Source organism: Heloderma suspectum, chromosome 5 (genome assembly GCF_057233095.1).
Source record: "Heloderma suspectum isolate Gila_16-S chromosome 5, 16-S_ref, whole genome shotgun sequence".
Lineage (NCBI taxonomy): Eukaryota > Metazoa > Chordata > Lepidosauria > Squamata > Helodermatidae > Heloderma > Heloderma suspectum.
This window is the reverse complement of record NC_139462.1, coordinates 58,677,148-58,813,133: the sequence shown is the minus strand read 5'-3', so window position 1 is coordinate 58,813,133 and position 135,986 is coordinate 58,677,148. Positions and strand designations below refer to the sequence as shown.

General features: G+C 43.6%; 2 protein-coding genes and 1 long non-coding RNA gene across 9 annotated transcripts; 2 read left to right on the top strand and 1 right to left on the bottom strand.

Moving 5' to 3' along the window:
* Positions 1–36,682: 36,682 nt before the first annotated feature.
* On the top strand, positions 36,683–87,411 carry ELF2 (E74 like ETS transcription factor 2). 3 transcript variants are annotated; one of them, XM_084856076.1, is made up of 9 exons: positions 36,683–36,788; positions 51,840–52,064; positions 52,913–53,078; positions 76,088–76,201; positions 79,870–80,043; positions 80,810–80,899; positions 84,229–84,421; positions 84,786–85,130; positions 85,705–87,411. In XM_084856076.1, the coding sequence occupies exons 2-9, from the start codon at positions 51,990–51,992 to the stop codon at positions 86,330–86,332; spliced, it is 1,785 nt and encodes a 594-aa protein (XP_084712202.1). In that variant the 5' UTR covers positions 36,683–36,788; positions 51,840–51,989; the 3' UTR covers positions 86,333–87,411. The 3 variants fall into 3 exon arrangements, with proteins under 3 accessions (XP_084712202.1, XP_084712203.1, XP_084712201.1); XM_084856077.1 differs by lacking the exon at positions 36,683–36,788 and adding an exon at positions 36,826–36,944; XM_084856075.1 differs by lacking the exons at positions 36,683–36,788; positions 51,840–52,064; positions 52,913–53,078 and adding an exon at positions 60,220–60,571.
* On the top strand, positions 55,076–59,400 carry LOC146343904 (uncharacterized). Its single transcript, XR_014792078.1, has 2 exons — positions 55,076–57,076; positions 57,232–59,400. It is a non-coding gene; the product is annotated as an uncharacterized LOC146343904 (long non-coding RNA).
* A 4,401-nt stretch (positions 87,412–91,812) lies between the features above and the next one.
* Positions 91,813–106,784, bottom strand: NOCT (nocturnin). Of its 5 annotated transcripts, none has more exons than XM_084856078.1 (4): positions 106,046–106,784; positions 105,679–105,804; positions 94,974–95,243; positions 91,813–92,839 (listed from the first exon to the last, which is right to left on the bottom strand). In XM_084856078.1, the coding sequence occupies exons 1-4, from the start codon at positions 106,254–106,256 to the stop codon at positions 92,004–92,006; spliced, it is 1,443 nt and encodes a 480-aa protein (XP_084712204.1). In that variant the 5' UTR covers positions 106,257–106,784; the 3' UTR covers positions 91,813–92,003. The 5 variants fall into 5 exon arrangements, with proteins under 5 accessions (XP_084712204.1, XP_084712205.1, XP_084712208.1 ...); XM_084856079.1 differs by having other exon boundaries at positions 105,781–105,804; positions 106,046–106,753; XM_084856082.1 differs by lacking the exon at positions 105,679–105,804 and having other exon boundaries at positions 106,046–106,478.
* Between the last annotated feature and the right edge of the window lie 29,202 nt (positions 106,785–135,986).

The following is a 135,986-nucleotide window of genomic DNA, read 5'->3' as shown; positions in this document are numbered from 1 at the left end:
CTTTTCCCTTAATGGAGAAAATATGGTATTAAATCTGGGACGTGTGATATTGCTGCATGTAAAGTGCACGATTCTGCCTTGCTACAGTGCCATCTAGTGGCTGTTTAATGAAACATATAGAACTTGCACAGAAAGGAAATCCCCGAAAAAAAGCATGTTTAACGAAGCCGATCTTGATCCCGCAAATCAGCAAAAGCCCCAGTAAAGCTGCAGGATAAAATCATTGTGTAGATAAGTTCATACAGAGGTATGCATAAGGTTAGAACTGCACAGGTATCTGGAGGTGTCTTTGAAATTTATGTTGCAGCCGCTAGCACAGTTTCACACACAAGCATTTTCAGTTTGAAATTTGCTTGACTTAAGCCATACAAGCAGCTGCAGTAGGAACTTATTTATTTATTACATTTATATCCCACCTTTTTTCCTCTTGCAAGGAAACTAAGATGGCTTACACAGTCCTGCTCCTCTCCATGGTATTCTCACAACAACCCTGTGAGTAGTTAGGCTGAGAGTCAGTAACTGGCCCAAAGTCACCCAGTGAGCTTCATGCGAAGTGGGGACGAGTACCAGGATCTCCCAAGCCCCAGTCCAACACTCTAACCACTATACCGCACTAGCTTTCAGACTACAGATATCTCTGCTGCATGCATGGTTCTCTGCAAGACTGACATCGGAGGTTGGTAAAATCAGGCATACCTGTTGGGCCCATGTGCAACCAGTGGACCCACTAATGACCAGAGCCTCCATAATTGCTTCCTTAAACACACCTACCTACCTACCTGATCATGCAGTTTGAAGAGCTACCAGTTGAACACTGCTCCCTTCTCAGTGTTTCCTAGGGATGTGAACTCACATAGCCATCTAGGTGCTTCCTCTATTTGCTAGACCTGATATATGTTCTCTATTCCTGTGAAGGGAAAAAGGGGATAAGCAACACTTGGCACACCCACTGCTTTTAGGCACATGTGTTCACACACACAGTGCCCTTGTTTATCTTTCACTCTATTCTCATAAAAATGAATGAGCCTGCTGCACTCTGGCCATTATAATTATACTGCTCCTGATAATAGAGACTGCAGTAGATAGAGCAGGCTCCTGCCCCCAGCAATGCCTGTTCATCTACTCCAGAGAAGCAATGGAGGAACAGGTGAGTGTGTGAGAGTAGTGACTGGCCTGGGTCAGACATATTGCTGAGCCATTGTTTTAACTGTGGTTTAAACCAGGAACTAGCTAATACACACTGAACCAAACTATTACACATTTTGCCTAATGTATGTTTGCTGTCCCTCTCCCCTGTGAATACCTGGCTGCTATACCAAAGCCCTGTGTGTTGTCTGAGGAGCAGCAAGATGTCACCACATTCCTAGTTTCTTATCACTGGCTAGTTGCAGAAATGGGGCAGAGAACATAAATGCTGTGGCTACTCTTTCAATAAAAATACATCCCACTCCCACCCCATCCTCCAGTACTAAAACTTGACCGGTGAGCAAGCAGAAGAACAGGTATCAGCAGTAACTTGGATCCTTCAGATATAAAAGGGGTGGGTGGACTGTTGCAGAAACAGAATTTAGTGGGAAGTGAGAGAGTGCTTTTAACGCATATCCCTTGTTAAATATGGATAAATGTGCTTGTGGTCCTTTTAGTTTGTTTTTCCTTAGCAATGCTGTTGCAGAGGAAGAACTTCTCCATGAGGAATTTCATGGAGAAATGAGGCTGTGAGCAGGGAGAGAGAGGTAAGGGTCTATGAAGCCTCTTTGCCACATTAGTGTTTAGTGTGTTGACTCACAATGTACTATCAGGCTAATAATGATCACTCAAAACAAGGAGAATTAAGCATGTGTCAACAAAACACATTGATGCACATGACCGTGGACTACTTGAATTATGAAGACATTTTCTGTTGAGTTCATACCAGGTTATATGATCCACAGGATATTACATTTGAAAGCAAAAGGAAATAGTAGATTACTATCAATGTGCCCTGGGGGACATACTATGATTCCCCCAGTGTATTGCTAGTAGACTGAATGCTGCACATCCCTAAAGTCTAGCTATGCTTTGATAAATGGCTTTGTTAAAAGAGGGGAGGAATTCTTTATGGGGAACCAAAAAACTGATCTCCAGCACATTTACTTAAAAGTTAATTTCATTGAAAGCAATAAGACTTACTGTGGAGTTAAATCTGTTCATTCAAGACAATGTGTATTCAGAATAATCTCCACTTTTATGAAGATATTTTTTTCTACTGTCTTATACTTCTGTAAACCCAGGTATATAGAGTAATTGTATCAGGAGGATATAATGTCCCACGGAATATAAACCACCATCCTGCCCACAGATGAGGACTCTATTGTTGTGAGATCATAATCTAGGCATGTGCAACATCACACTGTGGGCCCCTTCCCTGATTGTTTGCCATCCCTGGGGGTGGGAGAATTCCAAACATTACAGGTGTCCCCAACGCAACAGCCACTGGGACCTCCAAAGGTGCCCACAAGGCTCTCCGCTCCCTGCCCCCTTCAAAAATTATTTTTAATTTAATTTTTTTAACATTATGGCACCTTTATCTTGCTATTTCTTCCTCCCCCAAGTCCCTAGCCTTGTTCTTTATCTCCCTTTTCCCAGCCCCTTCTCTCATTCTTCACACACACAGAGAGCACACACCTTCCTGGGCAGGGGCTCTGACGGCAGAGGAGCAAGGAACACTGGGTGGGAAATGAAATGGGTGAGCCTGGAGTTGAGGTAGAGAAAATGTTTCTTTTTGGGGCTAGGGGCATTTTTCCATTTGGGCTTGAGAAAGGTGTGCACGGATAGGATGAGCAGAGCAATCCTACATAGGTTTACTCAGAAATAACTCCCATTGAGTTCCATGTAAGTATGCATAGGATTATATCCTTAAATGGGTATTTTGATGTGCTTCTGTGGAGTCAAATACAGTCAGGGCCAGAAATATTGGAACAAGGATAACTGTTTTGGCAGTTGGCCTCTGCACACCACCACAGTGAAGTTGAAAGGAAACACACCCAGATGGGAGCGAAGTCAGGACTTTCAGCTGTAATTCAATGGGTTTGACAAAAGTGGGGCACTAACCATTCAGGAAGGACAGCCAGTGGCATACACACACCCCTGTCGTTGGTGGCTCATAAGCAATGGAACGAATGGCTGACAAGCAGCTGCATGGCCAGGTGTGGCTTGTTTCCTGGGTACCCCATGACCAATCAAGCAGATAAAAGGCCTGGAGGTGGTTCTGAGTGTTACATTTGCATTTGGTAGCTGTTCACTGGAACTCCCAACATGAGGTCCAAAGAGGTGTCCATGCAAGTGAAGGAGGCCATCATTAGGCTGAGGAAACAAAATAGACCCATCAGTGAGATAGCAAAAACAGTGGGAGTGGCCAACACAACAGTTTGGAACATCCTGAAAAAGAAGGAATTAACTGGCCAGCTCAGCAACAGCAAAAGGTCTGACAGACTACGGAAGACAACTAAAGTGGATGACCGCAGATTTCTGCTCATGGTGAAGAGGAACCCTTTCACAACATCTAGCCAGGTCAAGAACGTTCTTGTGGAGGTAGGCATGTCATTGTCAACATCTACAGTTAAGAGACAGCTTTATGAATGTAAATACAGAGGCTTCACAACAAGATACAAACCACTGGTAACGCTCAAGAACCAAAAGGCCAGATTAGCCTTTGCCAGCAAACACCTAAAAAAGCCTGCCCAGTTCTGGAATAAGATTCTGTGGACTGATGAAACCAAGATTAACTTGTACCAGAATGATGGGAAGAGAAAAGTATGGAGAAGGAAAGGAACAGCTCATGATCCAAAGCATACCAAATCATCTGTCAAACATGATTTGAGTAATCATTTGGAGTGATTACTCGAAGCCAACATGGATTTGTCAAGAACAAATCCTGCCAGACAAATCTGATCTCATTTTTTGATCAAGTAACCTCCCTTGTGGACCATGGGAATGCTGTAGACATAATATACCTTGACGTTAGCAAAGCTTTTGACAAAGTGCGCCATGATATCCTGATGAGCAAACTAGCTCAAAGTGGGCTAGATGAAACAACGATCTGGTGGATCCACAGTTGGCTACAGGATCGGACTCAAAGAGTGCTTATCAGTGGGACCTTCTCAAACTGGGGAGAGGTAATGAGTGGGGTACCGCAGGGCTCAGTCCTGGGCCCAGTGCTCTTCAACATTTGTATTAATGACTTGGAGGAGGAGGTGCAGGGAATGCTGATCAAATTTGCAGATGACACAAAACTGGGCGGGATAGCTAATACTTTGGAAGACAGAAACAAAATTCAAAGTGATCTTGATAGACTGGAGTGCTGGGCAGAAAACAACAGAATGACATTGAATAGGGATAAATGCCAAGTTCTGCACCTAGGAAAAAGAAACCAAATGCACACTTACAAGATGGGGGATATGTGGCTCAACAACACTACAAGCGAGAAGGATCTTGGAATTGCTGTTGATCACAAGCTGAATATGCGCCAACAATGTGATGTGGCTGCAAATAAGGCAAATGCTCTTTTGGGCTGCATTAATAGACACATAGCTTCCAAATCCTGGGAACTACTAGTTCCCCTCTACTCAGCACTGATTAGGCCTTACCTGGAGTACTGTGTCCAGTTCTGGGCACCACACTTTAAGAAGGATGCAGACAAACTGGAGAGGGTTCAGAGGAGGGCAACAATGATGATCAGGGGACTGGAAACAAAGCCCTATGAAGAGAGACTGAAAGAACTGGGCATGTTTAGCCTTGAGAAGAGAAGACTGAGGGGAGATATGATAGTGCTCTTCAAGTACTTGAAAGGTTGTAACAGAGAGGAAGGCCAGGATCTCTTCTCGATCATGCCAGAGTGCAGGACACAGAATAATGGGCTCAAGTTACAGGAAGCCAGATTCCGGCTGAACATCAGGAAAAACATCCTGACTGTTAGAGCAATACGACAATGGAACCAATTACCTAGGGAGGTGGTGGGTTCTACCACCCTGGAGGCGTTCAAGACGAGGCTGGACAGCCATCTGTCAGGGATCCTCTAACTTGGATTCCTGCATTGAGCAGGGGGTTGGACTCGATGGCCTTGTAGGCCCCTTCCAACCCTACTAGTCTATGATTCTATGATTCTACATGGTGGAGGCAGTGTTATGGCATGGGCATGTACGGCTGGCAATGGAACTGGGTCGCTGGTGTTTATTGATGACCCGACTGCTGATAAAAGCAGCAGGATGAATTCTGAAGTGTATAGGGCTATACTTTCTGCTCAGATTCAGCCGAATGCTGCCAAACTGAGAGGACGCCACTTCATATTGCAGATGGATCATGACCCAAAACATACAGCAAAAGCTACCCAAGGGTTTCTCAAGGCAAAGAAGTGGGATGTTCTTCAATTGCCAAGTCAGTCATCTGATCTCAACCCAATAGAGCATGCTTTTCACTTACTGAAGACAAGACTAAAGGCAGAAAGACCCACAAACAAGCAGCAGCTGAAGGCAGCTGCAGTAAAGGCCTGGCAAAGCATCTCGAGGGAGGAAACTCAGCATTTGGTCATGTCCATGGGTTCCAGACTTCAGGCAGTCATTGACTGCAAAGGATTTTCATCCAGGTATTGAAGTTTGAAATGACGTTGGTTTGTTCCATTACTTAGGAGCCACCAACGATGGGTGTGTGTGTATGCCATTGGCTGTACTTCCTGAATGGTTAGTGCTCCACTTTTGTCAAACCCCTTGAATTACAGCTGAAAGTCCTGACTTTGCTCCCATCTGGGTGTGTTTCCTTTCAACTTCAATGTGGTGGTGGACAGAGGCCAACTGCCAAAACAGTTATCCTTGTTCCACTATATCTGGCCCTGACTGTAAATAGAACTCACTTCTGAGCAGGATGGATAAAAATTCATGATCTCCCCCCCCCCCCCCGATTTCTGAAGTCCAGTGCTATCATTAGGCTGAGTGCGGCAGCAGATGCTGGAAGGCTGGGAGTGGCAGTGAGGTGTTGGAGAACACAGCTATGTATGGTACATAGACTGCACTGTACCCCCTAAGCTAGTTTGCTATCCTCAGGTGTGATGGTGATTGTCCCATCACCAGTGTTGAAGTAAGATTCAACTGCCAGGTTGGCTTCTGTATGTAGAATATCAAAGGACAGGCTGAAGTGAAGGACAAAATGGTGACACTGACACACAAACACACATACAGAGCAAAATGTGTCTCTCCTGCTTATATATCTGATGGAAGGCTGTGAACCTTGGAACAAGTTCTAACAGAACAACTGTCAAAGAAAGAAAACAAGACAAGAAAACACTCTGAGACCAATTAAGTCACGCTGAGACCAATGCAGGATTCTAACTTCCACTAATTGCAAATCTGTTTCCCTTCAGTCTTCTCTACACTTAACAATGACTGTTTCAGAGCATGGAAATGGAAACAACTCTGACACTGGTCCATAAAAAAGAGCTCGATGTTGAGGACTATTTTCTTTGTGTGTAATTGTGTTTTATGTTAACTTTAGTAACTGGTAATTTTCTCAGGAAAATACCTGTTACTGGCTGATGAATTATTAAAAATTATGGGCTACATGCAATGTCATGCAAAAGTTTTCCACTCATGCAAGAAGACTTCCCATTCCTCCCATCCTCTGTGGCCCCCCCAGTCTACTCTGGAGGGTCAGACGTGTCCATTGTGTGTGTGGATGGAATCCATTGGATACAGCCTACTCTGTATAACTGAACATTTTGGTTGGATTGATGAAAATAAAATTTCCAATTTTCTATTATAAAAATCTGATTAAAATAGATGAATTATAAAACCTTATAGTCCCCTTCATGGATCACTGCCTTGTTGTGGCGAAGGGGCTTGAGTAACTCAGTGAAGCCATAAGCTATGCCATGCAGGGCCACCCAAGATGAACAGGTTATGGTGGAGCGTTCTGACAAAATGTGGTCCACTGGAGAAGGAAATGGCAACCCACTCCAGTATTCTTGCCAAGAAAACCCCATGGAACGTATCACAAGGCTAAAAGAGATGACGCCGGAAGATGAGCCCCTCAAGTCGGAAGGTGTCCAATATACTACTGGGGAAGAGCAGAGGGTATTTCCAAGTAGCGCCAGAAAGAGTGAAGCGGCTGGGCCAAAGCCGAAAGGACACTCAGCTGTGGATGTGTCTGGTGGTGAAAAGAAAGTCCGAAGCTGTAAAGAACAATATTGTTTAGGAACCTGGAATGTAAGATCAATGAATCAAGGTAAGCTGGAGGTGGTCAAACATGAGATGGCAAGATTGAACATCGACATCTTGGGAATCAGCGAACTAAAATGGACAAGCATGGGCAAATCTAATTCAGGTGACCATTATATCTAGTACTGTGGGCAAGAATCCCTTAGAAGAAATGGAGTAGCACTCATAGTCAACAAGAGGGTGGGAAAAGCAGTATTGGGGTACAATCTCAAAAATGATAGAATGATCTCAGTACGAATCCAAGGCAAACCATTCAATATCACAGTAATTCAAGTCTATGCCCCAACCACTGAGGCCGAAGAAGCTGAGGTTGATCGGTTCTATGAAGACCATCATAGGGGATTGGAATGCTAAAGTAGGAAGTCAAGAAATCACCGGGATAACAGGCAAGCATGGCCTTGGTGTACAAAATGAAGCAGGACAAAGGCTAATAGAGTTTTGCCAAGAGAGCACGCTGATCATAGCAAACGCTCTTTTCCAACAGCACAAGAGGCAACTGCACACATGGACATCACCAGATGCTCAATATCGAAATCAGATTGAATATGTCCTTTGCAGCCAAAGATGGAGAAGCTCTATACAGTCAGTAAAAACAAGACCTGGAGCTGACTGTGGCTCAGATCATGAGCTGCTTCTTGCAAAATTTTGGCTTAAATTGAAGAACGTAGGGAAAACCACTAAACCATTCAAGTATGACCTAAATCATATCCCTTATGAATATACAGTGGAGGTGAGGAATAGATTTAAGGGATTAGACCTGATAGAGTGCCTGAGGAACTATGGACAGAGGTCCGTAACATTGTTCAGGAGGCAGCAACTAAATCCATCCCAAAGAAAAAGAAATGCAAGAAAGCAAAGTGGCTGCCTGAGGAGGCTTTACAAGTAGCTGAGGAAAGAAGGGAAGCGAAAAGAAAGGGAGAAAGGGGAAGATATACCCAACTGAATGCAGAGTTCCAGAGAATAGCAAGGAGAGATAAGAAGGCCTTCTTAAATGAACAATGTAAAGAAATCGAGGAAAAGAAAAGAATGGGAAAGACTAGAGATCTTTTCAAGAAAATCGGAGATCTCAAGGGAACGTTTTGTGCAAAGACGGGCATGATAAAGGACAAAGAAGGCAGGGACCTAACAGAAGCAGATGAGATTAAGAAGAGGTGGAAAGAATACACAGAAGAACTCTACAGGAAAGATCTTAATGTCCCTGATAGCCATGATAGTGCGGTCCCTGAACTTGAGCCGGACATCCTCGAGAGTGAAGTCACGTGGGCCTTAGGAAGCATTACTAACAACAATGCTAGCGGAGATGACAGTATTCCAGCTGAGCTATTTAAAATCCTAAAAGATGATGCTGTTAAAGTGCTGCACTCAATATGCCAACAAATTTGGAACACTCAACAGTGGCCGCAAGACTGGAAAAGGTCAGTTTACATTTCAATTCCAAAGAAGGGCAATGCCAAAGAGTGTTCAAACTACCGTACAATTGCGCTCATTTCACATGCCAGCAAGGTGATGTTCAAAATCCTACAAGCTAGGCTTCAGCAGCATGTGAACCAAGAACTACCGGAAGTACAAGCGGGATTTCGAAGAGGCAGAGGAACTAGAGATCAAATCGCCAACATTCGCTGCATCATGGAGAAAGCAAGAGAATTCCAGAAAAATGTCTATTTCTGCTTCATTGACTACGCTAAAGCCTTTGATTTTGTGGATCACAACAAACTGTGGCAAATTCTTAAAGAGATGGGAGTACCAGACCACCTTACCTGTCTCCTGAGAAACCTGTATGAGGGTCAAGAAGCAACAGTTAGAACCGGACATGGAACAACCGATTGGTTCAAAATTGGGAAAGGAGTATGACAAGGCTGTATATTGTCGCCCTGCTTATTTAATTTATATGCAGAGTACATCATGAGAAATGCTGGGCTGGATGAATCACAGGTCAGAACTAAGATTGCTGGGAGGATTATCAACAACCTCAGATATGCCAGACAATACCACCCTAATGGCAGAAAGCGAAGAGGATCTAAAGAGCCTCTTGTTGAGGGTGAAAGAGGAGAGTGCAAAAGCTGGTGTGAAACTCAACATTAAAAAAACGAAGATCATGGCATCTGGCCCCATCACTTCCTGGCATATAGAAGGGGAAGAAATGGAAGCAGTGACAGATTTTACTTTCTTGGGCTCCAAGATCACCACAGACGGTGACTGTAGCCATGAAATTAAAAGACGCTTGCTCCTCGGGAGGAAAGCTATGGCACACCTAGACAGCATAGTAAGAAGCAGAGACATCACCTTGCCGACAAAGGTCCGTCTAATCAAAGCTATGGTTTTCCCAGTAGTAATGTATGGCTGTGAGAGCTGGACTATAAGGAAGGCTGAGCGCCGAAGAATTGATGCTTTCGAACTGTGGTGCTGGAGAAGACTCTTACGAGTCCCCTGGACTGCAAGGAGGTCAAATCAGTCCATCCTAAAGGAAATCAACCCTGAGTGCTCATTGGAAGGACAGATAATGAAGCTGAAGCTCCAATATTTTGGCCACCTAATGCGAAGAGAAAACTCCCTGGAAAAGACCCTGATGCTGGGAAAGACTGAAGGCAAAAGGAGAAGGGGACGGCAGAGGATGAGATGGCTAGATAGCATCACGGATGCAATGAATATGAACTTGAGCACGCTCCGGGAGAGAGCGCAGGACAGGAAGGCCCGGCGTGCTCTGGTCCATGGGGTCACGAAGAGTCGGACGTGACTTAATGACTGAACAACAACAACAACAAAAAGCATATAGTACACAGGGTCTTACATTTATATGGCATGTAAGTTAAGGCAAATGCCTTAAAATTATAATTCCCATGGTTTTGGGAGCATAGGTGAATTTGTAAACGCCTGAGCTCTCAAAGTTTTTATTAATCCCAGAATGTTGTGTTGTACCAGCAACTGGGACAAGGCATTTTGGGCAGTGTTACTGTAGATGGGGCAGCAATTATTGACTTCTGACCCTTTTACTTAGCATACACTATTGTTGTAGTTTATAATGACATATGTAGGTCACTGGTTTGCAGTGGAGTAGGTGAGCGGAATTTTAGATAGAGCCGTCAGACTGCAATGAAGCACATCAGAATCTAATGGAAAACACTCTTCTTCCTCACTATGCCTTTGTCCCTGTCCTCTGTGTCCTAGGCACTAACTTGACTCTACATCTTTCATTCTGACTTATTTGTAGCACAATCCCATGCATGTTTACTCCAAAGTAAGTCCAGGGGAAATATGCATAGGGTTGCAACCTTAAATATACACTATATCAACATGTTTTGCATTTCTTCCCATGTAGTTGCTGGCATATTCAAACTTGCCTCCCACCAAGACAAAAGTAAAGGGATTTTCATTGGGGAGAGGAATTGGATATTCAAAAAGTTTGTAATTAAGAACGAACCAGGAATATTTCATTTTCCAAACTTAAGTGTCTAATTTGAAAGTCTTGTCCTTTTAACCACAAGTTTTAATTGGTAAATATTTACACTTTTATGTTTACGTGAAATATACGTTTGTGGACTTCTATGAGGAAGAGCTTGCTTCCCAGAAACATTTACAGTAAACTATTTAAACTACGGAAGGCTTTAGAGCTTTGTTTAGAAAACAAAGTGATCTCTGTGAATGGGAGTGTTTATTTCTCTATGAACTTCATTTAATGAACTATTTTATTAGCTAACCCAGCGATCAAGACATTGTTCTCCCTAATGCAAAATGTCACGTTCAAATATTTCTGAAGTGATTTCCCTCAAAACTATGAAGCTAAAATAATAGCAGATGGTTAGCATAACACAACTGGAATTTGCCTGGAGCTATGGGAGCAGCATGAACAAAAGCTGGCATCCAATATAATTTCTTTCATATCCTGAATTATGCGTGGTAAATCAGCACTAATCAGTAATTACCCAGAACATTTCTTTCCTATCTTCAACGATGGTGCTGGTTTGTTTGTTTTTGCTAAAACATATCCAAAACTTTGATTATTTTCAAATCTGAATGCTGAATTTTAGGCATAGTTTACAGTATTTTAATATGGTCAAACTGGAGGAAAGAATCTTACCCTATGTTGGCAGAAGCTGAAAGCTGTGAGCGGTCCCATTGGTGTGCCTGACAGCATCCAAATCCTCAGACCCACAATAATTTATAAAGCTACTCAAGATCAGGACTTGGGCCAGGCATGGAGAACCTGTGGCCCTCCAGATGTTGTTGAACTACCTCTCCCATCATCCCTGAGCATTGGCCATATTTGCTGGGGTTGATGGGAGTTAGTCTAACAACATCTGATTTAGGCTTATGAAATCTGTAAGGGTTTCAAGTCTCCAAGTGAACAAAGAAATGGGATGAAAATAGGGAAATCCCACACCAAGGTATGAACACCTCAAGGACTGGAACACAGGGCTCAGGCCTTCCAAGATTTGGACAGGCTGGACGAGACGAAAATGCAAGGAATTCTAATGCCCAAGCAGGATAACAAATTGTGAACTGACCAAGCCTTGAAAATAAAGCGCAGCATACCCCCCTCTTCTTCATTCCCAACTGTCAAATCAGGCTGTGGTTGGTTGATGAACAACAGTTGGGGCTGAAACACTTGAGAAGGGCTAGAAAGGTTCACCTAACAGGCTAAATCTTGACAACGCCTTTTAGTGTTCCATAAATCAGGTTAATGTGTAAGATATCCTGTTAGATTTGATTATACATTCTCCAAAACATTTCAAATCTGTATTTCCAACATAACAACTTTATCTGTACCTACCCAGTCATTAAGGTATGCAACAGAGGCTCTTCTGTGGGTACTCTCATCTTCAGAAGTGAGGGTCTTCTCACTGGTGAGTCCTCTTTTTTTTAATGCTTAATTTGGACAAGGAAGGGAGGTGCCTGTCTAGCATCATTTAAGTGCCAGGTTAAAATGATTCTATTCAACACGTTTTTAATGATATCGAATGTCTAAGGTAGTGGTACTCCTGCACTGTATGCTACAGTACTATGTATGCTCCATTCTGCCCCTTCCCCGTGCCTTGACACTTAAAGCCAAACTACACATTATAATAACCATGGAACTGATGCCTATCTCTTGTGTAAGCATGTATGGCCCCAATTCGGATCAGGATCACAGCACTCCGGGAGGGAAGGATTAAACCTTCCCCCACATTTCCTCACATTTCCTCAGAGAAATTCCACCACAACCCCATGGGGCAGAGGGTTGTCTCCATTGGAGTCAATGGAGGAGGTTTTTTTTCTTTTTAAATTGGTCCCACTCCTGGCAAGAGGTGAGGTTTTAGGGGGGAAATGGGTGGGTGGCGGAGGTTTAATCCTTCACTACTGGAGCATGGTGGACCCAATCCAAATTGGGGCTGTATGCACTTAAAAAAAAAAAAGGTGTCCCCAACCAGTCGTGTCCGACTCTAGGGTGTGGTGCTCATCTCCATTTCTAAGCTGAAGAGCCAGCGCTGTCCGAAGACGCTTCCGTGGTCATGTGGCCGGCATGACTGAACACCAAGGTGCACAGAACGCTGTTACCTTTCCCGCCGAAGCAGTACCTATTTATCTACTTGCAGTTTCTTGCTTTCGAACTGCTAGGTTGGCAGAAGCTGGGACTGAAGATGGGAGCTCACTCTGTCATGCAGCACTCGGGTCTCGAATTGCTGTCCTGCCGACCTTCCGGTTTGCAGTTCAGCGTCTTAACCACTAAGCCACCGCGGCCCCTTTGTATGCACTTACATGAGAGTAAATAAATCTATCAGGCTGAGCTACATGCTACTGCATGTGAGAAAGACGTTCACAGTTTTATTTTCCTAACCGAAGCTGGTATTTAAATAGACACTTCAAGACCAATCTTATGGCTGTCTAGCCCAAATGACATACGGTTCCAATCTCAGAGAACTCCATCCATCCAAAGCCTTTCAGGGTGGGAGTACCAACGCACTTCTTTGTTTTTGGTCTTCATATAAGCGTTCTTTCTTAGATGGGCCTCAGAGCCCAACTTATTCACTTGCTTTGCCTGGGGTGGGCTGAGAGGCGGCTAGATGCAGCAGATCCATGGCACCTCCACTCCCCACCCACTGGCCTGCCCCAAGACACTCATTTCCTCCCTTCCCAAGTTTGGAGTCCCAACCTCTGGAAAGGGAGCCATCACGGAGGTTTCCATGGCAGCTGGGAGAGGGGGCTTGGGGAGGGGAGAGCTCCACAGTCAGATCTCGTCCTCCACCTTCAAGGTTAGGCTTTGTCTCCAGCCTCAGAGGGGAAGATCCACTGCATCCTATGGACCCTCGGACACTGTCTAAGGGCGATAGGATTGCTCTGTTAACTGACTTTAAAAACCATGTCACATACCTATTTAAAATTGCCAACTAGCCCTAAATCCACAAATACATTTTATGAAGAAAGTAGAAATGTCAAGGTCTAAATGCACAGTAATTAACTGACTCTGATGATTAACAAAAGAGGTTCCCTTCCATTATAATAATATAGGAGTGAAGCTAAAAATCTAATCTGTGAAATCATTTCACATGTCTCATTTAACATCATTTATTCAGGGATCCATATGCTTTTATCAATGCATGCATTTTGTAATTTCTGTATTAACAGAACCTAATTAACTGAAATATTAAGAATAAACAATTAGAAAAGACAAATGTGACTGCTTATCAGCCATTACCAAAATGAAATAAGAATTCAAAATAACCTGAATTTCCAAGACAAGTGTAGCATGAAAGAAGCAATAGTATCTCTGAAAGGTCAGTTTTTCTACACGAGGCATTTATTGTGTGCTTGTCATTCCTTACTCACGGTTGTTAACAAGTTCTTTAGATGACATAATGACCTCCAGTTTTGCTTCTGTTTTTAAAGACCACTTTCGCAGGTTTTTCTAGAGCAGGGAAACTCAAGTGTTATTTATGAAAGTGAAAGAAAACATTTTTTCCTACTTGTATAATTGCATTACTCTGCTGTAGCACAGCACCACCTAGAGCTTTTGTAGTAGAAAAGGAAAAGCTCTTCGGGCTTTTCTACATGAGGCTGTTAATGCATTGTATCTACTTTCAGTTTCATCACAGAATTGAGGTCCAAGTACTACACAGAGTGTTTCTGTGATGTCACATGTATATATGTTATGAATCTCTCTCTCCCCCTTTCTATATGTATTGATGTTATGACTGCATTTTTCTGGTAAGTAGATCTACAGAGTGAGTGGTATGAGTGACAGGAGGTATGCGGTGTTTGCATATGTGAGATGACTGGCTGAGTGAGGGGTGTGTGTGTGAAATGATTTGTGATATGTAAACAGGGAGCAGTGCCTGTATAGTTTAGATAGGGAATGGACAGGGAATAGATAGATAGGGCTTGTGAGGAGATATGATCTGTATTTATAGGATTAGAATGGGGATTGAGTGTGTGTGAGAGACAGGAGATACAGAAGGTTTTGAAGTGACTTATTACTGTCACTCAATTATGTGCAGGAGGAAAGTGGTTATTTACTGTTTAAAACCTTAGTTCTGTAAATAAATATTTCTTTGCTTTTCAAAATCTTACGCTTACGGCTCATGGCTACCAAAGGGTAAAAGTGGTAAGAGAGTAATATATGTCAGAATAAAAAGCCAGTGTGTCCTCACATCTTGAGAAGTAAAGGTATTGGACCTGAGGTAAAAGTCCTGGTGGAAGTGTTACTGTGTGTGTGGCAGAGGGTGTTGCCTGCTGTGGCAAAGGCCTTATAGAAATGATATTCACACTGGTAAATAGGCAGAAACACCAGTTTCCTTTCCTGCTTTTCTATTATATAACTTCTAGGTGGTACTGTGATATAGCAAAATAGTGAAAATACACAAGTGAGAAAAGTGTTTTCTTTCACTTTCCCCCATATACCACATTTTCCTCCCTGCTCTAAAAGAAAAAAAACCTCACTGAAAGTGCTCTGTAGACACAGAAGTGAAAATAGAGGGTTACAACACTGTTTAAAGAACCCATAAACAACCATGAGTAAGGAATGACGAGTGCACAATAACTGCGGCATGTAGAAAAACACTTTGTGTAGAGCTCAGAACAATTTTGCCACAAAACCGAAAGCAGATTCAGCAGATTAACAGCCTTGTGTAGAAAAGCTCAACTAGACTCCATCTTGCATACAAGGGTGTAGGTTAGGCACAATTAAGGGCACAATGCTATGCATGTTTAGACAGAGAAAAGGCCTACAACTCCCAGCATTCCTCAGCCAGCCATGCTGACTGGGGAATGCTGGGAGTTGTAGGCCTTTTTCTCTGTCTAAACATGCATAGGATTGCGCCTTAAATGAGTTTAGTTCTAGAATTCTAAACTAGTTACTGGTCTTCTGCCTTTGAATGCTATCTTCCAAATGCATTTCAGATGGAATACTCTACAAGTGGTATGCATAAATGGCATGAATCAAGGCCAACTCCCAGTTTTTGTTTCTGTACACACTCACAGATATGATACACAGACACAGGAAAAAGGCCCAGTTTGGACATAATGCTAACCTATAGCTTATTCAGGGCCGCGGTGGCTTAGTGGTTAAGACGCTGAACTGCAGACTGGAAGGTCGGCAGGTCAGCAGTTCGAGACCCGAGTGCTGCGTGACGGAGTGAGCTCCCGTCTTCAGTCCCAGTTTCTGCCAACCTAGCAGTTCGAAAGCAAGAAATTGCAAGTAGATAAATAGGTACCGCCTCAGCGGGAAAGCTAACAGCGTTCCGTGCACCTCGGTGTTCAGTCATGCCGGCCACATGACCATGGAAGCGTCTTCGGACAGCGCTGGCTCTTCGGCTTAGAAACGGGGATGAGCACCGCACTCTAGAGTCGGACACGACTGGTTGGGGACACCTTTACCTTTACCTTTTTATAGCTTATTCAGCTTAGATCTGTTTGTATTTCCAAGTTCACTAGCCATAGTTGGGGCCAATAAACCAGGAACATAAACCACAGCTCAAAGTTGGTTTGTGAATCTTGGCTTGTGTTAACTGTGGTTTTGTTGTTACATCTGAACTCAGTATCCTAGCTTAATCCTAGTTTGCTGCATCACCCCAACCCTACCTGCCTGGCTAGAGAGATTTGAGAGAAGAGCAAGGGACTGTCTTCATAAGCAATTTAGTGAGAAGTTAGAGCAGTCTGAATTCCTTCACAACAGATGATGTCATCACCAATCCACAACCAGCTGCATCCCCACACATTTTCCTTTTACTCCAACTTTTATTTTACTGAAAGCGACTCCCTGGCAGGTTTACCACAGTGTGCCATGTCCCCCCCCCCACATTAAATCCTGGGCATCCCTCTGTGACCTGTCAGTGATGTGGTCAAGGGGATGGGATGCCCCATTCCCTGTTGTTTCCCCAGTGGAAGTAGTTTTTCCCATTGAGAAAATTCCCAGGAGCACAGCAGTGACCTCTCACATTACCGCAGTAGTGGGGACACTCATTCGCCTTAGCTAGTCTGCTTTTAATCTTTAACATATCTCCCCTTCTGTGCATGTTTACTCAGAAGTAAGAAATAAATCTCGCTCCCCTGCAGTGAAAGGGTTAAAGGCTAACTTTAGTAACTTGCTCTAAAGTGCTCTTTCGCTTCTCCGATGCACTCTTAAATCACTATTGCGATCTGGTGCTTCTTTGAGGTTCTGTAGTTTCTCTGAAGTAAAGTAGTTTGTTGTTATGAAAGTCCCTTCTATGCTTTATCACAGTAAAGATCTTTTGGGTTTATGGAGCTTCTCAGTGTGAGCAGGGAGGAGAAAGGGTGGGGTTGGAAGCAATAACTCTGGGGTAGAGTGCTGGAATGGGGCAAAATTGGGGGGCTGAGTTGCTCTCACTGGGGGCCTTCAGATGCTGCACTGGAGAATCAGAGATTTTGGCTTCTTCAGGGAAATCTTCACACAGGGGGACAATTAGTTGCTCTCCATCCATAATAATGTAGTAGCAGGGGAGAGCCTGGACAGGGCAGGAAACAAGCCTCTCTCATTGGTTGAGCAGCCCCTGCCAGGTTGATGACGTTCGGTTCTACTCCCCACACCCCACCTGGAAGTATGTTCCTTTCAAGCACTGTGTGACCCTTGAAAACATTTGGATTGTTTTGCTTTGTGTGTCCCAGACAGACCAAAGCTGATTCCATGAAAACTCGGGTAATACTCCAACGCGCTTATCATTCCGTTGTTGTGAAGATCCCCGCCTAGAGAGGGGAAAACAGACTATACAGAAGGAAAAGACCAGCCGCTCCTATCTATACAGACCATAACTAGTGAAAAAAAGTCATTGAAGAGTTGCGTGATGGAGAGATTGCAGAGCTGTTCCATTGTATTAAAACAAACAAACTTTGGATATTCTGAGCTCTGGGAAAAATACCCCATAGAAACTAAGAGGGAAAACATGGGAGGAGGATGTTTAGTTTATGGTGTCATGCAGATCCCCCATAAAAAGGGACTGAAAAAAGTGTTCCACAGTAAGTGCTCAGTGTGGAAACAGCTGGCGTTTTTAAGTACTGAGTAGGCATGCACAACACCACCAAAGTCCCATCTACAGTAGAATGATACCACAGAAGATTGAAGTGTGGAAAAAAACTTTCTTTTATACTGTGCAGCTCTTAGTACAGCTATAAACCATGGCTTTCAATACTCTGATGGTGTTCTACAGAACTGCTTCCCCCCACTCACGTTAAACTTTGGTTCCTACAGTCATTATACTTTTGCGTAAATTATTGTCATATTCCTTTGTCCTCCCCCTTCTCAATCAACACATTCCAGGAGACAATACCTCAGGCTCACTAATTTATTAGTTAAGGACTAGTTTCTTTAAATGCAGATTTTAGGAAACTCTCAGACTGCAATGAAACAGCTAATGCACACATCTACGAATATCAATAGAGGAGTGGAAGTGGAAGTCAGACAAGTTGCCAGCAGTCTGGGCAAAAACTTCTCAGCCAGACTAGCTTCACAGGGATACCCCACCCTTAGGGTGGCTCCCTCCTACATAGGCTTTCGTGAGTAGCCAACCTGGTGGAGTGTCTGGGCCCCGCCTCTTTTCCCGCTTCACTCTGCGACGGACCCTAGCATCTCTCAAGTCATGCCCCTCGCTCTCCTCCTCCTCCTCTTCTGAACCCTGGGTTCTCATGGTGGAGGAAAAGGGGGGCTGTTCAGGCTGAGCCATCTGTGTGTCAAGGTCTTGGGAAGAAAGCCTTGCCATATCTGAGCTCACTAGGGAGGGTACCTCCCCCTGTTCCGGCTGTTCCCATTCTGAATCAGAATCTGAGCTGCCAGACATCTCCACATACTCCTGACAACTATGAGCTAGATTTTTGAAGGGAAAGTCCTGACCTAAGGCCTTCCAGTTTGGTCTGGCATCATTTTTTTTAGCCATGGAGTGTGCCATCAGTGCCGGGAACTTACAGAAAAGTGAGAAGTCTTTAGGTGAAGCTGAAGATTCAGGGTTCTGACTCAAAAGATCTGATTCTTTTGCCTTGAGTGCTGTCAAATATTACGGCTGCAATCCTAAGCACACTTTCTTCATAGTACGCCCCATTTAACTCAATGGGGCTTACTTCTGGATAGACATCTATAGGATTGTATGAGAGTCTCTTTTCCTTCAGGATAGGCAATGGAGTGTTGTCCTTTGTGGTGGGCCTTGGGCAGTTTTGAGGAATATTGGGTCACAAGGCAGTGCCCCACCCTCTCCCTGAAGGCCAAATGAGACAAAGGCAGCAGGAATTCCTGAGATTTTTGTAAAGTGCAGCCTCCAGAGGCCATGGCTTGGATTAGGGCCATAGTGCTGGTGAAGAGGTATTTAACCCTTCTCCCCATTCCATTTTCACAATCTGAATCCTGCCCCCACAGATGCAATTTGCCCTACAGGGCAAAAGCAACCAGGTACATTTATGGTTCCTGTAGATTATGCCTTGCAGGGCAAATAGCAGTCAGTGGTGATTAAGATTTGGAAAATGGAACATGAAAAAGGCTTGAATCCCCTGCTCTCAGCACCCTCAGCCAATCTGAAATGTCCCAACCCCCTAGCAGCTTCATTTAGCCTGTTATAAAACACAGGAGACCCAATCACAGATCTGTCTTATCTAGTTAACGTTTTGCGTCGCCGACTGAAGACTCGGCCATGGAAATTCATTCAATCAACTAATGTTTAAAGCAAAAATGGAAGACTTTATATTACCGTATTGTACACTGAACATTAGATGTAAATGTTGTTTTCTACGTCATTTCAAATATAAATGACTTCTGTCCTCTTGTACAATTTATCTTACTTGAATAGGTGCTTATGGGGGTTGTTTTTGTTCTTGCAGATCATCTCTTGCTGAGATTACCTTGTTTAACTTAATTGTCAATAAGCAAAGGGAGTACTTCATACGGCACATAGTTAAACTATGGAACTTGCTACCACGAGATGTAGTAATGGCCACCAACTTGGATGGCTTTAAAGGGGATTAGACAAATTCATGGGGGATAAGGCTGTCAAATAACATGGCTACTGGTCATGGATTATATATTACCTCCAGTGTCAGAGGCCATATGCTTCCATATACCAGGTGCTGGGGAGCAGGAGGGTGCTATTTCCCTTGTGTCCTCCTTAGTGATACCCTGTAAGGATCTGGTTGGGCCACCTGAATGCTGGACTAGATAGGCTTTTGGTCTGAACCAGCACAGTTGTTCTTATGTTCAAACTTCTACAAAGGAAAACACTGAGGCTTAAACTACACAGAACATTAATCACATGTAGCCTGTCCACAAAATAAGTCTACAAGTTGGCCTTATAATGCTGAAGCGTGAACATGCTGGGAATTATTTTCACAGCTGTTCTTATTGCACTGCTGCTGCTGATCTCTTCCTCTTTCAGAGAGGCAGCCGTCTTTGCAAATTGGAGATATAAGTAGAACCTTTTAAATTGAGACCTGGGGCTTCTTCACGTGGAGCTTTTATCCTGCTATTGAGATTGGTTACTCTCTGAAGTTTGCGGGCCCTTTAGATGACATCGTCAACCTCCGGGGCATCTCCTGCACTAAATGACCTTTATTTCATTTTTTAAAAGATCTGAGATAATGAGCTATCAAATTACCACGCTTGAGTTCCAGCCTAAAAAAGGAAAACCCGCAATAAGAGCTAGACCACAGCGCCATCTAGTGGCTGTATAATGAAACATATGGAAGATTCATATAAGGGGGAAAGGGGAGGCGGGACATAAGAGCATGTTAAGGGACTTTGTTGTGATCTGCATTTAAAATGGAAGCAGAAAGCCCTGTTTTAAATGCGGGATTTTAGGCTGATGTAGAGATGCTGTTTGGCATTTTAATGAACAAATCCCACCTTATACACAGAAACTCCAGAAGATGTCCTGAACACCCAAGAGCTATTTCCTCAAGAAGACATCCCAGAAGGATCACCAGCCCCAGCAGCACAAGAGAGGCCAGATACACCAGTGGTGGATGCAGAAGCTGGTGAAGATCCAGAGACCAAAGGTGTGGATTTATAATCCAATCTAAGATAGCAATGCCTTTGATGTTTGCTATGGAACAGTCATGTGTTCACCAGAAACACTGAAACTGTCTGAAATTAAAATGAAAAGCAGGACATATATTTTTCTAGATCTGGTAAACACTTACACAGTACAAAAACACAAACACAATCAAGAGAGATATGTTAGGCTGCCCCACGACTCACACATAGCCAGTGGGACGTTGGCTTTTTCTTTGAATTGCAGAACTTTATTCTGTATCATAACCTGATTTGGAAACTCCCGAGTTTCAAATGTGGCCTGCCATGCAGCACTGGTCGGTGAGCGGATTGTTGTTTAAGGAATGTAATTCTAAAGCTACACACATTCTGTGATCCCTCAACCTGTGGGCGCTTCCAGATGAGATTATTATTGCACCATTGCTCTTCATCATTCACATAATTTTGCAGGGGTCCAGTCAACATCATCTTCCACTTGTAACTCTCCCATTTTCCCCACTGTTTCCATCTTTTTTGTTACCACAGAAGATTAATTAAGGGTGCAATTCATGCATGTTTAGACAGAAAAAAAAAAGTCCTACTACTCCCAGCATTCCCCAGCTAGCCATGCTGTCTGGGGCACGCTGGGAGTTGTAGGACTTCTTTTTCTGTCTAAACACACATAGGATTGCACCTTTAGGAAGAAAAGATGGAATCACTGCATAATGCCTTCTGACTGGTAATGGTAGGAGTACTCCATCTGGAAGCACCCTGTGTAACAATTTTGATGAAAATTTATCATGCTAATCCTTTGCAGAATTTGGTGCACCTAGGCCTATTAACACGGGCTTAGATATGCCTAGGTTTGTGTAGGATAAGGCTGTAAAAGGCTTTAAACTTACAGGTTTTCAAGCCAAGTTTTCAAGCCAAGTCCCTCCCAATAGATCAAGATTGTCCCCCAAAAGATAAATATATTAAATATGATATAAATGCAGTTTGCCAGGCATGCAACATATTGATGTATTGGTCTGTTGCCAAATGTTTAACAAGCACTTTTGTGATAAAAAGAATGCCATGAATGATCCATAACTAAGGAAGCAATCCTATGGCCACTAGATGCTGTCTAGAGGGCAATAGGATATGTTCATTTCTGGGAACCGACCTTGGAACCTGCGCTCCGAGGTTGGTTCCTGGAAAACTGACATCCCCCCTCGTCCGCACTGCCTCCAAGACAGCATGGAGAAGCCCCATCCTCCTCGGAAGAGGAGCGCGGAGCGACTGAAAAGGGGCGAGGCTGGGGGGCGTTCTGGGGAGGGGAGAGTGGAGCTGTGTGTACGGCACATCCAATGTGTCGTACGGCAGCTTCCTCTCCCAGTCCCCCCCCCCCCGCCCCTGTGGCTAGACAGCTGAAAATGGCTGTCTAGTGAAAAATAGCAGGGCAGGAGGTGTGGAGGGAACCATCCCCCTGTGTCTCTCCTGCCTTGTTTTGGATAGGCAGTCGCCTCCACCTTCAGAGGCAGCCACCTATCTTGATAGGATTGTGCCCTAAGAGACCAATGCTAGGCACATTGACTCAGAAATAAACCCCACTGAGTTCAATGGGACTTACTTCCATTAACTGTGTATAGGATTTCTGCCCGAGACACCCAGAACTGCGTTATATTCTTTTCCTATTACTTGTTGACCTAATAATTCTTCATATAATCAAAGTACCACACCAGCACAAAATGATTTTATTTCGCTGGCATTGTAAAGGCATTATTGTGATGATGAAGGTATAGGTACAAATACCTTAAACTGGGGTGCCTATGCTTTAAACTAGCTTTTCCCAGCCTGGTGCCCTCCAGATGTTTTGGACTACAATTCCTAGCATTTCTGACCATTGGCCATACTGGTTGGGGCTGATGGATGTCCAAACCATCTAGGGTAGTATCCAATGTTAGTCCTATATAGAATAGACCCAGTGAAATGATCGGGACTTAAGTTAGTCACAATTGACATAGGTCCCATTCATTTCATTGGATCTACTCTATGTAGGACTAACGTTGGAAACTATCCCTTGATGGCACCAGGTTACAAAAGGCTGCTTTAAACTCATCTCTTTTAGGGCGCAATCCTATGGGGTGTGCCCTCATGAGATGGAAGCCTCCAAACTTAGAGGCTTCTGTGTATACAATACCCTGCTTTGGGTTTGAGGGCTTTTCTCTACATGTCAGGGTTGTATCTGAGCCCATAGAGTCCCAAGGCAGCTCTGATTCTGAGGAGGAGATACAATTCATGGGAGAGGAACTCTCTCAGACTTCAGAGGCGCAGCTGGAGGGGGAGCCCCTCCCTGCTCACATCCCTGGGAGTGACAGTGACCCAGGCATGGAAAGGGAGGGACAACTTGAGCTTTTAGACACGGGGCGCGGGCACAAGCGAGAGATTGCAGGAGCCGAGCTTAGGCGCTCAGCCCGATTGGCTTGACGTCAACAGCTGCACCCCAAGGCCCCACGGGAGAGGGGGAGATCTTCCCTCCCACCCCTTAAGTTCAGAGAGTTGCCGCGTTTTTCCCAAATGGAGATCAACTGACATCCTCATCCTTAGAAACCCCTAGATGGCTGTTCCTTTGTAGTTCCTCTGAATCTCAGGCAATTAGCATCTGTATGCTTCATTAGGTTGAATGGAATTAAAGCCTTAGAAAGCAGCCCTTTTGTCTGAGTGTTGATTCTGGCTACTGGGGGATTCAGTAGGCAACCTTGACACTGGATGGGCCTCTGAGCCCATCTAGAGAGGGTGCACTAGAAGGGGCAGGACTGGTTCTAGAGAGGCCTTAGGATTCCTCGTATCCTCTCTTCTCCTCTCCTCTCTTCTCCTGCGTCCAGAACGCTACCTTACAGATGTCTCTGAGGCTGCTTTTGTGACCTTGGAAAGCAAATGGTGTGCTTCTTTCCAAGGTGGTGGTGGAGGGTGGAAAGGGATTGGATACTGGAGTCCCGAGGTCATAACAGTGACTATGGCCTTGGACGGGGGAATCCAAAGAATCCTATGATCTCTGGGACACTCTCCCAGGATTAGATGATTGCTCTCCCCATTTCATAGAAGCTATGTCCAATTCCTGCCCTTTCTCAGGCAACTTCCAGTTGTCAACTTCCAAGTCTACAATGACTATTTAATTTTTCTTTTCACAGTTTGGGTTTGATACTTTCTGGAGGTTACTGTCAAGGGCTCCTTGGCGGCCTCTTTCAGTCTAATCCAGTAGCCAAGTCCAGACACAGAAAAGGGATTCTTTTCAAAGCTTTATTCCTTTTTTACAACTTAACAACTCTACTATCAGCGACTAGCTATGAGCAGCAGAGTACCTATGCCTTAAGTTGGAACAGTTGGTCCCCGTTTGAAGGAGAATCACTGGCAGACCCTGAACTTATGGGCTAGGGAGAGTCCCTCCCCTTTTCCCTTGGATCCTCTGGGCGCAACCGTTGTTTGCGCGCCAACCGGGCACTATGCCTCCTTTCTGCGCCCTCCATTTGGCGCCACTCCCTGCGTCGGCGTTGCGCGTCCAGCAAGTCTTCTTCCCGCGCTCTCTCACTCCCGGGAGCGCTATCTATGTCAGGAATGCCGGTGGGAGGAATCTCTGCCAGCTGTTGGCCCTGGGAAGGATGAGCGTGCTCCTCTCCCAGGAGCGGCTGCTCCACCTCAGAATCAGAACTACTCTGGGATTCTATGGACTCAGTGTCCACCCTGACAGTTACACTGGGAAATGTATCCATTATCTAGAACAAATTTGATTAATCATATATTTGTCTTTTGTCTCTTGTCTCCATTTTAAGCTCCTGAATCAAATGGTACTGGCTGAGGAGTTTCGGAGGTAATAGCTGTGAATTTGGCTTTACATTTGATAACTTCTGTTTTATTCCTATTCTCAACAGGATATAACTGCTAATATCTATGCTAAATGGTTTATGCATGCTTGATTTATCTGGGAAATTATAGACCAACGTTCAACTACAGTAGAATAAAGACTCAGGCACTACTAGCACACATGATCTGTGTGTAATATTACTGCAGCTTGGGATTATGGTCTTTTTGCATAAAGTTCATAAAATCCATAAATAATGTTTCACCTCCCAGGCTGGAGTAGGCGAAACATCTAAATATATAAAGACAGCCATAGGATAGTTTGGTTCCCGGGAACCGACCTTGGAGACCATACTCTGAAGTCAGTTCCTGGAGAACTGACCCCCACCCCTTCCCACGCCACCCCATAGGCAGCGCAGATCAGCCCTGCACTCTGCGCTCGTAAGAGCGGTATGGAGCAGCAAAAACAGGGCATTCCCAGGGGCGGGGCGGGAGGTCGGAAATGCTGGTACAACACATCCTATGTGTTGTCTGGCACCGCTTCCCATGCTCCGAGGTCCCATGGCTAGACAGTTGAAATCGGCTATCTAGCCACAAAAGCAGGGCAGGGGGAGCAAGGAGGAGATCCACTCCTCACCACTCCACCCGCCCTGCACTGGATAGGAGGTCACTCCCAGAGGCGACTGTCGATACACATAGGATTGCTCCCTTAAACACATTTAGTTCATATACTTACGTCAGGAGTCCCCAACTTTTTTGGGTTGGTTGACACATTTGGAATTTTGAGAGTTGGGGGTGCTCTCACAAAATGGCTGCCCTGGTCAAAACACTCACAAGGCAAACTGGTGAGACTAAAAGAAAAATAACTCAGTCAAGAACATAAGTACAATAAATAAAAATCAGGAGGGGTAGGGAACCTGGCAGGCTCCCTGTATCTGCACAATTCTTGCAGGCATTAAGAGAGACATCTGTGGGCACATTGATGTACCGCATTGGAGACCCCAGACCTTTGTGCATGCAGTTGTCTTTGGAACTAGGGCCTTAGGGCATTTCTACATGAGCCTTTTCCCCTGCACCTTTACCAGGGCTTCTGCTTCTGGATTCTTTGTGGGATTAAGATCGGCTCCTTTAAAGTGCTTTTTTCCAGGGTTTTTCTTTCTCTGACATTTTATGTTTCATTATACAGCCACTAGATAGTGCTGTGGAATAGCAGAATTGTGGAAAAACAGGGAGTGTTTCATACCACCATTCAAGATATACTAGACTTCCCTCAGTCTAAGTGCAGGAGAGGCCCTGGACGATGATGACATTGTGTAAAGGACCTGCAAACTACCTTGAATGAGCAGTCAGGAGCACACAATCAAAGCCTTGTGTAGGAAGGCCCCCACATGTGCTGGTCGTGCAACCAGGATTACCCTAATTACCTGCACCGCAGGTTGCAGTATCATCTGAAGCTGGTGCATGGCGCAGGTGTAGTGCATTTTCACCCATGGCTTGCAGCGTGGGTTGTAGGATGGGTGAAAATGCACTATGCCCATTCCGGATTCAGATGACATGGTGGGTAATTAGGGTAATCCTGGTTATGTGACCAGCACATGCAGGGGCGGGAGAAAATACCAACACTGCATTGCTTCTCCTGTTGATTGTCTGAACAACCCCAGGGTCTAAGCACTGGAGGAATTCATGGCACTGGTGATGAGCATTAAAAAGAGTCAAATGTTTTGCTTGCGGGTTTCTAATTATGACTTTGTTCTTTTTTAAAAAAAATATTTTTCTCTCCCACAGCACAAACATTTCTGAAGCATTCTACAGCAGTGTTTAAGGGTGCAATCCTTCTGAACTCGGAAGCGACCGCCTCTTCAATGCGGGGCAGGAGAAGCATGGAGGGGATTGTTCCCTCCGCGCTTCTCCTGCCCTGCATTTGCGGCTAGACAGCTGATTTCGGCTGTCTAGCTGCGGGAAGGCAGAGCGGGGGAGGAGGCTGCCAGATGACACATAGGAAGTGTCGTACCACATTTCTGCCTTCCCCGCCCTGGCACACACCCCATAACGCCCTGTTTTGGCCGCTCCGCGCTCCTCTTCCGTGCGCGGAACACGGGGCTGTTCTGCGCAGCCTGTGAGGCAGCGTGGGAGAGGGAGCACGACCTCCAAGGTTGGTTCCCAGGGTTCAGAGTCCCTGCTAGAGTGAGGAGAAAGATCTTTGCAGGAGGGTGGGGGGTAGGGAGCCTTTTCTAGTGAGATGGCCAGGCTAACCAAGAAGGAAGGCAAAACTGCAGCTCAAAAAGGAAAGCTGAGATCAATCCCAAAGCACAATCCAGGCAGATAAAGCCGGTGCCAAGAGAGAAGCAGGTCGTAGGACTGGCACAGGTGAAAAACCAGCTAATGGCTTATAGAAGTGGAACAGGAGGTGCCAGATGAAGTCAGCTGCACATATGTGTTTTGTTGCTCAAAATATGCCAGCTCTTCCATTATTTTCTTTAAAATAATCCTGATAATATCTGTATATTTTTCCTTTTCATCAAAGAAAAATGTTCCTTTCTGTGTAGTGACATGTAACAAACAGAAGAGGGCACTAAATCAAAGACTTCAAGGTTGATGGCATGGAAGCTCCTGAATTAGAAACCCATCCAGCTAGCAACAGATCTGACAATTAACAACACAGACAGGAATGCTTAATGTATTTTTCTTTCAGTGAAAAATAGTTGCTTGATGAAATGTACCTTAAAGGACATGTACAGCCTAATAATTCTTCTCCAATGTGAAGTGGCATGATTTGCAATGTAACTGGTTGGTAATGATTTTGTTGTAGCTGTTTTATTAGGAAAGAATGCAAACTAGGGATTCTTCTCCTCCTTCTTCTACTACAACAGACAAAAAACCCCATTTACAATACAGATAATAAGCTGATACCTGGATCGCCCCAGTTGCACCCTTTCCCACTTATCATAGATTGAAGCAGCATTTGTGTAAGCCTTATAAATCTTTGTGAAGTGTTTAATTACTATGGTCTCCTCCTAGTTAGGGTGACTGAGGTTCATTGTTCTCTGAATCCTCCTGTTCATACAGTGACAAGTCCTGGTAATTCAAAACAAACTCATGCCTTTTCTACCCAGTTAGTGAGTTAATGAAATGGGTTGCCAAGGCCCACTAACATTTGTTCTCCTGCAACCCACATCACAACATTTATTGTCTGCAGAAATCTCTAAAACATACACATTTAATGAAACACAACTATGGCTCACTCAGATTTCTTGTCCTTTCACTTTAAGGGGATATGGCTGAAAGCAAACTAAATAGACTGTATGTTCCTAATGAAAGGCTCTTTGTACAGTAGCGACACATAACCCTTGAAGATTTTTTTTTTTCTGCAATCCCTCCTGAGAAAGGAGGATGTCAACAAAATAATCCGAATTAGGAAAAGTTAAGATGATGATGATTATAGTGTAAACTGCCTAGGAAACCTTGGTTATTGGATGGTATATAAAGATTGTATCTAATATATATAAATAAATAAAATATGTACAATATCTGTGAACCTCACACTGAAGAATGTGGACATTTAGGCATTAACTAAAATGTTGAACAAAATAGATCCCCCCGCTCCCATCTCTCAACATAAGCTGACTGGAAACAGAAGAGGAAAGTGTTTCTGGACTGTTAAAAACTGTGCAGAGGAGGCAATTTCAGCCAGAGCAGCTTCTCTCACACCTGTATGGCAAGTTCCATTTGCCAGCATATTCTGTTCCAAACAACCATTAAAGGTACAAGAGCCCTCCTTTGGAACTTATTTATTTATTTATTTATTTATTGCATTTATACCCTGCCTTTTTTCCTCTTGCAAAGAACTCAAGGCGGCTTACATTATCCCCCTCCTCTCCATTTTATCCTCACAACAACAACCCTGTGAGGTGGGTTGGGCTGAGAGTCTGTGACTGGCCCAAAGTCACCCAGTGAGCTTCCATGGCCGAGTGGGGACTAGAACCCGGCTCTCCCAGCTCCTAGTCCAACACTCTTGCCACTACACCCTATCTGAAGATAATTTCATTTCCCAGCCTTAAACACGTCAGCAGCTGGTGGGAATTGCCAAATCTGGAATTCTGAGGAAGAAAGATTTCCTAAGGTTTTAACAGCTTAGCACCCCTGTCTGCTTTCAGCTCATCTTTCAGAAGTACAATAGGAATTAAAGACCCCTTATCAGGGCCATCCCAAGACATTTTGTTGTCTGAAGCAAAAGACAAGATGGCCCTCCCTTCAATGTGCTGAAGCCAACTGGTCTAGGAGTTGAATCTTACTTCAGCACTGGTGATGGGAAAGCATCCTTCAATGCATCTGAGTACAGCAGGCTAGCCTGAAGGGCACAGGGCAGGCTAAGTGACACACACACAGCTCTGTCTGCTCCCCAAGGCAGCCGCCTCACTCTGCCTAATAATAGGGCTGGACCTGCCCCTTATAATCCTCTTTCTGCTTTTCATTTGCACTTGGGCAAGGAAGGAGGGGGCTGATGACAGGACAGAGAAAGACAGGCAGTGAAAATGTAACAACGGGCATCTGATTTCGCTCCTGGAGCTTGAGTCTAGGTTGCCTTTTGTAATCAGAACCAACTAGGATTCTGACCCAATTCTGATTGGGTCAAGTTTGCCAGATAGCCAGAGATGCTCAGGGTCTGAAAGCCTCAGTCAGGTTCTAGGAAGGTTGTCTGAGGGAAGAAGTGACAGAACAGGCTGGATATACTGAAGCAGGGTCAAGCCCAACCAACAGCAATAGTCTGGGTCCAGAAGTAGGGAAAAAGAGCAAGCTGGGGTAGAAAGGTATTTAGCTTACAGAGCCAAAGGTATTGGTTACACCTTTTATTAGATTTAAGCCAAGATATGTGGCCTAATAACACATCTTCAAATACACCCCACCCCCTGCCTATTTTCTTGGTGGTGGGGGAGAGGAGAAAAATGGATGAGAGGACCTATCAAGGAATACAGCCATGAAGCACAGCACCTGCACTCACTGCATTTTGGGAGAAAGGGCCCAGGTCCAATCCCTAGCACCTCCAGTTAAACCTGGTACCCTCCAGATGTTTTGGACTAAACCCCTCATAATCCTTGACCACTGGCCATGCTGGCTGGGCTCATGGGAGTTACCGCGTAAAATAGCTGGACAACACCAGGTGGCCTACCCTTGTTAAAGGATTTTGTGCAGCCTTCCCCAACTTGGTGGCCTCCAGATGTTTCAACTACAACTCCCATCATCCCTGACCAATGGCTATGCCAGCCGGGACTGTGACAAGGCTGGAAAGATTTCTGCTTGAGACTCTAGAGAGTCCCTGTCCTGGCTCAGTATTAGGCAGCTTCAGATGTTCATATATGTATGATTTAGGTAGGGTTGCCAAATGTCCAAGAAAATGCCCCCTATCCTGGCCTGCTCTTGCATCTTTAAAAGCAATCGTATCTGCAGATATCACCAGATGAAACTTTTCCTGGCAGGAAGAAGAGTATTATCTTCTGCTAAAGTCTACAAATGAAGTTGCTGTTAAAAACATAGGAGAGAGGCTGCAAAAAAAAAGTTGGTAGTCCTGAATTTAGGATTGCTGGGGTTTGACCTGAAATGGTACCTGACTGCAATTGATACTTGGTAAGAGACTAGTTATAAAGTATTTTACATACAGAGATGACACACACATCTTTTAAGGTTGCAATCCTGTGTACACTTACTTGGGAATAAGTCCCATTGAATTTAGTGCATCAGGCTGCACAGTAGCTCCACCATCTGACCAAAGCTGACTAGTAGTGTAATCATAATTTCTACATATGTTTTGAGTAGTAGAATCTTGCTGAGCCATTGACAATTGACCATTTATATTTATAGAGAGCGATAGTGGATGGGCAACCCAGGAACAGTATACAGTCAGGGCCAGAAATATTGTAACAACGATAACTGTTTTGGCAGATGGCCTCTGCACACCACCACATTGAAGTTGAAAGGAAACACACCCAGATGGGAGCGAAGTCAGGACTTTCAGCTGTAATTCAAGGGGTTTGACAAAAGTGGAGCACTAACCATTCAGGAAGTACAGCCAATGGCATACACACACACCCATCGTTGGTGGCTCATAAGTAATGGAACAAACCAACATCATTTCAAACTTAAGGATCGCCTTTAATACCTGGATGAAAATCCTTTGCAGTCAATGACTGCCTGAAGTCTGGAACCCATGGACATGACCCAATGCTGAGTTTCCTCCCTCAAGATGCTTTGCCAGGCCTTTACTGCAGCTGCCTTCAGCTGCTGCTTGTTTGTGGGTCTTTCTGCCTTCAGTCTTGTCTTCAGGAAGTGAGAAGCATGGGTTGAGATCAGGTGACTGACTTGGCCTTTGGAGAACATCCCACTTCTTTGCCTTGAGAAACTCTTGGGTAGCTTTTGCTGTATGTTTTGGGTCATGATCCATCTGCAATATGAAGTGGCATCCTCTCAGTTTGGCAGCATTCAGCTGAATCTGAGCAGAAAGTATAGCCCTATACACTTCAGAATTCATCCTGCTGCTTTTATCAGCAGTCAGGTCATCAATAAACACCAGCGACCCAGTTCCATTGGCAGCCATACATGCCCATGTCATAACACTGCCTCCACCATGTTTGACAGATGATGTGGTATGCTTTGGATCATGAGCTGTTCCTGTCCTTCTCCATACTTTTCTCTTCCCATTATTCTGATATAAGTTAATCTTGGTTTCATCAGTCCAAAGAATCTTATTCCAGAACTGGGCAGGCTTTTTTAGGTGTTTGCTGGCAAAGGCTAATCTGGCCTTTCTGTTCTTGAGTGTTACCAGTGGTTTGCACCTTGTTGTGAAGCTTCTGTATTTACATTCATAAAGCCATCTCTTGACTGTAGATGTTGACAATGACATGCCTACCTCCGCAGGAGCATTCTTGACCTGGCTAGATGTTGTGAAAGGCTTCCTCTTCACCATGAGCAGAATTCTGCAGTCATCCACTTTAGTTGTCTTCTGTGGTCTTCCAGGCCTTTTGCTGTTGCTGAGCTTGCCAGTTAATTCCTTCTTTTTCAGGATGTTCCAAATGGCTGTACTGGCCACTCCCAATGTTTTTGCTATCTCTCTGATGGGTTTATGTTGTTTCCTCACCCTAATGATGGCCTCCTTCACTCGCATGGACACCTCTTTGGACCTCAAGTTGGCAGTTCCAGTGAACAGCTACCAAATGCAAATGTAACACTCAGAACTACCTCCAGGCCTTTTATCTGCTTGATTGGTCATGGGGTACCCAGGAAACAGGCCACACCTGGCCATGCAGCTGCTTGTCAGCCATTTGTTCCATTGCTTATGAGCCACCAACGACAGGGGTGTGTGTATGCCACTGGCTGTCCTTCCCGAATGGTTAGTGCCCCGCTTTTGTCAAACCCCTTGAATTACAGCTGAAAGTCCTGACTTCGCTCCCATCTGGGTGTGTTTCCTTTCAACCTCAATGTGGGGTGTACTGCCAAAACAGTTATCCCTGTTCCAATATTTCTGGCCCTGACTGTAGTTCCATAGTGTGAAGTGAAGAAACCACCCATCCCACTACAGCCAATCCATGGCTCCTTAGGAAACAGGCATGCATGAGCATCCAGGAGTCCTTGATTTAAGATCAGTGACCTTGACAATTATCAGTGATGTCTTAATTCTTAAACAAAGAGACTGATGTCATTGGCAATAGGCTATAGGCAGTCAGAAAGTAGGTATTTCACATACAAGGTCACAGACAGCAGCTGAACCAGCAGTCAGGGTAGCCAGGTCATTGCCCTGAAACAGTACCTGATTATAAATGTCTTTAAATGCATGAAGGCACTAAGCAAGGCTGCCATCTAAACTGAGGCACCCAGGATCCTGTTCTTGAAGTTAAGATTACAACTTGGAGAGGGTCAGTGTGGCATAGAAATTAGAGATTTACACTAGGACTGGGGAGACTCAAATACAAATCTCTGCTAGGCCATGAATCTTTCTCAGTAACCATTTATCAGTCTAACCAACCACACTGGGTGATTGTGAGGATAAAGGGGAGGGAGGAAGAAACCTGTATGCTGCCCTGAGCAACTTGAAGGAGAATAAAATAAATTAAAAATACATTAAGTTTTATTGTCTAATCCAGGGATCCCCAATCTTTTGAGTCAGTGGGCACATTTAGAATTTTGAGAGTGTTGTGAGCACTCTCACAAAATGGCTGCTGGGGGGCTTGCCCATTCATAAAATGGCTGCCATGGTGGGCATGGCCAGTCACAAAACACACATTTCCCAAAAGCCAAACTGGTGAGACTAAAAGAAAGGTAACTTGCCCCAAAATCTAATTACAAGGCAGCGGTAGGGTCTGAGGTCCAAAACACAAAAACACCTTTTTGAACCCAAATAAAGATGGCACTGGAGGGCAGCACTTCACTTTGCAGCAGAACAGTGTTCTAGTTTTTTTTTAAATAAAAAACTTAAATAAAATAAATATTAATAGGGGCAGGGAGTCTGGGGGCCACCAAGAGAGATGTCCATAAGCACCCTGTTGGAGACCCCAGGTTTAACCAATAGCTACTACAAAAATTAATCAAAACGTAAGAATCAGTTGCATGTAAAGGTGACATGTACAATTTATAACTGAATGAAATTCATGTCATGTTTAGTAAAAGTGAAATGTTATGCGTGTCTACCAAGAAGTGCCACTGAGTTCAGTGACACTTTCATGAATAAGACATGTATATGATTGCCCTCTAAGACTGCCTTCATAGACCATGAAAATGATTATAGGACTACAACCCTAAGTAGCAGTAATTTTAAAACAAGAGAATTAAGCTCCTGGCTGGAACCTGAAGCTGACACAGCTATTTTTCACACATGTGCAATCCAATTTAATCAGAATCGATGAGAGAATGGCACTGACTTCAATGGAAGGTGAACCACACTCATATCTTTTAGTATCCTTTACAGGTCAGGCTCTTGACCTTTGTAACTATAGTTTTATCAAAGAAAATTATGACTATTAAAGAAATGGGCCAAACCTTAACACTCAGAACTATATACTTTCACCTGACAAGGCTACTTGTATGAAAAAGCCTGGATGCTCAGTACCCTTAATCTTTGAAACAGAAAGAATCACTTTAACAGTTTCTTGAGATACAAGAAATGATGCAAGTCATGCTTTCCTCCTCCCCTTATCTTCCTACTAGGAAAAGCTTCACCTGTTTCTTATATGACAGGCTGTTGTTAAAGGCACAGAAACAGTGCCAGAAAATAGGGGGCAACCCTTTTTCCAGCATGACATCACTTTTTCTATTGACTTCCACTTTTGATTCTTTCCCCCCAAAAGGCTTTGATCAAAGATCACAGGGAATGAAAAGGTAATGAAAATAAATAGCTTTTTCCATCACCTTCGAAGTTGCTGCTTGCCTGTCCCTACCTTTCTCCTTCTCTCCATATGACTCCTCCAATCATCCAAAAGGAGTCTTTTATATGCTGCCTTTGCAGGGATTCTCTTGGTGTTTCCAGATGAAATTCTTATTATGCAAATCTCCCTGCCTCATTCACAGAATTTTAAGGGAGATCCAGACAACATTGTCTTCCACTTGTTTCCCTCACGTTTTGCCACCGCTTCTTGCATCTTTTTTCTTACCACAAAAAATCTGTTGAGGGAAAGATGGAATAGCTACACAATGCCTTTTGATTGGTTGTGCTAGGGGCTGCCTTTCTGGATGCACCCTCAAAAACTATCTGCTTCCACCTGCTACTTGGTTTCACTTTTTGCTTCTTCTCCATTCCACACCAGTGGCTATATATCAACGGCTTACACTTGCTTTGGAACATTATTTATTTAGTAGATATATATCCCACTTTTTGACTACAGCAGCTTACAATATTTATAAAATTCAACAGATACAGCAAGAACCACATGCTCAAAAAACAAAACTGAACAACATAACCAGCTCCACTTGAGGCAGGACCCATAATCTGATGTTCTTTCCCACAGGGCAGTTGGTGTCAGTTGGTCCTGGGGGTGTGGCAGTCCAATGTACCAGGCCCTGATGTTCCCTTTGCCTGCTACTGGCTCCTTCTTTCCCACAGGGCAGTTGGTGTCAGTTGGCCCTGTGGGGTGGCTGGCCAACTGTCCCTGATGATACTGGAGAATGTATGGTGATAATTCAGGCATCTGAAATACATGTCCTCTGCACATGCTCAGATGCAGAGGTGAGCCCTGGGTTTGAGAGTTAAGCCCTGGGTTTGAGAGTTAAGCCCTATCTTGATAGGCCACTTAAAAAAACACCAGGCCCTGGTGTCCTAATAGATGAATAGCAGGTTAAAATCAATGAGATGAAGCACTAGCCATCAATATGTGGGGAAAGTAGCAACTGGTTAAACAGCTCCTATATGTTTTTATAGAAGATACCTGAAAGACTGCCTTCTCCCAGATGAGCCTGCCAGGTTCTTAAGATCTTTAGGAGAGGCCCTTCTTTCGAGACCTTCAGAGGCACATTTGGTGGCAATGTGAAAGAGGGCCTTCTTAATGGCCACTCCATAGCTGCGGAGCTCCCTACCAAAGGAGGCTAGGTTTGCTCCCTCTCTGCTATCCTCCCACCACTAGGCAAAGACCAATTTATTCATGTGAGCCTTTGGTGTGTAAGCAGATCTGTTGAGTTGGATGTTGTTTTGACTCTGTTGTTGTGTTTAATTGTGTTTTAATGTATTTACTTATTTTAATCAGTGGTTATCAGCAGCTCTGAGTGCCATTTTTTGTAGAAAGGTAGGGTACAAATCAATCAAATAAGTAAATAAAAAGATAGTATTCTCACTCCGGCATAACAAGCGGCACCTGGCCAAAATCCTATCTTCCCTACATGCACAACACTTGCAGCCAAAGCCTATACATTTTTACTCAGATGTAAATCCCACTGAGTTCAATGGCCCTACTCCAAGTAAGTGCATATGGAATTACAGCCATGCATTGGGATCCTAAGGGCACAATCCTATGTACGTTTAGACAGAGAAAAGGCCTACAACTCCCAGCATGCCCCAGCCAGCTATGCTGATTGGGGAATGCTGGGAGTTGTAGGCCTTTTCTCTGTCTATATGTACATAGGATTGCACCCTGAGTCTGCTTATTTAGAAGTCCCATATTTTTAATGAGACTTACTCCCTAACAAGATAGAATGCCACACGTAAAAATAAAGGGCCCCAACTTCCTTTGCACCCTGGTTGTGCCACCCTCCCCAAGATCTTGTGATCTGCTCCCCAGCCCTTTTACCTCAGGGTTGCCAAAGTGTGTGAGGGTCAGCTCCTACAAGAAAAAGAAAACAGATGAAAATTCCCCACTACATCTTCACTCTAGCTTTAAAAAATAACAATCATACACCTGTTGGATTTCTGCCTACCATGCTGGTGCTAAACGTTACTTTATGAACCCTCTTGGAAAGGTTTAACATTGAAGGGCGGGATTTTATCAGTCTACAAAATAAATAACAGCCCAAGTTGACGCAGAGGGGATTATATGTGACAATCTCCTACCACAACCATACTTAAGCGTCTACAATCTCTCCTGATTTTCTTCTTCTTCTACCCCGTGTATGTTATTGTTTTTAGGCTGCAATCCTATGTCCATTTACCTGAGAGTAAGCTCCACTGAACTCGGTGGGACTTATTTATGCGTAGACATGTATGGAATTGCACTGTTAGGCTAGGCAGACATAAATTACGCATTCCATAGAGAGGAAGACACAAATTACCCATTTCTTAGGCCGTCGTTCTTCAGCGTGCTGCAAAACGAGCCGGGTCAGCTGCTGCTATGATATGAGTGACAGCAATAAGAGCGGCAGCGCTACTCGTCACGGCAGTAGCAGCTTCTCCTCGCGAATGGGCATGTGCGGGCATCCCGTGCGCACATGCCTACTAGGCGAAGGCGCTTCAGGTGCGCGAGCATGTGCAGAAGCAGAGACGGAGGGCCGGGGTCGCGCAGTCTGCCCGGCAGCCTTTGAGCGGGCAGGCGGCTGAGTGAATGAAGCAAGCAAGGAGGGCGGCCGGCCAGCCAGCCAGCCAGCCAGCCTCGGCTAACGCATGGGCCCAGCTCCCTCCCTCCTCCTTGTGTCTCCTCCCCCGGCGTTGGGCGGCTGCTGCTGCTAGCGAGGAGCCTCCCTCGTCCCCCCCCCCCCCCGAGCTGGTTCTCCCCCGGCTGTTGCTGCCGCTGCCGGCTGTTTTCCTCCCGCCGCTACTCGGCCTGAGAGAGGGAGAGCGACGTGACGCTTCCCTTTGACACATAAACAAGGTAAGGAAGGGGGGGGGGGTCCACTCTGCTGTTCCCCGGCCCGGCCCGCTTCACTTCGTCGGAGGCGACGTACCGAGCTTTTTGGCCCATAGAGAAATGGCAGCGGCTGCTTCGGGGCTGAACCCGGCCTCAGCGGCGGTGGACGAAGTGGCAGAGGTGGACGAGCCCTCTCTTTGCGTTTCCCTCTCAGGGGAGCCGATGGGCCCGCAGACAAGACTCGCTGTGTGTGTGTGTGTGTGTGTGCGCGCGCGCCCTACCCTCCCGTCATCAAGAGTCGGGGTGGAGGGCGAGAACAGATATTTATGCCTCACCCCCCCCCCCCCCGTAATATGTGTCTGTGTATATATGCATATTTATGTTTGTGAGTCTGTGATCTTGAACTACTATATGTGAGGGTAATATTGGAGGAGCAGGGAAGCTGGGCTCAGGGTGGAAAGTCCCGGAGGGTTGGGGGGGGGGGCATTTTAGTTGCGGGGTGGTAGAGTGGGAGATCTGTTCTCCTCCCCATCTGTGCCTCTGCATCGGTTTATATAAGTGTGTGTGTGTCTGTTTGTTATGGAAGTCTTCACTGGTCAGGGGAGGTTGGGAATAAACTGGCCCTGGAAAGTCCCCCTGAGTCCACAGAACTATAATTTCCCTCCCTTTCTAGTTAAAGATTGTGCAGTGTGTGCGTGGTTGGGGAAATGGGGATGGGTAAGGAAATGATCTGAGAGAGGTGCGTGTATGCTTAACCAGGCGCAGGCTGGACTGTCAGGTTTTTGTCTTGGAAAGCTGGAGTAGAGGCAGAAGCGGCTCTCTCCCCTTTCTCCTCCCACCCGAATATTCGTGGAATACGCAGTATTCGCGGAAAAGAGAGCATCTGAAAAAATTGTCTGCAAACCGCAGAAGGGAATTAGTGAAAATGCTAGAAAGTCTCCCCCCCCCCCCCATCAGTGCTTGGCTTTGTTGATGAATCCTGGAAAGGGAAGGGAGGTGTAAGTGGGGTAAGCGAGGCCATCGTCGCTGCCGGGAAGTGAAGCCGCTTTAGTCCGTTCCCTGTCAGTTGGGATGACTACTTGCCTCCTAGCCCTCCCCCGCAAGCCTTTACTTTCAGTTTCTTGTGTATCTATTGCCTCCCTTCTCGGATGAGACTTGCATATGCAAATCCTTGGTCGAACGTCGGGTAGCCTGCTTGTTTTATCAAATCGCGTTCGTGGCTGTGAAAGATAGAGTTTCCCCATCTTTCTCCCCACTTTTTAAAAATAAAAAGGCAAAACAACAAAAAACTTGTACCCGCGTGGCATACAAATATTTTCCACGTCTGCTAAGAAAGGATGTGGATCGCTGGCCTATGCACGTGACTGTTTTTGAAGGGAGGAGTATTGTAAATGTGCCCTGACATGTTTCCTTTGCTGTCGGATATATGTTCTGTTTTAGTCCAGTTTGATTGAGGGATTGCTCTGCTTAGTGGTTGTGTTTTTACCTCCCTTTTTTGGGTCATGGGATCTGAATGGGGATTCCCGCTTCTTCTAATTGACCTAGTAACTAAGAGGAATCGCCGGCTGATCGTTTCTGGAAGGGTGATTCGCCTCTCATGGTTACAGCTCCCTTTAGCTGTCATGAGTTTTTGTGACTTGATTCATGGAAGTCATATGCATGAATCATATTCATGCATATGACTTCCATGGTCATATGCATACGCTGTTGAAGTCAATTGCAAGTGACTGAGACAAAACGTCATAACGAAATGGACCTCTGTATTGTATCTTTAAACACAGGGACTATTTTCAGAAAAGAACTAAGAGAAAATTACATTTTAAACTAGGTTAAAGGCAACTAGAGTTAAATTCCAAATTAATTATTAGTCTTCTACAAAAAACATGCTATACGGGAGATGTATGAACACATGTAATAGCACAAGCACATGAATACATAGTTTTAAATGTCATAGTAGTTATGTTTGGGGTGTTTAAGATGGCATTGATTTTAATTTCATAAGTTATTACTGGAATATTTGGAGAGAACAAGGTGCATCTGGCTCTTAGGATATTCCACAAAGTTGTTTGTCGGCATATGTATGGCACTATATTGGCCAGGGTCATTTATTAAAAGAATTAGAGACACGACACACTTAGAGACATGGAAACTTTCCTCCTTTTAACATGTGATTTGCATGCTTGTCTTCTTTTGTCTGTTGGTCTTGCCCTTTGATTACTATATGCTGTTTTATTATTTTAATGTAACCTTATGTTTTATGTACATTGCCTTTTTTAACCTTTGGTAGAAATGAAACAAATTACTTAAATTTTAGAAAATTTAGCATTTTAGTAGTAGGTTAGTAGATGCCAGCTAAAAGCAGAAATCTTTGCTCTTCAGGTACACCCAGCATTGCTGTGGTAGACATGTAAATATATTTTTTGTGAATGTCCAAGTAACCTTTTGGATAGTATCTAACAACACTGAGTGAGAGTTCGGCCTATGTTTTGTCTTGAAATAAAGTTTTCATTGGCTTGGTATATAACTTGTGGCAGTGCTCTTCAGCCTTATCAGATCCAGGACCTACCTTTAATCTCAACGTGAAACATGAGATTTAATTTAAATTATTAATTGGTTATGTCTGTCCTTCTTCCTTTTCTAGAATGATCAGATGCTAAGGAGGACAGCAGGGCTCCTGCAATTTTAAGAGCTGCCCTGTGTAGAAGAGGGAATTTTAGCAAATGCAGCTTGCTGTGCAGTGGTGAGAAAAGCTGCACCGCTGAAATTATTTATGCTAAGTAACTATTGGAGGCAGGGGGCTCATGTCCTACTTTGTCTTTAAAGTAAGCAGCAAAAAAGGCAGTGGTAGAGGTGCCACTGGTGTGCAGCCCACCATTCACTTGTGGGAGTGAGATAAGGGATTATTTCCTTGAGTAGCCTGGATTTAGAAATGAAAAACAGAAGGCCACAAATGGGCCTTAACTGTTTATAGATGTTTGAACAGGTTTTATATTAAATTTGATAGTCAAAAGCTGATACTGTGTGTGTACTTTAAAATACTGTGAATTGCTTCACACATAACAATAAGTCTGAATTCTTCAGAATTTAGCTTATCAGGAACCAGCAAGCATGCTGGTGCACACTGCCCAATCACCCCTGCTTGGTTCCTCCTGCCAGCTACAATGCTAAACAAACTAGAAAACCTCAATCTGTGGTTTGTTTAATGTTACATTTGAACTGGGATCCCTGGCTTGTTGCCCTCTTAACAAGCCAGAATCAGAAGCCAAGAACAAACCTTGGCTTATTATTTCGGCTTGTTAGGAGAGCAACAAGCCTGGGATACTGGTTCAAATGTAACATTAAACAAACCACAGATTGAGGTTTTCTAGTTTGTTTAGCATTGTAGCTGGCAGGAGGAACCAAGCATTTTGGAAAATTTTAAGTGAAGGAAGACACTTTTTTCAGAGGGGGAGTCATATACATGTAATAAAAAGCAACATCAGACTCAAATCTTTACCTTAAAGATATGAAAAGCATTGTGCATAACTTATTTAGAAGTCAGTATATTACATAGTATATGTCTGTTCATGGTATGTCTTTGGTATGTCTGGTTTGATGTATTTGTGAAGTAAAGTGTAATGTATGCACCTTACTGATTGTAAGGTGCATACTGTGAGGTGCCATATACCTGCCAACTTAGGATATTAGTTATTGCATCTGATGAAGTGGACTGTAGTCCACAGAAGCTTATGCCATAATATATTTGTTAGTCTTCAAGGCTGCAACTCTATACACTCGTATGTGAGAGTATGTCTTATTGAGCTCAATGGGACTTTGGAATAGACATGCATAGGATTGCACTGTAAGGTGCCACAAGACTGCCTGACTGGGTTTGGATGAGCTGCAGGTGCCAAGTTGCATATGCAACCACCGCTCGGGAGTTGTTATGCAGTGCAGACCATTGGTTATGTGAGGGTTGTTTAACCCTTGCATAACTCAGGCTCACCGGGTTTACATGACATGACAACCCTGCAGTGGGGGTTGCATATTCCGGATGGCAGCTATATGCATCACAGCCTCACCATGGGTTAAATAATCCATGGTGAGCTGTTGTGTCATGCGAACAGGCCCTGTTTTTGCTGCAACAGGCTCATATAGCTTTTTCTCTGGAAATAACTATACCACCATTCTGGAAGAGAAAATATTTTGAGAAGTCTCCTTTTTCCCCAAAACCAAAAGTAGGGCTATAGGAAAATGTATTTTCCCATGCCTATCTGGTTCTTAGCATTTGTCTACCAATGCTGGAGATAAGTTAACCCTGAAATCTTATGCATATACTGATATAACATTGTCACGGTTGGATCACTACCTGGTGAATGCCCATCTGAGGTTGACTGACCCACTCCACAGTGAAAGGGGGCTAATTAGGATGGTCCATCCCTGGAAACTGATGGATCCTCTTGGTTGAACCCAACCCTTTAGTTTAGTGAGGAGTGAGGTGACATGAAACCTGTTGGGAGACTACTAGAGTGAGGGTGTTGAAAGACTCTGGCCAAATCTGACTGAGCAGCGTGCCATAGAGTTAATTTGCAGGCCTATGAAGTGATGGCAGCAATGAAAACTTTCTCTTCTGTCACTATTGTATCAGCTGAATCACATCCAGTGGAGCTTTTCTGGGTGGTAAAGGGTGTTTTGGCTCCTAAGTCTTCTCTACCAGAAGGTTAGTTACCTTCTTGATCAGTTATTTGCGAACAAAATTGCTCAGTTCCACTTTGACCCCACAGTTTAAGCAGAGTCTGTACTCTGTGTTGAAAACACTGGCTTGTAGAATTCTTGGATCACTTCTTTTTTGGCTTCTCTTGAGGATACTGACAGATTGCTTGGTAGTGTGAAAGCTACTACATATAGCTTGGACCTTGCCCCTCATGGCTGGTAAAGTCAGTTGTGTTTGATCTCTGTCTGCTTTTTGATAAGCTGATTGGTAGGCTGACCATACGCACCGTTTTAAATGGGACAGTACCATTTTTTTCATATTTCCCGACCGTCCTGTCGTTTTAATATAAATGTCAATTTTGTCCTGTTTTTAATTTTTTGTAAAAACCTGAACACATTTATCATAAGGCTCTATGCTAATCAATGCATGCAGTAAAACTACTAGTGTGATGAAAGAGGAAGTTCCATTTACTTTATCCATTCAGGGCCAGGCTTCTTGAGCTAGCGACGATCAGACACCACCCCCTTGCTTGTCAGCAGTGGCGGGGAATTCAAGAGGCGGTCGCTAAGCCCCATTCAGTGTGTGGGAGCGAGGAAGGTGAGTCTTACTGTTATTTCTACCATCATTCTGCCCATAGAGATTCTTTCTGCCCTCCATTCAGTTTGATTCAGACTTTTCAGATTCATATGTGTGTTCAACAGGCTGTTAGCTATTTTTTTATTACAGCGGAACTCTCTGGTGGGACATTAGCATATACCGGCTTGTGATAGCTGTCAGGGTGTTCATTCCTTTTTTCTTTTTCTTTTTGGTGTATATTTATGATTTTTTGCAGTGTGGCCACTGCAGTCCTGCATTAGAGTGCTCAGTGTGGTATGCTTCATGAACACGGAATATTACATAACACTGTCCCATTTTTGTCATCCCAATATCCCGTTTTTGTCTCAAGGAAATATGGTCAGTCTACTGATTGGTACGGTAGCTAAAAGCATTTTCTGTTCACACCAGTTGTTGTGTAGGTGCCACCCTTTCTTGGACAAAGAAGACCTTGCAAAACTCTTGTAATTTCCAGGTTTGAGCACTGTAATGTCTTCTATGAAAGGTTCTTCCTGAAGTCCGCTTGAAAGTTTCAAGTAGTGCAAAATGCTGCCACACTTCGCCTTATGGATGTGAGACACCACAAACCATATGTTTCTGGGTTCAGTTAAAGGTGCTGGTTTTGCATAGGGCAACTCTTTTTATATTGTCCTTCATGGCAGCTTCAGCCCTTGTTCCATGTTCCAGCTCCATGCAAAGCCAGAACTATTGCAGTGAGGAGCAGGGCATATACACAATTGCCCCTGAGGCCTTGGAATGAATACCTCCCCATATCCTCAATTACCCCTCATTATTTATGTTTTGAAAGGGGTGCAAAACACACCTCTTCTATTTGGCCTTTGGCTAGTTTGTTTTTGCTGATGTTATTTTTTCTGTGTTGCTGGTTTGTTACATCTGTTTTGTTTTATGCAGCTGTGAATGAAAAAAAGGTGGCTAACAAATGGTTTGAATAAATGACTATATTTATTTAGATGTTCCACTCATTTCAATTAATATATAAAGGAGTGTGCTACATGTGGTTCTAAGTCCATATTAGCTAAGCTTATGGAAGGAGTTTTGAGTATAAAGCCAGTGCTTAAGTTGTGACCTACTGGGTGTAACAGTGGCATTTGCCTTGAAATATGAGGCTTTGAGATCAGAGTTGGACATAACTATGCTGTAGAATTAAAAAGCATAAGTTTAGTCAGCCTTCCCCAATGTGGTGCTCTCCAGATGTTTTGGACTACAGCTCCCATCAGGTGCAGCCAGCATGGTCAGTGATCAGATTATGGAAGTTGTGGTCTAAAACATCTGGAGGGTACCAGGTTGGTGAAAGGCTGGATTTAGTCAAGGATGCTAAGAATACTTCCTTGGCATTCTGAGCTCAAAGTTTGGGTTTTGCATTCATGCTTAGGAACAGCTGTTCATGTTTGTGAAATAATTTCACTCCAAACCAGCAATTACTATTAAAAATGCTATCTGAAAGAAGTAGGCTCTTGTCTACAAAAGCTCATGCCTTTGTCTTTAAGGTGCAACAAGGCACTCTTGTTTTTTTGCTGCAACAGATTTAACACAGCTACTTTTTCTAGAACTAAATACTTGCTATGCTCCAAAAGTGCCAGTTTGGTTTAAGTTGCATAAGAACATAAGAAGAGTCATGCTGGATCAGACTAAATTCCTATCTAGTCCAGCATTCTGTTCTCACTGTGGCCAACCTATGGAAAGCCCACAAGCAGGCATGAGTGCAATAGCACCCACCTGCTTGTGTTGCCCAGCAGCTGGTACTGAGAGGCAAAATTCCTCGAATACTGGAGGTAATATATAGCCATCATGGCTAGTAGCCTCTGATAGTCTTATCCTCCATGAATTTGTTTAATCCCTTTTCAAGCCGTCCAAGTTCATGACCCTCACTACATCTTGTGGCAGTGAATTCTGTAGTTTAACTATGCACTGTGTGAAGTACTTTTATCTGTCCTGAATCTCCCACCATTCAGCTTCATGCGATGCCCCAGGCTCTAGTATTATAAGAGAGGGAGAAAAATTTCTCCCTATACACTTTCTCCACACCATGTATTCACCTCCATGTCCCCACCTACTCACCTTTTTTAAAGCTAAAAAGCCCCAAACTTTGTCACCTTTCCTCATAGGTAGATGCTCCATCCCTTTTATCATTTTGGTTGCCCTTTTCTGCAGCTTTCCAGTTCTACATTATCATTTTGAGGCACGGTGACTAGAACTGTATAGAGTATTCCATAGTTGCACCATAGATTTTTATAACGGCAGTATGATATTGGCAGTTATTGGTGATTCTTTTCCTAATGATCCTCAACATGGAATTTGCCTTCTTCACAGCAGCCACACACTGGGTCAACATTTTCATTAAGCTGACCAGCACAACCCCAAGATCCCTTTTCTGGTCAGTCTCCATCAGCTCAGATCCCATAAGTGTATATATGAATTTAGGATTTTTCTGTAATCAACTAAAATTGTTCCTTGCTTGCTGGAACTTGTTGCATAGTGTACTTTCATCCTGCTTGCAGTACTCGAAAATCTGAATGACATGGGCTAAACTGGTAGGGCTCAACATGGGGTACCAGAGGCAGTGAGCCTATGCACACCAGTTGCTGAGGAACATGGGTGGGAGGGTGCTGTTGCACTCATGTCCTGCTTGTGGGTTCCTGGTCGGCAGCTAGTTGGCCACTGTGTGAACAGAATGCTGGACTAGATGGACCCTTGGTCTGATCCAGCATGGCTCTTCTTATGTTCTTACCTTCTTATGGGCGAAGCATTTCCCACTTTTGGCTTTTCTAGCTAATAGCTCTGTCTTGCAGATAATATTTAGAGGTGGTTCCCCTTTTGTTGCTGTCAGTTACCCATTAACCTGTACAGGGTACTTGCTATGGCGGTTAAAAGTCATCACTAGCAAGATTGGAGGCAACCTATTAATCTCTCCAACTCAGAAATTAGGCACAGCTCTATGTTGACTGCATATGTGGCACTCCCAGAGGCCCTATAAGGGAAGAGAGCTATGCTCCCGTTTCCAAGCTAGAAACACACTTCTGTGCTCTGACTGTGTGCTGATCTGACAGCTGTGTGGAGCACACACACACTATGGCAGCTGCTTACTCTGGCTCCCCGTCTGACTAGAAAAGTGTTTGCTAATACCCACCATTTTGTTTCCTGTTGATGCTTGGGAGGAGGGATTTATTGGCACAATGATGATTGCTAGAATTATATTTGGGTGTGTACAAAAAACATGTTGAAAGAGCACTCGCCAGGGTGAGTTCAGCTTCATTTAATCTTTGCTGGGTTTTTTAAGGAAGATGTATATATGAGCAATTGGTTCTCCCTCTTCCCCCATTGCTTCAGGTGGACTGCCCACGTTTTATTTATTTATATAATTATGTCCAGGGGACCACAAATTGTGGTTGAACATCTCAGCTGAACATCATTATATAGTAGCCAGCTGCAAAGTCCAATCCTACTACAATTTCAGTGAGTCTTAATTTCTGAGTAAGTGGGTTTAGGATTACAACACAAATCAATTGCTGGTTGTATGTAGGCTTGGGTTGCATCCACTGGTGTCTATCCATCAGTAAAGCATCATTAGTGGAACAGATTTCCCCCTCACCCTGCAGCTTCCATGCCCCCTGAAATCTGCTCCAGAGGATTAGGGAATTAGGGAACCCTCTGCTTCAGAGGGTTAAAAAAAAGGTAAAGGTGTCCCCAACCAGTCGTGTCCGACTCTAGGGTGCAGTGCTCATCCCCGTTTCTAAGCCGAAGAGCCAGCGCTGTCCGAAGACGCTTCCGTGGTCATGTGGCCGGCATGACTGAACACTGAGGTGCACGGAACGCTGTTACCTTTCCTGCCGAGGCGGTACCTATTTATCTACTTGCAATTTCTTGCTTTCGAACTGCTAGGTTGGCAGAAGCTGGGACTGAAGACGGGAGCTCACTCCGTCACGCAGCACTCGGGTCTTGAACTGCTGACCTGCCGACCTTCCAGTCTGCAGTTCAGCGTCTTAACCACTAAGCCACCGTGGTCCTAATCTGCCCCAGAGGGTTAGGGAATTAAGAAAAGGAATTAGGGAACCCCCTCAAACAGATTTCAGGGGCACAGGGTGCTACAGGTGGGAAAAGAAGTTCCATTGTGTGAGCAGATGTTTGCTTGTGCAATGTTACCCATAATCAGTATTACTGTGGAGTCAGAAGTACTCTTTACTCAGAAATAAGTCCTTCTGGGTTCACTGGGGCTTACTCTCAACTAAATATACATAAGATTGTAACTGTACTATCTGAATAAGTGGCTTTGCTTTCCCTTCATTATGCAGAGTAATTCTATCAGTGCTCAAGTTACAGGGGGGAATGCCCCTGAATCCCTAACTTTTGTGATGCCCCTATTAGCTACTGTTTTAAAAGACTTCAGGTATACCATGATTTGGCCCCACATTTCTACTCAATTAGGGCCCCCCCCCCCCGGTTCTGTCTGCCATGTATGTCTGTGTGCTCTGCTGAGATAGGCAGTCTAATCTTCAACTCCTATTGTTTAAACTCCATCTGTCTACTCAGATATTCCCACGTTAGGTTCCCAGGCAGTGTCTCCCTTAAGCTGGCTGCCTACCCCTCTACCCCCATGAATTTAGTTTGGTTGGATATTCCTTCCTATCAGAGTCTCCAGTGCATTGCAGTTGTCCCAGCTAGCTTAGATTCTATGCACAGATTGGCTAACGGAACTTTCCAGCCAAGTGCAGCAGCCTCACTAACTGCTTTAAAATTTGTCGTATATATGGGGCAATGTCAGGATCCAAAAGGTGAGCACTTCCTTGAACTTCAGCAGAGGGGATGAGCAGGAAGGCTTAGAGTTAAATTCAAATGGCTAGTAGGAACCACATAAAGGAGGACTGGATCCTGTCTCTTTGAGCTGGAGGCCTTGCTGGGGTAGGGATAGAACTGCAGCTGCAGAATAAATTTTTGAGCCTAGCTGTCCTCTTTGCTTGGTGGAGGTCTGGAATGAGGACATGAAAGTGAGAACAATTTCCCTTCTGGAATGAAGAGGGTTACAGAAGCATAGATTCCAGTCCAGAGCAGGATGAAACCTTGGGATTGTTTTGTCATGGAAAGAGACTGGTGAACAGATTTCACTGGTTAAGGGGAGTCTGATTAGTGAAAGAAACAATCTACTGTGAATTACTGCCATTTTTTGCCATCCACCCTATTTCCCAGTGCATACCATTATTCTGGGGAATTCTTTGTTTGGTGAGCCCAGCATTTGGGGGTATTTACTTTTCTGGAAACCCCCTTCCCCCATTATGAAAACAAAGGGGAAGAAGATTATTGCTGCAGCTTCTGAGCGATTGTTTTGTATAATGGTTATCATAAAATAATGCTTATAAGAAAACAGACTTTCCCTACTTCAGTGTAGTTAAGCAGGAGTAAGTAAGGGATGTGCATTGAGTGACCAGTGTTCAGCAGCTAGAAGATGAGGCTTGTGGATTTCTTTAAGGCCCTCTGCCCTCCAACTAATTTTTGCAGCAAAACCAATTTTAGATTCATGGTTAAGCAATACTTTTATTAGGACTAACCGAAATGCCACAAAGAGTGTGCATACTTTTGAGTTATCCAGAACTCTTCATCGGGTTGTACAAAAAGCAGGGGAAGGGAGGGAAGACACAGAAAAGTCCAAAACTTAGGCCAGATGTTATGGCCATGAAGTCTGCAGTTTAGACCCAATCTCCAGATGGAGATTGCAGGGTGAATGAATTGGTCACTGGTAGATCTTGCAGGTATCAGATTACACCTAGCATTCTGGGATGAAGAAGCAGTGGCTGACAATTGTGTAATATTACCTAGTGGTTGGAGGGAATGAAACCCTCAAAATGCAGAGTCCCTCTTCAGATGGTAGAAAATTACCTTTCTCTGGTGGTGGATTCTGCCTTAAATGGCTAAATAGGGTACCAATTACGTACCTTTAAAAACAACTATTAAAGTTACTCTTAATTATGTTTGATCTGTATACAGTGCATGATTTCTTAGTTTAATACCCACCCAAAATTTATACCTCATTGTTTTTAAGGGCTCATGTGAACTGGAGCCTGTGTGAGCAAGCTGCTGTAAAAAGGATGCAGCCTTCAAGATAATCATGAACAATTTGAGCCATTTCCCTCAGGTGCTGACTATACTTGCTGACAAATAGGATGTATCTAACTTTGAGGTTTGCGACTTGGACTTTGCATGGGTCTAGGCAACCAGAAGCAAGAAAGGATATGTTGTTTGACTGCATGGGTGTGTCTAATTCTCCATGCAAACAATTAAACAATCCCTACAAAATCATTAAACCTGCCAGCAAGGAATCCTTTTGGTTCTTGCTTCACTTTCCTGCCTTACAACTCCAGTTTGAGCCACAGATAGTCAGATAAAAACTGGGAACTCCACTCTGTACAGCGAGACTCAAACGACAGCTTGTTTAGCTTATCAGGCAAGCCTCAGAAGAGCCTTCCAGTGAGGATTCATGTCACACAGCTTCCCGTTTTCCACAGGCACTGCTTGGACCTTGCTGTTCTCTTCCCATTCATTTGCCTGGGAGTGCTTCTAAGCAGGAGCAGTTTATGAAAGGAGCTCGATGCCTTTACTGCCCTCATGTTCTTTGCAATTCATGATGAACTTGGGTGTGGGATGGAGCTTACTACAGGGGAAAAAAGCTCTTGCGGTTGGCATGATGGTGAGGGGAATTGTGGAGGCCTGTATATTTATACAATAAGCAGTACGTCTGAACTGCATCTGTAATTGAAAAGAGTAGCTTTGTTGTTACATACTGTTTCATGTTACTTTTCTCTTTCCTGTTTGGTGTTCTCTTGAGCTCAGTTGTTCCCTTTCCCTGATCAGTTCAGATGCAGAGGGTGGCTGCCTGCCTTTGCGGCTGCTGCAATTGCTGTGAGAAGGGTTTGGTGCTGGAGTCTTTTATTACTCCCCTTTGTTCCGTTTGCATTTCCTTGTGGCTTTCCGCTTGTAATTAGAATTTCATAATTTAACTTGGTATGGTTGGTATCAAAGTATGCAATCTTTATGAAGCAAACCATGGTTGATTCAGCTCAGCATTCTACACTGAACAGCGGCTAGATCAAATGCTCGAGTTCATCGGTACAGGATGTTAAAAGTTCTGTCTGTTTATCTCCTGACCCTCCCACCTTGTGGTGCTGCTGTTTAAATGCCAAGTCAGTCCACAATAAAACATCACTCATCCATGATTTGATCATGGATAAGGGGCTGATTTGGCATGCATAGCTAAGAATTGCGTGGAGGAGGGTGGGCCAGACTTGACCCAGGTCTGTCTGCCTTGGATACTTAGTGCAGCATCAATCCTGATCGGAGGTGTGTGTGGGTTTTTTTTTGTTTTTGTTTACAGTCATCCACAAGAGCTCCATCTCTCTTACCAGGAAGCCAGCCCACCTAGGAGCTGGATATGAGGGTTTGTATCTGGTGTTGGGTCAGAGTGACAGAATAGGGATGTTGTTGGTGTACTACTGCCCAACAACCTCCCTGGCTGAACTGGCAGAGGTGCTTTCCAGTGTGGTGCTGGAGAACCCCGGAGTTTCCTTGGTTGGGCGTTCATTGTCACCATGACAACCATGGTTCTGTCTCAATACATCACTGATTCAATGCATGTTGCAGGTAATCCTCTTGATCTGGTGTTTGCTGTAGGATGGACTGGGAGTGAGCCAATGGTGGAGGGCGTGAATGTGACCTTGTTGTCATAAATGGATCACTCCATGGTGAAGTTTGGATTGGTGTGACTAACGTCCCCTGCAGGTGTGGGAGACCAGTTAGGATGCTCCGCCCCCAGAGACTTATAGAATCCAAAGGATTCCTGAATACTCTGGGGGATTTTCGGGCTGACATGGCTGGTGCTCCTGCCAATGCTCTTATCTCCCTGTGGAATGGTGAGATGAGTAGGACTATTAACACTATCACTCCAGAGCCCCTTCTTCAACTGTGTGGAGCCCAGAAGGCTCCCTTGTTCTCTGAAGATCTCTGAGCAACGAAACAGACTAGACAGTAGCTAGAGCGCAGGTGACGTAAGTCTTGATCCAAAAGGGACCAAACACAAGTAAGAGCACAACATCATGCCTATCATGTGGTAGTGGTGGCAGTGAAGACAACTTACTTCACCACCACCATTGCATCCTAAATGAATTGCCCCACAAAGTTCTTTTGGGTGTTTGGACTGTTGAGATTTGGTCTGGGAATGGGACCAGTTAGGCTCTGCGATAGCTTTGTGAAGCATTTTGAGGGCAAAAATCTCCTGCATCCATACTGAACTGCACTATTGTTACAAGTGATGAGTAAGTATTCAGAGCACCATCTGGTAGTGGACTGTGAGATCAGTTTTGGTTGTTGCAGCCTGAATGTAGACAGGATGCTTGTTAGGGTTAGGTCAACCATGTATCCTCTTGACCCCTGCCCTGTGAAATCTAGCAGAGATGCATTGAATGGGTGGATCCAGGAAGTGGCAAATGCCTTGTTATAGGGGGCGTTATGCATATCGTCTTGAAAGAGGCTGTGGCGCAGCCTCTCTTGAAGAGGCCCTTCCTGTACCCAGAGGTTTTAAACCATTACAGCCCATTTACAAATATCCTGTTCCTGGGCAAGGTGATCAAGAGGGTGTTTGTCCAGTTGCAGATGTGCCTGGATGAGGCAGATTATCTAGATCCATTTCAGTCTGGCTTCAAGCCTGGACATGGCACTGAAACAATCTTGGTCATCCTGATTGATGACTTTGGCAGAGAGATATGGGTAATGCTACCCTGTTGATTCTTCTCAATGGTTTCAATACTGTTGACTGTTTCAGACACCATGATGCTGTTTTAATCTTCCTGAAACAGCTCTGTGGAGGCACTGTATTACAGTGGGTGCCCTCCTTTCTACAGGGTAGCTACCAGAGACTAGCATTGGGAGACATCTGCTTAGCTCCATGGCAGTTATGCTATGTGGTCCTGCAAAGGTCCATCTTGTCTCCCATTCTATTTAACATCTATATGAAATTGCTGCGGGAATCATCTGGGGGTTTGAACATGGTGTCACCAATATGTGGATGACACCCAGCTCTATCTCTCAATTCCATCTGAATCAGGAGAGGCTGTGCTGGACCAGTGCCTGGAGGCACTGCTGGGGTGGATGAGGGCCAATATACTGAAGTTAAATTTTGATAAGATGGAGGCTCTGTGAGTAGGTGGTTCCTGGGTCTGGGATTTAGATAGACAGCCTGTTCTGGAAGGGATAGCACTCTCCCTGATGGAGCAGGTATGTAGTCTAGGAGTACTAGTCAAGGAGTACTCCTCATTCAAAGCTGTCACTAGAGGCTCAAGTGACCTCAGTGGAGAGGAGTGCTTATGGTCAGCTATGGCTGTTCCTGGAGTGAGATAAACTGGCAACAGTAGCCCACATTCTGATAATTTCCAATTGGAGGATTGGCCAGAGAGGCTTTGCTTGTAGTGTCCTTGAGGAATGTGCCTTGTGGGGCCACTTCACATGGCAGGGCTTTCTCAGTTGTGGCACCCCAGCTGCGGAGCTCCCTTCTGATAGAGATTCAGCTATCCCCCACACTGCTGTCATTTAGGCACCAATTAAAGATGTTTTTATTTGTACATACTTTGGGGTATAGGCAAGTGCTCTATCTGGATTTGGTGTGTGTGTGTGTGTGTGTGTGTGTGTGTGTGTGTAGTTTGATGGACAGTTGTACACATTTCTAGAAGAACAGATATTAAACACTGTTGACTATAATCAGTGTTCTTTACTTATGCTTTCTTTTTCAGGACTTCTGATCCCAGAATTGGAGAAGTTGAATTTTAGAAATATTCTACCTCGTTTACACATTTCTTATTTCTCAAACATTCAGCATTACCATCGTGGGAATTATTTAGATACTTTGCTATCAGCCTTGTAATCCTTCAAGGGAATGCACGATGACATCAGCAGTAGTTGACAGTGGAGGTTCAAGTCTAGAGTTTGATAGCAATGGAGTACAAATTCAAGGCAAGGTCAGAAAATGACATACAACCTATTTTTCATGCAGTCTTTGTAAATATTGATTGTGGACACTAGGGGTGCATGTTATACGGGAGAGCGGACATTTCTTACTCAGAATTCCTCACTGCAGTAAAGCAGAGAAAATGAAGAAGAGTAGTGACACTACTCTCAGACAGTAGTGTCTGATAAGTTACAGGTTTGACTGGGGCAAATATGTATATCAGTACAGTTATTTAGGAGATTTTAGTGTTTGATTCATTAAAGTAACTTGATTTATTTTAAATTAACTTTATTTTTAGAACAGGGTTGGGTAACATACAGCTCCCAACTTATATGTAGTCTGTGTGAATTCAAAATACCATTCTGGACTTCTTTCTTCCAAAATAAGTTTTGTAATGGCAACTATCTAATAAACATTCAAATACATGGGCAAGCTACAAGAATAAGAAGTAATGAAAAGCCCAAATCTTGGGCACATTTTAAACTATTACACTGAAATCAGTGGAACTTTAAAGTCTGCAACTCCAGACTGTGTTCTTAATTATTGGATTTCTAATTATTTCTCTAATCATGTACCTTGGCAACTGCCAGGTTCATAAAAATGATATGCTGCTTGTTAATTGCATGGAACAATATTTGTATATTTATAAGCTGTGTTTCTCCAGTTGATGGTGTGTATGTGGCCTTAGTGCTGCTTACATTTTCTACCTCAGCTTTAGTGGCTGATGCATTAAAACACACAAAAATATATCCAGATTTATTTTTTATATTAAATTAAACACATAAAGTCACTGAGGAGAAAGGAGAAGGTTTAGATTAGAATGATGAACTATTAACTTTCTCTCATTGTGTCCTACAGGAGAATGAGCCAGTCTCTGAATATCCAGCAGTGATTGTAGAGCCAGTACCAAGTGCCAGAATAGAACAAGGATATGCTGCACAGATCTTTGTTTATGATGATGAAACTTACCTGCTACAGGATGTCGCAGAAGAACAAGAAGTCGAGACTGAAACTGTAAAAACAGGTAGACCTTTAAAAAATGGAAAACTTTGCTAGGGCTGTGAACTTTAACCAATTAGTGTACCTCACTGATGTTTTAATTGCAGATTAAGCTTTGCCCCCTTCAATTTAATAGGAGCAGCTAATAAAAAGAAAAAACCCGCAAAAATCTGCTGCTATGCATGTCACATAAATGTGCTGTCTCTATCTTTCTTGCATAAAATTTGAAGAAACTTAGAGGCTTTTCCTTCCAGTTTGTATCCCAAACCAGTAGATAGCCTGTTTCTTGGGTTGATATTGCTATTTCTCTTTTAACAGTAAAACACATAGTTGACAGTGCTCAGTTAAGAATGGTGTCAACATGTTTTTAAACCTGATTTTTTTTTTTTTTTGCAATGCTGATGTCTTTGAAAATAAACTATTTTGGTGTGTTACCATAGTAGGAACTACTTCATATTCCCAATGGGATGAAATGAAAATATTAAATATTAACTTTCCTTCAACAGTGAGTGGTAATCTGTTTCATAAAGAAAAATGACTTTAAAGTGGTCTCCTTCAGGATCCTCAAGACATGAGGCTTTGCTATGTGTAAGCAAGACTTCAGTTGATCAACTAAGGGCACAATCCTATGCATGTTTAGACAGAAAGAAGTCCTACAACTTCCAGCATTCTCCAGGCAGACATACTGGCTCGGGAATGCTGGGAGTTGTAGGACTGTTTTTGTCTAAACATGCATAGGATTGCACCCTAAATGTATTGATTTAAAGCAAGACAGTGAATTTGTTAGGATTGTAAACCAAATTTTAATGAGAGATTTTTTTTATCTTTGCTGTGCTCTGGGCAATCTTACCATGAATAAGTTCCACTGAAATTTGTGGGACTTATACCATATGCTTCTAGTTTAGATGTATGAAGACTGGCTAATAGATATGTCTGGGTCATAAAGCAATTATGATTTAATACAGTGAGACTCTAAATCAGGATTAATAAGATTTGGATCTGTTCTAGTACAACAGAGTAAAAGTGCCAAGAATTTATTTTAAAGAGCTCCATTTAACTCCTCAATAGTAGTGTGATCAGTGATGGTCTATTGATAAAATAGTAGACTTCAGACTTGACAGTGGGTGATGTGTGTGGCCTAGTGATTTGCCAGAGATCCAGCAAGCCCATTCCTAACCAATACTTCCCTGTGTCTGGAAAGCCTTTCTATTTATAATATAAATTTCTGAAGTTCTGTCAGTTTAGCTTCTGCGTATACTGTGCATTTTAGATAGGCTTGTGAGAATCCTGTAGTTAACAGGATTAAAGTTGAACAAAACAAAACAAAAGCACCACCATATATTCTTAAGAGTTCAATATGTTTTCACCTAAAAGAACCAATTACATTGCTTCTTTACTCATAAATTCTGACCCTGTGGCCAGCATCTTGCAAACTGCTTAAGATACAGAGTATCAAAAGTGGTGATATGGCATGGAGGGTGGTCTGTTTTTCAAAGTAAAAGTCTCAGGAATTCCACTGGGTGTGAATAAATGTTTGGGTATGCTGGAAGTAGCTCCTTGGATCCCAGTCTGTATAATTAAATTTTGTTTAACATTTACTTTAGTCAGTAAATCTCTGTTCTGAGTGATGCAGATTCAGTGTTGAAGGTAAGTGTGGGTGTATCTTTTTCTACAGGAAGCTTTCTAAAAATAATACTTTCTGATACTTAAGCAAGAGATATTTTTAAAGTTGTTCCTGGAGAAGTGTTTAATACAATACAATATTATAATAAAGGTGCATTTATTAGCATACTTTCAAAAGGCTTGTTGCTTTTAAGTGTTGACAGTAAATAATTTGTTAGCCATTAAAAAAAATCTTCTTTCAAGGTTTGAGATAAAAACATATATATATATATATATATATATATATATATATGAATGTATTCATATTCATATATATATATGAATATTTTATATTCATATTTGTATCTCCCTTTTAGCTGGCTGAACATAGTGATTCAATACAGTGAAATGTAGCAGGCTGATATTTGAATGAAGGTGGATAACTCTGTGTACCTGTCTAGTTGAAGCTGCCCTTACCCTCCTGTTACACTGCAAGCAGATTTTGCTGCTTGGGGCTTATGTGCAGGGGTGCTTCTAGACAGAAAACTTGTAGTGCTATCAACCAAAAGGCTTTGTGTGGCTTGTCCATCTTTCCCTCCTCAACAGATTTTTTTATGGTCAGGAAATAAATTGATTGGAGATGTTGTTTGGATCTGCTGGAAAATTCCATGAATGAGGCAAGGTAATTGCACAATTAAAGCCTCGTCTGTAAACACTTCAGGATGGTGTTGGCTTTCAAAGTAGAACTGAGAATCCCAGAAATCTCACTTTTAGAAGTCTTTAGCATTCATAGCTGTTAGTGAATAATTTGAAATAATTGTGGGAAGAGTTGTTTAGAGCAGCCTGCCCCAACCTGTTGCCCTCCAGATGTGATGGATTTCAATGCAAGTATCCCCCAGCCAGCAGGGGGCTTTTTGGGTTATGCTGGGAGTTGAAGTCCAACACATTTGAAGGGGACCAGGTTGGGGAAGGCTGCTTTGGAGGCTCAGAAACCAGAGAACAGTTCAGTGTGGTACAAAACATGCGTTCTGTACCCCTTTCTAACTTCCCATGAATCTGATTTAACTTTTAATCTCCTCTTCATTCCCCTTCCACTACAAATCATAACAAAGAAAATCCAAATTCTGGAAGAAGTAATTAAAATACTTCTGTGGAAAGCGGTATATAAATAAAAGCACAATCCTTTTAAGTGACTACTGAGAACTAAGCCCCACTGAGTTTAATGGGGCTTATTTGCAGGTATGTGGGTATAGGACTGCAACCTTATTATGTTTATAGCAGTGGGTACTTAACTTCCATTATTTGGTTAATTTATTGAATGAAATTGGGGATTCTTTAACAAGAAAATTAAGATATTTGTCTTTATACAAAGCAAGAATTCCAATTTTTGTTAGTATTTTGTGCTCGAGACCAAACTGTTTTTATTTGAACTTTTTTGTAGCTCTCATTGTTAACAAAGATATGCATCTTTTCTGTTTGCCAATTCCTCCTACCCCTACAAAGCTGCTTTGGAGGGATGTGAGACCTTCTAGAATAGTATGGGAGGTGGTATGAGGGGCTCCAGGAGGAAGGGGAAATGGGAGAAAATTGTCTCCCGCTTTCTTCGAGCAGGAACCTTAGCTGGGCCTCAGTCCATTCCGTGAGTGGAAGAGACACGATGGATCCAACCCACTGTAACTTTTCATGACAAGTACATTGCAAGAGGGATACTACATCTTGAATATTTATTGAACTTTCTATACAAGTAACTAATGGAGCAATTATATGGTCTCTGGGAGAGCATCCCAGGGACCATAGGATATGTTGGTAGTCCCCCTCTTGAGGCTGTAGACCCTCCTATGACCTCAGGAGGGGGATTCTGGCATTGGGCTGTTACCTCTCCCCCTTCTTTTTAGGGGGAACAGGAGGGAAAATTGCCTTCATCCTTTCTCCCGCCCTGCCTGACTCTTCCTGGCAGGGCATAGGATAGATGGAGGGCCCTAATCTTGGAGGGCTGAGTCTTCCTTCCTAAAATGAAATCAAGGTAATCTTCAGCTTTTTAGAAAATGTTGCTTAATTAAGCAGATGCTGGATTATGGCTTGTATAGCTTTCCATTTGAGGAGTTTCAGATGGAATACAACTATTTTCCCCCTGACAGATTGTGCCAGAATTAGTACCAATTTGATATTTTCAGGACAATGAGATCAGTGGGGTGATTTCTTTTTAGATACACTGATACCATTAAATATGTTTGTACTTTTCCGTGTTCTTGACATCGCATCAGAAATCCTCCCTGTGGCAGAAGCGAAGACTCCTTTTAATTTTAAAAATATTGTTGCCACAGGGAGGTAGAAGACCTTCATGAAAAATGGAGATCTAAACAGGAGCACCTCCATGATTTACCTCATGTTGAGGGGAAAAAACTGATCCAGAAAATTTCGGTATGTATAACTTTTTTGGAAAATTATACATAACTGAACAATGACTTTTTAAGTAAGTGGTGGGAGAAAGTTGTAGATCTAGAAAAACCCTTCACCCTTTTCATAAAAAGTGGTAACTTATATATTCTAAAATAAGTTTTCTTTCTTTTTTCCAGATTACTACTTATGCTACTATTATGGAAAACAAATCTTATAACCACTTCAAACTTTTATTTGTTAGTTACATTAGCATACATTTAAGGTGTCTTCCTCTGGATTTTTCACCTTGTTAGAAATGTTTTTATATCTTGTGTAAATTATTTGTTGTCTTTGCCTTAAACATTAGATCTGCTTTCAAATCTTGAAGATACAATTGCACTGCAGGTGCTCAATAAATAATTATAAATACCATGTTTACTTTGAACACCTGATAAAACAGCTTTTTTGGCAGGTATATAGAATATGATAATATACATGTTTATAACTTTTTAAAAACTTGCTTCACCATTATAACTGCTAAATCCACCCCCACCCCCACCCCCACCCCCACCCCCACCCCCACCCCCAGGCAGTAACCCATACTCACAGATAAGGAAGTTAGTAAGGGACCTAGTCCTCATTAAACAGGTATACTCATGAACTATACTTGTTGTGTTGACTTTAGCCATGATCTAAAGGACTACATAATTAGATTAGAGCAGCAGTCATTCTCTCTTTCCATCTGCCCATCTGCAGATTTGCAACACCACATTAGAAGCTGCTTTTAAAGACAGCTGTGGAATTTCAAAAGCACCTTGCTTCTTGTGTGTGTGCTTGGAAGAGGAGTAGTAGAAAGCCCAGGCAAGTCCTTGTGCCTATTCGTTGCCAGTTCTTAGTCTGGTGTAGGGGGAGAGAATCTTGAGATCCTCATAGTAATTTCTATTCTTATCCAGCTGATTTAATTGCTGAACTAAACACAGTTCACCAGGAGAACTTTGAAAACAGATACCCCATGTGGAATTTAGCCACTGTTTAATTTTCTAGGGGTGCAATCCCATGCAAGTTTGCTGGGGAATGCTGGGAGTTCTAGGACTTTTTCTGTCTAAACATGAATAGGATTGCACCCAAAACATACATGTAGATTTTGTATATTTGAAATACATTTCTGACACACATAATTGAAGCATTACTTAGACGTTCAACATGGTGCATATCTTGTTAGTCAAATCCTACTGGCTGGTGTCATGTAAGACCGACAGAGGAACTTTGTTGATTCTTGTAGTTGACTGTGGCATTGAACCAATTGGAGGCTGTATTAAATAAATACAATGCTGTGTGTGTTTATGGATATTGCATCCCGTACTTCTGGTTTAACCCTACTAAGTGAGAGCAGGCAATAGTACTGAAAGCTACAGTGTGGAGATATTTTTACAGCCTATGCATGTTTACTCTGAAATTAAGTCCCACTGAATTCTGTATGACTTTCAGGTAAATGTTCTTGCATTTGCAGCCTTCACCTACTGTTGGGCTCTAATTGTTGGTGAAATTGAACAGTGATTTTAGTAATGCTCAACCTGTATCCTCCATGAATTTCTTGATGAATGGTGACCATTCATCATACTAGATCAACTGAACCTCTAATTTGGATGTAATTTGCCAATAGTGCAGGACCATAGTCCAAAAATTAACTTCTGGTTAGCAGCTGCATATTACAGGTGCAAGTTGTATATGCGGAGACGTTTGTAAATCACCTGCATGAAATCCATTCCAATGGAGTTGGTAAGACTCACTGACATCATTGTGACTACGAGCAGTACTCAACATGGGAGAAAAAAAGTGGGGTATAATCTGCCTGAAAATAAGTAGGATGGCATCCCACCCCACTTTGAGCACTGCTTATGAGTAAATTTTCATCTTGTAGTGAAAATTCCAAAAGATGTCTGATAAATATTCCCATATTCACTTTCAGTATGAATATGCAACTTTACTCATGCAATTTTACTAACAATTACTCTCATTGGTAGGACTTCCTCCTGTCCCCTGTGGGTGTATGGGAGGGGGGCCTTGCAGGTGTTTTGTAAACATCCATATGCTTCTGACTGCTACCTGCATTGTGCAACTGGTAAGCTCCTCCACTGGAAGTAACAAATGCAAGGAACGCTAAGTGCCTTCATGCCATACTTGTGAGATACAACCATAATGCTGAACTAGATGGATGGACCTTGGATTTGTGTGAAAAAGTCAAGCCTTTGGTTCTTAACAGCTGACCAGCAGAACTGCTGTGGAACAAGTAAATCTAGTACACTAGAAGCACATGGAACTGTGTTGAACTTAAAAGTTATGAAGATAAAATTACTTTTCCTCCAGTTTGTCCTGTGAACTGATATCTATCCACTGCAATGATAGATCTTAATCTGTGCGCCTCTGTGGAGAGACATCATTGATGGGCTGAGATCTCTATCTCTGTTAGCTTTCCTTATCCTAGTGTAGTCGAGACTGTGGGACTCACTGAGACAAAGATATGCGTATCAATGCTGCTGTGTGTAATAACATTTCTACATAACGTGGTTGGGATTAGGACAGTAGTTGTTTAGTTCCCATGGCAAGGTATTTTAGGCAGCAATCAGTCAGGCTCCTTGCATGAAAGTCGTTGGTGTCCTCGCCCGAGCTTCGCTTCTAGAACTTCTTTCAAGCGGCACTTTCAGAACTTCACAACGAACTGGCCAAGATCGCGCTTCTGGTCGATGCTCACTAAAGGCACTCCGTTACTCAAATGGCACCTTCTAAAGAAATACGTTTCAGTAGGAGCGGGATCCGCAGATGGCAACGAGTTTTCAGTAGCTGTGACGACGAGGCTGCACCCCACACCGAAGCAAGAATGAAAAGCAGGTCCGGCGATGCTGTGGATTCTTCAGCCGCGGGTGCCTTTTTTTGTATCCTCACCTGAGCCGCCGTTTGGCTTCAGGGAAGAAGAGAGAAAGAAAGAAGGGGAAGCGAGTAGCAGCGGCTTTTCTTCCCTCCAGCTGGACGGCCTCAAACAGGAAAATGAGACGCCGGGAAGCCTCTGGATCCCCTTCCCCAGCCTCGCCCGCTGCCGCTCGCCTTCCGAGCTCTGTAGAATGGAAGGGAAGGAAGGAGGGAGGGCGCGAGCGAGCGTCCGCCCGGCACTTCCTGTCTGCGAGGCTAGCGGCGGAAGGATCGCGTGCGCCCCGCTCGAGGAGGAAGCGCTTCTTCGCCGTCGCTGCTGCTGCACGAGCAGGCGGGAGCAGCCGCGCGTAGCCCTTTGCGTGGCTGGCCGGGCGCGGGAACGAGCGTGCAGAGGAAGACCCGGCCGAGCTGCGTTGGCTCTTGTGTGCTTGCGGAAGCGCCCGTACGTGCGCGCGCTGACGAGCGGGGGCCCGCGCCTGCGCGCGCCCGAGCGCAAGGGAGCCCCTGCGGGTCAATGCGAAGCCGCCGCTACTCGCTCCAGCGGCATAAACATGGCGACTTCCCTGCATGAGGGGCCCACGAATCAGCTCGATCTGCTCATCCGCGCCGGTAAGCGGCGACGCGAGATGGCGGAGGTGGTCGGGAAAAGAGAAGGGAAAGCCGAGGGCGGGCTAGGCGGAGGGAGGTGCGCGCGCTGCTCCCTCGCTCTTCCCGGGGGCGGCACTGGCGCTGGGCTGGAGTAATGGAGGGAGGACGAATCCAGGAAGTGATCACCTTGGCGTGCTGTGCGCGTTGGCAACCTGGCCGCGCTGCGCCCGTGGAGAGCGAGCAGCGGCTCTGAGCTGCAGCCTTCGTGCGGTGCGGCGTGCGTGTTTTGTGCGTGCGCCGTTGGTGGAGCGTGTGTGCCACGGCCGCTCCTCCCTTTGGAGCCAGAACCAGGAAGAGAGTGGCGATTGTTGTGCCCGCCCGCCAGCCACGCCACGCTACGCTGTCTGAGGAGCGGAAAGGCGGCTTCCTTTTAGCGCCCTTTGGGCAAAAGCCCCTTTCCTTTCTCCTCCGAGGAGTCCTTGGGCTGAGGTGCCTCTGGCGGGTGGAGGGACTTCAGTGGTTCACGTCCTCCTCTTCTAGCGGCGCTTCTTGCCCTCTAAACTTTGTTTGGGGCTGGGGAGGATACTGAGGATACTGCACAGACTGAGGGCAGAGGAAGTAAAGGGGGGAGAGGTAGTGGTGCACTGAGCCAGGGGCTGTTCCGGGGGCGAACAGCGTGTGCCGTCCGCAGCGAGGATATCGAGTCCATTTTCCCCCGTCTCCCCCCCCCCCCGGTCCATATAGCGGAAGCGCAGAGCTCCCTCAGGAACCCCAGTGCGCGGGGCGGGGGAGTGACGGCCGCCGCCGGCCAATCAACTGTCAAGGATGTTCGAAATCTGGACGCTACGCTCTTCATTGGGCGGGGCTAGGCTCTTTCAGGCCAATAGGAGTGAGGAAGAGATTGAGTGGCAGCTCCCTGTGGCGCTGACAGTGCAAGCACGGAATTGGAGGGAAGAGGAAGGATTGTAAATACGGAAGCGAGGGCGGGGCTGGTGTGAGAGAAGGTGGGGGATTTGCAGAGTGTGTGATAGCTTTCATAAATGTCCTGTGTGGAGCAGTGATCTCCTTCCTGTAGTGTCCATGCCTCGTATATTGATATTGATGTCGTTGCACACCTGATACCAGCGCATTCCTGCTTTTTACTTACCGTTCAATATCTAAAGACTGAGTTTTAGTAACTGCTATTCTGCTATTTTCTCTTATCCGTTACAGCCTTTTAAAAAGCTTTCTTACCCTCATGTTTTCTATGGCTGCATTCCCACATTCCCACTATTGTGCATTGCTTTCCTTGCCCACAAATTTACTTTTGTTCAAACACTGGTAGTACAGATCCTTTGTATTCATAATAAGCATGTGATGAACAGGTCCATCAGTGACATGAATGGCCTTCCTTTAATGCTGAATTAAGTTTAGAATATCTAGTAAGATGTCAGTGGTTACTTTTTTATTTGGAAAAATAGAAAAGTTTTGTTATTTCAGCATAAGACTCAATTATTTGAACACTGAGGTTGCATGCACCTTCCTTGCCTATATTGCTTTATTTATCAATTTCAGTGGGATAGAATTGCAGTTAAAAGGATTGAAGTGTGGCTGAGTTCCAAGGATGAATAGATTTTTATTTGGAAGGGCTGTTGTTTCCCTCCCTCTCTTCCAGCTCCTTCTCTCTTGGTATATTTTGCTTTACTCAGGAGGTGCTTCCTGTGAAATAGCGTGGATATGCCAGTCTCCCTTTTCATGTTGGTTGATAGGTGTTGACACATTTCTCCCAGCATCACTCTACTTTGGTAAGGTTTTGCATCATCTCTATCTGGGAGACTTGAAAACGCCCCATTGGTCTGTGCTTCTGGTCTCTTGGAGAACTCAATCTCAGTAACTTCAGTCTAACAAATCACTGCAAAACCTGCTGGAACGTAGTCACCTTTCTAGTTGCCCTTGTGTCAGTCTTTTCCATGTTGGCGAGCCTTCTTTACAACGGGTGCTTGGGGACAATTTGGGGACATATGATACAGCAACCATTCTGAAAAATAAACAGGTCTGGTCAGTGCCTAGATGGGGAGCCTGAGTGGGTATTTTGTGTGGTGCTTCCTTGAGTTCAATGGAAGAAAGGGTAGGATATACATGTAATACATTTTTAAAAACAAAAATTAGATAATTTCTGTACTGATTTGTCACATACTGCAAAACAGAATATCTTAAGCAGCAATCCTATATCAACCCATGACTAAGACCCATTGCAATCAATGGGGCTTCTGAGAAGAGAGCCACAAGAATTTCGTTGATATGAGAATGTGGAAATTGAACTTGGAGAAAGTGCATCTTACTAGGCAAATTGGAAGGGGGAAATTGGGGAAGGAGGCCCAAATCCTCTGAGGTAAATTTCCTCCTCCTGATCCTCACTGCTTAAAAATAATTAGAGAGGAAATGGGCTCTGAGGATGTGATGTGCATGTTCCAAGCCAAATTATTTCTTTACTTTAGGCCCAAGGTGGAAGAGAAGTATGTGGCAAGCTTCTTTCAGCATGTCTAACTCTTAGCCCCAGCTGGCTGAAGGCTTGTACCTGTGCACTGTTCTCTGCTGTCAAGGGTTCCCTGGCAGAAAGAGGGCACTGTGCATACACAGCCCTCATCCCTGCCATTTTCTGGAATTGGGGAGAGGGTAAACCCCCTTCCCAGTATTTTCCCCCTCAAAGTTAGGTCTTTATACTGTCTCCTGCCCCCCCCCCCCCAATTTAGGGTTGAAGTGCATTTATATACAGCATACCCAATTATAGGGAGTATTATATAAATATAATGGGTTAAATTCCTGTTATTTTTACTTTACTTGCTGCTGCTGTGAACTTTTCTAGCTATTGGCTTGAATTACTGTGATGCTGCAGAATGGCTATAAATATTCTGACTGCTAAGGGAAAAGGATAAAGTGTACAGAATGATGCAGTTTCTGTGAAGGAAGTAATAGGTAACTTTAGTGGAGAAAAACTTACACATGGTCTAGATATAGAAGTACCAGTGTACTGTTATGATAGAAGAGAAGAAAGGGTGTCTGAAAGGAAGTGGGTAGAGGGGAGAAGGTGGAACCACAGGGAAACAGTGAAGGGAAAGGTGGAAGAAAGGAGGCAAGGAGTTGAGGAAATGAGGGTCCATGAAGAAAGATAACCTGGGGGAGGACTTTACACAGGAAAAGGAAGACCTACATTTCTTGGGGGAACTATATGATAAGCATGGCTGGAGGGCAGCTGTGTGCTAGGGGACAAAGATCAGTCCTGGGGGAGGTAGCAGTAGAGCTAAATTTCCTATATTGATTTGAAATCCTATATACTGTTAGGGAGGTAGTGGGCTTTCCCATACTGGTGGCATTCAAGGTGAAGCTGGACAGCCATCTGTCAGGGATCCTTTGACTTAGATTCCTGCATTGAGGAGGGGTTGGACTCGATAGTCGTATAAGCCCCTTCCAACCCTACTATTCTATGATTCTATGAAAGAAGCAGCCAAATGTTTGGCTGAAGGGCTGTAATCCTCATTAATTTGGTTTAATTGTTATCTACCTACTTTCTAAACCTATGTGATTCTTAGGAATTTGAAGCTCTGGCTACAAAAGCTGTGGAGTTGTTTTCTCTATCAAACTCTTTTCACCATCGAAAAGAGTTTGTATGTCAGGCTTTTGGGAGGAGCAAATAATATTACATCAAACTCCAAACTTCCTCTCTGTTCAAATCTGTAGCTCCAAAAATGCACCTAGTATAATGATATAGTATGGGCTAGATAACACTGCATGACAAATGACGTCTTATGCTACCTATACCAAAATGCCCAAGAGTACACACAATTTTCATTGAGAATCACAGGCAGTTATCTAAGAGCACAAACCTAACCTCATGCAAAAAGGCCAGGAATTAGACAAAACTGCACTCAAGCGCTAGCTGGAAAATTTCATGTCTGGGGCAAGATTTCAGTCAAGGGCTTTTTGCACTATACCTGCTTTCCTGACCCAGGTTCTTTTCCTGCTGTTTACTGAATTGCTTGGTTTGTCCTCCTGTATATGCCAATAACCTTGTCGATCACAAGCTGAATATGAGCCAACAATGTGATGTGGCTGCAAAAAAGGCAAATGCTATTTTGGGCTGCATTAATAGAAGCATAGCTTCCAAATCCCGGGAAGTACTAGTTCCCCTCTACTCAGCACTGGTTAGGCCTCATCTGGAGTACTGTGTCCAGTTCTGGGCACCACACTTTAAGACGGATGCAGACAAACTGGAGAGGGTTCAGAGGAGGGCAACAAAGATGATCAGGGGACTGGAAACAAAGCCCTATGAAGAGAGACTGAAAGAACTGGGCATGTTTAGCCTTGAGAAGAGAAGACTGAGGGGAGATATGATAGCACTCTTCAAGGACTTGAAAGGTTGTCACAGAGAGGAAGGCCAGGACCTCTTCTTGATCATCCCAGAGTGCAGGACACAGAATAATGGGCTCAAGTTACAGGAAGCCAGATTCCGGCTGAACATCAGGAAAAACTTCCTGACTGTAAGAGCAATACAACAATGGAACCAATTACCTGGGGAGGTGGTGGGCTCTCCCACACTGGAGGCCTTCAAGACGAGGCTGGACAGCCATCTGTCAGGGATGCTCTGACTTGGATTCCTGCATTGAGCAGGGGGTTGGACTCGATGGCCTTGTAGGCCCCTTCCAACCCTACTGTTCTATGATTCTATGACTACTATTCTATGAACCTTAAATGTAGGGTTTTTTTTGTTTTTTTTTACGGTATGGGGCTGTATGTTGACTGTGGCCGGGTTTGGAGCTGAGGAAAGGGACGTGTATGGTAGCATCTACCAGGAGCAGATTTTAAACTGCTATTGCCTGGTTCCTCACGTAGCACCTTTGACCTTGAGCTACTGCATCAGATCAGAGTTTCTTTGTATTGCTCTGGCCTGCTTGTTTTCAGTGACCGTGCCTCATTCTATGTTCAGAATTTCCTACTTCTAGATAGTTATTAGTATAATGTAGATGCCCATGCATATGAGTTGTGAATTGTACAGAAATATTGCTTTCGGACAGGTGTTAGAGCTGGTAATAAGGAATGGTGCCATCTGCTGGGGAGCAGGATTTGAACATGACTCCTGCCTCCTACTGCAGTATTCACTGAGCTAGACCATGGGGCTAATTGTCACAGAAGGAACAGCTGCTCTTCTTTATCCCTGCATCTGACTAGTTATGGTTGTGGGGAATGATGAGGAATGGGCTGAGCAAATTATAGTCATATACTTGTGACACTGCTGTGCAGTAACTAGTGCTGTGTACACTAGCTAGACACACTGTCCATGGATGATGTGGTGTCATGATTAGTAGGGAAATTATGCAGTTGCTGTGGACTCAGAAGGATTTCTCCCTTTGCACTTACTGATTTCAAAGTTATTCATAGGATGTCATAATTGGATACTGCCCACCTTTTGGTAGTTTATGTTAGTGTGTGGTGACTGTCTAGGCAAGACAATAAGATTAGGCTGTAAATGTACCAAAGTGACATTGTGTTCACTCTTTCTACTTTCTGAGACACTGGAGTCATGTATAACAGGGCTATGAATGCTCAAGAGTTCAGTGGAATCAATCAAATCACAGCTCTTATTCAAATTAAGCCTTCAAGTTAAGTTTTAAAATTGTGCTATTTCAGCTGCAGTATGGTAAAAGGAAAAGCTATTATAATCAGACGCTACTGGTTCTGTACTATGTTGTGCAATATTTGTATTATGCCAGAAATGGTAGCAAAGGGGATAAAGGCAGGGAATTTTTATATATCTGCTTTTCAATGGGGCATCTGTGGGTCCAATTAGGCCTGTGCTTCCTTGCCCTTGTTCTTCAAATGTGCCAGTGCCCTTGTGTGTTTTCTGCTATTAGTTCTAATTGTAATGTTTGAATACTGCACATTTCTGGGTAGATACTAAAATATGGTCACTGCATCTGAACAAACATGGCAGAATTCATGGGATCACCAATTTGATCATATGACAGCTATACTGTGCAGATGTGTATATTGTACATTATAATTGGGGTGCATAGCATGCTAGGTTTGGGGAGCAACCAGCAAGATGACAGTGCCAGGGTGACCCGAGGGCAGAAGTAGGGGAGAAGAACAGTGACTCTGGCCTATCCAGCAATTGAATGTGATAATACTGCTGTATTTTACAGGATTTTGTTAGAAATTTAGCTTTATCCATGCTTAAATGAAATTGTGGAACAATTTTTGTTCAGCTAAAATGAACATTATTGCATACTTGAAATACTGGCAGCACTGTATTGTGCTGAAGTTCAGCTCTGCTGGGTGGTAGTGGTTGAGTCTCGGGAGCAATCCTATGGCTGCTAGTCAGCGGCTAGGTGGCCATAAGATATCTGATTTTCCAGGTGCCGACCTCGGAGCCCATGCTCTGAGGTCGGTTCCCAGCGAACCAACCTTCCCCACCTTCCGTGCTGCCTTGGAGGCAGCGCAGAACAGCTCCGTGCCCCACGCTCTGAAGAGGAGCACGGAGCAGCCAAAACGGGGCATTCCGGGGCGGGGAAGGTGGAAATGCCGGTACGACACATCCTATGTGTTGTCTGGCAGCCTCCTCCCCCGCAGCTAGACAGAAGAAATTGGCTGTCCAGCCAGAAATGCAGGGCAGGAGAAGCGCGGAGGGAATGATCTCCATGCTTCTCCTGCCCTGCATTGGATAGGCAGTCACTTCCGAGTTTGGAGATGGCTGCCTATCCCCATAGGATTGTGCCCTTAGGAAAAAACACGTTTTTAATAGTCTCCACTCACCTTAAAATGCATAAAATCTCTTTAAAATGTTTTTTGGGCTTTGAGTTTGTGGTGCTTGTCACATCAAAAGAATGTCTTCTGAATAATTCCCATCTTATTTTAGAAAATGTAATTGAAATTAAAAAAAAAACAAGCTTACTCATTGGTTTCAGACAATTAGTCTGTATTCTCTCAACTCTTTCAAGTTTGTACACTCAACTGTGATACTCAGTTACTAATTCTATAGAACATGTTGCTGCCACAGAAAGTGAGGACAGTGAGGTATTAGATTGTGTTTGACAAGTAATTCAGAATTCTTAGTTCATTGCTAGGGAACCTTTAATGCTTAAATTGTGAGAGCTAGTGTAGCATTGTAGCTAAGACCCGAGTGGGAAGTACTTTGTTAAAATTTTGTCTGCCATAAACTCACTTGTTGGCCTTATTTATTTATTAATTACAATTATTCGTGTCCCACCTTTCAGGATAAAAATCCTGAAGGTGGCTTACAAGTAAGACAATACATGAATAAAAACCACTATAAACAATATTTAAAATAATAACTCATAAGGATAGTTGGCAAGCCATTTTCTTTTAGCCTTGGTCTCCCATTGTCAATTGAGGAATAATATTGGCCTATCTCATAAGGTTTGTATGGATAATTGTCAAAGAACTGCACATATAGTATTTCAATTTAAAAGCATTCTAGAACTGTTTGGTATTATTACTGAATACTTCATAAGGGCTCTTAATTAAATTTCAAATTCTTTTTAATGTTGGCTTTCTTTATTGTTACTTCTTGGTGATGATATAAATTGAGATGGAGGCTGAATAAGGCATGCTGGTTTGGGCTGGTTGTTTTGTTTAGGTAGCACATTGCTGGTGTGGGGAATTTTAAAGTGAACTTATTGGGGTTGGATCCAGATTAAGTTAGTTGAATTTGTTTCCTATTGAAATCAATTAACTTGGTCATAAGTATAATCCATGTATTGTGAATGTGTGGGGGAGTAGGGAATTTGAATTTCTGGTGTTGTAAGGTTGGCTGTGAGTATAGTGTAATTGTAAATATCCAGGCTTTTTGCCCCAAATAAAGCATTTCTGAACTGAATAATACATCTTTGCAATAATTAGCTAGATATATAGCACCTTGAATATTATAATGGCAACTAAAATTTCTGTCCAGTTTGGATCAGTATGGCTAAATTAAGTCAAATGCCAGTTACATGGCCAATGTAAGAGACTGGTTATTAGGCTGACCAAATGTTTGTAATAATTTAGAGCTGAGCTGAAATGCCCTTCTTCTTTTGCTGCGCCATTTGTGGATGGAAAAATGGGTGTAACCATTTTGGCCAATTTTGTGGGAGGATTTGAGGATTGGGGGGTTAAACTTGCTGCCGTCCAGAGCTCCTGGCGATCACCGTCTTTTCTTTCCAGGAGTAATGTGACAGGATGATGTAGCATTGCTCTGCCAGAGCTTCTGGGAAAAAATAGTCCCTCTCATCCCATAGCACTGCTCTGTGGGTCTTTTGTGAAAGAAAAATGGCAGCTTCTAGAAGAAACTCTGGGCAGCAGCAAGTTTAGCCCCCCTCCCCTTTCATAACTCTGAAATTCAAGCTGAACATTCCCCATGGAGAACCTCTGACTCAGCCCTAAAAGAATGTTGTCTCTTGAAAATGAGTAGTTGCTACAAACTTTCTGGAACATTTTAATGGCTGCATTTAGATGATCAAATCTTGGCTTAATAAGCTGTGATGTGGATGAGCTTCATGTACCCACATGCAGCCACTATACTCCACCCTTCATGTAACCAGGAAAACAAGCCACTTAACTACAGTTTTCCGTTATGGATGAACCAGGAAACCATGTTTAATGGCTTCCAAACAAGCCAGGATATGAAGACATGTTTTAAAGTTGGCTTAATATCCTGGCTTGTTTGAAAGCCATTAACCATAGTTTCCCAGTTCAGATGTAATGGGAAATAAACTGGGGGCCTGGCTTGCTTATGCAAAGGGAGGAATGAAATGGGTGCAAGATGCTCAATCATATCTTTGCTTATTAAGCCAAGATTTGATCATTTGAATGCAACCACTGTCTTAATCAGTATTTTGAAGTGCAAATGCTGAAGGTAGTGAATAGCTACTAAGGGAATGGTTGTTTATAACTGCAGACATCCTACTGCAAGCTCAGACTGTAGCATGGGTGAGAGGCCTGAACTATAGGAGAGAGGGATATTGCTGTGTTCCACACTGCTGCTGGAAGGTGTGAAGTAACTTGTAAAAAAAATGATACGGTTTAAGGAGGTGTAGACATTAACTGCAAGGACAGAATGAGGTAATAGGAGGGTTGTTTTGTCAGATACTCAGTCTTTAATGTTGTTGGTGTGCACTGACCACAAGATTTGGTTCAGATCCTAGTTTGGCGATTTGGAAAGCAGCCGAATTGGGCTTGGACTGATTCAGAGGCAACCTGCTTCAACTCAGGTTTGAATCTCAACATTTTCATGCCTCTCATTATCATTGGCAATCAACAGACAGCTATAACTTTTTTCTTTTTGTCAGAATTAAATGAAATATGTGGTAACAATAGTTCTTTATGAGAGGATTGTACTTGCCAAATTTCTGACAAATAGGCGCAGGGGGTTTAAATTGTGATTAACAAAAAACACAGAACTGCCAATAACTTTTCTATTTCTCAGCAGACTTGGATGAAATTTGCAGGGATAGTTGCTCCATTTGAGGAGATCAAACCTACCAAATTTTAGATGGATAGGTGCAGGGAGCTTTGTGCAAGAGTTTGGGGTGCGTGTCTTCCAATGTGGAGGGGAGCAGGGAGGAAGTGATTCACTTGAGTTTTTTTTGCCATTTGTATGAAAATGGCATTTGTTGTAGAGGTGTCCCTAGGTAAGAAACCAGCAACATTTCACAAGGATCAGTGCAAGGGAAACAGTTTAAGACTTGTTTGGTTTTTGGTCAGTTGGCACCAAAGTCTTTTAACATTCCTGCTCCTGAGAGAGATCTAGTAAAGGATACTGAACACGGGATCAGTCCTGAGATATATTACTTTAGCATCTCTCTTCCAAAGCACTGCCGTTGAAGAGCCCGAGTAAAACCATTCACAGTGATTGGAAACTTGATCTGCCAGTCACAAAACTACACCTTATTCTCTGCTGTTCACCCTGTTGTTTTTCTTATATGGAGAGCTTGGAGATAAATATATCAATTTTGGGGAACATACTGTTCGTGTTCCTCTCAATCACAAATCTTCAGGTGTGTTCAGATTTGAATTCAGTCTGCTTCAGGGGGGTCCTGCTTCGATTTGGACATCTTCTGAATCTGTCCAAATTAGGTAGATTAAGTTTGAGGTTCATCTGAATCTGAAGCACACCCTTTTTTCGTATTCATGAGAGGCTGCAATATAGTTTGAAAGGGCGTCTGTGGGATTGTGGAGGGTGACATTCTTCAGTGAGAAGAATGGGCACTTACAGGATTATTGCATGGCATGGGTTTATCCATGATGTTATATGCATCATGGATTATGAAATCCAGCACAGAGACTTTCAGTAATCTAAATTATATATATTTACACACACACACACACACTAAGCATGTAATCGTAGTAGCATTGGAGGAATAAAATGAAAGTGTGCATTATATCTGCAAAAGGATTGGCCTTCACAAAGAGGTTTTCAGTAGGTCTTCTGTGACAAAGGGATAGGCCCTATGTTGCACCAGTCTCTTCCCATGACTCCTAATCTGTGTTTCCACCCCTTTTCCTTTCACTTTGACACTCCTTGACAGATTCTGCAGATAAATCTGTGCATATGATTTATTTGGTGTAGAATTAGAATTGGGAGTGAGCATAGTATAGCTGATGCTAGGTAATGCTGTCAAAATGTTATTTACAAAAATTGTTTTGGCAATGTTGTCTAGAATAGTGAACACCACTGAAAATGCTGGTAGGCTTGAGGATGTGTATACTGGAAAATTCCGTCTTATAGTTTTCTTAGGCATTGTTTTATAATGTTTCCAGTGTCCCCGTTTCCTCTTCTTGAGAGTACTGTAGAAAGGAGTGTTGGTGGCTTTGTATACATGTTATTGTTATTATTTTTTGCTAATTAAATCCAAGGAAATGGTTGGCTACAATTTATTCCCTTGTAGACTCATTTATATTTAATGAAAATTTCTAGCTGCTGCTTAGATTTAGACTTGCAGCTACCTCAAGGTAAACCTTGGTACAGTAACTAAGAGGGTAGTCCATGACATGTACTCAATGCACCATTTCTTTTTTAAATACTAGAGCAGAGATGGCAGATAGGATCAATCATTGCTGTATACTGGGGGTGGGCAACTTGTAGGCCAAAACTTCTGGATGGCCACAACTCCCATCAGCCCTAGCCAGCATAGCTACTGGTGAGGGAACATGGGAGTTGTAGGCCAAAACATTTGAAAGGACACAAGTTACTCACACTTGCCTTACTCCGTTCTGTGTCTAACTTTACCTCTAAGGTGCCATTGCATTTAATGGGTTTTTGCTCTTGCAAGTTGCCCTCCCGTGCTACAAATTAATGGAAGTTTCGGCCTGGGTCTAAGGACACTGCACGTTTTTGGCTGAAAAACTTCATTGTTGTGGCTGGGTAGGTGGTGCTAAAGCTTTTCAAGCTTTGCCTTTTGCATAATGCTAAGGCCTGATTCTCACCTGTAGTGGCTGCTGGATTTGGTGAAAATCTATTCAACTATGTGGTGAGTTCCTTTGGAAAAGTAGCTTGCCATATGGAGCAGTCTTGACATTATTTCATGTCAAGTAGCCGTTCACACATGTGAATTAGGTCTTAGCATCAAAATGCTTAAAAATATGTTTCCTTTTCCTGTATTTAATTTAGAATATTGAAGGAACAGGATAGCTCTTTTCAAGTCCCAGTAGAGAAGCACTAGTTGGATCCTCATTAGCTCCCTGGCACTGCAGATAGGTGACCCTGCTTATTCTAAAGATAGATTTAGATGCTGGCAGCTCAGCTGGAATGATTTAGCCTTGAGTAGATTTCCATAAATGGAAAGAGCAACTGGAGGGAGTGTGTGTGTGTGTATACACCTTCATGTGTGTGGATGATGTGCAGCAGGTGGCTGTGTGCTGTTGGTTTTTAAAAAATCTTCACAGGGAGAAGAAGAGAGGAACTGCCTTTAGTTTTATATATGTATAAATCTGCATAAACAAACTCAGACATGATCAGTTGTTTATTAAATTACAAAGACTATCAGAATTAACAATTTTTTTCCGAAGGGGTTCCTACTACAAACATAACAGTATCAAGTACTAATTTGAATGAGAAATGCAAATCTAGTAGTCATCAACCATTCCCCCTCCCCCTTTAAAGAAAAAAAGTCATGTATGAAGCACAGTACTACTGGGCCAGACATTGAAGTTGAAAGAATGGAAGTAGCTATACCTACTATGCAAAATAGAACTAAAACCCCTAACTGGGTAAGTGGCTTACAGCAGGGTAGTAATTGATTGCATAAAGTTACTGCTTCTTGTGGAGTTAGATTAAACTGTAACTAGTAGAGATATATCCTCTGATTGTTCAGGCAATTAACTATTTGGCTTTTAACTAGTTAATGAGCTGGCTATGTTTACATATCTCGAAATATCAGTCAAAGTGCACTTTAGAAAATTCTGAATGAAGATGACAGTTTTTTAATTTAAATAAAGAAACCTCTATCTTGGAAAGTCCTATCTCTTCCAAATTGGAAGGAAGTGGGTGGAAAAGGACAAAATTGGGTCATGGTCAAAGGGAGGGGGAAGAGAGGCAGCAGAGGATGAAAGAGGGCAGGGAAAGAAGTGTGAGGAACGGCTGGCCATCACCTGATTCATATAGGAAAGTTCGGGGCCTTTGGTCATCTGTTTTGGCCTTGTTTTATTTATTTAAGGGATTTCAATTCTGCTTGTCAAATTATGAACAATTAACAATAAAACCACATAATAAACTGAAAATAATCCAAAGGCAAACCAAACATGTTCAATATCTCAGCCAGTTGCCCCTGAGATTACAACTTCTTCCTCTCCGTAGCAATGGGTGGTGCTGCTCTTCATTTCCTAACCTTTTCTCCTGTGCTACTTTCTGCTGCTGTTAAACTTGGCCAAGTCACGTTGAGAGATACTGACTGGGTTCAGATGTTCAGCGGAGGAAAAGAAGCCATGGTGGTGTCTTTTCCCTGCCTTGCGTGTCATGCTTGTGTGCTTGCCATTTCCCTAATTTTCCCTTTTGATCGTCTGAATCTGGCCACTTACTGGGTACACACGACATGACAACCCATACACAAAGTTGAGTATGGGTTCAGCATGGGTTGTTGTTGAACCATGGGTGGTTGTGTTGTGTGAACCCAGCTGCAATAACAAGCCATGGTTTGTTAACCATGAACAATCTGCAGTTCACAACCCAACAACAAACCATGGGTTCTCTTTGTGGGTTGTTCGTGGTTAACAAACCATGATTTGTTAGTGTGGCTGGTTTTACACAACAGCCCACGTTACAACCACAACCCATGCTCAACCCATAGTTAACCTTGAGTGTGGGTTGTCATGTTGTGTGAACCCAGCCACTAAGTTCCCTTACAGGATTGTGAGGATAAAGTGAGTATGGGCAAAAAATCCCAACTTCAAGTATAGCCTTATGGGATCTGAGCTAGCTGTGACCAATCAGGAAAGAGATCTTGGGGTTGTGGTGAACAGCTTGATGAAGCTGTCAACCCAGTGTGTGGCCACTGTAAAAAAGGCAAACTCCATGTTAGGCATAATTAGAAAAGGAATTGAGAATAAAACTGCCAATATCATACTGCCCCTATACAAATCGATGGTACGGCCACACTTGGAATACTGTGTCCAGTTCTGGTCACCACACGTAGAAAAAGATACTGTAGAGCTGGAAAAAGTGCAGAAAAAGGCAAAATGATCAAGGGGCTGGAGCATCTCCCCTATGAGAGAAGGTTACAACAGCTGGGATTGTTTAGCTTGGGGAAAAAAGGAGGTTAAGAGGAGACATGATAGAGGTCTACAAAATGATGCATGGTGTGGAGAGTGTGGATAGAGACATTTTTCTCCCTCTCTCAAAATACTAGAACCTGGGGTCACCCTATGAAGCTGATTGGTGGGAGATTCAGGACAGATAAAAGGAAGTACTTCACACAGCACATAGTTAAACTATGGAATTTGCTACCACAGGGTGTAGTGATGGCCACCAATTTGGATGGCTTTAAAAGGGGGTTGGACAAATTCATGGAGGAGAAGGATATCAATGGCTATGTGCTACCTCCAGTACCAGAGGCAGTGAGCCTGTGTTCACCAGTTGCTGGGGAACATGGGTGGGAGGGTGCTGTTGCACTCATGCCCTGCTTGTGGGTTCCTGGTCAACAGCTGGTCGGCCACTGTGTGAACAGAATGCTGGACTAGATGGACCCTTGGTCTGATCCAGCGTGGCTCTTCTTATGTTCTTAGTGTGGGAGAACCATGTACATTATCTTGACCATCAGTCAGGACTAATCACCTGCATTTATGCAGGTAATCTAGCCTATTGGCTGCAACAACTGTCAGTCAGGTTCTCTGCTCTTCACATTCTAGTTTTAGACTAGTGACTGGTCCTTCAAGAATGCTCTGTCAGCATGTTTTTGTAAGCACAAACTACTTCTGGTTTCAGGGGCACGTTAAGAACTCCTATCTCCTGCGATAGGGAATTTGTAAGGACAGTCTAGTCCTCAGTGTGTCATAGGCAGATTTAATTTAGATTATGAAAACTATTGTCTTTGGCATCAAGAGCTTCAGTTTGGTACCCAACATGACCCAGTTAAATACTGATATATATGACTGTGGGCAGGTATGGGTTAGATATTCGACCTCCCTTGGAATATTTTTTACTTGACTCCTTTGAAAGTATGATTAAATGGGCTTTCAGAAATACAATAGTACTTCTAATGGCCATTTTAATGTTACCATACATGGAGCTCAGGGGGTGGATTGAACTCCCTTATCTAATTTCTTAGCTTGACACCATCAAACTTACCACATCATGAGTCAACCAATCCCTATAGGATAATCAGAAATTGCCATGGACTACTTTTTCTTTTAACTAGATATGCTCATGGATCAATAATGTAGCAATTCTTTACCGTTTTCATGGCCTGCTTCTATCAGATGTGTGTTCTGGTAATGGCTGGGATAGGATGATAAATTGAATCATGGGTCTATGTTTACTGCTTCATTGCTGAATGTTCAACTTGTTTGTTTTATGAAGGGGAGAGAAATGGCCAGTGAGAAGGAGGATCCCTCAGTCGATGAGATTATTCCACAGTGTATGTTCTTGTGAAGTTTACGCAGAAAAAAATATTGTCTCCCTGTTCCCTAAACTGTTTGCTAGTCTTTTAAAATGTGATAATTAATACCTTAATTGATCAAATATACTGGTTAATTGGTTAAAATGTAAGGGTATACAGTCTTAATGAAAACATAACTGTTCTATTGTGATATAAAGGCAAGGTAAAATCTGAAATGCCTATGCCTGTCTCTAAGCACCCATTGGCGGGAATGTATGTTTGCAACATATCTATGGCCATAAAAGGGGAAGCATTAAATTCTCATCTCAAATATACCTAATATTTCCCCCCCTCAAAAACATTTCTTGCAATGGCATGTGTTCCTCCTGGTTTACTAGCCCATATAGATTTATTGATTCAGAATACCTGTCAATCAGATGTATTTGTGTGATTTATTTATTTATTTGTACAGTGGAAGCATCTGTTCACGGCAGCAATGTGCACTGCTCAGATAAGACAATTGAAGCAGCAGAAGCCTTGCTTCATATGGAATCTCCAACTTGTTTAAGAGATGCTAGAACACCTGGTATGTTGATAAAACATATTTTTATTTTTTTGGAAAAGTGGCTTCTTTCGCATTAGGGCCTTTATTACATTTGAAGTTTTATTTGGGAGTAAGCTCCTACCAGGCTCAATAGCTGTCTACTCTGTAGAGAATATTTTCCTTAGCGTTAATACTGTTACTTCTAAGGGGTGGTCTACAACATACAGACTGCATTTAGTGTGCAAACTTACACATTGCAATGATGTTTACTCTATACAACAGGGATGCTCTAGCTAGAGAATTATTGTATGGTTTACAGTTGCTATACAGCTGGAATTACAGTTGCTATTTCAAGTAATTTGAATATAGTAAGTATAACTTTTAGATGGTCACAAATTAACCTAAGAAGGAAAAACATATAAGTCAGTTAAAAACTGCCTTACTGGTTTGTAACTGTGCTCACAGCTTTATTATTATGATTATTTGTAAATATGTTCCAGTTGCGTAGAATGGTGGGGCATTAAGATTGCCTCTCTAGACTTGAGTCTGTGGGCATGTTCGCACATAATGCTAAGCCACCCCTACGCAGTGTGGGTACGCAGTGAACAAGCTACGCAGTGTGTTTCTAAACAACCCATGGCGCACTCAACAGACAATCAGGCTTGCTGTGGGTTGTTCTCCCTATCCTTCCTCCTCAGTCTTCCAGCTGGCCCCGGCATGTATCCCAGTGGACTTTGTGGCAAAAATAGTCTTGTCTCTCCCTCCCCACTCTGATCACTACGCCTTTTCATGCCCTGTTTTTGTTCCACACTGCCTCAAAAATGTTCAATTCGGGTAGCTCCAATCACAGCCCCTTTTTGTTCACTGCCTTTCGGGGTGTGGGTGTGTCTTAAAGATATGCATTTAGGGTTGCCATTTTAAAATTATTATTATTTTGTCGGTCTTTTGCAGGTGCACAAGCGCACGCTTATGGCTGTCCAATATGTGTAGCCTTACCTGGTCAATTTATTTGTCTGTTTCAGCTGTGAAAGGGAGCTAGAAGAAGAGTAGGTACCATGCAAGGAAATTGACAAGACAAGGTTGCATATTGGCTAAGCTGTGAAGGACCAGGGGAGAAATAAGACTAAGGGAAAGGAGAGGCCCGGTGCTGCAATTAAGAAGCACCAAAAATGGGGGAGAAAAGCCAAAGAAATAAGTGCACCAAAAGAGCAGGGACAGTATCTCCCCCTTGGCGATGTGATCCTCTCTATTTTAAGTGTTGGACTGACACTTCTTAGTGTCCGCCACCATTTCAACACTTTCCCAACTCTCCAGCTACTCCAGAAGGGGGCGATCTGAACTCCCCACACCACTTTCATGGCTCCTTTTCGGAGCATTTACTGCTCCAGTTACTGTGGTTCCCTGGCAGTTTAAAAAACGCACACTCAGAAATGTAATGAAATTTAATGGCTGGGAAGTAAATAGAGGAGAAATTTGTGGAAATGTATGGGCTGGTAAGTAAATGGAGGGGAAATTTGCAGACCTGCACTAATGGAGCAGTTCATGCAGGTGCTCAAATTTTGCCTCCATTAACTTCTCAGCCATTAAATTTGCATATATTTTCCTTCCATTTACTTCTTAGTCCCCCCCAAAATGCGCATGTCCCTGACTTAAAAAAAAAAAACAACTTAGAGGTTGGCAGAACGGGATGGAGCAATGGGGCACCAGCGTGGCTGGCAGTACCAGCAGTACCCACCACCCCTCCCCCATAGGCCCCATTCACTCCATCCCATGCAGCTGCCTTCTCAGATTTCTTTTGAACTGTCAGGGAACTGCAGTAACCACAGCAGTCAGTGCTCCAAAAAGGAGCTGTGAAAAGGGGGCGGGGGAGTTAAGAGCTCCCCTTTCTGGAGCAGCTGGAGAGTTGGGAAAGTATTGAAAAGGTGGAGGACACTGAAAAGTATCAGTTCATCACTTAAAATAGAGGTCACATCGCCAAGGGGAAGATATTGCCCCCCCTTTGGTGCACTTACTCCTTTGGCTCCCTACCCACCCCCATTTTCAGTGCTTCTTAATTGCAGCACTGGGTCCCTCTTTTCCCTTAGTATTATTTCTCCCCTAGTCCTTTGCAACTGTCTGCAAATTAGCCAATATGCAACCGCATCTTGTCAATTTCCTTGTATGTTACCTACTCCCCTTTCGACCTCCTTTTGACAGAGGAAACAGATAAAGAAATCGACCAGGCAAGACTACATATATGGGACAGCCATAAGAGAGGACTTGTGAAAGATTGACAAAAGAAGAAGAATAAAAAAATTAGTACCCCAATTGCGTATTCTTGAGGCATTGAATTTTTTTTTTTTTAAAATGCCAGGGAATGAGTGCCGGTTGTTCAAAAGTGTCATTTTGGCACTTTGGAAGGACAGTCACTGGCGAAATCTTGAAAAGCAAGAGGCACAGGCTTTTTTTGCTGCTCTCGCCAATTGGCTCTGTAGCCAATTGCTGCCACCCACAAATAAAGTTGGTCTCCCAGGTTTGGACAATGTGACAACCCATCATGGGTGAAAATAACCGTACAGCAAGCCATGGGTTCTCAGCATGGCTTGTTCCTGAAAAATAAGCCACCCCTCAAGAAAACACTCTGGGATTGGTCAACTCGACAAGCAACCATGGCTAGCTGCTCATGATGGGTTGTCGTGTCATGTGAACCCAGTTTATAAAAGTTCTTGAAGATGGTTGGGGAACGTGGAATGTTTTCAGGCATCTTGGTTTTAATTTTTTTCCATTTATAGAAAGTGCTTTGTTTCAACAGGATGAAATGGTCCAGATTCATTCTGGATATGATTATTGTCTTCTGCCCTTTCATTCTTAAAGTGTAAAATTTTTCTTTGGAACTAAAATTGTATATTCATATGACACAATGAACTCATGAAAGTCATGGAAATGGCTTACTAACCTTCAAAACTATGCTTTACAAGACTAAAGCCTAACCTATGTTAGCTTCGGCTGTTGGGAGGTATAGAAATGTAATAAATAAATATGTAATCGAGAACTGGGTTTCATTCTGAAAGCAAAATCCTAATAGTTTTCTCAGTTTACAAAGTTACTGAATGCCATATAGAAAAGTACAGGGCCTAGTCATTTCCACAGTTAAATGTATGTGAACGTTCAATTTCTGGAAGCAAATATTGGGCTGTTTCACATGATCAGACAAGCCACCATGGCTTAAGTAACTCTACAACAGCCCATAGGTTATTTGAGGGTTGTTTCCCCCTCATACAAGTCATGCCACCTGGGTTTGGACAACACAACAAGCTGTGCCCCAGGCAGGAAATTAGGGAAATGGTGGCTGGCACTTGCCAGGGATTAAGACAAGCCACTATGGCTTATCCTGCACTGTGATACATACAGATATTCAAGAGTGGCTGAATGATGAGGCAGGTTTGTGTTTGGTTTAAGCCAGGGGTAGGCAACCTGATGTCCTCCAGATGCTTAGGACTACAGCTTCCATAATTCGTGCTGATTGGCCATACTGGCTAGGGCTTAGGAGAATTTTAGTTTGCCACACCTGGAGAGCACCTAGTTGCCTACCCCTGTTTTAAGCCCTCCTTGGGACATTTCCAGAAATATTGTTTCTTCGTTGTTTTTGTGATTTAGAACATATTAAGTTATGTCCCATGTGAAGAAACTAGATTTTAAAAAGCCTTACCTTCTTTATTTTCTTCCTTTAGTGGAAGTTTTTGTCCCACCTTGTGTGTCAACTCCAGAATTCATCCATGCGGCGATGAGGCCAGATGTGATTACAGAAACTGTAGTGGAGGTATCAACTGAGGAGTCTGAACCAATGGACACATCTCCTATACCAACTTCTCCAGAAATCCATGAGCCAATGAAAAAAAAGAAAGGTATTTTGTTGGGAGTGTGGCATTCCAACTAAAAATAATACAACAACAACGAGTACTTTGGCAAGGCACAATATACTTTCTCTTTTGTTTTGTATGCTGCTTTTGAGTACCTTTTGGGCTGAAAAGGCAATTTAAAATTGTATAAATAAATATTTACTATACAGTAGATGCTCCATAAATTAGTATTTTGATTGAATATAAAGTTGTAAACTATTGTAAAAAAACCTCACATACTTTAAAAAATAAACTCATACTTTTAATCAGTAAATGGGCATGATGGTTCTTGATTGAACATACTGACTAAAATGAGATGGCTCCTTTCTCTTTATTTTGAAGTGACAGGCGTGATGGTTGTTGCAATTACGGTTCAGATTCCAACTCTTACCATGAGCGTTCTGAGTTTCAAATAGAGCATATTAATGACCTCCTTTATAGGTTTGTTGTAAGGCTGGAGGAGATTAGTTATGTGTTACTTTGCATGCTCATAGTATTTGTTGTCTGTGGATGGGCCATTGTCACATATATAATCAATTTTCTGTAATGTAAATTGTCTTTGTCAAGTTTCTGTTAGTATGTTTAAATGAGTAGATACTCTCCCTAAGAATTAAACAGTCAGATAAAATTGTGACTTATGAGGCATGTTGCTTATATTGTCAGCATCTTAGTTTATCACCAGTTAGTAGTCTATTTATTCAGATTTGGATGAAAACCATGTGAAGTATTATTTCTATACACACATTTCAGTCTTTCAAACTGTTCTTTGCAGCTGGCCGTAAGCCAAAAACCCAAGTGCCATCAGCCCTTTCCAGTGCATCCCCAGACTTGGGTATAAAAAAGAAGCCAAGAGAAGGCAAGGGTAAATAATTGTTCTTTTAGTATTGTGACATACCTAGCAAAAATACCTTAATGCTCCTGTATTATGAATAATTAATAACAATTATTGTCGCCTGTCTTTTTAGAGCTTTTTATGAGTTTTACTGTAAATGTGTTGATTTGCCTTGTGTGAGCACTTGAAACTATTTGCTTGCTGCTAGATTTGTTTCCCCAGGTACCTTCTATCAGTTAGAACTGAACATGCACCTACTCAGCATATTAGACCAATGTGATTCTCAATTCAGATTTGCAACTGCAGCTAGAGATCTGCAATCTCATTTTGCAAACATGCAGAGCATTTATGCCTATTCATAATAGTGAATTGAATGGCTTCTTGATAATGGCTGATTATACTGAGAGAAATATGTGATTTGAAGCTTCTCAACAGGTAGCAAAAGTCTATCTAGGTTTAGGAGAACTCTTTGTGATAGTTGCAAGACACAGGACCATCATTCTTGGAAGGAAGTAGATGGTATCCTGCTGATGAGAGCACTCTCCTCTCCCCATTTTTTATGGCTCTCCAGAGGCTTAGGGCGCAATCCTCTGGCTGCTAGATAGTGTCTAGACACCCATAGGATTTTTCAGTTTCTCGGAACTGAGCTCGGAGCCAGCACTCTGAGCTTGGTTCCCAGAAATCTGACTCCTTGCCCCCTCCCCCACCCCCTCATAGGAGACGCGGTTTGTCCCTGGCTCCGCACTCGGAAGAGCAGTGTGATGCGGCCAAAAAGGGGGCATTCCCGGGGGTGGGGAGGGGAAGGGATGGCAGAAGCACGGTTACAATGCTTCCTATGTGCAGTCCGCCTCCCCCCCCCACCTGAGGCGCCCCAGTTAAGACAGCCGAAATCTGCCATCTAGCCACAAATGCAGGTTGGCAGAGCACAGAAGAGAGGATCCCCTCCATGCTCTGCCTGCCCTGCATTGCATAGTTGGCCACGTTCGAGTTTGGAGACAGCTATCCCCATAGGATTGTGCCCTCCATACATTTAAACAAATGCCTATGGTCTTTCCAGCTTCTTACAGGTGGAGAATATTTTTGTTACAGGAAATTATTAGTTTTGATACAATTCATATGTGTTATCCTCCGTTAATTCCTTTTTGTTGTTACTTTCCTCCAATAAGGTTACTTAAGGTTATTGTACTGGCTTTTTAGTGATTCTTGATGCCTGGACAAAGTTATAGGTGACATCAATTTTGTCATATTTCCTTATTATGGATATGAAAGAGAGAGAGACATAGGGTTGGTCTAAATGAGCCTTCAGGTTTGGCATTTAGTTTATATGCTCCAAAATACATTTTCTTTACAGTTGGAATCCTTAGACTGAATATAAGTGTTTTCTAAAATAACTTTTTGCTAACATGCCTCCAGTGGTATGTTGTATTTAATTTATTTATTATATGTGGGATGAGTGTGTATTTATATATTTAATATATATCACAGTTGTTTTAAAGACACAAGTATGTGGTTTTGTCGGATAATTTCCCTAGTAAATCTGTATTTGTAGAGAGTATCTAGTATTGCAAGTCTTCTTGTTTTAGATCAGAGGTGGCCATTGAGTATCTTAAACTTAATATTTATTCTTCCTACTGCTTAGAAGTCTTGGTTAAAGTGAGATGGATTTTTTTAAATTTTTGCAGATATAAGAACTGTAGATTATATGTTACTTTGAGAAAGCAAGTACACAGCTGCTTGATTCTGCAAAAATACTTACACATGTTAGTGATTTCTAATACTCTTTAGAGGTCTGTTGTTGCAAAAATATGGAATTTTAAAAAAAGAATATATTCAGCCTTTCTGGTAGATTGCATCCTGCTGATGAGAGTGCTCTCCTCTCCCGCTCTTTTTGTGACACTCCAGAGGCTTAATACATTTAAACAAGTTCCTAAGGTATTTCCAGCTCTTTACAGGTGGAGAATATTTTTGTTATGGAAAATTGTTAGTTTTGATCACGCTCATATGTTAGCCTAGGTTAATTGCTTGTCATTGTTACTTTCCTCCCATTTTAATGTTTTTTTTTAAAGAATACTTTCTTCAGGCTTTCTGGTAGATTGTGTCCTGCTGATGATACAATCTACCAGAATGTATTCTACCAGAATATATTCTTCAGGCTTTCTGCTAAAAATTTTAAGAGAGAATCCTTACAGGTTCATTATTGTCTTCAGGCAGCGGTGCAGAACCACTGGCCCACAGGCCTAATATGACCCATACCACCTCTTGGGTTCCTGCAGGGATGGGGCTTAGGCTCCAAGCCCTGCTCCCTGGAGGAAACCCCTCAGGGGCATCTCCACTGCTATCTCTGATCTGATACCAGAGATAAACAGCGGGGATTCCCCTGCTGGTGTGTACAAGCAACAGAACACCCCTCCCCCCTCGTTATCTCTGATCCGAGATAGCAGCAGGGATGAGAGAGGTGGCAGAATTCACCCTTGCGAGGAAGAGCAGCTGACATTCCCTGCACGGGCAAGTCCCAACGCCCAGGCTGCCCTGCACCCTGATTGCAGCTGTGGGGGTGTAGGGTGGACTGGGTTTTCTCCATGCCTCCTTCCAGTGGAAAAAAAAAGAAAAATGGGGGTGGTGTCAGGGGGCAGAGCCACACCTTTGATGCGACCGCCCCCCCAAAAAAACAGTTCTGCACCCCATCTTAAGGAAATGATTCATGTTGATCAGTCATTCAAATACGAAACAGTTTCAGCATGCTGATTATGAAATTCTTCAGTAGTCCTTCTTTACCATTGTCAAAAACATGTGTTTAATTTATTTTATCCTCTGTCTATTACCTTTTCTTCATATTGTAGCTATATGTTTGTCTTTTATTTTTTTGAAGCAGGTATTTGAGATGGAATAAGCAATTACGAGTGTATGCTCTAGGACATTAAGAAAATAGTCAGGATTGGCTGAGGCACACTCACCAGACTGTTCTGAGGTCCTTTGGAAAAAATAAATGCCCTAAAACTAGAAGATCCAGTATAAACATCACGGATTGGGGAGAGAAGAGTTCACAGCCTAGAAGGGATCTGTGGATACTTTTGACATACGAAGCCCACTTTTTACTTCCTCTTCCCCCAGAATTTAGTTTTTTAAAAGTTAAAATTGACTTTAATTCTGCTTCCACAGCTGTTTCCCTCAAAAATTTGGGTTACACCCATTTTGAAAATTAAAAAATTAATATGTATGTTCCCATCATGAAAAGAATGGTATGTAATAAATCTAATAATTCCACATTATTTTATTAGCCATGTAAGAACATCTTGCACTGTTTTGTCTTGATATCTTTAAATATGTTGCATTACCTTAAATTCATGTTTTTATTGTAGGAAATACGACCTATTTGTGGGAATTCCTTCTAGATCTACTTCAGGACAAAAACACTTGTCCTCGATATATCAAGTGGACTCAGCGGGAGAAGGGCATCTTTAAACTTGTGGACTCAAAAGCGGTTTCCAAACTATGGGGGAAGCACAAGAACAAGCCTGACATGAACTATGAAACAATGGGAAGGGCTCTGAGGTATAAAAAAAAAAAGGGGGGGGGGAGGGGTAAAGAAGAATGTTGGCAGTTTCTTTGTTTTAAACAGATTGCAAGTGTTAGTTATGCTTGATTGGGAGCTTCAGCACAGACTTTTCAGAGTTTTATTTGATAAAGTGGTGATATGCTCTTAAGCCAGTGATGGTCCAGTTTCTTCATTCATTATGGAAACATCGTTAATACATTCTTACTCTCTCTGCTTTTTTTCATGCAGTGTGCATAGCTTATTTTAATGAAGGTGTATTGGCCATGCCAATAAAGTATCTTGGTGGTTGGAAACGTGAAAGTAAAGGAAGTTAGTTTACATTCATGTTATATACACTGTTCTTTTACTTTTTTCTTGCAGATACTACTATCAAAGAGGAATTCTGGCAAAAGTTGAAGGACAAAGGCTTGTATATCAGTTTAAGGAAATGCCCAAAAACATTGTGGTTATTGATGACAAAAGTGAATGTGGCACTGAAGATTTATCAATCCCCACAGATGAGAAATCCTTGGAACGAGTGTCATTGTCAGCAGAAAACCTTTTGAAAGTAGCAACCTCTGCTCGTGCAGGAAAAAATGCTTCTCAGTTGAACTGCACAAGAGCAGAGAAGCCTGTTACCAGGGTGGTGAACATCTCCTCACCTGGGCATGAAATGTCATCTTGTTCTCCCACCAGTACCACTGTTCCAGCAACGACTGCTCCCAGGTTAGCACCGCATGATTTGCCTGTTGTGTGGGCTGTCGTTGAAGGAATTGGTGCAGCACCATTTAATGAAGCTAGACCTGTCTTTTTAAAACTAATTATTTAGATTGAGAATACAAAGATACATAAACTGTTCTCAGTACAACACCTTGTAAATCAAGGAGTTTGAATTTAGATGTGGTGCTGTTTTGAGAAATCAGGCTATTAACTTTGTCGCTTTGTTGCCCTGTAATTTCCAAAGGATAGATTTACTGCTGGCTAGAGCTTTGAAAACTTAAAGCCAGCTGTTAAGGTAGTCTAGTCCTGTAGTTTAAAACCATATTTTTGGCATTTTGTTGTAATTGTCAAAGCAGTAGCAGTAAGGAGAGATAGCTGAAGTTCTGAAACTCTATGAAGCAAGTATCAGTGTGAGACTGGGGTTGGGAAGTCTCTAGTTTTCAATTCTGATTTATAGGGGAAGATTAAAAAAAATTATGTATGCAAACAAGGCCAAATCTATGGCATTACTTTAATTAGATCATTTGTCCATGTTGCTCGTTTGGTCTTAATACAATATTTGTCTTCACGTATTTGACAGAACAGTCCGTGTGGCCATGCAAGTGCCTGTTGTAATGACATCTCTGGGACAGAAAATATCGACTGTTGCAGTGCAGTCAGTAAATGCAGGGTCACCATTGATTACCAGCACAAGCCCAACAACAGCAGCAACTCCAAAGGTAGTAATCCAGACAATCCCTACAGTGATGCCAGCGTCTGCCGAAAATGGAGAGAAAATCACAATGCAGCCCACAAAAATAATTACCATCCCTGCTACGCAACTTGCACAGTGCCACTTGCAAACAAAAACTGGTTTGCCTGGGACAGGAAGTATTAACATAGTTGGAACGCCACTGGCTGTGAGAGCACTTACTCCAGTGTCTATAGCCCATGGGACCCCAGTGATGAGACTGTCCATGCCTGCCCAACAGGCAGGTAGCCATACTCCTCCAAGAGTTATTAGTGCAGTCATAAAAGGTCCAGAGGTCAAATCTGAAGCAGTAACTATAAAGCAGGAACGAGAAGTTAAGACGCTGCAACTTGTACAAGAAGAAAAGCCAGCCGATGGAACCAAGACGGTCACCCACGTAGTTGTCGTCAGTACACCTTCAGCCATTGCCCTCCCTGTAACAGTGAAAACGGAGGGCATAGTAACATGTGAGAAATGAAGAAGAGGCAGCTATGAACATTAATTACATAGACCATTGTGGAATTAAGCAAACTGACATATTTAGGGAGGCAGGGAAATGGACACAATCAAGAGGTTAAACTGCATTTTTAAAAAATTGTTAATCGTTATTCATATGTTTGAAACTTACTGGAAACGAAATAATGTCCCATGTTTCAGTGGGAATTGAACCACATCCACGCACTGACACAATTGCCTCTTGCAAATTGGGAAACTACTAAGCTGATGAAGGACAATTCCTGGGACTGACGGGGGTTCAAAAGGCTCACTGCATTATCAAGTTACACTAAGACATGGAACACTAAGCTGATTCTGTGAGGAGTTCTTGGTTTATGTGTATTGGGGGGTGTAGAAAGAGTCTCACTGTTACAGAAGACAAATTTGATGCATTTTAATGTGCATACCAGCAATTACTACTGTGTACTCACAGTATTCTACTGGTGCTATGTGAAAAACTCTGCTACTAGGTATTCTAGAATGTGAATTAAAGGAGTGGATTTAAAGAGCTTCTAAAAGAAGATGAATCTAGAGGGATTTCTGTATCATACAGCTTAAGCAGATTTTAAAATGAAAGCCTTAGACTGATTTTCAGTTATCTTTCTTGAAATAAGCTAATGGCTTCTTTGTGTAAAGCATTTTTTTATTAAAACAATTTTTTAAAAATCTTATACCTAGCACAGTATTGTTAATAGAATTACATGTAACATATTTTGTATGGTAGTCAAGTCTGTCAGTTTCTTAATTGTGGGCAAAGTGGCCATAGGGTTGTTTCGGCCTTTTGCTGCATCAGGCTTTGGTCACCCACTTAGCCTCGACATCTGTGCATACATTTCAATTTCAGCTTCTACTCTGTCACTTGAAAGGTCACGCTTGGCATGAACTCTTGTCAGGTAGTTAAAGCCTGTACATTTTTTAGTTGAAGTTAGAGGGAAGTACCAGTGTTCAGAATGAACTATAATAGTTTGTATATTCAACATTTAAAGTATATTCTATTTTGTTGTACTCTTGTTTCAAAGTGTATTCAAGTAGGTTTTATTGAAATACAAAGATGAAATTTAAGCTTAGTCTCTTCTTTTTTTAAAAAAGTCTTAATATGCCCTCTGGTGTTCATCCAGATACACAATACTGCATGACTTCATTCTTCAGTGTCCCAAACATCTAGTTTCGGAACTAGAACTAGGGTGGAGTTTGAACAAATATCAAGCAATGAAGTGTCTTGTCTCACTTACTATGCTACTAAAAAGCAGAAGAAGCAACTATTTCTTGCTTCTGAAATATCAGTACAGCCGCACTATGTGGTTTATACCATGAGCAAGATAAATGAATGAAAAGCAGCTGTAAAATACCTTTAGCTAAAACTAGATGATAAATAGTAATTATATGTGTAGCATCTTTCTGACACCTTCTTGCTCTACCATTATATATTGTACTTTCTGAATGAATTAGCATAGCAATAGCCAGCTTCCTAAAGCAGGGAGCAGAGGTAGAACTTCCTTGAATGGGGGGACATTGCCAGATTCAAAGGTAGCAGAAATGCCTTGTTTTGCTCCTGTCTTTCTCCCTTTTCCTCTGGACATACGGGTTGGACAAAACCACAGACGGCCAACTGGCTGGCTTTGAATTGGTGTCTAGAGGTTGCCATGTGAATTCATTTCAAATTTGGGGGCAACCTTCTGATGAAAGTTTCAATTCATTCAGGATATCATGGTTCTGTAATACTTGTCTGAATCCACACACATGGCTTTTTCAAAAGGTATACATGTTCATTTTAGGAAACACAATCATTCCTAGGCACCAGAAAGAGCAATTGCCACAGTTAAATTGTCTCAAGAGGTGTTGACATATGCATGCTTGGAGAAGCTCCATTAATGCCAGCTCCACACACATCCAAATAGCAAAATAGATACATGTGACTATTGCATGCATTTACATGTGGGTTTTGTGCATTCATCTACACTGAAGTGTGCTTTGCATGTTTCAATAGCCATATCATACATGGACTTGTAAATATTCTTTTTTATTGAAGGATTTACTGATTTTCTTGTTCTGGGAGGGGATTGTAGCTCGATGGCTGAACACATGCTCTGCATGCATACATTCCCAGGTTTGATCCCTAATTTCTCCAGTTGAAAAAGATCAGGTAGCAGATGATCAGATTTTTCTGCTGAAGATGTTGGAGTCACTGCCAGCCAGTGTAGGCAGTACTGTGCTAGATGGACAAATAGCCTGAGCTGCTCTTCGGAAGCTTCATATGTTTCTGTACTTTACCTGGGCTAATATAAGCAAGAGGTCTCACTTTAGGAAACCCAATCCATTTATAAAATGTAGGGTGGAGCAATCTCTGGGAACTCTGTAAGCTTGCTAGGCCCCTCATTTCAAAATCTTGAGGGGCAAAACTTAACCGCTTTAGGATTGGTAATTAAAGGAGGCCATCTACAGTGCAACCAGTATGTACATGTTTTCTATCTTGGCAAGTGAGAGGAAGAGGATTGTGTTGGAGATAATTCATGGTGTATATATTATCTCGGGTGATATATCCTCTTGTCTTGGCATGCATGCAATTTAAGTCAGGCAGGGTTTAAATTTTGCAGTAAGAAGTGAGATTTCTTAGGTGAGGGCTTCATTTTCTGAGTAAACCATCACTTTTCCCAGAATCTCACACTACAAAAACAAACCCTATAAAATTCAGCCCATCCCTAAATGAACTTAGAAAATAGTACAAGACTATTCCTTAAGTGGGAATAGTTTAACTTAATATGGCAACATTTACAATAGCTGATCTGAAGAATGTATTGGGCAGAACTACAGTATGTAAATGATTGTCCTTCCCCAAGTTTATCTGGTGATGCTATTTGACATCTCATGATTGGATCCAAAAGTTGCCCTTCTGTGTGAGAAATGTCTGTGGAAGGGCTGTTTCACATCTTGTGCTGTGGACTGCTGTGTCAAAATTTGACAATGTTCTTCCACAACTACTTGTTCATGCACAAGATGTGTTACAGTACCTACATTGCACTGCAACTTTATAAGGTCTTGCACAAGTATTTGTGGAACAGTGTCAGCAATTGTTTTCCTTTTCTCACAGTTCTTTTGGACCCAGGGTTTTTGAGCCTTATATCATGTGGGGAGAGGAATAGCATCACTAGTAGTAATTATACCAGGCTACAGTAGAGGAAGAGATGGGAACGGTTGCCTTGCACATAACTCAAGAAATGATTTCAGACACTGAAGACACAAAGCAGGAAGAATTTTATTCTGGACATTTTAATTAATTTTCCTTGAAACTAAATGTGTTCATGAGGTGTGTCATTTATGGAGCCTTTCCCAATGGATGCCCTTTTTAAATCAAAGGACACATTGCCATAATTCCCCAGTCCAAGTTCTGAGCCTTCCTCAAAGCCAGGCCCTCAACATGAGAACAATTGTTTGGTATCATAATAGACTCCATTCAGAAAAAGATTTTCATGTCCTTTGTTTTAAAGCAGGGGTGCAGAACCTCTTTCAGCTCAAGGGCCAAATTCCATTTAGTGAAGCTTTTGGGGGCCTGCATTCCACTGGTGGAAGGGGCCAAAAGTAAGTAAAGATCCCAGCTTAGCAGTTATTGGCTCAACTGCCTGCTTGTCACAGAGGGGTGGGGCAGTCAGCAAAGCCTCTTGGCCGCCATTCCCTATGCAGCACTAATTCTAAGCATTGTTATTTGCCAATGACAAAGCTACTCTGGGGCAGAACAGGTGAAGGGAAGTTTGAGAAAGGGAGTGGTTAAGGAGAATGAGGGGGAAAAGAAAGAGGCAGGGGGCTGAAAGGAACATGACAGTGAGAGTGGGTAGAAGGGAGAGCTGCTCATGATGAGGAGCTGCAGAGGCTAGGGATGAGGAAAGCTGAAGTTCACATATTATAGTCTATGGGGCAATCCCATCCATATCAATTAAGAAGCAAGTACCATTGAGTTCAGTGAGACTGCCAGGTGTGTACAAAACTGCACCTTTAAAATAACCAGATCTCTGGCTATAGGCATACACCCATAGTTTGCCTCTTTTTAAAATTAATCTGTAACATCAGTTAACGAAAACTGAAGTTAACTCAAATCACAGGGCATTGAACGGGGAATTAGGTTTTACAGCCATAGTTGTGGTTTAGCCAGTTCTGGAGACTGCAGATTTACAACCCATTCCTACAGATGTTAACACGGAAGGAAGGCTGTCTCCATTCACCACAACTTAAGGCAAACTAGGCATAGGAAATCCATGGTCAGGCTCTCCCCGTTTTAGAAAATGGCAATAGCAGCTGGAGGGCTCTTGATTCAGATCAGGACTGTAGTGTCAAAGGAACGCTTTCTGCCCTGGTGTTTTCCTATCCCCATCCCCAAACTATTATTTCTCCTACCAGGCAAAACATAGCTACAGATCGTCTGTGCCATGATGGGTTAGGCCCTTACTCTAAGGGCACAGTCCTACAACTTGCACCCTTGTTAGACAGAAATCTCCAATCTTGGAGACTTCTAGGCATCCAATGCCCTGCCTGGATGTTGTGGGCGGGCAGAGGTGAGTTTCACCTCTGTTCTTGTTTTTATGTTTTTTTTCCTCTAGCCAGGCCTCTGTGCCCGTCTAGAGGCGGCACACTGGCAGGGACTGGGCCAGGGCTGGAGTGGCCATAGGATTTCTTGTATCCTGGCCTCTCCTCTCCCTCCAAGGGCATCTTTGTGACCTCAGGAAGCAGCCAGCATGGTTCTTTCAGCAGCGGTTGCAAGGTGCTGGGGGGAAGGATCAGATTCTGAAGTCCCTCTTCCAAGGTCATAGCAGAGTCTACAGCATCGGAGGGAAGACTCTGAAGAATTCTATAATCTATGGGACACTCCCTGAGGACCATAGGATTGCTAAGTGTGCTTAGGATTGCAGCTTTAAAAGTACTATCCACCGAAGAGGGTTGAGCACCACAGGCCTGCTATCCTTGCTGGATCTAGTCTCAATTTACTCAAGAACGTGATGCCATTCAGGGCAAGTTCAAGTATATTTCAAAGTGTGTGTTGCAGTCTTTTGTATGTCTAAAATGAAACAGATCATACACGAAGGGTGCAATCCTATGGATGTTTAGACAGAGAAAAGGCCTACAGCTCCCAGCATTCCCCAGCCAGCCATTTCTCTGTCTAAACATCCATACGATTGCGCCCAAAGTTACCAAAATTTGGTCATTTAGCACAACTGTCATTGCAGTATGGTAGTGGTGAGGGAACCCATATTCTCTCCCCTTTTGCCCACTGTGTGCACATATGGATAGCTGTGGTATGGTTAAGGCAACTGCTCTATCACATGACCCCCAAGACCTTTGATATAAAGATCTGCACATTTGTCATGGAATCAGTTCTCCAATACAGGAAATAAGGACAGAGCATCTCTCCAGCCTCCAAACCACGAGAGGGCAAAAACATCATACCTCAAATAAGTAGTCAGCAGGGGTTTTTTTGGTTTTGCTTTTCTCTTTACTGTCACAGAAAGGTGTTAATGACAAAAGCATCTTTCAAGGTTATAGTTGAAAAAAATCATTAATTTTCCATTCATAAATAACCCCCCTCCCCAAAGTCTTCAGGAACTCACTTTTAAAGGGCACTGCCTGCATAAACACAGTACATTACACTCTCTTCTAACCACACCTAACTATAAAAGCCTGTCAGGATCTTCACTGAAGGTGAAGTCACATACTAAAGACAGATGGTCTGAAGGGTAATTGTAAGACGGTAGCCTGTTGGGTCCAATTTGCTCTTCAGTCAGAAGATCGAGGGCAGCATTCACTTTCAGGGCATGCTGCGAATACCAGATATAGTCCAGCGTGTGCCTGCACTCTCCCGAGGGACGGATTTTCCATGTTGTGTATGGGGGTTCCGACACTCCATCAGTACTCAGCAGTTTGTAAGCGCTGTCCAGGTTCAGACTGGAGTTTGAGAATTCTTTGTACACCTCTTCAGTGGGCTCAGCATTGAAATCACCACAGACAACGAGAGGGATCTCTGCCTCTTGGGTGATCCGTTTCAGATTCTCAAGAAGATCAGCACCTTGCGCGGATCTAAATCGCTCCCAGCCGCTGCGAGCTTTCAGGTGAGTAACAGCAACGCAGAACAGTTTGCCGGTCTCATTACACTTCAGAATCTGCGCTATGGCCACTTGGTTTGTTTTTAACTTCATTGCAGTCAACCTGATGTTGGTGCTGTTGATGAGAGTAAATCTATCTTTAAGGAAGAACAAGGCACAGCCGTCTGGCCCATTGTTGCATTCCACATCTAAACACGGAGACCACGGTTTAGGGAAGAAAGTACACTGGTAGCCCAGCCGACTGAGTAGTGGCTGAAAGGTATCGAAGTAGTGGTCGACTTCCTGTAAGCACATGATGTCTGGCTGGTAGGCAAGGATCTCTTCTAGAATGAGGCATTTCCTTTCCTCCCACCTCAGGGCTTCCATCGGACATTGCACGAAGTTGTCCTTGCCTTCCCCAAGAGCTGGAATGAAAACAGTACAGCGACAGTAGTTAAGGCTTCCTTTAGAAGTTGGTTTTTCCTTCCACAAAGCTTGTGGGAATAAGTAACTTAATCTGCACCTAGTTAACCAAGAGGCTCTCTAGAAAAACCGCTAATCTTGTGGTAAAACGTGTTCCTATGGTGACCAGTTCAGACTACAAGTGGGGAATTGCATGATTAAATTAAAACCCTAGGGTCATACGGAACTGGCAGAGTTGACTTGTACAGTCTTGTCCAGCCATTTGGCATGTCTATTGGATAGCCATCTTAGAATTCTAACTTTGCTGAGTTTCAAAATGGAGCCCACAGTTGAGTTCCTTTCTAAGTATGAACCCTCTTAAGTCACCCTAGTTTTTAAAACTACACCCACAACTTTCTGCACCACACTACCCAAGTTCATATACCTGCAAGTGAGTATAAACATTCAACTGTTGTGGTCAGTTTGGGGAAAAAAATATTACTTCTATGCTCCAGATAAAGAACCAGACACGGTAAGGGGAGACATGATAGAGGTCTACAAAATTATGCATGGTGTGGAGAATATGGATAGGGAGACATTCTTCTCCCTCTCTCAAAATACTAGAACCTTGGGTCATCCTATGAAGCTGATAGGTGGGAGATTCAGGACAGATAAAAGGAAGTACTTCTTCACACAGGGCATAGTTAAACTATGGAATTTGCTACCACAGGGTGTAGTGATGGCCACCAATTTGGATGGCTTTAAAAGGGGGTTGGACAAATACCTGGAAGAGAAGGCTATCAATGGATACTAGTCTTGATGGCTATGTGCTACCTGAGCAGTGAGCCTTTGTACACCAGTTGCTGGGGAACATGGGTGGGAGGGTGCTGTTGTGCTCATGCCCTGCTTGTGGGTTCCTGGTTGACAGCTGGTCGGCCACTGTGTGAACAGAATGCTGGACTAGATGGACCCTTGGTCTGATCCAGCCAGGCTCTTCTTATGTTCAGATACAGGTCCACATTGGATGACACTCAGTTAATGTTCACTCTTTTCATCTTTCAGGGGCAAGTTAGCCAGCTGATAATTTCATGCCCAGTTGTGCAATTATTGAAGAAATAATTTTGCTATGACTTTTAGCAATAAAACAAACATCAAAGGACCAGCTACTAACTAGTTCACTTTCATGGGAGACTCCCCAAGTAATGAAGTATTTATTGCCTTTCTCCCATGAAAACATGCAAAATAAGATGTTTTCAGCTCTAGAGATACCCAGAACTATTTACTGTGTGCTTTTAAAAAAATAAAGCTTCTACACTGGAATTCTGTAATTTGTAAATAACATACAGTAAGTTTTGATGGCCATGAGGAGAACAACAGCTATGTAGGGGCTGAAGTCCTGCCCCATATAACCTACGGTGCAATCCTATGCATGTTTAGACCATGCTGGCTGGGGACTGCTGGGAGTTGTAGGACTTCTTTTTCTGTCTGAATATGCACAGTATTGCATTCTTAACCTCTGAATTCTTCCTCAGTAGACACTGCCCATAATCTTTGTAGTCTCTTTACAATCAAGAGTACTAGATTAAAAAAAAAATGAAAGAAAACTGAAGTTACCTGGATGCTGTTAAATACCAGTGTTTGCATGTTTTTGGTGTGTGCATGGAATTGCTGAGTACTCACTGACATCAGCCCCACCCCAGGAATTCTGCCACCCCCACCCCAGTAATGTAAATAGTATTGATGGGGCTGTCACAGCCCACTTTGCCAGCATTCTGTGTATTAATTATTGTCCAACGTCGCCATTCTATTCAAGAGAATACAACAAGCACAAACATATATAGCATTGTATCCAGTGGTGGTCACTCTGCTGAAGGAAGGCAGCCACCAGCAGAACAGGCAGAGAGGCAATTTTTGGAAAAGCTCCTCCCCTCTGCAGCCCTCTCTGTACCCCCCCCCCCAAATCTATTCCAGAAGGTTGGGAGACCCTCAAGAGCAGACTTGGGGTGTTGCACAGGGAGGATGAATGGCCCAGAATTGCCTCTTCTCCGTTCCACTGGCAAACGCCTCTGTCACCATAATGAACCATTGGATAAAACCCACGGACATACACTCTCATTCCACAATGACTCAAGAACAGTTTTCCAGTAAGGTTTATACCTTGTGCAAGTATGTTCCACTGCATGACTCTGATGGGTCTGTCGTTTCTGGCAGAGTTGGTCCTCAGGTCCACAAAGTCTCTCTGAAGTCGGGCAGGACGTTTCTGAAGAACAATTTGGCATTCTTCAAGCAGATCTTTGGGATCTATGGGATCCAGGAGCTCAGGATCTGTCTGCTCCAAATACTCCTGATGTTTGGAGACAGCACCACTACTCAAAGTCTTGGCAAGAGCACTATACAGCCTGCTTGTACTGTTGCCCATGGAATACACTGCAAAAGAAGAGAAAAAAGGCAACATTCAGCACTGAAGCAGAGCATAAGCAACCCCATTTCTAAATGGCCAATACAGAGTGTGGTGTCCAAAGACCCGAAACAAAAGCTTCTGCTGAATAAGGCGTAACCGAAGATCCATTGAAATGTCCGACACAGACCCCAAAACGGCAGTCCATTGATTAAGCAAAATAGGATGTTCCAATTCCCTGTTCCATTCCTGCTGCAAACCACTTGTGTCATATTTATTCATTGATAATAAATGTTTATAAACATGAATTGTAGGTTGATACATCTGATCTGCTTCAATAAGTTTTTCCAATAGCGAAGGAGACTCTCAGGCAGTAAAAGCAGCAGGATCAAATCTAGATACCAACAAATGTTTCAGTTGCAAATACTGCCATTCCACTGAAGCCAGCAGATCAAATTGATCTCGCAAAATTGAAAATACCAAAAACTCATCATCCACCCACTAATTGATCTAAAGTAAAGATCATCTTCTCTGTCCAGGTCCGCCATAAAAACATTTTCTTGCCAATTCTTAGATCTGGATTTCCCCATAAAGTCAATTTAACATGGGAAAATAGATCAAACTGTAATTGACATGACATTATACGCCAGACTTCCCTAATTGCCAAAATTGTGGGAGGAGCTCTGTCTACCTTAATATGAGAGAACCTTAATGCCATCCATTTAAAGAGAGGTTCCAGACAAGAAGATTCCAATACTGACCACAGGGGAAAATCTAATTTGAGTGGGAGAGACCAAAATTTAGTAGAGGTCAGCAAATAAGCCCGATGGTACATAGCTAGACCCGGAAATCCAAACCCACCTTCATTAATAGGAAGTTGCATCCTTTTAAAAGATATTCTTGGTGGAGAGGGACTCCAAAAGAATTTACGAAACAAAGCATTGAGTTTTTGGAAATATTTGCCAGGTATAAGTATAGCGATCCCTCATATAACATAAATAATTTGAGGTATGGCATTCACCTTAAGCGTATTCACCTTACCCCATAAAATCAACTTTAAAGATGCCTATCTATCGATATCTCGTGAAATATCATTAATCAACTTGTTGAAATTTAAACTAATAATTTGAGATATATCTCTAGGAATACTTATTTCCAAATAAGTAATAAACTCTGGGCACCATCGAAATTGCCAATTAGTCAATACACTAGAGTATATCCTATGTCCAATCGGCATTATTTCCGACTTTGACCAATTAATTGAATAGCTGGACAATTCACCAAAGGTATTAATCAATTTCATCAAAGCTGGAACTGACGACTGGAGTCTCGAGATAAACAACAAAAGATCATCAGCATAAAGACTAATTTTAAATTCTAATCCAAAATGGATGAATCCATGAATACTATTATTTTGTCTAATAGCACACACCAGGGTTCCAAACATAAATGAATATCAATGGGGAAAGTGGGCAACCTTGTCTAGTGCCCTGCCCTAGTAGGAAAAAAGCTGAAAATAAACCGTTGGTCAATACTCTTGCACTCTAGGAGCTGAGTATAAAATATATTTTTTCTTAAGTTTTGCCATGCTTTTGTTTTACAGAATAATTTAGTGGATATTTTTATTGGATCCTTCAAAGGTAAACCTCTTTTGAACTAGAAAGTGTCAATTTATAAATAGAGAATCAATACACATTACAACATTGGCATGAAGAGATGAAATTACCCGCCTCAGTTCTTTACCATGAAAGTTACAAAGCTATGCGCATTTTCCCTCTTCAATCTTTTAATCCAGGTTCCCCGTTTTATGGTTTTCACTTATGGAACTTCACTTAGAAGTTAACAGTTTCCCTCATGGATACACATTCGAGGGCCAAAGCTTCTGTTCTTTGAATCCACCCAAGTCATGGGACCCCAACAGAGTTCCAAGGACTGCAGCTTTCTTCCAGTTGTCTGTTAAGCCTTTCAGTTTATTTGACTCAAATCCAGAAGTGACTTATCACATGCCAGACATTTTCCGTCAGACTGTATAACACAACTATTTATGCCAATAATAGCAGCTACTAGAAGTGTGTCAGAACAAACTGCTTCTGACTAAACAGACTGGCTTCTTATGTAATCCCTCACACCTGCCAAGTTCTGCAATGCCAGGGTTTACTTCCCACTACCAGTGGAAGGCTAAATCTGTCATGAATGCTGTGTTTGTTCATGTACCATCGACATTCTCCAAACAGGCATAAAGCTGTAGCAGATGCCATTCACTTTTACCCACTAAAGGAAAAAAATTGTGTGTGTGTGTGTGGGGTGCGCTCCTCTGGATGATGAAGGTTTCTGTCACAAAATGTTGTCATTACAGATATTTGCAAAGCTGTGCAGGAAGGAAGGAGCTTTGATGTTCAAAGACGTGTTTAATCAAGGGAGCAAGGAGTTAGAAGAACCACATGATCAGATTTGACACAGAAAGAGCAGCAAACTACTATGAGAAGGACTGAGCTGTGCTTTAATGAGTTATCTGAAAAGACGCAGTGGTTTCCTTTCCTGATTTCTCAAAAACTTCTTTTCCCTTAGCAAATACAGAATATACCGTAATTGTCAATAAACTACTATTATACTTGTGACTAAGGGCACAATCCTATGCACGTTTAGACAGAAAAGCGTCGTACAACTCCCAGCATTGCCCAGCCAGCTAAGCTCTCACTGTAGCAGATGCTGTACAATCAAGCAGCTTTCTACCACCACAAAGTACTGGCACTAACAGACTGGACACCATTACCAAGCACGCCATTCACCTGCAGAGCTGGCTAACCTTTTTGTCCAAAAGAAGATGAAGAAAGAGGAAGACAGATTTTTCCAGCAGTTCCCAAGTATCAAACATATGAATAATCCTGGAATTTTCTTCTTCACAGTAACAGAAAAGTAGCTGTGCAATCCTGAATAAAAACACAGCACATTTTCAGGGCCTCACAATCACAACCCCCACCCCTTTTAAAACAGGGAAGAAAGTTTTTGATGCTTATTTATAACAATGTTTCCCAAGACGGATTGAGACTGTTCTCCTCTGTAATTCTATTTCTGTCCAACAGTTGCTAGACACAGGTTAAAGTTGTATGAAGTAGGATCACCATAGCTCAGCCGTACAAACGTGTAAACGCCGTCCAGGGTTACTAAAGTTCTGTCTGTTCCAGAAAGCAGGCTCTGCAATCAACCAAGGGAAAAAAGACAACCCTGAACGAAGCTGCTAATTTAGAATACACACCTGAGAAGCTAGACGAATACATCAGCGCGTGGCGTAAACAAGTCTAATGGTGAATCTCACACAGAATTTCCAGCCTCCGAAGTCACGTGACCATTTGGTATAGGCTACACTGGTCCACAGGTGACACCTGCTGGCCTCTCACAGAATCGTTTCCAAATGGAATAGCTTTTTGTTGTTGCTCTCTTCACAATTAACAGTTACCTAGCAACTCTAGAAAAATCCAGACTTAAACCAGCTATTGCATGATGAGCAATGACATCCCCACATGCTGAAACACCCACGAGACTGATCATCATTGCCACCCACAAAAGCCAAACCAGGGTAGCTTGGTCATGTGAAATACAGAATGTCAATGCAATTTTTTGTTTTGCTTTTTTAAAAGAAGAAGCTATTTTTCTCTGTCCTTCACCCACGCACCCCATCAGGAGCCTGAGTGCTGTCCTTTTTGCGAGGGAAGACACGGGCTGAACTTTGCATTACTCTCCTTTCACAAGAAATGCGGTTTCTGCTTGCTGTTTGAACAGCGCAATGCAAATATCTTTGACCTGCATAATGAGACAAATACTCTTGCTTTAACAAGCCCCCTTACGCAACCAGCCTCTAACATGCCTTTCCCCTCTTAATTGCTTCAGTGAGTACGAAGATTTTCTCTTATCTATGCCCTTTCAGCCAGATTCCTAGAAGTTCATCATATCCCGGCTTAAACAGCAGTGATACACACTAGTGAAAACAGAAAGTAAGACTTCAGCAACACACCTAGAAACTGAATGCGTGCTTTGGAGGCACATGCTAGTTTAAGAAGTCTTCAACCTTTCCAGATGTACAGCCTCTTGATGACCCAACTTGGAATTCAGGACCCATTTTGGGGGGGGAGGGGTTACATGATGTGCCCATCTTTCTCCTTCCTCTTCTCAGAAGAGTTTTAAAACCACCACCACGACCACCTAGATGAAAAAAGTAGTCACAGTGGCCCTGGTGCAACCCACTTTAGAGGAGAGCAAAACCCACTTGTGGGCCCCAAACCAACAGTTGATGACGAGCGGCCTAGATGGCAGACTGCTCTTGTTTTGATCAAGGAAAGCGAGGACAGAGCTGAGAGGGGCCAACAGGATGCCCTAGGTAGGACCCAAGGCTCCACGCATCATCTCACATAGCAAATAAAATTATTCTGGATCAAAGGAAATCCAGACAGAAATGACCGTACAATATGCAAGCACACTTGCCAAATATGCAGTTACAGGCTTGCATGGGTGCACTGTACCGCAGAGATGGGGAGCCTTTTTCACCCCAGGGTCAAATTCCATTTTGGAGAAGCTCTCGGGGCCAGACTTCAATGGTGGGCAAGGCTGAAAAATCCACTCTCCCCCAAATTCCAGCACTACCAATTTATAGTAGGAAGTATGTCTACCCAGAAGCAAACATGGGCAAACTACTCACCAGTAAGCAGGCCTGAATCACTCAGCAGCTTCCTCCTCTGCAACTGTGCCTCTGCCCATGGGGGAAAGCTCCAACCAATTAGCAGCTGGTTGGAGATGAATGCTTTGCCCTGCTAAGCATTGAGAAAGGGAGCCTTTTTCAGTGCTAAGCAGGGGAAAGCACCTATCCCCAATCAGCTGCTGATCAAAAATAGCTTTTTCCTTCATGGCAGGAAGGGTGGGGCCAAGGGAAGAAACTGCTGGCCAGATGGTTCCCCATCCCTGCTATACACAAAGATCTTCTGAACATTAAAATCTTTGCCTTTTCTGTTGGGATTATCTAGCAACCCCGAGGTACATCTCTTGCAAAAGCGTGCAACTTATTAGGTCTGTAACTTTGTCCTATTAAGGCACTGCATCAGCAGTTTGTCAGGCAGCATATGCAGAGGTTCATTTACCATTTCTTCTCAGTGAATAAAAATACACTCCAGAGTACAAATGTATCCCAGACACAACTGACATTTGCATTCCAATTACTTGTCCAATATGCAAAACAACTCTAGTTTATTTGCAATTCTGAAGGGACCCTGAAAGGCACTACCTGCTTAAATAATTTAATTTGGGGGGGGGCACCTTGAAAGCATGCTACAGATTGTAGCCACAAGCATTTCTGCCAGTGCAAAGAACAGGATACCAGAAAAATCTCTAGCTGGGAGAGACCATGCATATTGCATTGATATTTTAATCTGTGCTTCCTGCTCCTTGTCCTTCTCTGTCCCCTTCTTTTGCAGAGGGTGTGGAGTTAATAGTCAAGTTTTCTAGTAGCAGCGTTGCAAAATCAAAGAGAGGATTCTCAGAACTGTCTACACCCATAAGACTGCAGTAAGTGGCACAGCTGTCCTTCTCTCCTCACCACCCCAGGATTTTACACGCACAACTGCTGTTACCATGGCATGCCTGCACTGTCCTGGGAGTTGTTGCAATGCCCCAGGTGGTTTTCTGCACTGGTGTAACCACACAGTTTGCAACCTGATTCCTATGTGCATTTTGCCTTACATGGCAGTCCACGGAGCTCCGTTCCTTTGTATAAACTGCTCGGGCTCCTGCTACTGCATTGCAACAGAATATTCTGCAGCCGCCGCTGCATATCCTCAAGAAGCACAGGGCAGCTATCCTCCTAAGAACAGATAAACTGCCTCAAGGGATCAGACAGTAGCCAGCCAGCTGCTCCTTGGGAACCCTGGGGATCCCAGCTTTTTAAACCTTTCTTCATTCCATTGCTAGTCAGTTTAGATTACCATATCCTAGAGGGCCAATTGCTTCAGATGTATTTTGCACATCTTCTGCCCTCAGCCAGAGAATCCTTTGCTTTTGGGGGGCTTCCACTATTGTAACTTTACATCTGGGTTGCCAGACTTAGCTTGAGAGAGCCTAGGAAATAAATGGTGTGAAAGTCCATCAGCCGCTTCTATCTAACCTTGATGCAGAAGAATACGGCAGCTTCCCACAGTTGCTTAATCATGCCTATGTAAATTGCAGCAAGTTACTCAATAATGCTTATGCAATGAGAGTAGGATTGTTCAACACAGACAATTGGTATCTACAGAATCAATCCAATGCTTCTGTAAGGGTGAACCCACACCAGCCACTATTAGGGCCACTTTGCACATTACAAGGCTAACGGTGCAACCCTAAGCAAGTTTACTCAGAAGTAAATCCACAGAGCTCCATGTTGCTTACTCCTCTGTAAGTGGGTCCTGGATTGCAGCCTAAGTTAGACCCATGTTATATGTAAATAAACACCCCCCCCCCCCCCGGTCTATGTATTAAGTTCAATGGCACATCCAAATAAACATGCTCGTCTTAAAGCTGAAAGTGCTGTCCCTGCCTCATGCATTGCAATGGGACAGCAGCAGAACGGGCCTGGGCTTCCAGTGAACACTGGACCATAATTGGGGTTCTTTGAAACCTTGGAAAGCATTAGGACTTCCCCCACTTTCCCCCTCCCATGGATCTCACAGGACCCAACTGGCTCCTAGCCAATCAACACTTTGGCTTGGCAGGGTGGCTTAAACCCAAGTGTGTTCCTTGCTCTGGCCCTGACACCAGCCTCCCTCTTTTTTGGAAAGGCTGATGAGCTGCTTGATATTCAAGAAGTGGGTGGACATTGTCTATTTCCTTGACTTCTAGCAGTCTCATTTTCATCTTAGGTATGGCACCAATCAACAATTTGCCTGAAATGCAAATGTAGGCTTACATTCCTATCTTCCCAGGCTCCAAATGGTTTCAGTGAGGAACTCAGGTTTCACAAGATCAGATTACAAGATCACCATGCAATATCCCCAACGCAATATCCCCGATCTGCAGAACGCTTCACTAGTTTGAGTGTGAAGATTCTGAATGCAGGAAGCGTTACAATAATGATGCATTACTGGAAAACTTGCATTTAGCCAGGGGAACTTAGGAAGCTGTGTTCCACCCAGCCCAGTATCATCTATGCTGAGTGGTAGCAGCTCTCCAAGGTCCCAAGCAGAGCATCTTTTCTATCATCTGCCATCTCATCCTTTTTTCTTTTTCATTGGAGATCGCTAGGTACTGAACCTTGGAACTTCTGTCTGTAAAGCATGCCTTCTACCTCTGATCTATGGCCAAGGCCTCCTGACATAATGATAAAAAGCAATCTATAACAGAGGCCAATAAAGACAGGAGATAAAAAGTACACTTGAGTCACAATTCTCAAACCATGTACTCCAAAGTAGTTCCAATGGATGCAGATAGGACTTTTCTGTAGGGAAAAGATATCAAGATTGCAACGGTGTTCAAGCCAGACTGATGTTTCAGCTCTTTTCTCTTCTGACATGTATGGAAAAGAAAGGCAACTTCCTGAGAACAATTTGTTCTCTTGCCATTTGTGTAGCAACATGGGTGAGACAGTGACAAGAAGCCTTAGCTCCATATTGCCAGATTTTTATTTTTATTTTTAGAGAATGACTCAAGACTATTTAAGAACAACTCACCCCAAATTTCAGTTCTGGAAAAAAAGTCTTCTACAGAAACAAATACATGGATTCTAGGCATGGCTGCTTTAAACATACTTTTCTGAGAGCGTTAGAGGCCAAAGAATATGCAGAACCCAACACTATATAGATCATCTTTTTGGCAATGGACTAGCGGGAAAGAGCAGAGGTCAAACTACAGACCAGCCTTCCTCAACCTGGTGCCCTCCGAATATGTTCTGCTACAACTCCCAGCATTCCTGATGATTGTCCATGTTGGCTGGGGCTGATGGGAGTTGAAGTCCAACACATCTGAAAGGCACCAGTTTGGGGAATGCTGCTACAGTCATACAGTGTTCTCTGTTAAGAGTCCCTAAGCTCGGTGGCTGACCTGGAGTGACCCCTTTATCAAGGTACATAGAGATGCATTCTTAGGTGGATGCTTTGCAGCAGTGAGACTTCTGACAAAACTTGCCAAAGCCCAGGCCTGACCAGGTTAAAAAGAACCAAAGCTCTTTGTTTGAGTTGGACTTTACTGGCTTGACTAGGATTAATCTGTGCTAAGGGGAGGGGGGACTCTTCAGTGTAATACATTGAAACTGCACTCCTACACACTTACCGGAGGGCAAGCCCCATTAAACCCATATGAATTTACTTCTAAGTAGACACATACAGGATTGTAATCTAAAGGTGCAATCCGATCAGGATAGGTGGCCGCCTCTGAACTTGGAGGCAACTGCCTATCCAATGCAGGGCAGGAGGAGTTTGGAGGGGATCTTCCCATTCGCAGCTGGACAGCTGATTTTGGATCTCTAGCTGCGGGAAGTCAGAGCAGGGGGCGGGGGGGGGGGAGGACACTGGATGACACATAGGAAGCGTTGGAAAGGCACTTCCGCCTGCCCTGCCCCCAGAAATGCCCCATTTTCACTTCTCCGTGCTTCTTTTACGAGTGCAGAGCGCGGGGCCAATCCGTGCTGCCTATGAGGCAGTGCGGGGGGTGGGGGGGTGGAGGTCGGTTCCCGGGAACCCATCTATCCTGGCCATTTAGCCGCTGACTAGTGGCCATAGGATTGCATCCTATGCCTTTAAAAGAGATACCATTTCATTGATTGTTTGAGGTAAGTTAGTGGTAAGAGAGACGGACTGGGAGCCGGGAGATCCGGGTTCTAGTCCCCACTCAGCCATGGAAGCTCACTGGGTGACTTTGGGCCAGTCACAGACTCTCAGCCCAACCTACCTCACAGGGTTGTTGTTGTTGTAAGGATAAAACAGAGAGGAGGATAATGTAAGCCGCCTTGGGTTCCTTGCAAGAGGAAAAAAGGCAGGATATAAACGCAATAAATAAATAAATAAATAAATGCAAGTAACTAGATGAAGAAAGTATGGGTTGACAATAGTAGGGAGTGATTGAGACAAGAGCATTATTACCTATGCTTGTGTATACTTCACCTCTTCTCTGTAAGGAAGGGTAGATGTTTTTGACTGTGACTCCCATAATTCTTAACCACTGGCACATGCTGGCAGGGGTTTATGGGATTTGTAGTCCACAACATATGGAAGGCACCAGGTTGCCTACCCTTGATCTAAGGTATCCCAATTTACATTAGTAGAAACGGTACTGGGTAGGCAAGCTATGGTTTCCTAACCTTTTACGAAGACCAGCTAAAAGATGGGCGACTGAAGAAAAATAAACAGCGGAAGTGAAATGGAGATAATCATTATAAGGAAATTTTCATGTGGGCTCAGTTCATCGCACTTTATAGCGTAACTGTAGAATGCTCCCACTCAGTCACACCTTCCTCAGTTTCAACAAAGACACATATTCTAAACTAGTACTTTGACAGTCTGTGTAAACTAGTGGCTGTCAAGCCACATTTATTTATGTAAAACCTTTAGTCATCATCTACGTAGGAAGGGACAAATCAGCCAACAAAATATAACGAAAGGGAAACATATTCTAGTTTATTGTAAATGGTCTCCAAAGCATTGCAGGGCTTTTTGCAAAGCAAATTTGTACCTAGAGCCTTGAGCAGCTAGGGCAAAACATGGCAAACTTCTAAATTACTTATTTACCCCATAAAATATTGCATAACAGCATCACTTGAAAACTATGTATTATGAATAATTTCATTCAGAAATATTTCCTTAGAGGAAGCAGATAAACAGCAGTTCAGTAGATGCTGTACAGTATCATCTCCTCTTCTCTGGGCACAAATATATATACGTGACAGTTAAAAGGAGCTGTTAGAAAGAAGATATGCAAACAGCACCATTTGAAATCCCACAGATAACTCAGAGAAACTTCAGGGAGGCTTAAACTTATCTTAACAAGATAATAGCACTGAGAATGCCGCATAGCAGGTATGTAACACATGGCTGTCATAAGATCCCATTCACTGACTTTATTTTTTAATGCCTTACTGGGAAAAGCTACTTTTAATACACTGGCAGTGGATCTATATTCTTAAGGAGTCTTATGTTCATTAGCTCGCTTGTTACATTTAGATCCTGCCTAGATTATTTTATCCCCATAACAACCCTGTGAGGTAGGTTAGGCTGAGAGTCAGTGACTGGCCCAAAGTTACATGGTGAGGTTCATGGTGAGTGGGGACTAGAACCTGAGTTTCCCAGTTTGACACTTAACTACTACACCACACTGGCTCTTAATGAGGCTGTTATAACTGAGTGCTTTTTTCCCCCTTTTCCTTTTTTTCTTTTTTACAAGAAAGATATAGAGAAATCTTGTACCTAGCAAGTGTTTAACCTTAAACCAATAGAAAAGCAAAGCAATACGTACTCTGGATACATAAAGACCCGATCCTGAATCTCAGCATAGCGGCGAGTGTGATGGACCCGAGACTGAGAGGCTTGGCTTCGAATCCCAGCCTGGAAAACTCACCTCTACACAGCCGCAGATGTCGACCTGTAAGAAGGAACAGCAGCCTCTCAAGGCGGCTGCGCGGATTCAGCGGCATAACGAGAGGATGCCATTCCTCCGTCCTAAGGCTAGCTACAGATAAACGGAACGATTAGCTGACGTGCGCCCCGCTCCGGCCCCGGCCCCCGATCAGTCTCCTTCCCTCCGGGGGGCGGGGGCGCCGTCGTCCATCAGAACGCCCCCACCCCCGCGCCACCCACGGCCCCCGGGGGCTCGAGACACTCACCTGCTTGAGAGTTCGCCGCCGCCGGACTCGCGGCTGCGGAGCACCCGCAGCGAGGGGCGGCAGTAGTGGCGGCGGCGAGGGCCGGCGGGGAGAGGGCTCTCTTCGCCGGGGCAGGAGACCGGAGCAGCAGGGCCGAGGCGGCGGCGGAGGAAGGCGCGCAGCACAGGTTGGAGAGGGCCGAACACAGGGACCTCGCGGGGCTCTGATACATAATAACGCTCCCCTGGGAAGCCGGGCGAGGGCAATTCAAAGAGGAGCAAAAGCCGCCGCCGGCACGGGAGCCAGCCCAAGCCGCCCTGCGCTGGGGCTCCTGCGCGGCCGGCTTCTTGCCTCCGGAGGCGGAGAAGAGGCGCCCTCGGGGAAGGAGCCGCGGCTGCCTGCTCGGACGGGGACCAGGAGGAGGGTCGCTCGCGGGGCTCCGGCGCGCGCACGCGGTTGCTGAGTGCTGCGGCCGGGAAACCGAGCGGCGAGGAACCCAGCTCGCGCCTCCTGCCGGCTCTGACGCAAGCGGCCGCTCCCAAGCGCCAGCGCCGGGGCGGGGGGGGGAAGCGAGAACGCGGGAACTGGAGTGATGTCCCCCCGCACGCTCTTCGGATGAACGGAAGCGGGCGGACACGCATCCAAGGCAGGGGCGTGATGCGCCGGGCGTAAACGGGTCAGGAAAGCGAAGAGAGCCTCGCCTGGACGAAACTCGTTGCGCACGCTCCCCCCCCCGAGCGACGTGGTCCGTTCCGGCCTCAGCCCCAGGGTTTCCAAAAGCTCTCTTGCTGACGTCACAACGAATGTCGTTTCGCGGGGCGGGGCGGGGCGTTGGCGGAGCCTCCCCCGTTCGGAGCAGCGTGGCGGCGTCGAGGGGAGGGGAGGGGAGGGGAGGCTCATGACTGCGGGATAAAGGGTCAGCCCCCCGTCGTGTTCTCGCCTACGCCTGCTCCGAGTCTGCTTTTTCCTCTGATTAATGCCTCCTCCCATAAGAAGAGCCGGGCTGGATCAGACCAAGGGCCCATCTAGTCCAGCATTCTGTTCTCACAGTGGCCGACCAGCTGTCGACCGGGAACCCACGAGCAGGACGCAAGTGTAACAGCACCCTCCCGCCCATGTTCCCCAGCAACTGGTGTACATAGGCTCACTGCCTCTGCTGCTGGAGGTAGCACATAGCCCTCAGGACTCGTAGCCACTGATAGCCTTCTCCTCCAGGAATTTGTCTAGCCCCCTTTGAAAGCCATCCAAATTGGTGGCCATCACTACATCTTGTGGTAGCAAGTTCCATAATTTAACTATGTGCTGTGTGAAGAAGTACTTCCTTTTATCTGTCCTGAATCTCCCACCAACCAGCTTCAGGGGATGACACTGAGGACTAGTATAATGAGAGAGGGAGAAAATTGTCTCCCTTTGTACACCCCTCTCATGTATCCCCTGATTCCTCTCTTCCCTAAGCTAAACCATCCCAGGTTTAAATTCTTCCTCTTAAGGGAGTTGCTTCTGCCCTTGATCACTTTAGTTGCTCTTTTCTGCAGTTTTTCCAACTCTTTTTTTGTTTATTCATTCAGTCGCTTCCGACTCTTCGTGACTTCATGGACCAGCCCACGCCAGAGCTTCCTGTTGGCCGTGCCACCCCCAGCACCCCCAAGCTCGAGTCCGTCACCTCCAGAATATCATCCATCCATCTTGCCCTTGGTCGGCCCCTCTTTTGCCTTCCACTTTCCCTAGCATCATCTTCTCCAGGGTATCCTGTCTTCTCCTTATGTGGCCTTTTCCAACTCTACTGTAGCTTTTTAGATTTGTATAGATTTTAAATTCCTGCACTGCTGCTAGGTTTTATTGTGGTTGTATTGTTATATTGTGGTTTTAATGTTCTATATATTTTAAATTGTTTTATTGTGTGCCGTTTGGTTTTAATTTTTGTGAAACGCCCAGAGAGCTTTGGCTATTGGGCAGTATAGAAATTAAATAAAATAAAAAATAGGATCACTGTAATACTGGCAGATTTATTTTCAATTCCTTTTCTAATTATGCCCAACATGGAGTTTGCCTTTTTCATAGCAGCTGCACCCTGGGTCAACACTTTCACTGAGCTATTCACCACAAACCCAAGATCTTTCTTTGCCAGTAACTGCCAGCTCAGATTCTATCAGCGTATATGTAAAGTTGAGATTTTGTAACTCCCAAAATGCATTGCTTTACACTTGCTTACACTGAACTGCGTTTGCCACTTTAATGCCCATTCTTCCAGTTTGAGAGAGAAGAGTTCTTTGTAATCCCTTTTGGTTTTAACCACCCTAAATAATTTGATCTCATCCATAAACTTTGCCACCTCACTGTTCATTCCTAATTCCAAATTATTTATGAAAGTATTTCCCCTGCTTTGTGCGAAAAAGAAAAGCAAGTTTCTGATCATCCACCCACCACATCTTAAAATAATTTGAGATAACCTCCTGGATCAGACCAAAGGTCTATCTAGTCTCCCATCTTGCTACCCACAGTGGTCAACCAGATGCCAACATCCTCCCCTTTCACCTCCCTCCCCGTATGTCTCCAGCATAGACCTATTTTGTCCATGCATTTGTCTAATCCGGTTTTAAAGACATCTGAGCTTGGTTGCACTGTTTCCTTGTTTTGCTATTTAGTGTTTTTACTTTGTTGTAAGCCATCCTGATCCCTCTTTCTACAGTGGAAGGGTAGGATATAATATTAATAATAATATCAGTATTTTTAAAAACTAGTGGCCATCGCCACAATTTTTAAGGACTATAAAAACTTCATTGGTTGACAGTGGTGGTTCACATTTGCCCAGGCAATCCTATGGTAAGTTTATAATTAGAATAGGATGCTAACAATTGCTAAACGTCAACATCAGTGGTAAACCGAGAAAAGAAATACAGAATATTAGGAATGTTTATAGAGAAGTGAGCTAACTTGTCCTGTTGATTTGGGTGCAACAAATCTTGCTGAGTGTTGACTTCCAGTTTATCCAAAAACAAAGATCTACCCTTTGCTGGAATGCTCTGTTTCAAGTGACTTGAGTTTTCAGTTTCCTGATTCAGGAAAGCATCACCTATGTCTTCCAGTTAGCGGGTTGGTTTATTGTATACTGCCACAACAATATATCTTTCATTTCTCTCTCCTTCTCTCATAGAAACATAGGAAGCTGCCTTTTACTAAGTCAGACCCTTGGTTCATCCAGTTCAGTATTGTCAACACTGACTGGCAGCATCACTCCAGGATTTCAGACAGGAATTTTTCCAGCCCTACCTGGAGATGCTGGGAATTGAACCTGGGACCTTCTGCATGCAAAGCAGGTGCTCTACTATTGAGCTACAGCCCCTCCTATGAGGAAAGTGTCTCCTTACCCAGACACTTTCAACAGGGCTTCTACTCTTAGATTCATGGATTTCTTTATATATAACGCTTCTCCCTGTCCCTTTCTATTGGGTGCGCCCTTGTGGCGCACCAGATGTTTGGGCCCACAACTCCCATCAACCCCAGTCAATGGTGAGGGATGATGGGAGTTGTAGGCCAGAACATCTGGAGGGCCACATGTTGCCCATCCCTAGGTTAGAATGCAAGAAGGAAAGCTATAATAAATTGGGTTAAAAAAATTATACAGTAGTACACCATGACCATGAACACTAGATATTTGAATTGAGTGACTATCTTATTTCAGTGTTTATTCTTCATACATAGCTCTGTGTGAAAAGTATTCCTGCTTATCTAAGCTTTTGACTATCCAAATGAAAATCGGAGTGTTCCCAATATATTTAACTAGCCATTGGAAGGCAAAATATAAAGTCAGTTATCCAGCCCAACCTTTGTACTTATACAGGTTATTTAATTGAACTGTCTGTCATTCATTAATTAGGTGCTAGGTTTAAAGGGTTGCTGGTGTTCTTTACACAATCACACATTTAAATTAAGAAAAATTAATCACAGTGCAATCCAGAGCATAGGTTGTATCCAGTGACATCCTTCTATCAGTGGAATGGACACTGCTGCTGGATCGAATTCTACCTCCCCACTGCAGGCCCTCTTGATTTGCTCTGGAGGTTTGGGCAACCTCCAGAGCAGATTGGGTGGGGGATGTGGGGGGCTGCAGGGGGGAAAAAACGAAAAGGGAAACTCCCACTGCATGAGGAGAATTCCACTTGCCTCCCATTAGATTTAACCCCATGTTTACTCAGAAGCAAGTCCCACAGATTTAAATGGGACTTACTTCCTAGAAAGTGGGCATAAGATGCAGCTCTAGAGTGGAAGTCTTATTTTGCATTGCTAACTCAACATTGCTATATAACAATATTTGACTATTATGCAAAGTGCAAAGCTTTTATCAAGAAAAAAAAGGGTGGCAACTCAAATTGACTTCTACATTGGTTATGTGAACTCACAGTCAGTACTTACAATACTGACTTTAAATATGACAAATTATTGATGAAAAGGAAGAACCTGACCCAGACTTATTTGATGTCAAAACCTGTACTTGCATTATGGGAGAATGTTTTCCAGAGGGTACCTGTTATTCTATAGCAGCAAAAGCAGCAAAGAGTCTTGTGGCACCTTAAAGAATAACGAATGTATTTATTCTGGCATAAACTTTCGTAGGTCCTGTCCACTTCATCAGATGTATGAAGTGTCAATCTCAAATTGGCCAATTGATATGCGCGCGCGTGTGTGTGTGTGTGTGTGTGTAGTGTTGTCAGAGGGAATTGAAATGCAAAAAAAGTACAGAGTGTGATAATTACATTAACAGTTTCCATCCACAACAGATTGTTGGGCGATTAATGCTGAGCTGATTAACATATTGAAATGCAAAACTGAAATGCAGGAAGGTACAGGCAGTGATTATTACCTTAATGGTTGCCATTCACAAAGTTGTTGGATGATAACTGGTTGCTATTCACAAAGTTGTTGGATGACAGACATAATTGCAATGGTGATCCAATTAACATATGTAGTGTAATAACCCCCCAGACACACACACACACCTTTGTCCCAATTCAGACCACAGGAAATAGAGTTGAATTACTTAATTAATGGTACTTCAGCAATTTCAGGTTGATATCTGTCTTTGAAATAGCTTTGTTCAAGAATGGCCACTTTAAGGTCATTGACAGAGTGGGATTGGTAAATCCTAATATATGTCTACTCAGAAGTAAGCACCATTGCATTCAATGGGATGTACTCTCAGGCAACTGTGTAGAACAGCCTACCGTAACTGGTGCCTCCAGATGCTTTGGACTTCAACTTCCATCAGTCCCAGCTAGCATGGCCAATGGACAGGAATGCTGGAAGTTGTAGTCCAAAATATCTACAGGGTACTAGGTTGGGGATGGCTGGTGTATGAGGTTGCAGCCTTAGTAAAATAAGGCTGCAGTGCTATGCACAGTAGGATTGGACTGCACCATTAATCTGATGTTATTATGGAGTCTTTTCGCTCTTGGTGATTAATCTGTTGAGCACTGGTGCCAGTTTATTTCAAGGAAGGGAAAAGAATGGGAATTCACTCTCCCAAGCCTTGCTATTCAGGATCTATGTAAAAACAAAAGGGTGTAACTCCAAGCTGAGTGGAATGCTGAGAACATGAGTCATATGTACAAAGCATTATGGAAACTAGTACTGGGAAATGGAGATAATAGTTCTTATTTTTAGTCATTCCACTAATCCCACTATGTGATTGTAGGTTAATTACATTGTGGAACCTATAACAGAAATCAGCCTTTAAGTATGTGTAATACTTGGAAACAATGGACCAAATAGTACAAGGAAATGGTGCTCAGATAGGGTGTTCTATGTAGATTAAGAAAGGTATAAATGAGATTATGTTTGTTGTTGTTGTTGTTGTTCAGTCGTTCAGTCGTGTCCGACTCTTCGTGACCCCATGGACCATAGCACGCCAGGCCTTCCTGTCCTGCGCTCTCTCCCGGAGCGTGCTCAAGTTCATATTCATTGCATCCGTGATGCTATCTAGCCATCTCATCCTCTGCCGTCCCCTTCTCCTTTTGCCTTCAGTCTTTCCCAGCATCAGGGTCTTTTCTTCAGCTTCATTATCTGTCCTTCCAATGAGCACTCAGGGTTGATTTCCTTTAGGATGGACTGATTTGACCTCCTTGCAGTCCAGGGGACTCGTAAGAGTCTTCTCCAGCACCACAGTTCGAAAGCATCAATTCTTCGGTGCTCAGCCTTCCTTATAGTCCAGCTCTCACAGCCATACATTACTACTGGGAAAACCATAGCTTTGATTAGACGGACCTTTGTCGGCAAGGTGATGTCTCTGCTTCTTACTATGCTGTCTAGGTTGGCCATAGCTTTCCTCCCAAGGAGCAAGCGTCTTTTAATTTCATGGCTACAGTCACCGTCTGCGGTGATCTTGGAGCCCAAGAAAGTAAAATCTGTCACTGCTTCCATTTCTTCCCCTTCTATATGCCAGGAAGTGATGGGGCCAGATGCCATGATCTTCGTCTTTTTAATGTTGAGTTTCAAACCAGCTTTTGCACTCTCCTCTTTCACCCTCAACAAGAGGCTCTTGAGATCCTCTTCGCTTTCTGCCATTAGGGTGGTATCGTCTGCATATCGGAGGTTGTTGATAATTCTCCCAGCAATCTTAATTCCGACCTGTGATTCATCCAACCCGGCATTTCTCATGATGTATTCTGCATATAAGTTAAATAAGCAGGGTGACAATATGCAGCCTTGTCGTACTCCTTTCCCAATTTTGAACCAATCGGTTGTTCCATGTCTGGTTCTTACTGTTGCTTCTTGACCCTCGTACAGGTTTCTCAGGAGACAGGTAAGGTGGTCTGGTACTCCCATCTCTTTCAGAATTTGCCACAGTTTGTTGTGATCCACACAATCAAAGGCTTTAGCGTAGTCAATGAAGCAGAAATAGACGTTTTTCTGGAATTCTCTTGCTTTCTCCATGATGCAGCGAATGTTGGCGATTTGATCTCTAGTTCCTCTGCCTCTTCTAAACCCAGCTTGTACTTCTGGTAGTTCTCGGTTCGCATACTGCTGAAGCCTAGCTTGTAGGATTTTGAGCATCACCTTGCTGGCATGTGAAATGAGCGCAATTGTGCGGTAGTTTGAACACTCTTTGGCATTGCCCTTCTTTGGAATTGGAATGTAAACTGACCTTTTCCAGTCTTGTGGCCACTGTTGAGTGTTCCAGATTTATTGGCATATTGAATGCAGCACTTTAACAGCATCATCTTTTAGGATTTTAAATAGCTCGGCTGGAATACTGTCATCTCCGCTAGCTTTGTTGTTACTAATGCTTCCTAAGGCCCACTTGACTTCACTCTCGAGGATGTCCGGCTCAAGTTCAGTGACCGCACTATCATGGCTATCAGGGACATTCAGATCTTTCCTGTATAGTTCATCTGTGTATTCTTGCCACCTCTTCTTAATCTCATCTGCTTCTGTTAGGTCCCTGCCTTCTTTGTCCTTTATCATGCCTGGGTACAATATTGCTCTGTTGCACATCATATAAGGTTGGTTGAGACAAGAAACAGGTGGCCACACCAGTGTTATAGAACAATTTGTCCCATTCGGATGGGTCCATCTTTGATTGCCTTTTGCCAGCTTGTGAAGGCTTTTAAAAATTCCCACAAATTTATAATTTGTCAGGCTGGACTGGTATGTTTTATCTGCTGTGCCTGTCTTTGTTGAGTTTGCTGATATTGTTTTTATAGTTTTAATTTCTGATAGTTATATTCTGATTTTTATATTTATATTATTTTGTGCTTTTAATTGAAGTAAGCTGCCTCATGTAAGCCGCCTCGTGTATTAGGAAGGCAGGGTTTAAATTTGTATATAAATTAACCTTACAGGGTTGATGCAAGGATTGCAATTAGATAGTACATATGAGCTCTTTGAAAACTTGGCAGCACTATACAAATGTTATCTTTTTATTTATTAGTAGTGGTAGTTATAGCTGGTTATATTCAAAGTTAGCCCTACTTATAACAGACCCATTGAAATGAATGGGACTGAATTTATTCTAACATTGGATACAACCCAATGTTACATTCCTTGTCAAATATGGTGCCTGAGTTGGGGGTGTGTTATGCCCCCACTGGAGGAATCCTCCTCTAGAGCTCCCAGAAACTGAGGACACCCCAGAGCAGTCACTGGGCCTGTTCAGACTCGCACAGGGGGAGAGTGGTTAGGCTAACTATGGAAGGGAGATTTAGTGAAATCATGACATGTAGGCCCATTACACACCACGTGGCTCCACTAAGAACCACTACGACCCATAGTATTTACCTGGGGGTCTTTCCGGTGTGGTTACCAAGCACCCTGTTGTCCTCTGCGGTGCAAATGGGTTCCTGGAAGCTGCTCCAGCATCCAAAATGGCTGTGCGACCATAGAGAAAGTCAGCACTGGCTAGAGTGCCACACCACAGTGGCAGACACTATGGTCACATCCTGGAAGTTCTCCGGAGCCTGTTTTAACCACTGGGGAGCCTGACAGATGACATGGTAAGCCACCCCTGGAGCCCCTTAACCCTTTTGCAGGGGCTTGGTTAGCTGGGATGGCTTACTAGCCACGGGGAATGTGGTTTTCTCCTCCCACACGACATGCTAAGCCACCGTGGTTAGCAGAAATTTCCCAACCATCATGGCTTAGCATGATGTTTGAACAGGCCCTCTGTTGCCAGACTAGGAGGAGCCTGGGCCATTGAGGGAGATGGCTGCAGGTCTGTCCCTCTCAGGTGGAGGGGACTCTGCCTCTGAGACTGAACAACCCCTTGGCCCCCAGGAGCGTTGTCACCTCAAATGACAGGCCAGTGGGGCTTCAATGTGAAGGAGTACTCACTTGCAAGGAAGGATTCCTCAGAAGATAGCAGCTCTTCATGAGTAGGTGTCAGGGTGGACACTGAGCCCATAGAATCCCAGACTAGTTCTGATTCTGAGGAAGAGCAGTCGCTCCTGGGAGGGGAGCGCGCTCCTCTTTCCCAGGGTCAACAGCTGTCGGAGATTCCTCCCACCAACATTCCTAGATTAGATAGCAGTCCAGGGAGTAACGAAGCGCGGATAGCAGACTTGGTGGACGCGCGACGCAGACGCAGAGAGCGGCGCCAGATGGAGGGCGCGGAAAGGAGGCGTAGTGCCCGGTTGGCGCGCAAACAACGGCTGCGCCCAGAGGATCCAAGGGAAAAGGGGAGGGACTCCCCCTAGTCCTTAAGTTCAGGGGTCTGCCAGTAATTCCCTTTCAAACGGGGACCAACTGTTCCAACTTAGGGCATAGGTACTGTGCTGCTCAGATCTAGTTGCAAACGGTATAGTTGTTAAGTTGTAAAAGAAGAATAAAGCTTTGAAAGGAATTCCTTTGTCTGTGTCTGGACTTGGCTACTGGATTAGACTGAGAGAGGCCTCCAAAGAGCCCTTGACAGTAGGGCTCTGACCAGAGAGCTCTAATGTACTGCAGCTGAGCCCTGGGTGGGGCAGCAGGCTTTGGTGTTAAAAGCCTTCAGTGTCTTCCTAGTCCATGTTGGAAACAACACTGTTCTTCCAGCTCCTGTAGTGTCTGTTGTGCCCTATGGGCCTTGCTGTGTGATTGGTGCTCCGTGCTCCTGACCCTTGGACACCTTCTTGACTCTTCTTCCGGGTCGTGTAATGTATCTGACTGCCTAACTGTGTATTGACCTCTGCCTACTATCTCGACCGCTCTTGCCTTAGCCTGACCCCACTTATTGACTTCTTGCTCGTGCTTTGACCTTCACCTGCTATCTTGACCACTCCTGCCAAGCCCCAGTGAACCCCATTGGACTGAAACCTGTGCACCTGAACATTTGTTGGCTTCATTGCCTTGCTTCTTGGTTAGCGCTGCACTCTGCTGTAGTCAGCACAGGGCAGCGGGGGACCTTCTATGTTCATTATTTGGCTCACCTCTGCAGCAAGAGGAGAAGCTGTATTTAAGCCCTTTCAAGTAGAATTTTGCAGCTCAGAGCAACTACTGAAGGATAGTGCTGGGGTCATGTTGCTTTGGCCGCTGCTGCCTCCCACTTCCTATATTTTTGCACTTCCTGTATTTCCTCCACTGCGCTAATGTTAGACAGTGCCAGCTATTTTAGAAAAGCCTCAGTTGCAGCCTTCACTTCAGGCAGTCTATTTTTTTATGCAGTGTCATCCATGGGTGCTTTACAGAGTACTCAAGTATGTTGTCTTCTTAAAATAAATACATACATACATACATAAATGGTTTATTTAGTAAGCGTTTACTAATCGCATGGGGTTAAATCCAGTGTCAGACTAGCAGGCATCCACTAGCACAAAGGGGCATTCTCCCATTCTCCTTCCACCTGCAGCCTTCTGTGCCACCCCAAACTCTACTTCGGAGGGTTTCCCAGCCCTCTGGAGCAGATCTTGAAGGTGCGTGGCAGCTGCAGGGAGGAGGGAAATCGCACCTCCTGCTTCCGCTGACAGAGCTGCTTCCATCAGTGGAATGACATCAGTGGATACAACCTAAGGCTAATTTGAAAACGGCAAACTGTTTTGCTGGCATGGGATATGCTTTTTTTTTTTTTTTTTAGTAATCTTGTATATTAAGGCTGCAATCCTATGCCCATTTACCCAGGAATAAGCCCTATTGAACTCAATGGGACTTACTTCCAAGTAGATATATACTGTACAAAAATGTTGCCTTTTGAAAATGGAAGTTTGGTGGGTTGGCATAACTGTGCTACTGATAGGAGAAGCCCAATCTATTTGGAACATCCTGACTAGTTCCATCTGCTGTCTTGGCAAACAATTCTATATCCGTAAAGGATCAGGTTCGTAGTTTCGAGGTGTCTTAGATCCAGCATTGTCACGTGAGGCACAGGTAGACTTGGACCTTTTATCACTTTAGGCTGATGTACCAGCTGTATCCTCATCTGGACAGAGGTAGCCTAGCTACAGTTATCCATGCTCTGGTACCTTCTTATCTGGATTACTGCAATGTGTTATATGTGGGCAGTAGTGTAGTGGCAAATTCAGAAGTGCAGCGTCCCTTCGTGGCAGTCACAGCCACGGCCCTTCTAAGCGTGTACAACCGCCACACTACACTGCTGTACATGGGGCTGCCTTTGAAAACAGTCTGGAAACTTCACCGGGTCCAAAATAGGGGCAGTAGGATTGGCCGGTCCCCGTTAACAATGTGATCATATTATGCCAGTAGTTTCTATCTGCACTGGCTGCAAGTCCTGTTCTGGGGCCTGATTCAAAGTGCTGGTATTAACATTCAAAGCCCTAAATGGGTTGGGGTCAGGTTACCTGAAGTATCGTCTCCTCCCATATAACTCTATCCTAAGATCTGACCTCCTTCAGCAGCCCCCACCTAAGCAAGTGAGGTGGGTGACTACTAAGAAGAAGGTCTTCTCTGTTGTGGCACCCCAGTTGCAAAATGAGCTTCCTAGAGAGGCTCGCCTGGCACCTACATTATGCTCTTTTCATTGCCAGGCGAAGACCTTCTTATTTTCCCAGGCATTTCAGTCTTTCAGTTTCTGTTGCTTTAGTTTTTATTTTATACTGTAGTATAAAGTATATACTATACTATACTTATGTAGTATCATAAGAAAACCTTACTGGATCAGACCAAAGGCCTATCTAGTGCAGCATTCTGTTGCCACAGTGGCCAACCAGAAGTCTATGGGAAGCCCATAAGCAGGGCAAGAGTGTAAAAGCACCTTCCTATTTGTGTTCTCTAGCAACTGGTATTAAGAGGGAAATTGTTTCTCATATTGGAGATAGTATATAGCCATCATATCTAGTAGCCATTGATAATCTTATCCTCTAATCCCCTTTTAAAGCTGTCCAAGTTAGTGACCATCACTAGATGCTGACCTGTGTTAGTGAATTCTAACTATGTGCTGTGTGAAGAAGTACTTCCTTTTATCTGTCTTTAATCTCCTGCCATTCAGCTTGGATGATCATGGGTTCTAGTATTATGAGAAACAAGTGATCCTTATGGAGTTCTTATCTGGGTTGGGCCTAGAAGGCACAGTGTTAAGGTGGTTTTGGTCTTTCTTGGAGGAGTGGTCTCAGAAGGTGGTGCTGTGGGAATTCTGTTCCACCTTAGGGCCATTAGTTTGTGGGGGAAGCAAGGTTCCAGCCTGTCCCCCATGGTTGTAACACCTAGAACACAGGTGGGCAATTTGTGGCCCTTCAAATGTTTTGGCCTATAACTCCCATGATCCCTTGCCATTGGCTGTACTGACTAGGACTGATGGGAATTGTAGGCCAAAACACCTGGAGAGCCACTAGTTCCCCATCCCTTATATACATGAAAACACTGGGGGGAGACATCCGGAGGTTTGGGCTGAAGTGTTACGAACATGTGGATGATACTGTGTAGATCTGGAGTACTGTGTCCAGTTCTGGGCACCACACTTTAAGAAGGATGCAGACAAGCTGGAGAGGGTTCAAAGGAGGGCAACAAAGATGATCAGGGGACTGGAAACAAAGCCCTATGAAGAGAGACTGAAAGAACTGGGCATGTTTAGCCTTGAGAAGAGAAGACTGAGGGGAGATATGATAGCGCTCTTCAAGTACTTGAAAGGTTGTCACAGAGAAGAAGGCCAGGATCTCTTCTTGATCATCCCAGAGTGCAGGACACGGAATAATGGGCTCAAGTTACAGGAAGCCAGATTCCGACTGAACATCAGGAAAAACTTCCTGAGTGTCAGAGCAATACGGCAATGGAACCAATTACCTGGGGAGGTGGTGGGCTCTCCCACACTGGAGGCCTTCAAGACGAGGCTGGACAGCCATTTGTCAGGGATGCTCTGACTTGGATTCCTGCATTGAGCAGGGGGTTGGACTCGATGGCCTTGTAGGCCCCTTCCAACCCTACTATTCTATGATTATATGATTCTATGATTCTATACCCAGCTCTACCTCTCATTGCCATGAACACATCCCAAGGAGGCTGTGGAACTCTTGAAGCAGTGTCTGGAGGTGGATTTGGCATGTGTAAGGATGAAAAAGCTGACAATCCAGACAAAATGGTGGTACCGTGGGTTGATAAAGTGTCTACTCTGAATGGAGATTTACAGTGGTGAGGGATCATGAGAGTTGTAGGTCAAAACACTTGAAGGATTTTAGATGGGGTTGCGCTCCCCCTGAAAGACCAGGTGCGTAGCCTGTGAGTCCTCCTGGTTGTTCAGTCGTTAAGTCGTGCCCGACTCTTTGTAACCCCATGGACCATAGCACGTCAGGCCTTCCTGTCCTCCACTCTCTCCCGGAGTGTGCTCAAGTTCATATTCATTGCATCAGTGATGCTATCTAGCCATCTCATCCCCTGCCGTCCCCTTCTCCTTTTGCCTTCAATCTTTCCCATCATCAGGGTCTTTTCCAGAGAGTTTTCTCTTCGCATTAGGTGGACAAAATATTTGAGCTTCAGCTTCAGTTTCTGTCCTTCCAATGAGCAGTCAGGGTTGATTTCCTTTAGGACTGACTGATTTGACCTCCTTGCAGTCCAGGGGACTCGTAAGAGTCTTCTCCAGCACCACAGTTCGAAAGCATCAATTCTTCGGCGCTCAGCCTTCCTTATAGTCCAGCTCTCACAGCCATACGTTACTACTAGAAAAACCATAGCTTTGATTATGCAGACCTTTGTCGGCAAGGTGATGTCTCTGCTTCTTACTATGCTGTCTAGGTTTGCCATAGCTTTCCTCCCAAGGAGCAAGCGTCTTTTAATTTCATGGCTACAGTCACCATCTGCGGTGATCTTGGAGCCCAAGAAAATAAAATCTGTCACTGCTTCCATTTCTTCCCCTTCTATATGCCAGGAAGTGATGGGGCCAGATGCCATGATCTTGGTTTTTTTAATGTTGAGTTTCAAACCAGCTTTTGCACTCTCCTCTTTCACCCTCAACAAGAGGCTCTTGAGATCCTCTTCGCTTTCTGCCATTAGGGTGGTATCATCTGCGTATCTGAGGTTGTTGGTAATTCTCCCAGCAATCTTAATTCCGACCTGTGATTCATCCAACCCGGCGTTTCTCATGATGTACTCTGCATATAAGCTAAATAAGCAGGGTGACAATATGCAGCCTTGTCGTACTCCTTTCCCAATTTTGAACCAATCGGTTGTTCGATGTCCGGTTCTTACTGTTGCTTCTTGACCCTCGTACAGATTTCTCAGGGGACAGGTCAGGTGGTCTGGTACTCCCATCTCTTTAAGAATTTGCCACAGTTTGTTGTGATCCACACAATCAAAGGCTTTAGTATAGTCAATGAAGCAGAAATAGACGTTTTTCTGGAATTCTCTTGCTTTCTCCATGATGCAGCGAATGTTGGCGATTTGATGTCTAGTTCCTCTGCCTCTTCTAAACCCAGCTTGTACTTCTGGTAGTTCTTAGTTCACATACTGCTGAAGCCTAGCTTGTAGGATTTTGAGCATCACCTTGCTGGCATGTGAAATGAGCGCAATTGCACGGTAGTTTGAACACTCTTTGGCGTTGCCCTTCTTTGGAACTGAGATGTAAACTGACCTTTTCCAGTCTTGCGCCCAGTGTTGAGTGTTCCAAATGTGTTGGCATATTGAATGCAGCACTTTAACAGCATCATCTTTTAGGATCTTAAATAGCTCAGCTGGAAGACTGTCATCTCCGCTAGCTTTGTTGTTACTAATGCTTCCTAAGGCCCACTTGACTTCACTCTCTAGGATGTCTGGCTCAAGTTCAGTGACCGCACTATCATGGCTATCAGGGACATTAGGATCTTTCCTGTATAGTTCTTCTGTGTATTCTTTCCACCTCTTCTTAATCTCATCTGCTTCTGTTAGGTCCCTGCCTTCTTTGTCCTTTATCATGCCCATCTTTGCACAAAACGTTCCCTTGAGATCTCCGATTTTCTTGAAGAGAATTTGAGTCTTTCCCATTCTATTGTTTTCCTCGATTTCTTTGCATTGTTAATTTAAGAAGGCCTTCTTATCTCTCCTTGCTATTCTCTGGAACTCTGCATTCAGTTGGGTATATCTTCCCCTTTCTCCCTTGCTTTTCGCTTCCTTCAGCTACTTTTAAAGCCTCCTCAGGCAGCCACTTTGCTTTCTTGCATTTCTATTTCTTTGGGATGGATTGAGTTGCTGCCTCCTGAACAATGTTACGGACCTCCGTCCATAGTTCCTCAGGCACTCTGTCTATCAGGTCTAATCCCTGAAATCTATTCCTCACCTCCACTGTATATTCATCAGGGATATGATTTAGGTCATACCTGAATGGTTTAGTGGTTTTCCCTATGTTCTTCAATTTAAGCCAAAATTTTGCAATAAGAAGCTCATGATCTGAGCCGCAGTCAGCTCCAGGTCTTGTTTTTACTGACTGTATAGAGCTTCTCCATCTTTGGCTGCAAAGGACATAATCAATCTGATTTCAATATTGGCCATCTGGTGATGTCCATGTGTAGAGTCGCCTCTTGTGCTGTTGGAAAAGAGTGTTTGCTATGATCAGCGTGTTCACTTTGCAAAACTCTATTAGCCTTTGTCCTGCTTCATTTTGTTCACCAAGGCCATGCTTGCCTGTTATCCCGGTGATTTCTTGATTTCCTACTTTAGCATTCCAATCCCCTATGATGAAGAGGACATCTTTTTTTGGTGTTAGTTCTAGAAGGTGGTGTTTGTCTTCATAGAACCGATCAACCTCAGCTTCTTCGGCCTCAGTGGTTGGGGCATAGACTTGAACTACTGTGATGTTGAATGGTTTGCCTTGGATTCGTACTGAGATCATTGTCATTTTTGAGATTGTACTCCAGTACTGCTTTTCCCATCCTTTTGTTGACTATGAGTGCTACTCTTGCCCACAGTAGTAGATATGATGGTCACCTGAATTAAATTCGCCCATGCCTGTCCATTTTAGTTCGCTGATTCCCAAGATGTCGATGTTCAATCTTGCCATCTCATGTTTGACCACCTCCAGCTTACCTTGATTCATTGATCTTACATTCCAGGTTCCTAAACAATATTGTTTACAGCATCGGACTTTCTTTTCACCACCAGACACATCCACAGCTGAGTGTCCTTTCGGCTTTGGCCCAGCCACTTCACTCTTTCTGGCGCAACTTGGAAATTCCCTCTGCTCTTCCCCAGTCGTATTTAATATTTAATGCAGTAAACCTAATGAATGAAAGCATCTGCTATTGGATATTCTCTAGCTGAGTAAATGTTGCTCCACATATACTTAGCCCTTCTTGCTAGGAGGCAAAAAGTAAGTCTGTTATCCTTTTAGGGTTTAGCCTCCAGACGTATTTTTCTTCCAGGCAAGAGAGAGGCCTGGATTGTGTACTGGCATTTTGTACCTTCAGTACTTGTGGAATTAAAACATATTTCTGGAGGGGATGAGCACAGGTGAAGGCATTAAGCAACAGAAGAAAGGAGTCAGCTGCCTGTATCTGATAACAACTTGGAAAAGGTTTCAGGACTGCAGGACTGCGTGCAGATTTCTGTTTTGTTTAGCATTTGAAAATTCTGAGACTTTGGGATGATCAGCGGGGAGAAGAAGCCACGGTGGTTTTTTTTTCCTTCCCCATGCATGCTGGTCTCACACCCACCATTTCCCTAATTACCCTTGCAGAGGCATGGGTTGCCATGTCATTTGAACCCAGTGAGATGCGTGGCAGGGGTGGCTTCCAAACCACCTTGCAACCCATAGCTTGTTGTAGGGGTGGTTTAGAAGCCACCCCTGCTGGTTATGGGGTGGTTTAGAAGCCACCTCTGCAGGTCCATCTCTTCACGACAACAGAAGGGAAGTTAATGGAGGAGTACTGGATTTTTAAAAAGGAATCAGCTTTGCTGTGCTTTGGTCCATGCAGGGCTCCATGAGCCAGTGGTCTGCACCAATAATGATCGCTTCACAGAACATACTTCCGGGTAGGGGTGGGGGTTGGAGTGAATGTCATCTGACTGGCAGGGGCTGCTCAACCAATAAGAGGCTCCCCCCACTTTCTCCTTTCCCCTGAAAGTCCAGATGCACCTGCATTTCAGGAGCAAGCCTCATTGAGCACAATGGGATTTACTTCTGAGTAGACACACACATGCTTGTGCTGGGAAAGGGGGGAAAACCAGGGATGGGAATTCAGCCCCCTTCCTAACCGCAGGATCTCTATAATGAAGGTGTGAAGTAGTTACTTCCTAAGGCACCAAAGCAAGCCATCACTGGTTCCATAAAGCACTTTACAGGCTTCAGGGAATCTGTGCTTTAAATTCTGTATTCAGTTCAGGGGGATATCTGTAAATTCTGATGTGGGCATTCAGAGGGCAAGCCTCATTCAGCTCAGTGGGAGTTACTTCGGAGGAGATGCTAATGGGTTTGTTGTGGGAAAGAGAGCAGTAAACACAAGGATGGGAAAACAGCTCCCTGATGCCGCACAGGATCTCTATAATGAAGGGTCAAATTAGGTACTTCCTAAGGCAAAAAAACCAAACAACAGAGAATCTGAGCCTTGAGGTCGCGCTTTACAGCACTTAAGGCATTGGGCTTTAAACTCTGCCATTTCAGTTGAGGGGGATCTCTGTAAGTACTGATGCGGGCGTTCAGAGGGCAACCCCCTCTTTTGTGAACTGCCCAGAGAGCTTCGGCTATTGGATGGTATAGAAATGAAATGAAATAAATGAATAAATAAATAAAGCCTCATTGACCACAATGGGAGTCACTTCTGAGTAGACACTAAATGGTTTGTGCAGGGACAGGAAACACAGGAAACACTCCTTGACTGGGGTCATGGTGGAAGGCACGCCCCTGGGCAGGGCTAGCACACCCGAGCTAAATACAGGGTGGGGCATACAACAACCATACCGGGGAGAACCTGACTTAAGGAAAATAATTGGACTTTAAGCAGTGTCAAGACATCCGGTTTTTCCGCGATAAGCTCTGGGGTGGCTGCTGGATGGCCATGACATAATATATCCCTGACTACCTCCAGATGCAGCCAGCTCGGAGTAAATTGCTCATGGAGATACCTCCCAGGTTCAGACAACATAGCAACCTATGGGAAACTTTCCATAGGGAAACTGGGGGGCATGCCAGCGGCATGTGCGGGATGAGGAAAAGAAGCCATGGTGGCTTCTTTTCCCCCCCACTGATCATCAGAACCAGTCTGTAGGTGCTTCCAGGTGAGGCTTTTATTATGCAATTGCCCTGTATCATTCATGGAATTTTACAGGGATTCAGATGTCATCTTCCATATGTAATCCACTTGCATCTTTCCACCACTGCCTCTGTCTTTTCTCTGACCAGAGGAAATCTGTTAAGAAGGGAAAGATGGAGCTGCTGCACAATGTCTTTTGTTTGGGATCCATCCATCTGGAAGGAAGCACCCGGTGATGAAAGGCGCATGCTCCAGGTGACCAAGTTTATTAGGGTGTTGGAATTACCAGCCAGTCAGATTCCACCATCAGGCAGGAGGAACTGTCTCAACCAGAGTAAAGGGAAGACTCACTGTTGCATAGCCTTGGCTAGTAAAAACCTGCTCTGTGGCTTCCAGGGGGGCATGAGTTCAGCATTCATGGCAATGATGCCATTGCAATGAACTCACTGCTGCTGTAGAGTTCATGTTTTGTTCAGAAGTCATTAACAGGGGTTGAAAAGTCTGAGACTACGGGTGCTTCCGGATGAGGCTTTTATTGTACAATAGCCCCGCCTCATTCATGGAATTTTATATGGGGTTGAGATGTCCTTGTTTTCCATTTTTAACTTTCCCATGGTTTCTGCATCACTTCTCCCATCATTTTTTCCTATGAGAGAAAATCCATTAAGGAGGGATCCAGGCTCTGAGATACCGTTTGAATGGTAGCGCCAGGAGCCATCCATCTGTATGCACCCAATGATGAAAGGAGCAATATTCTGCACAGTCAAGGTGACTCTGTTTATCAGGGTGCTGGAAGCACCAGCTAATCAGGTTCCACCATCAGCCAGGAGGAGCTGTCTCAGCCAGATTCACTGTTGCGTAGCCTTGGATAGTAAAACCCTGCTATATGGCTTCCAGGGAGACGTGAGCTCTTGCACGTTGCCTTGGAGAAGTTGAATATTCATGGCAGTGTTGCGATTTCAAGTATCCCATGGCTGCTGTAGAATGGAGTTGCTGCCATCCTATGCCCAGAGACTTAAATACTTCTACATAGCTGTTATGTATGGTGAAGTAGTTTCTGCTTAGTGCTCCTTCACCCCGCCCACCTTGCGTACATGTAAAGCCTTTCCTGTGATTCGGAAATAGCTGCAACCCCTACCCCACCCTGGGATATGTCAGCTGCCTGCATCGTATCATACCTGCAGGTGAGCTGGGGCCAGCGGACTTAAGCGATTAGGCAGGAAACATTAAAAATAGGCATCAAAGAATGAATTCTGTTATGCTTAGAAAAGATTGAGAGCTACTATGATGTCTTAATATACACTGCAGTTGTTTATCTCAAAGAAACACCCAAGATTACTTTCAGGAAAGGTAATGATTATAGTGCAAAAATGTGAGTGTTTTCTGGTTGGCTTACTCTGTTACTTAGCAGTACATTGTTCATGGGCAGTTTTACTAGATTCTTGGTTGTTAATATTCACGGCCTCTTCTGAACTTGCCTTTACTGGGGTAACCAGTAGTGGCGGTAGCTGCCTCTAAAACAGAGTGAGATGCGACTTCCCTCCCGTCTGGTTATACCCCATTCCTATTTATTATTAGATTTAGACCCCTTTTTTTCCTTTTTGCAAGGAATCCAAGGCAACTTACATGGTCTTCCTTCTCTCCATTTTATCCTCACAACAACCCTGTGAGGTAGGTTAAGTGGAGAGTCAGTGACGGGCCCAAAGTCACCCAGTGAGCTTCATGGCTGAGTGGGGACTAGAACCTGGGTCTCCCAAATCCCAGTCCTGTAGTGGTTAGAGTCCAGCACTCTAACCACTACACCACCTGTGAGCCCTGGTCCCACACAACTCCCTCTCTGCACCTTGTGCCTTGGGTTTTCTCTGGCAAGACTGCATTGCATTGACTCCCGTGTAATGGAGCAGTGAGATCAGTAGCTTCCTCCTGCTTTATTACCAAAGCCTATGGCTTTATTTATTTATTTCTATCCTTTTTAAGGTAACCCTTCAAAAAGCAGCTTACAATAGCTCAATGAATACAATTGTTTAAAACCATAGCAATAATTAAGCAATCACACTGTACTTACAAGAGTTAAAACACCCAGCACAACATTTCAGTAAAATAAACTAATTAACCCCCCTCCCCTGCAGGAATGTAAAGCAATAAAAGCCCAGCAAAGCACTTAATTAACAGACTGGAATAGAAAAGTTTTCAAAGCCCATTTAAAAGATAACGAAGGAGCCATAAGCATATCCCTTGGCAATCCCAATGGTGTGGGGTCACCACTGAAAAGACCCTGTCTCTAATCTCTGCCAATCTATAGATCTTGATGGCGGGCCTACAGGCAACACCTCTTCGGTTTCAGTTTAGAGCCTGGGCCTACAACATATGGTTGTAGGTGGTCCTTCAAATAATCTGGTGCCAAGCTATTTAAAGTTTAAAGATCAACACTAGTTCTTTAAATTGGGCCCAAAAATGATTTGGCAACCAATGCAGCTGGTACAATATATAGGTATTATGTATTCCAACTGACCCCAGCAGCCATCTGAACAGCTACATTCTTTACAAGCTGAAGTTTCTGAATCATTTTCCAAGGCAGCCCCATGTAGATCACATTATAGTAGTCTAGTCTGGATGTAATCGGGACCTGTTTAACTGGGGGAAGGCCCATTTTTTTTCCAGATAGGGTCACAGTTGGTGAACCAGCCTATGTTGGTAAAAGGCACTCCTAGCCACTGATGCTCCCATAGATAGTGCTCACTCTAAGAGGCCTTTCAAGCTGCAAACTGGTCTTTCCAGGGACTCCTTCCTGTTGCAAACCACTGTCTAAATTGGATGGCTTCCCAACCTACAGCACTTCTATCTTATCTGGGGTTATGTATCTGGATTGGGTTGCATATCCAGACTCTTAAGATAGTTTCTGTGACCTGGTTCGCATGACATGACAGTTCACCATGGCGTAACTCACCTGTGCGGGCTGTCACATCATGCCGAGTATCTGTGGGCACCATTTTTGCATGGTGCCCAGCTTGCTGTGTCATGCAAACCCAGGTGGCAGGGGTTGTTTGAGGGTTAGACAACCCTCAAACAACACCTGCTGCCTGAGTCTGCATGACATGACAGCTTCCTTTGGGACTGCAGTGCTAAACAACACATACGTTATCAGTCCCCCCCCCCTCCAAGTTTCTCAGTTATAAATATCTGTCACAATGGAATGAAAAAACTTTGCTGCTTTTGTTTATATTAAAATTCTTTTCATAGTTAGACTCCTAAGTTTTAAAGGCCAGATCAGATGTTTACAAAACAGCACTGAACAGTTTTAAACCTGTCTCAGCCAGAAGATTATGTTGCTGATGTACTTGGCAAAATATAGAGCTGCAAAAATGTTCTCAAAAGCTAGGAGCCAGATCAGATAGAGAAAGCCTTGTGGACCAGTGTGAGGAAGGATCCAGTTCTTGTTGGAAGTTTCTAGGCTGCTTCCAAACTAGGTGCCTACATTCATCATGCCTCATTCACCTACATTTGTCAGAGTCGCCACACAATGTCATCCATTTATGATCTTCCTATGTTTTCTCAGTGTTGCTTCTGTATTTTTCTTACCACGAAGTCCGTAGGGTGGCTATGGATCCTCTTTTTACAGAGGACTGTCCTCTATTTTGAAGACATCTCTTATTTGAAGGGCTGTCCGGTCCAAGTCCATTTCAAAGGAAAAGAACCATCAGAAGGAAGAGCTGGGCCTTGAAGCTGCTTATCACCAGTTCCTGGACAGTAGACTGAGCAAGGCTCAGAGGTCACCTAGTTACAGTCTTCCACACTATGGTGAGATTACTCTATTTCTATATAAATTACAATAATTATTTCTAAATTTGCATCTATACATATAAATTAGCATATGCAAATATTATGCAAACATGTGATGAGTTCTAATTGGTCCTGGATGTGTCTTTAGTTATAACCAACTGTTCAAAGTTGTTTGTAGTTATATGTTGTTTGTGTATATTGTCTGTGTGCTTTCGTGTAAATGGCTTTTAAACTTTGTATATGGTATTTTATTGTTTTAATTTCTGTAAATTGCCCAAAGAACTTCGGCTATGAGGCAGTGTAGAAATGTAATAATAATGATGGTGATGGTGATGATGATGAGTCTTCTTTGGTGAGGCGTGTCTCCTTCTTTGGTGAATCCCAAGTGGCCACCCTATATTTTTTAGACGGGTGGAAGAGCCGCGCAATCTCCACAGGTGTGGAGGCCCTTATCCTGCTCTTCCATATTTTTTAACGGGAGCGGTGTTGATGTGGGCAGCGACGTGCTGGGCATCTGAATCTATCGCAGCTCAGCACATATGCTCTGTAACCTTTGCAGCAGACACCATTTTATAACTGTTAATTTTTTAAAATCCATCTTTCTATTAGTACTAAAATGCTTTTTTGGGGTACATTTAAAAAAAAAAGTGAAATACTGCTTGAAAGAAAGGGTGTTATAGAACTATGACACTATAGTTCTAGAGCACAGAATGCCAGAAAGCAAAGAACACTGACGAGGAGTGAGGCCCCCGAAAGGCACTAACATGGTTGAGAAAGGAAGTACGGACTGAGGGAATAAATGCAGAAGGCAGGGCTGTCCCAAGACATTTTGCTGGCTGAGGTGGAAGAGCAATTGCCCCCCTCCCCCCCGCCAGTCAAGGTGCATAGTACCCAAGGCTAGCTATGTTATTTTGCCTCCTGAGGCAGAAAACCCCAGAAGTGGCTCTGCCTTAGAGTGAAAAATACAACGATAATAAATTAAATAATGATCAATTTGTTGCCCTTTCACGACACCTACAATCAGCTGCCTCACTCTTCCTAACGATAGGGCTAGCCCTGGCAAAAGGCATCCAGGGCCCAATCTACACTGTGGTGCTACTGTGCCTCACACATGGATGTAACGCATGACGTAACCCCTAGTTTGTATCAGTCCTGGATTTTCTTGCTGTAATGTAAAAACTGCATTTTTGCAGAAGACGTGTTGTGACAGATTTTCTCTTTAATAAGGCAGCGCGTTTCGGAACTCAGTGTGTCCTGGGTAGTACTGGAAGAAGTGTGGCTTCGTGCTGGCTGAAGGAGCCGCACTTGGAGGAGGAACGGAAAGTTACGGTCGGTGAAGGAAGGACAGGAGGTAACCCCTTCCTCACCGGGTCCACCCTCCATGGTAAAAAAGCAGCAACTTCGCCCAGTGAACTAAAGAATAAATGCTCCCCCCCCCCCCGCGTTTGGGGAAAAAAGTCTTCCCAGTTCTCTCCTTTGTCCTTATTATTCCTTGTCTCAAGGAACAAGCTAAAAATGCTGGATAAACATGTCTACTCAGAAGTAAATCACATTGTCTTCAAATGCATTTACTCAGCACAGGAGCTGGAAGAAAGGGGTGGGGAACTGGGAATTGCTTTTGGGATTACTCCCCCCACCCCCCAATCTCTGCATCACACTGGGGGATGTGTGAATAACACACACACCTCACACGGCTCTGCTAAGCAGACTGAGCCGAAAATGGGGGGTAAGCAGGTCTACTTGGAAGTAAATCACAATTTCTTCAGTTACACTTACTCAGCATGGGAGACGGGGGGAATTGGAAATTACTTTTGGGATGACTTTTTTTTTACTCTTTGCTCATCCACTGCACCACACCTATGCAGAAAACTTGTTGATGTCGTGAGACTCTGCCTCCATATAGCCAAATTGACACGGTTTAAGATTATGTTTGCCTTGGGAAAGCGGGATTAATACCTTTGTCTCACTGCATTAATTGGCTATGTGTGCCATGGGTGGAGTAAATGAGACTTCAGGAAAATGTGTTTTTGAACTGCATCAGTGTCGGAAGGCATCTCTGTGTAGGTTGGGCCAAGCCCTTAAACAGAGGCCCCCACACAAGAGGAGGAGAAACCATGTTCTGCCTTCAGCAACCTGGTTGCCAGGCCAAATGTTTTAGGCACTAGTGGATACTGGGTGTAAAAAGCCAGGTGCCCCTACAAAAGTGTGGCCACTTTCACCCAAATATGGTTGCTGTCAGAACACTCTTGTCATTTCTGAGCTCTTATAATAAACAAAATGCATCAATAGTAACTCTGCATTCAGCCAGATTATGTACGCTTGCTGCTGAGTCATTTGGAGGCTGCTTCCACTGTGCCCCATCTAACAAGTTCAGTGGAGCACTTGGTAACAGCCTAATGATGGTTTCATTAGGAAAGACTGTATAGTCTAGCATTCTCAAGAGTCTGGAGTGGCACTGATACTCTGTCACTGCACACCATTTTAATGTGTAGCTTGAGAGGTACAATGTGCTCTGGTCATACAAGTTTAAACACAGCCTTAGTTATGATTAGGGAGGCAGGAGTGATAAGGATGGTTTCATCAGAAGAAATTGAGGACTGAGTATCTTAGTTAAGAATTTGGAAGAGCCATGCTGGATCAGACCAAAGGTGCATTAGTCCATTTTGGTAAACCACTGTTGAACCTGACAGGACTGCCAAAAATTGATTTGTGATATGGCATGAGAATCTACTGTTTAAAGATGGTGGTGGGGGAGCAAATCCATCTATCCATCCTGAGCATTTCCAAGCCATTGAAGATGCCTACAGTAGCTCTTTGGATTTGGCTCATGGTCCAGATCAGGACTAGAGCCAGGATGCGACCACCCACTTTTCTAAATTTATTGTGGATGTGTGAGTTCTGGCCTGGCATGGTGTCAAAATGACAAGACCAGTTCAGCATCTCTAAATCTCCTTGGTGATGGTAATGAATTATGTTGATTTGAATATGGAGTAAGAGGAAAGCCCCCTTCATGGATCACTGCCTTGTTGTGGCGAAGGGGCTTGCGTAACTCAGTGAAGCCATAAGCTATGCCGTGCAGGGCCACCCAAGACGGACAGGTCATGGCAGAGAGTTCTGACAAAATGTGGTCCACTGGAGAAGGAAATGGCAACCCACTCCAGTATTCTTGCCAAGAAAACCCATGGAACGTATCACAAGGCTAAAAGATATGACGCCGGAAGATGAGCCCCTCAGGTCGGAAGGTGTCCAATATGCTACTGGGGAATTGCAGAGCGTATTTCCAAGTAGTGCCAGAAAGAGTGAAGCGGCTGGGCCAAACCCGAAAGGACACTCAGCTGTGGATGTGTCTGGTGGTGAAAAGAAAATCCGATGCTGTAAAGAACAATATTGTTTAGGAACCTGGAATGTCAGATCAATGAATCAAGGTAAGCTGGAGGTGGTCAAACATGAGATGGCAAGATTGAACATCGACATCTTGGGAATCAGCGAACTAAAATGGACAGGCATGGGCGAATTTAATTCAGGTGACCATCATATCTACTATTGTGGGCAAGAATCCCTTAGAAGAAATGGAGTAGCACTCATAGTCAACAAAAGGGTGGGAAAAGCAGTACTGGGGTACAATCTTAAAAATGATAGAATGATCTCAGTACGACTCCAAGGCAAACCATTCAACATCACAGTAATTCAAGTCTATGCCCCAACCACTGAGGCCGAAGAAGCTGAGGTTGATCGGTTCTATGAAGACCTACAACACCTTCTAGAACTAACACCAAAAAAAGATGTCCTCTTCATCATAGGGGATTGGAATGCTAAAGTAGGAAGTCAAGAAATCACCGGGATAACAGGCAGGCATGGCCTTGGTGTACAAAATGAAGCAGGACAAAAGCTAATAGAGTTTTGCCAAGAGAACATGCTGATCATAGCAAACACTCTTTTCCAACAGCACAAGAGGCGACTCTACACATGGACGTCACCAGATGGTCAATATCGAAATCAGATTGATTATGTCCTTTGCAGCCAAAGATGGAGAAGCTCCATACAGTCAGTAAAAACAAGACCTGGAGCTGACTGTGGCTCAGATCATGAGCTGCTTCTTGCAAAATTTCGGCTTAAATTGAAGAACGTCGGGAAAACCACTAAACCGTTCAGGTATGACCTAAATCATATCCCTGATGAATATACAGTGGAGGTGAGGAATAGATTTCAGGGATTAGACCTGATAGACAGAGTGCCTGAGGAACTATGGACGGAGATCCGTAACATTGTTCAGGAGGCAGCAACTCAATCCATCCCAAAGAAAAAGAAATGCAAGAAAGCCAAGTGGCTGTCTGATGAGGCTTTACAAGTAGCTCACGAAAGAAGGGAAGCGAAAAGCAAGGGAGAAAGGGGAAGATATACCCAACTGAATGCAGAGTTCCAGAGAATAGCAAGGAGAGACAAGAAGGCCTTCTTAAATGAACAATGCAAAGAAATCGAGGAAAACAACAGAATGGGAAAGACTAGAGATCTCTTCAAGAAAATCGGAGATCTCAAGGGAACGTTTTGTGCAAAGACGGGCATGATAAAGGACAAAGAAGGCAGGGACCTAACAGAAGCAGATGAGATTAAGAAGAGGTGGAAAGAATACACAGAAGAACTATACAGGAAAGATCTGAATGTCCCTGATAGCCATGATAGTGCGGTCACTGAACTTGAGCCGGACATCCTCGAGAGTGAAGTCAAGTGGGCCTTAGGAAGCATTAGTAACAACAAAGCTAGTGGAGATGACAGTATTCTAGCCGAGCTATTTAAAATCCTAAAAGATGATGCTGTTAAAGTGCTGCATTCAATATGCCAACAAATCTGGAACACTCAACAGTGGCCACAAAACTGGAAAAGGTCAGTTTACATTCCAATTCCAAAGAAGGGCAACGCCAAAGAGTGTTCAAACTACCGCACAATTGCGCTCATTTCACATGCCAGCAAGGTGATGCTCAAAATCCTACAAGCTAGGCTTCAGCAGTATGCGAACCGAGAACTACCGGAAGTACAAGCTGGGTTTAGAAGAGGCAGAGGAACTAGAGATCAAATCGCCAACATTCGCTGCATCATGGAGAAAGCAAGAGAATTCCAGAAAAACGTCTATTTCTGCTTCATTGACTACGCTAAAGCCTTTGATTGTGTGGATCACAACAAACTGTGGCAAATTCTGAAAGAGATGGGAGTACCAGACCACCTTACCTGTCTCCTGAGAAACCTGTACGAGGGTCAAGAAGCAACAGTAAGAACCAGACATGGAACAACCGATTGGTTCAAAATTGGGAAAGGAGTACGACAAGGCTGCATATTGTCACCCTGCTTATTTAACTTATATGCAGAGTACATCATGAGAAATGCCAGGTTGGATGAATCACAGGTCGGAATTAAGATTGCTGGGAGAATTATCAACAACCTCCGATATGCAGACGATACCACCCTAATGGCAGAAAGCGAAGAGGATCTCAAGAGCCTCTTGTTGAGGGTGAAAGAGGAGAGTGCGAAAGCTGGTTTGAAACTCAACATTAAAAAAACTAAGATCATGGCATCTGGCCCCATCACTTCCTGGCATATAGAAGGGGAAGAAAAGGAAGCAGTGACAGATTTTACTTTCTTGGGCTCCAAGATCACCGCAGACGGTGACTGTAGCCATGAAATTAAAAGACGCTTGCTCCTTGGGAGGAAAGCTATGGCCAACCTAGACAGCACAGTAAGAAGCAGAGACATCACCTTGCCGACAAAGGTCCGTCTAATCAAAGCTATGGTTTTCCCAGTAGTAATGTATGGCTGTGAGAGCTGGACTATAAGGAAGGCTGAGCGCCGAAGAATTGATGCTTTCGAACTGTGGTGCTGGAGAAGACTCTTACGAGTCCCCTGGACTGCAAGGAGGTCAAATCAGTCCATCCTAAAGGAAATCAACCCTGAGTGCTCATTGGAAGGACAGATACTGAAGCTGAAGCTCCAATATTTTGGCCACCTAATGCGAAGAGAAAACTCCCTGGAAAAGACCCTGATGCTGGGAAGGACTGAAGGCAAAAGGAGAAGGGGACGGCAGAGGATGAGATGGCTAGATAGCATCACGGATGCAATGAATATGAACTTGAGCACGCTCCGGGAGAGAGCGCAGGACAGGAAGGCCTGGCGTGCTATGGTCCATGGGGTCATGAAGAGTCGGACACGACTGAACGACTGAACAACGAGCAACAAGAGGAAAGCTGGTTATGACTCATCTCTCAGTAAATACTTCCTTTGTTGCTGGAATAGAACTGGTGCTGGGTTATACTCTTTTGGGAGTCTTTTTACAAATGATTTGAAAACGTAATGAAAACTTAATAAATCATAGAATTCAACAGCTGGGACCCAAGTATGTAGACTTGTTTTTTTCCTCTTCCTTTTGAATTGCATGACCATAAGCCAGATCACAAATTGCTTTCAAAACTCCTCTCAGTTTAGAAGAGTGATTTACTATGTGGCATGGTAGGAATGCATGCCTAAAACTCCCTTGTGTATGCAGAACAATTGCATGGGTCTCTGGATTCAGGCCATTTTATTTCTTCTGGGGTTTTATTTTCTGGAATAAATGAGATTCTGCTTCATTGTAGTCCCCTCCATGCTAAATCTCATACTCCCCTCCCTTTTTAATGTAGTGCGGTGTTTACAATTAAACTTCTAATTTCAAAATGTCTTTTGTAGCTTTATGCAGCTCTTTCTGCTGCTTAATTTTGTTTCTAGAACTCTTTTCTCTGACCAGAAATTCAGGCTTTCATCACTAGATGTCACTGTCTGTACACGGACTGCACATGTGGACTGGACGAGTGTGATGTTTCTAATGAGAAAAGAGCACTCTTTGGAAAGTGGGTGGAAATGGTTGTACCCCGCCCAGACATATTTTCAATTACTTCCCAAGAAGGCTGCCTTTCCTCCTTCCAATTTGTGAAAGATGTTCGTTTTTGCTTTGGCAAATTGAAACCCTTTGAAGATGGTTGGGAAGAAGAATAACAAAGACAAGTGAGCATTCTTTTGTCCCAACCCCTTGGCAATCTTGAATTAGACAGGTGTATACTACTGGATTTCAAAACAGCAGTGCTGGTTATCTTCTTTTCTTGTCTGCACTGTGCAGGTGGTGGGATTGATTGTATTTTAATCTTTTTCCTCTAGAGGCAGAGACCAAAACAAAGCTGCCTAGCTGCGTGAAAAATATTGACACAATTTCCATCTCTTTTCTTGATTTTGATCTGCTCCTCCTACTCTCCTGGTGAGGAATTTCTATGGATTGTTTAATTAAGGCGAAAGTATGAACAAAATACAAAGCAGGAGAATGCTGGGCCTGGGCTTCTCTTGGAGCAATGAGACCTGTGAATAAAATGTCTCTTAAAAAAGAAACTCAGCCTGAGCTTTTGTTCTTACCTTGTCATAGCTCAGGCAATGAATATTTATTTCATGGCTCTGAGACATTTTTAATTGCTCTTAATGTAAATGATGGAAGGTTTTCTGTCACATAAGCAGAACTTGAAAGCAAGGCAAATAGGTCATTTAGCTATCTCTACGTGTGCCTGGTTGTTGTTTTTTTAATCACAGTTGCCCCCTAAATTGTACTTCTGCCAAGGAGGATGCTGGGAGTACTGCCTTTCTTTGGTTTAAACTGACTAAGTATAATGGAAACTACTCTTGTCTTTTCAAACTTCTTTCTTTTTTCTTTAATAACCAGACAAGGGTGAAATAAAAGCAGATACTTTGATGTACTGCATTGGCTTATTGCTTAATCACATTAAGAGGAAAATTGCCTTAGATGCAGGTTTGAGGTGATAAAGCACACCCATGATCATAACATTGGTAGTTTCCAGAAAACTCTGGGACCACCAGAAATATTTGCGACTGAACCCCCTCGGCAAGGAAACTCAAATTCTGATGGGAAAAAAGAGAGAAGCTTGCGTCTGCACAGTAATTCTGGTGTGATGCCTCCTATTGCTGAAACTATCAAGGGTTGCCAAGTTGCAACCCAGAGATCATGCATGTCTCTTCAGTAGTAGCAAAAGAAGATGGAACTGTAGCTACATTGCTCTTTCTCTCTTCCTCCACCCCATCTGCCATGA

Coding starts and splice junctions, on each gene's coding strand:
- ELF2 (XM_084856076.1), top strand. CDS start 51,990: ATGACATCAGCAGTAGTTGACAGTGGAGGTTCAAGTCTAGAGTTTGAT. Junction 53,079..76,087: donor GACTGAAACTGTAAAAACAG/GTAGACCTTTAA, acceptor TTATTTGTACAG/TGGAAGCATCTGTTCACGGC. Junction 84,422..84,785: donor ACAATGGGAAGGGCTCTGAG/GTATAAAAAAAA, acceptor TTTTTCTTGCAG/ATACTACTATCAAAGAGGAA.
- NOCT (XM_084856078.1), bottom strand. CDS start 106,256: ATGTATCAGAGCCCCGCGAGGTCCCTGTGTTCGGCCCTCTCCAACCTG. Junction 95,244..105,678: donor CGGGTCTTTATGTATCCAGA/GTACGTATTGCT, acceptor CTTCTTTTGCAG/TGTATTCCATGGGCAACAGT. Junction 92,840..94,973: donor GTGGAACATACTTGCACAAG/GTATAAACCTTA, acceptor TTTTCATTCCAG/CTCTTGGGGAAGGCAAGGAC.